This window comes from Lepidochelys kempii, chromosome 24 (assembly GCF_965140285.1).
Source record: "Lepidochelys kempii isolate rLepKem1 chromosome 24, rLepKem1.hap1, whole genome shotgun sequence".
In the NCBI taxonomy this organism is placed as follows: domain Eukaryota; kingdom Metazoa; phylum Chordata; order Testudines; family Cheloniidae; genus Lepidochelys; species Lepidochelys kempii.
The window spans coordinates 16,630,096-16,767,891 of record NC_136403.1 but is presented as its reverse complement, the minus strand read 5'-3'; the positions used below and the strand labels follow the sequence as shown (position 1 = coordinate 16,767,891).

The following is a 137,796-nucleotide window of genomic DNA, read 5'->3' as shown; positions in this document are numbered from 1 at the left end:
ATCCCTGGGAGCCCGTCCTCCTCCCTCGCTCGTCAGGGAGAGACTCCCCACTGCTCGGCTGGGCTGCTCCTTCCAGCTGGGCTGCCCCCGGTCTGGCTCCTAACAAGCCTCGTCTCAAATAGCTGCAGGTTTCCGACAAGCCTCGCCCCCCCCGCCGCTTCCGCCCCACCCCCTGCCGGAGTGGGCGACCTGCCCCACTGCACCCGGAAAGACACCCCTTGCGGGGGGAAAGAGTCCAACAGGGCCTCGTCAGCACCCTGGTGACCACCCCTCCCGGGCTGGCTCTGATCCGGAGCAGCGCCCCCAGGGCTTCGGCCCCAGAGACTCGTGGCCCGGCTGAGTCGCTGTCTGGGGAGGAACAAAGTTCAGCAATTACCGACCCCCTTCCAGGTCTTCAGCCCAGTCTCTGGGCCACTCCGACTGTAGCTGGGGGGTAGAAGGGCCCCGGGCCCACGCACCCCCTACTCCAGGTCCAAACCCCAGCACCTGTCCTGCTCCTCCAGCTCCAGCCAGCAACTGACCAGCTCTGTCCCCTGCTCCTTTTTATATGAGCCTGCCGGTCTCTGATTGGCTGCTTTCCTGCAGCCTCTCTAGGCAGCCTGGAGGACCCACCTCTACTGCTCTTTCCAGGGGTGGGGTGTTGTAGGGCAGCGAGGCCTCCAGCCGGGGGCCTCAGGGCCTGGAATTCCTGGCGGCCCCGGGACCGTCCGGGAGGGTCGGGGACGCTACCCCCGAGGCGATTGCGCGCCGTGGAGCTCGAAACTGCAGCAAGCGGGGGTGTACGCCAGCCGCGCTAAATTCACTGTAACCGAAACAACAGGCCGCAGAGGGTGTGTCTGCACCGCAAAAAACAACCCCCAAGCCCCCCGGCAGCATGTCTCGGAGCCGGGGCCTGCACCGAAAACTTGGGGCCGTAGGCACCACTTTCCTCTGTTCCCAGGGGGGTGCGCGACCCCCTCTCCACCCCAGGCCCCGCCTCTTCCCCCAAGGACCCATCTCTGCTGCACCCCAGACCCCGCCTCCACCCTGCCCCTGCTCCACCCCAACTCTGCCCCTTCCCCCAAGCCCCCACCCCACCTCTTCCTGCCCCCTGCCGCTCCTCTTCTCACCCCCGCTCCACCCCAGACCCTGCCTCCACTCCACCGCTGCACCCACCCCTGCCCTGCCCCTCCTCCACCCCAACTCCACCGTTTCCCCCTAGCTCCCGCCCCACCTCTTCCCGCCCCTCCCCTGCTTCTTCCCACCCCCTCTCCACCCCTTCCTCCAAGCCCCCACCCCGCCCCACCCCTTCCCCCCTGCGCCACCCCTTCCCCCAAGCCCCCACCCCCTCCCTCCTCTTTCTGCCCACCCCCCGCCCCCGTGCTCCAGCCCTGGAGCATCCACAGAGTCAGCTAGGGTGCTTTGGTTGACCTCCGGACGTGGAGTGGGGGGAAACATCTGGGCCCCTGGGAGACGGAGCCAAGCCAACCAAAGCCCCAACGGGCGAATTCTTCCCCGCGTGTCTGAGAGGTGGGTTTGCTACAGGCGTGGCAGAAGGCCCCGGACGTCCCTGCCCTAAGCGTCCCCTCCACGGCCCCAGTTCGAGCGGCAACGTGCAGCCCTGCGGACCCCGGGTCTGCCGCCACGGACTCACATAACGGCACTAAAGCCACCCATGCAGCCGCTCCCGTCGGGGTCCCAGAGCCTGACCAGACAGGGCCACACGGCTGGTGTTAGCGAGGCCATGCGAGCCCCTCGCTCCGGCGTCTGGGCTGGGACGGGTGCTGCTGCGGGTTTGGGGCGCGGACGCAGCCCCAGCGAGAGGCGCCCAGCATGATCTGGCGTCACAGAGGGGGAGCCCAGTCGGTAAGAACCGCCAGCGGGAACCCCCACCTCCCGGCGCGTGGCGAAGGTCTGACAAGCTGGGACAGCGGGATGCGGAGTCAGGCCAGTTCGGACGGGAAGCAGGTGCCGTTTCTCAGGCTCTGGTTGGAACAGGGGAGCCGGGGCCCCAGGCCGTGCGGCAGGAGGGGGCCGGATGACCCCAGGCCCCCTGTGCTGCGCAGTGGCTGGGTTGGTGCCGGGCGCCCGGGGCTGGCATGGGGGGGGGGGCAGATTCTACGGCAGTTGGAGGCGGGTGGGGCCCAGCGGGGGCTGCCGGGTCACAGGGAGGCTGCAGGGATCAGGGTTCAGGGCTGATCGGGGTGTAATCCCAGCCCCCCTCCACCCCACAGAGAATCGGGGTCGCCCCCTGCAGCAAGTATATGGCACAGGGATGGGATGGGGGAACCTTGGTTATGGGGGGATAGTGCGGGGCTGGGGGGTGGTTATGGGGGGATCTGGATAGTGGGGGGCTAGGGAGTGGTTATGGGGGGATCTGGATAGTGGGGTGCTGGGGAGTGGTTATGGGGGATCTGGATATTGGGAGGCTGGGGAGTGGTTATGGGGGGATCTGGATAGTGGGGGGCTGGGAAGTGGTTATGGGGGGATCTGGATAGTGGGGTGCTGGGGAGTGGTTATGGGGGATCTGGATATTGGGAGGCTGGGGAGTGGTTATGGGGGGATCTGGATAGTGCGGGAGGGCCAGAGGATGGTTGTGGGAAGATCTGGATAATGGGGCACCAGGGGGTCATTATGGGTGTTCTTGATAATGGGGGCCAGAGGGTCATTATGGGAGCGCATAACAGGGAAAGGGGTCATTATGGGGAGATCTGGATAACTGAGGGGAGGGGGTCATTGCAGGGATCCAGCTAACGGGGATAGGGGGACATTATGGGGGATCCCTGCCCCCCATTAATGCATATCCGCCCCTCCCCCCAGTGGCTCCTGGGCTGGCTGAGAAGCTGAATTTCAAGCGGCTAACCAAGGTCCTGACCTGCCTGAGCCTCCTGACCGAGCTGCTGGCGCTGGTCTCCCCGTACTGGCTGGAAGTCGGCAGCTCCGGGTTCGAGACCAGCGTGGGGCTGTGGAACATTTGCATCAACTGGTTCTGCAAAACAATCCCTGTGGGGTCAAGTGGTGGACGCGCAGCAGCCCCTGGTATCCCCCAGCATAGACAGCGAGATGGTGCCCCTCACTGCCAACCCGCAGCCCCCCGCTAGCCCAGCCCTGACCCTACCCCCCTGCTCTGCCGGTGCCCCTCACTGCCAACCCGCAGCCCCCCGCTAGCCCAGCCCTGACCCTACCCCCCTGCTCTGCCGGTGCCCCTCACTGCCGACCCGCAGCCCCCCGCTAGCCCAGCCCTGACCCTACCCCCCTGCTCTGCCGGTGCCCCTCACTGCCGACCCGCAGCCCCCCGCTAGCCCAGCCCTGACCCTACCCCCCTGCTCTGCCGGTGCCCCTCACTGCCGACCCGCAGCCCCCCGCTAGCCCAGCCCTGACCCTACCCCCCTGCTCTGCCGGTGCCCCTCACTGCCGACCCGCAGCCCCCCGCTAGCCCAGCCCTGACCCTACCCCCCTGCTCTGCCGGTGCCCCTCACTCCTGACCCACAGCCCCCTGCTAGCCCAGCCCTGGGATCCCCCCACAGCTCTGCTGGGGCCATTGAATCTCAGGCCAGTGGGGTTGGGGTGCTGGGGGGTGCAGGGAGATTCCCCTCATTAACCAGCCTGGCCCTTGATCCCTCAGTGGCATTCGAGGTGACCAAAGCGCTGATGACGCTGTCCACTCTGCTCGGGTTCATCGCTGTCTGCTCTGTCCTCACCTCCTTCCACACCTTCCGGAAATACAGACTGGCCGCTGTCACTAACCTCTTGACAGGTACCGCTCGCCCGGCGCCGGGACGCGGCCCCCTCTGGGGCAGGGCGCGGGGGCTGGTCATACAGGTACCGCTTGCCCGGCGCTGAGATGCAGCCACCTCTGGGGTGGGGCCTGGTTATACAGGGATCCCTCACCTGGTGGCCAGGTCTGGGGTGGGGCAACTGACTAACAGCTGAGTGGCGCTGGAGAAGGGAAGTTGCAGCTTGACCCTCCCCCCCGCCACAGGGCTCGTCCTGCTCATCAACATCCTGCTCTTCGGGTTGTCGTTCTCCAAGATCGCGGCCGCCTTCCACCCCGAGATGGCAGCCCGTCGCGGCTGGTCCTACTACGTGGCCTGCCTGGCCTTCTTCCTTTTCCTCCTGTCTGGTGAGGGACCCGGAGCACTGGCGGGGAGGGGATGGGAATGGATGCAGGGGGCCGGGGAATAGCTAGATACCCTGGTGAGAGGGGCTGTGGAGGTTGGGGGAGGGTCTGTGGGGTGGGGTGCCGGGGAGGGGGTTGGGGGTGTTGGGGCTGTCGGGGAGGAGGTTGTAGGGGGTCGGAGGGATGGGGAGCACAGGGAGCTATGGAGGTTGGGGGAGGGACTGGGGGTTTACCCCATAGAAGGATTGGGACTCCCTCCGAGCTCACCACTCCCCCCCGCTCTCCCACCCCCCAACAGGGCTGCTGAGTCTCATCACCCACATGAAGTCCAGCGGGACGCCCACCGAGCACCTCAACCAAGTGGCCCCCAAATGGGGCAGGCCCTGGCCTGCTTCCATGGTCCAGATGCACCAGGACCAACCCCGGCAGGAACTGCCCTCGCCAGTGTAAGGGCAGGGACCAGGTCACTCTGTGTGTGTGTGTGTGTGTGAGTGTGTCCCCCTGCCGCCCCCTGCTGGAGGGGCTGAGCCCTGCACTGTGTGTGTGTGTCCCCCTGCCACCCCCTGCTGGAGGGGCTGAGCCCTGCGCTGTGTGTGCATGAGCATATCCCAGAGCCTGCAGCTCCACGCGACCCTGTGTCCGGCTGGCGTGTGATTGTGCGTCGGAGACAGCCTGTGTCTCCGGGCGTGTGGTTCTGCGTCCGGCGGCTTGGGGATACACCGGCTCACACAGAGCGGGGACACCCGCCCCTCTGGCCAGCCCAGGCCCCCAGAGATCCTTGTGCGGAAGGATACGGAAATCGGGCAATTTATTGCACTGAATTAAAGAGAGAGTTTGCCAATTGCTGGCTGTGTATCGCCCCAGGTGAAATCACATCGGCACCACAAGGCCCTGACGCTGGACAGTGGGGAGAGAGAGAGAGAGAGGTATCTGTGGGAATAGATAGATAGATAGATAGACAGAGGGGTGCATATGGGGATAGATAGATAGATACAGGGGAGCTTATGGGGATGGAGAGGTAAATACGAGGGTGCATATGGGGATGGAGAGCTAGATACAGGGGTGTGTATGGAGAGAGATAGATAGATAGATAGAAGGGTGCGTATGGGGATGGAGAGGTAAATACGGGGGTGTGTATGGGGATGGAGAGCTAGATACAGGGGTGCATATGGGGATAGATGGATAGATAGATAGATAGAAGGGTGCGTATGGGGATGGAGAGCTAGATACAGGGGTGCGTATGGGGATGGAGAGCTAGATACAGGGGTGCGTATGGAGAGAGAGAGAGAGATAGATAGAGGGGTGCATATGGGGATAGATAGATGGATAGATAGATAGATAGATAGATAGATAGATAGAAGGGTGCGTATGGGGATGGAGAGCTAGATACAGGGGTGCGTATGGAGATAGATAGATAGAGGGGTGCATATGGGGATAGATGGATAGATAGATAGATAGAAGGGTGCGTATGGGGATGGAGAGGTAAATATGGGGGTGCATATGGGGATGGAGAGCTAGATACAGGGGTGCGTATGGAGATAGATAGATAGATAGAGGGGTGCATATGGGGATGGAGAGGTAAATACGGGGGTGCGTATGGGGATGGAGAGCTAGATACAGGGGTGCGTATGGAGAGAGAGAGAGAGATAGAGGGGTGCATATGGGGATAGATGGATAGATAGATAGATAGAAAGGTGCGTATGGGGATGGAGAGGTAAATACGGGGGTGCGTATGGAGAGAGATAGATAGATAGATAGAGGGGTGCATATGGGGATAGATAGATGGATAGATAGATAGAAGGGTGCGTATGGGGATGGAGAGGTAAATACGGGGGTGTGTATGGGGATGGAGAGCTAGATACGGGGGTGCGTATGGAGAGAGATAGATAGATAGATAGAGGGGTGCATATGGGGATAGATGGATAGATAGATAGAAGGGTGCGTATGGGGATGGAGAGGTAAATATGGGGGTGCATATGGGGATGGAGAGCTAGATACAGGGGTGCGTATGGAGATAGATAGATAGAGGGGTGCATATGGGGATAGATGGATAGATAGATAGATAGATAGAAGGGTGCGTATGGGGATGGAGAGGTAAATATGGGGGTGCATATGGGGATGGAGAGCTAGATACAGGGGTGCGTATGGAGATAGATAGATAGATAGAGGGGTGCATATGGGGATAGATGGATAGATAGAAGGGTGCGTATGGGGATGGAGAGCTAGATATAGGGGTGCGTATGGAGAGAGAGAGCTAGATAGATGGAGGGGTGCATATGGGGATAGATAGATAGAAGGGTGCGTATGGGGATGGAGAGCTAGATACGGGGGTGCGTATGGAGAGAGAGAGATAGATAGATAGAGGGGTGCATATGGGGATAGATGGATAGATAGAAGGGTGCGTATGGGGATGGAGAGCTAGATATAGGGGTGCGTATGGAGAGAGAGAGCTAGATAGATGGAGGGGTGCATATGGGGATAGATAGATAGAAGGGTGCGTATGGGGATGGAGAGCTAGATACGGGGGTGCGTATGGAGAGAGAGAGATAGATAGATAGAGGGGTGCATATGGGGATAGATAGATAGAAGGGTGCGTATGGGGATGGAGAGCTGGATACGGGGGTGCGTATGGGGATAGGTCGCTACCTAGTTAGCTAGCTGTCCCAGCACCTGGGCAGGTTACGCACTGACTGTCCCTGCTTTCAGAGACGCTGTGACTCGCGCTGGCTGGGAAAATGCAATTCAGGTCCGTGATAATTTCCCGTGTTTCGGCGGGCGGAAGCGGGGGGGGGATGAAACATCCAAGCTGAAGCAGGAGAAAAGGCCCCAAACACTCAAACACCTCCACAGACCCGAACTCCTGCAACAGATCGTTTCAGAAACACCGAGAAGGGGTGGCTTTTTTGATGGAAATGTTGCCAGGAGGCTCATGGGGTGAGGGGCACCGGCCTGGCCACTTTCACAGCAGAGTTGAAACCGACCAGGCCCTGTACAGTGGGGTCCATTTCACGCTGCTCCCCGGGCGCCCCGGAATCTTGCTAGATGTGAGGAGGCCACGAGACCCCGCCCCTCAGTGGCCCCGCCCATTGCTCCTCCTCTTTGCCCCGAGGCCCCGCCCCCGGCCTGGCTGGAAACCGGAGCCTGGCCATGCTGAGAGCCACCCAGGGAGCCCGGGCTGCAGTGGGGAACCCCGGCTCCCCCACCTGCCCTGGGCGGCGCACCCCAAGGGCCAGGGACATGGGCTGGGGGCTGCTCTCAGCCGTCCCGGCCTTGCACCCAGGGCAGGTGGAGGGTCTGGGCTCCCCACAGCGGCCTGGACTCCCTGGGCAGCTCTTGACACGGAGCTGAGCCAGGGGGCAGAGCCTTGGGGGAAGAGAAGGGGCGGGGCCACGGAGAGAGGTGGGGTCTCGTAGCTTTCCCACATCTACCACGATCCCGGCGTTCTGGCCCAGGTTCTGGCAGTGGGTGGTTTAAGGACCCGCAAAGCACGGGGCTGCGTCCCTGCCCGTCTTGGCTAATAGCCATTGACAGGCCTATCCTCCAGGAATTGATCTCATTCTTTTTGAACCTGGGTCACAACGTCCCCTGGCTGGAACCGTGCCTATGGGGCTGGAGGGAGGGGAGGTAGATGTGGGGAGGGATGGTGGATGCAGGGGGATGGATGTGTGGGCAGGGCTGGAGGGCGCACGGGGGATAGATGCGGGGGTACGGAGGCTCCCAGGAGTCTCGACTGGGCCCCTCTGGCTCGCGGGACCCCAGACACTCGGTGGGAGGCCGGGGTGGGTCAGGGAGACCCCAGAGAATGATGGGAGATGGGACTCCCCAGGGGCTCATGGGAATCCTGATGTCGGCCCTCTGGGGTGCCCCAGAGGCTCATGGGAGTCTCGCTCCGGGCCCAGGACGGTGCTGTTAGGTTCCTTTTGCCCAGCGCCGGCTCTGAGCAGGGAGTCACCGAGCCGCAGGGCTGGGGACGTTCCTGCCAATTTGCTCCCGGCTGGGCCGCTCCCTGGGCTCAGCTCCGGCCAAGAGCTGCCTCTCGCTCAGCCTCATGCTGCCCCTAGCCAGGGCAGGAGACTTTACCCCTCTTCTAGCCAGCGTCACCTCCTCCCCTCCCAGAGCTGGGGAGAGAACCCAGCTGTCCTGACTTCCAGCCCCCGCCACTCTAGCCACTAGACCCCACTCCCATCCCAGAAGCACAGAGAGAACCCAGGAGTCCTGACTCCTCCCCCGCCCCCGAAACCACTAGACCCCACTCCCCTCCCAGAGCCGGGGAGAGAACCCAGGAGTCCCAGGGGCTGTGGGGGGAGTGTCTCTGAGGAGGAAGGGGTCACCAGGCTGGAGGATCTGAGAAGAGGCTCATCATTCGCCACAGAACAAGACTGGGATTGTCCACCATCCCTGGCGGATGGGCGTAGTTCTACCTACCCAAGTGAGGGGTCAGGGTCACTCTCGGTTTTCATTTTCTCTTTCCACCTCCCCACTTCTCTTCCCTTTCCCCCTCGCTCTGTGGGGAGCAGAGGACACTCAGACCTGGCTGAGACACCCCCCCACCCGACACACACACACATCTGTGGATTGATAGGTAGATAGACAGAGGATGCGTATGGGGCAGGAGGGATGGATGGTTGAACCCCTTCTGCTGGGTAAGCTCCCCGTAGACCAGGACCCACCAACTCAAAGCCCCAAGCCCTAAGCTAACCACTGCAACCAGTGTCTTGGAGACAGGCCCCTGGGGTCCTTGCATTGCTGCCGAATCAAGTCAATGCTAAAGCTAGTTCTGTGGGCCACAGACCCAATTCCCAGCAAGTGACAGTGATGTCAACAGAGTTACTGTCCCCACCGATATTCTGGGGGCCCCCGCGCACCTCCTATTGCCTGGGTTTCTGAAACCGAACCCTGACTGCAGAGGCCCTGGCAGAGGGAGGCTCAGTTCCACACTCAGCCGGGGCGGCATGGCTGCTGAACGGGCTCCTGGCGGATTGAAACCCCGTTGGCGATGCTTCCAGACCCACCCGAATGCTGGTGCTGTCTGCGTCACTGCGGCTTGCTGGGCTCACCACCACCTCTGTGCAACCGGAGCCGAGCCATTTCCCCCCGATGGACCTATGCCAGCGAGGGGCCCCTGCGCGGGTACCAGGAAGTGCCAGCTACCCTGCAGGAGCTGGTTACACCCAGGCAGTAGAAGTCAGGGATGCTTTGTGCCCCACATCCTCGACTTGCCTGGCCCAATGGAAGAGGGGGACTAATGCCCCTACGAATGTGCTTGTGGGCGGGAAGGAGCTAATTATTTTTGGGGGCCAGTGGTTCAGCGCTTGGCAGGGGTGTGGCCTTGATTGCCATGCAGCGTCCTTGTGAATGCCATGATGAATAGTGAATTGAGGGGCAGGGCTGGGTTTCTATATGGCCTTTAGTGACGTGTGAATTGCTGCACCCCCGGGAAGGGTTTTTCCTTAGTAAGGCATAATTGCTCCAGGTTGTGTTTTTAGGTTCATTATCTCAAATCCCGATTCCATCATCTGCAGCAGGGCAGCAATAAACTTCCTTGATGTAAACAGGTCTTAAAACAGTCCAACGGTCGCCCACAAATTCTGCCTAAAGATGCAGCTCGCTGAGGACTATGGAGGAGGTTTTGTCTGGAGGGGACAGAGCCAGGCTGCCTTGAATCACTCTCACCTGCGGGGTTTGATCGTCTGTTGAATGCGTTCTGCGTTCAGTGGGACAGTCGGGGAGAGGACAGGAAGGCGCATTACAAGTCTCACAGATGGCGAATGCTTGTTCGTGGGGTAATGACTCAGATGGGGAAACGAGGAGCAACAAGACAGCCGTAGATAGAAATCTAGCTTCCCCAGAAGCAGGGTGTTAAAAATCCAGGAGACTGAATTGAATGGTGCTATGAAGGGATGGTAGGATAAAAACTACCAAAGGAACGAGGGAAAAACCCTCCACTTCCTAGACGACCCCAAAAGCTCCGTTTACCCCACAGGGCATAGAGACCTTGTAATGATGCGGTTGGTAGCCCTGTGATCCAGTGGTTCCCAACCAGGGGTGCGCAGGGCCGGCCTTAGGAAAAATGCCATTCTGGACCAAGTTGTATGTTAGCGCCCCAGGCCCCCATGCGTGTGGTGCCCCCCCCATTGCCCCTGGCCCCTGTGGGCTACCCAGGATCCCCCCTTAACCCCTAACCCCTGCACCCCCCCATCCTGTGCCCATGTGGGGAAACTGACCTGGCTGTAGATTGCAGCTGGCTTTGCTGCTGGCTTCCCCCCACCATTGAATGCTGCTCCTCTGCCCCCCCCCCCGCCAGGGGGGTGCACCACTCCCCCCCCCATTCTCCTCCACTAGGAGGAAGCAGGGAGAAATCCCCCCCCCCCCCCCCCGTGGCACTCCGCTACCAGCCAGGAGCAATTCAGGCACCATCGCTACGCCCCTCTCTGCTGCCACTCGGTGCCCCCTTGACCGTGGTGCCCCGGACGGGCGCCCGCGTGGCCCGCCCCCAAGGCCAGCCCTGGGGATGCGCCACGGCCTTCCAGAGGATGCCACACCTCATCTAGACGGGCCTCGTTCTAGGACAGGCCACGTAAGCGGCTCTCGCAAAGTCAGGACAAACTGCAGTTTCCTACGGACGACGACTCGCTCCGGCCGCCCACCCAAACGCAAGAGCGGTATTTACGTTCCAGTTGGTTCACGCCACAGTGATTAGTAATGACATGATACGTCTACGGCAAAAAGGAGAAAGGCAGCAAGTTTCCGGTGCGTGGGCGCGTGACACTTCTGGGGGCTGACGTCTGACTTTGTGAGCAAGTCGTTTTTCAGGGAGGGGGAACATGGGGGTGCGCACGACAGAGCAGGCTCCTGAAAGGGGGGCAGGCGTCCGGAGCCGCTGCTGTAATCTTGTCACGGGGTCCCTGGGCGATGCTCTGGAACGGCTCCCCACAAAGCCAGACAGGACTCTGGGGGAGTCTCCTCTCGGGGAGCAGCCTGTCTGCAGGACACACAGCTCACCCGGCTCCACCTTCCTGGGTCTGACCTCGGGGCATTCAGCCTCCTCTGCCCCTCCGTGCACTTCCCACAGCGAGTCCGCTCAGGTGGGGTCCTGGGGGGGCCAGAGCGTCCTGCCCCCCAACTCCGCAGTCAACGTGACTCTCAGCCAGACAGTAAAACAGAAGGTTTATTAGACGACAGGAACATGGTCTAAAACAGAGCTTGCAGGTGCAGAGAACGGGACCCCTCAGCTGGGTCCATTTTGGGGGGCAGTGAGTCAGACAACCACGTCTGCCCTTCACTCCATGTCCCAGCCAGGCCCCAAATGAAACTCCCCCCAGCCCCTCCTCTTCTGGGCTTTGTTCCTTTCCCGGGCCAGGAGGTCACCGGATTCCTTTGTTCTCCAACCCTTTAGTTCTCACCTTGCGGGGGGGAAGGGCCCAGGCCATCAGTGGCCAGGAAACAGGGTGTTGGCCATTGTCTGTGTCCAGACTCCTGCACACACCTGCCCTCTAGGGCTCTGCAATGATCATACACCCTTACCCCACCACCTAGATACTTAAGAACTGCCTAGGGGAAACTGAGGCACCCCCACACTATTCAGAGGAAACATTAAGAACAGTCCCACTTCGTCACAAATCTGCCAGGCCAAACTTTTCTGCGCCTTTCCCTTGCCATTTCTACGTGCTCTGCAGCAGCAAAAGCCAAGCGGGACCATGAAAGTCACCGAGGCTTTGACAGCAGCTAACAGGTTGCCGAAGGGGACGCGCTTCTGGGCGCAGTGTGCCTGGGGGGAAAGGGGAAGCCAGCAAAGCAAATTGCTTCAAACCAGAATCTGGCAGAATGAGATTAGCAGTCGAGACCCCGTAAAACATCTAATGGGGATGTAAAAATATTTAAATTAAGAGACAAGGTCCAGCATCCTTTTAGACAAGGCAAGGTCTGATGTACATGTACAAGGTAAAGCAAACCCCGCTTATGGGGCCTCTAACCTGTAAGCCAGGGGTCCCCAAAGTGTGGGGTGTGTCCCCCTGGGGGGGGTGGAGGAACGTCTGGAGGGCGCGGCAGAGCCCGGGCCAGCCCCCACGGTGGTGGGGAGGGAGCACCCCACAGCCCCTCCCTGCCCCCAGCTCTGCTCCAGTCCCTCCGCCTGGCCCCATCCCCAGCCTGAGCTGCTGGCCCTGGCTCCATTCCAGGCCCGGGGCCGAGGCTGGGGCCGGGAGCAGAGCCGGCCAGCACCACAGCCTGCCCCTGCCTCGGCCCCGACCCCACTCCCACTCCCAGACCCACCCCCAGCTCCGCCAGCCTGGCCCCCTTATCCCTGCCTATGTCCCCCACCCCCTCGAGCTGCAGCCCCACTCCCAGCCCTGGCTCCAGGGGCGGGGCACGGTCAGGGGTAGGGGGGATGTGACCCTGAAAAGTTTGGGGGCCGCTGCTGGAAATGGTGGAGAAGGCAGTAGGAAACCAGCCTTAGGTGAAATTCAAACACAGTATTTATATGGTTTTTTACATGCATGTCTGTGTTAGCCACATTCTGGCCCTAAAACTACCTGGGTTCACGTTTTCTGCTATGAATGTACATAGTCTTCATTTAACTACTCGGCTGCCGTGCATCATTATTCCAAAACCAGGCCACATGTTAGCTGTGATTCTGGATTTACCCAGCAGGGTAAAGGAAGGCGGCAGGATATAATTTTTCTGCTTTACCCGGGAATTTTTCTTCTACCAAGGTACTGAACCTAACAGCCTTTGCTACCCACAACACAAATCCGGCATAGTCAAGATCCATATTTCTTGGTCAAGGTATAGTCAAGGTCCAGACACCGGGGAAAATAATAAAAGAAAAATAACAAGAATCATGATAAGTAAATTAAAAGATTTTGGGGGTCCTTTCCAAAGCGTCTGGTGGTCCGGATTTGGCCCGCGGTCGCTCATTGACTACCCCTGACATAAATCATGGTTGTTGTTATAGGTCCTAATACATCAAAATACAATGTTCACTTATCTGGTCACTGATCCCTTATCACTTCATAACACAAGAACTAGGGGTCACCAAATGAAATTAACAGGCAGCAGGTTTAAATCAAAGAAAAGGAAGCATTCACACAATGCACAGTCAACCTGTGGAACTCCTTGCCAGAGGATGTTGTGAAGGCCAAGACTATAACAGGGTTAAAAAAAGAACTGGATAAATTCATGGAGGATAGGTTCATCAGTGGCTATTAGCCAGGTGTCCCTTGACAGCTGGGAATGTGCGGCAGGGGATGGATCACCTGATGATTCCCTATTCTGCTCACTCCCCCTGGGGCACCTGGCATTGGCCACTGTCAGAAGACAGGACACTGGGCTAGATGGACCTTTGCTCTGACCAGGTAGAGCCATTCTTATGTTCTTATCTCTTGCAATTTTCCCTTTATATTTCCTTAAAAAACACAGCGTGTGTTAAAAATTTTTCTCTTTAACCCACTTGTGTTTCAATCTAGACTCCAGAGACTCAAGAAAACACCTGACGAAATCCTATCACCTATTTTATAGGCAAACCAAGGTGTAAACCAAGGACAATTGATGATTTCAATCCTGGGGTTTCCTAGACCTGCTCCAAACAAGGTTTAATCCGTTGGTGGTATGGCTTGCTGGTTTGTTGGGATTTCTTGTTTCCTTGTTAATTATTGGTTTTGTGCCCCCTTCGGCCTGTGTGCGGGGCGGGTGGGGCCTCGAGGGGAAGAGGCTGAGCAGGGGCAGAGTCGGGGGGTGGGACCATAGTCCGGGCGCCAGAGCCCACAAACGGTTAATCCGGCCCTGATCCTCAGAGCAGTAGGATCTCGGCCCCAGGTGGCAGTATACCAAATTTGGGGAGGATTAACGAACACACCCGGGGTGCAGTATTAAGTTTATTCCCTGAACGAATGGTGTCAATTTATATCTATATGTCGGAAAAACTATGTACTTGTATTTGACCCATGTACTGGTCAAATTGGTTCCCCCCAGAATTCAGGGGGGCGCTTACAAGGGGTCGCCCCATTCATAGCAATTTCCCCAGGGAGCGGGGAACCTCCCCCATGCGAGAGCATCCTCTGCCATGTCTTTCACTACCCCCGGCATCCACGCGCCACACCTTAGGCTCGGCACCACAGACCTGCTCGTCCAATCGCCACCAAGAAATAAGGACGGGTTTCAGAGTAACAGCCGTGTTAGTCTGTGTTCGCAAAAAGAAAAGGAGGACTTGTGGCACCTTAGAGACTAACCGATTTATTTGAGCATGAGCTTTCGTGAGCTACAGCTCACTTCATCGGATGCATGCCGTGGAAAGTGTAGAAGATCTTTTTATATACACACAAAGCATGAAAAAATACCTCCCCCCACCCCACTCTCCTGCTGGTAATAGCTTATCTAAAGTGATCACTCTCCTTACAATGACAGGTTTCAGAGTAACAGCCGTGTTAGTCTGATGCATCCGATGAAGTGAGCTGTAGCTCACGAAAGCTCATGCTCTAATAAATTGGTTAGTCTCTAAGGTGCCAAAAGTCCTCCTTTTCTTTCTCCTTACAATGTGTATGATAATCAAGGTGGGCCATTTCCAACACAAATCCAGGTTTTCTCACCCCCCCCCCCAAACTCACTCTCCTGCTGGTAATAGCTTATCCAAAGTGACCACTCTCCTTACATTGTGTATGATAATCAAGGTGGGCCATTTCCAGCACCAATCCAGGGTTTAACAAGAACGTCTGGGGGGGGGGGGGTAGGAAAAAACAAGAGGAAATAGGCTACCTTGCATAATGACTAAGCCACTCCCAGTCTCTATTCAAGCCTAAGTTAATTGTATCCAATTTGCAAATGAATTCCAATTCAGCAGTTTCTCGCTGGAGTCTGGATTTGAAGTTTTTTTGTTGTAAAATAGCGACTTTCATGTCTGTGATTGCGTGACCAGAGAGATTGAAGTGTTCTCCGACTGGTTTATGAATGTTATAATTCTTGACATCTGATTTGTGTCCATTTATTCTTTTACGTAGAGACTGTCCAGTTTGACCAATGTACATGGCAGAGGGGCATTGCTGGCACATAATGGCATATATCACATTGGTGGATGTGCAGGTGAACGAGCCTCTGACAGTGTGGCTGATATTATTAGGCCCTGTGATGGTGTCCCCTGAATAGATATGTGGGCACAGTTGGCAACGGGCTTTGTTGCAAGGATAGGTTCCTGGGTTAGTGGTTCTGTTGTGTGGTATGTGGTTGCTGGTGAGTATTTGCTTCAGGTTGGGGGGCTGTCTGTAGGCAAGGACTGGCCTGTCTCCCAAGATTTGTGAGAGTGATGGGTCGTCCTTCAGGATAGGTTGTAGATCCTTAATAATGCGTTGGAGGGGTTTTAGTTGGGGGCTGAAGGTGACGGCTAGTGGCGTTCTGTTATTTTCTTTGTTGGGCCTGTCCTGTAGTAGGAGACTTCTGGGAACTCTTCTGGCTCTATCAATCTGTTTCTTCACTTCCGCAGGTGGGTATTGTAGTTGTGAGAACGCTTGATAGAGATCTTGTAGGTGTTTGTCTCTGTCTGAGGGGTTGGAGCAAATGCGGTTGTATCGCAGAGCTTGGCTGTAGACGATGGATCGTGTGGTGTGGTCAGGGTGAAAGCTGGAGGCATGTAGGTAGGAATAGCGGTCAGTAGGTTTCCGGTATAGGGTGGCATTTATGTGATCATTGTTTATTAGCACTGTAGTGTCCAGGAAGTGGATCTCTTGTGTGGACTGGACCAGGCTGAGGTTGATGGTGGGATGGAAATTGTTGAAATCATGGTGGAATTCCTCAAGGGCTTCTTTTCCATGGGTCCAGATGATGAAGATGTCATCAATATAGCGCAAGTAGAGTAGGGGCGTTAGGGGACGAGAGCTGAGGCAGTGTTGTTCTAAGTCAGCCATAAAAATGTTGGCATCCTGTGGGGCCATGCGGGTACCCATAGCAGTGCCTCTGATCTGAAGGTATACATTGTCCCCAAATGTAAAATAGTTATGGGTAAGGACAAAGTCACCAAGTTCAGCCACCAGGTTAGCCGTGACATTATCGGGGATAGTGTTCCTGACGGCTTGTAGTCCATCTTTGTGTGGAATGTTGGTGTAGAGGGCTTCTACATCCATAGTGGCCAGGATGGTGTTATCAGGAAGATCACCGATGGATTGTAGTTTCCTCAGGAAGTCAGTGGTGTCTCGAAGGTAGCTGGGAGAGCTGGTAGCATAGGGCCTGAGGAGGATCAGAGGGTAATGGCTTGTAGAAAGTGGTGTTGGAGAGCTGCCGAGCAGCCTCTTGTTCATATTCCGACCTATTCATGATGATGACAGCACCTCCTTTGTCAGCCTTTTTGATTATGATGTCAGAGTTGTTTCTGAGGCTGTGGATGGCATTGTGCTCCACACGGCTGAGGTTATGGGGCAAGTGATGCTGCTTTTCCACAATTTCAGCCCGTGCACATCGGTGGAAGCACTCTATGTAGAAGTCCAGTCTGCTGTTTCGACCTTCAGGAGGAGTCCACCTAGAATCCTTCTTTTTGTAATGTTGGTAGGGAGGCCTCTGTGGATTAGTATGTTGTTCAGAGGTATTTTGGAAATACTCCTTGAGTCGGAGACATCGAAAATAGGATTCTAGGTCACCACAGAACTGTATCGTGTTTGTGGGGGTGGAGGGGCAGAAGGAAAGGCCCCGAGATAGGACAGCTTCTTCTGCTGGGCTGAGAGTATAGTTGGACAGGTTAACAATATTGCTGGGTGGGTTGAGGGAACCATTGCTGTGGCCCCTTGTAGCATGTAGTAGTTTAGAAAGTTTAGTGTCCTTTTTCTTTTGTAGAGAAGCAAAGTGTGCGTTGTAAATGGCTTGTCTAGTTTTAGTAAAGTCCAGGCGCGAGGAAGTTTGTGTGGAAGGTTGGTTTTTATGAGAGTATCCAGTTTTGAGAGCTCCTTCTTAATCTTTCCCTGTTTGCTGTAGAGGATGTTGATCAGGTGATTCCGCAGTTTCTTTGAGACCGTGTGACACGAGCTGTCAGCATAGTCTGTGTGGTGTGTAGATTGTAATGGATTTTTTACCTTCAGTCCTTTTGGTATGATGTCCATCTGTTTGCATTTGGAAAGGAAGATGATGTCTGTCTGTATCTGTATGAGTTTTTTCATGCAGTTGATAGATTTCCACTCCATACGGCTAAATGCAGTGCCTTGCATGATGACAGGTTTCAGAGTAACAGCCGTGTTAGTCTGTATTCGCAAAAAGAAAAGGAGGACTTGTGGCACCTTAGAGCAATTATTAACTAACCAAATTATTTTGACTTCAAAAAAACTTCAAATCCAGACTCCAGCAAGAAACTGCTGAATTGGAATTCATTTGCAAATTGGATACAATTAACTTAGGCTTGAATAGAGACTGGGAGTGGCTTAGTCATTATGCAAGGTAGCCTATTTCCCCTTGTTTTTTCCTACCACCACCCCCCCCAGGCATTCTTGTTAAACCCTGGATTGGTGCTGGAAATGGCCCACCTTGATTATCATACACAATGTAAGGAGAGTGGTCACTTTGGATAAGCTATTACCAGCAGGAGAGTGGGGTGGGAGGAGATATTTTTTCATGCTTTATGTGTATATAATAAGATCTTCTACACTTTCCACGGTATGCATCCGATGAAGTGAGCTGTAGCTCACAAAAGCTTATGCTCAAATAAATTGGTTAGTCTCTCAGGTGCTACAAGTCCTCCTTTTCTTTTTAAGAAATAAGGACTTCCAGGGGTATCCTACTTGCTCCCCCTACTACACCATGTGGAGAAACCAGCTCCAACCCCTGCCAGTGCACCCTAGTTACCAGTTAGCTTGGTGCCACTACCCCTTGCTCAGCCAGAAAGCTTAAAGTTACAGTGACCCCCCTTCATCGGAGCATTGCGCCCCGTTGTGCTGCCCCATTGAGTTAGACAATAAAGCAACAGTCGGCAACCAAGACCCAGGTGGATTTTAGCCCAAAACAGGCCAAATTGAGCACTCTGGAAAAGTGGGCGTGTCTATGCAAATATAGCCTGACCCTGAGCTGTTTCCCCCCCGCTCGTCAACAGGGGGCAGGAGAGGGCTTCTTCAGGCCAGCAGAGTCACTCTGACTCCCCCGGCTGGTCCAGGGCTAGTGGCCAGGAAGAATAATGAAGCCACAAGTCGAACAACCCCCCCTCGCTCTCCGGCAGGGCTGTCCCTCAGCAGATCCCTGAGCATGCCACGAGCTTCTAACGGCATGATCAGGGCAGGCAGGACAGGGCTATTATCCTCACAGTACATCAGGGGAAACCGAGGCACAGAGTGGCAAAGTGACTTGCCCAAGATCACCCTGGAAGTCAGTGGCAGAGCTGGGAGTACACCCAGGCGCCCACAAGTACTAACCAGCCCAGCAAGAGCACCAGCTATGGGAGAGAGGCCAGAGTCCTGGCTCCCAGCCCCACTCCCCACTCTAACCACTAGACCCCACTCCTCTCCCACAGCCAGAGAGAGAACCCAGGAGTCCTGGCTTCCAGCCCCACCTACTCTAACTGCTAGACCCCACTCCCCTCCCAAAGCCAGGGAGGGAACCCAGGAGTCCGGACCCCCTTTCAAAACATAAGAAAGACGGGAATAAATCACCAGACATGATGCTTTGGGGACGGATTCTTTACTGTTTGTACAAAAAACGTTTGCGGGGCCCCAAGGGATGGGGCAGGGATGTGGGGGGGGGTCACAGCCGGAGCAGTAGAAGTTGGGGGAGGAGGCGCTGTCTGGTTGAGAGAGAGAGAGAGAGACACACACACACAGCGCAGGGCTCAGCCCCTCCAGCAGGGGGCAGCAGGGACACACACCCCTGCTCTGGGGTGCTGGGGGACTCTTCCCCACAACACTGCAGGCTCCACCTGGCCCCGGCGGCTCCCGGCGCCGTCCCCAGGGGGCAGCTCAGGCCCCGTGCTCAGATGGAGTTGGATTCCTGGGCCAACAACGTTACCCCACCTGAGGGAAAGATTTGAAAAATGAGCTTACGGCAGCAATGGGATTGACGGGATCAGCATCCACTAGAAACCAGCTGCCCCACCCCAGCGCTGGCTGCATCAGCACCGGGTGAGCTGTCCTTGTGTGGCGTTATGTGCGGCTGTTCCCCAGCTGCCCCGCCCCAGAGGTGGCTGCATCTCAGTGCCGGGCAAGCTGTCGCCAAGCAGCGTTGTGTGTGGCTGTTCTCCAGCTGTCCAGGAACAAGCTGCATAGTACGGGTGCCAAGAGCCATTTACATAAATTCTGTATATGATGGAAACCACCATTAGTTCCAGCACCCCTGCAGCTGCCCCTCCCCAGAGGTGGCTGCATCTCAGCGCCAGGTGAGCCGTCCCTGTGCGACGTTGTCTGCAGCCGTTCCCCAGCTGCCCCGCCCCAGAGGTGGCTGCATCTCACCGCTGGGTGAGCCATCCTCGTGTGTAAACCAGCCTCACCCCAGAGGTGGCTGCATTTTGAATTTCCCTTCCGGCACGCTCACCGGTCAGCAGGAAGAGGGGGATGGAGGCCCAGCCGAGGCCCCAGGACCAGCCAAAGGAGACATGGAGCCAAGTGACCTTCATGACTTCAGCAAACTCGCTGGTGAACACGGTCAGTGCAATCAGGATGCAGAAACCTAGGGCCAAAGGGAACAGAGCACAGACGCCCCTTAGCACCCCCCAGGCAAGTCCCAGGGCCCCTGCCCCACCCCACCACCAGGGAGGGCTGCCAGAGCCCAGAGCAGGGTCTCTGCAGGGGGAGGGGGGAGGTACCCGCGCTGAAGCTGCCCATGGCAGAGACCACGAAGGGGGACACGGTGTCAAAGCTGGAGCCTCTGAGCAAGGCGAGGAGGGAGAAGGCTGAGAGCAGCCCCGCAAGCAGGCCCAGCATCAGGAACATCTTGGTGGCCTCGATGTAATCTGAGGAATCAGAGAGACCGGGGGTAAATGGAGAATAACCCTGCAGTAAACTAAAATAGAACCCAGGAGTCCTACCCGTGCTGTTCTAACCACTAGACCCCACTCCCCTCCCAGAGCCAGAACCCAGGAGTCCTGGCTCTCAGCCCCTCCCCCACCGCTCTAACCAGTAGACCCCATGCCCCTCCCCGAGCTGGGGAGAGAATCCAGGAGCCCTGGCTCCCAGCCCCCGCCCCCCCCGCGCTAACCACTAGACCCCATGTCCCTCCCCAAGCCAGGGATAGAACCCAGGAGTCCTGGCTCCCCACCCCCCTGGAGCTGGCTGGGGGCAGCGGTGGGTTGCCGGTGCCGGCTGCCCTCACCTGGTAGTTTCGAAGGCATGCCGCACACTGAATTCACACAGATCTTCCAGAGCCCGGAGTGGACAAAGACGCCGTTTCGTCTCGCCTCCAGCCAGTGGTCGGAGCTCAGGGCCACCACCAGGAGCAGGAGGCTGAGCAGGGCCAGGGCTGTGCTGGGGACCTGGAGTGGCAGCATTGTGGGGGCAGCGCGGGGGGCCGGGGAGCATCTGGGGCGGGGAAAGGGGGGGGGAGAGTCAGACGGAAATCCCAGCCCAGAGCGGGATAGACAGACAGATCTGGGGGTGGTGGGTGGAAGGGGGGTGGGTGGAGGGGTTGGGGGGTGGCCCTTACCCAGACACCAGCCTCTCTGGGTCATCAACTGCCATGGAACCTTCCCCCCGGGACCCCAGCGCGGAGCCTGGGGAGACCCCAGCCCAGCCCAGGGCGTGGATGGGGGGAGTGGGGAGGGCGGGGTGGGTGTGTTTGGGGGTGGCTGGACAGGGCTGTGGGGCCAGATGGACCCTTGGGTTCCCTGTGCATGCCGGGCTGTCCGGGGGACTCTGCTGAAATCATAGAATACCAGGGCTGGAAGGGACCTCCGCAGGGATCTAGTTCAACCCCCTGCTCAAAGCAGGACCAATCCCCAATTTTTCCCCCAGATCCCTAAATGGCCCCCTCAAGGGCTGAACTCACAACCCTGGGTTTAGCAGGCCAATGCTCAAACCACTGAGCTATCCCTGCCACTGTGCCCTGGGTTGCCCAAGGTGGCTGTGACGAAGTGGGACTGTTCTTAATGTTTCCTCTGCATAGTGTGGGAGTGCCTCAGTTTCCCCTAGGCAGTTCTTAAGTGTCTAGGGGGTGGGATAAGGGTGTATGATCATTGCAGACCCCTACAGGGCAGGTGGGTGCGGGGGTCTGGACACAGACAATGGCTGACACCCTTTTTCCTGGCTACTGATGGGCCGGGCCCTGCCCCCCCCTCCCCCGCAAGGTGAGAGCTAAAGGGTTGGAGAACAAAGGAATCAGGTTTCAGAGTAACAGCCGTGTTTATCTGTATTCGCAAAAAGAAAAGGAGGACTTTGTGGCACCTTAGAGACTAACCAATTTATTTGACCATAAGCTTTCGTGAGTTACAGCTCACTTCATCAGATGCATAAAGTGGAAAGTACAGTGAGGAGATTTTATATATACATGAAAAAATATACATTGTAAGGAGAGCGATCACTTAAGATGAGCTATTACCAGCAGGAGAGTGGGGTGGGGGGAGAGAAAACCTTTTTTTTCAGGTGCCCTCCTGGCCCGGGAAAGGGACAAAGCCCGGAGGAGGAGGGGCTGGAGGGAGTTTCAGTTTGGGGCTGGCTGGGACATGGAGTGAAGGGCAGACGGGGTTGTCTGGCTCACTGCCCCCCAAAATGGACCCAGCTGAGGGGTCCTGTTCTCTGCACCTGCAAGCTCTGTTTTAGACCATGTTCCTGTCGTCTAATAAACCTCTGTTTCACTGGCTGGCTGAGAGTCACGTCTGACTGCAGAGTTGGGGGACAGGACCCTCTGGCTTCCCCAGGACCCCGCCTGGACGGACTCGCTGTGGGAAGCGCACGGAGGGGCAGAGGAGGCTGAATGCTCCGAGGTCAGACCCAGGAAGGTGGAGCCGGGGGAGCTGTGTGTCCTGCAGACAGGCTGCTCCCCGAGAGGAGACTCCCCCAGAGTCCTGCCTGGCTTTGTGGGGAGCCGTTCCAGAGCATCGCCCAGGGATGCCGTGACAGCAGCCCACATAGGGAAGGCCAAGGGCAGGGCAGGCTGCGAAAAGGGGGAGCAGATTTTCCCCAAACCAGTGGTTACCGTGGTCGTTAGATTCACCAGCCAGCCCCACGCTGTGCTCCTGACCCCCCACCCCACCGGTTACGGAGAAGCCGCTCCACAGCGAATCGAGCCATCCCTTCAACAAAACGCTCGGAAGCCTTTGCCCCCCGACTCCAAGGTCCGCACACCGTTCCTGCCCCGTCTCCAGGCAGGGCACATGATCCGATCGCCTTCAGCCTCTCGGGCTCGACAGGAACGGTCAATCTTTGCAAGACACTTTCTTTAAACTTTCCATAATTGAAAGCGTCGCCGAATGCCCCGCAGTCAGCCGAGAACACTGGCGGGGAACGGGCAGCTTCTCCCCGCCGGCCGTCGATGAATGTCCCCGAGTCTTTCCAACAGGGACAGAAATTCCTCAGTGTCTTCGCTGGCCCTTAAATCGGACACGCCTGTTCTGAGCTTGGCCCTTGAGAGGAGGAGACCTTCCAGGCGGTGGCAGATCTTTCTCCTCTGCTCTCCGGGGGGGCCTCCCAGCCCAGGCCCAACCCTGCTTAGCAAGAGAGCCCAGCGAGAGACAGAACCCAGGAGTCCTGGCTCCCTGCCCCGTTCTGACCACTAGACCCCACTCTCGTCCCAGAGCCAGGGAGAGAACCAGGAGTCTTGGCTCCCCGCATCCCCAGCGCTAACCACTAGACCCCACTCCCCTGCTCTGCTCAGTCATTTCCCCTCCCTCTTTCCCACCAGCACCTCCTCATGCAGCGACCTGGGACCCACTGAGAGGAGCAAATCGGGAGCCAGGGAGCGGGAGGGTGTGGGTGCAAGGAGCCAGCCAGATGCCCCCTTCCACCAAGCTCTGCATTGAAATCATCCTCCCACTGCTCTGCCAGGGTAAGAGAACAATAGCAGAGACAGCTGGGCTGGCAGGACTCCCCTAGAGCGGGGGATAGAACCCAGGAGTCCTGGCTCCCAGCCCCCCCCCCCAACCCACTAGACTCCACTCCACTCCCCTCCCAGGGCGGGGGATAGAACCCAGGAGTCCTGGTCCCAGCCCCCCCCCCCCCCAACCCACTAGACTCCACTCCACTCCCCTCCCAGAGCGGGGACCAGGACTCCTGGGTTCTATCCCCCGCTCTGGGAGGGGAGTGGAGTGGAACCCAGGAGTCCTGGTCCCAGCCCCCCATCCTCTAACCCTCTAGAGCCCACTCCCCTCCCAGTCTCCGAGGGGGAATAAGTCACCAGACAGGCAGCTCTGAGAACAGGCCCTTTAATCTCCAAGGAACAAGTGGGTCTATCAGCGGCTATGGGGAAAGGAAGGGAACAGAAAGGGGGGGACTCTGTCGTGGGGGGAATCACGGGTCTGTGGGAACCCGCAGGGACGCACAGGCACACACAGGGCGGCCGGGGGAATCGGCCCGGCGAGGCTGCAGGCTCCGTCCGGCCCCCGGCTCAGTCCCCCGGGGGGCAGCGCGGGCCCCACACTCAGCGCGATGAGGATCCTTGGGAACAATGTGTCACCACACCTGGGAGGAAAGGAGAAAACCAGACTCAGGGCAGTGATGGGACCCACGGGGACGTCTCAACGCCGGGCGAGCCAGCCCCATGCTGCGTCGCTGTGCGGCTGCTACCCCGCGGCCCCACCCCAGAGGTGGCTGCATCTCAGTGCTGGGTGAGGGGTCCCCGTATAAACGGTCCCCGCGGCCCCACCCCAGAGGTGGCTGCATCTCAGTGCTGGGTGAGGGGTCCCCATTTAAACGGTCACCGCGGCCCCACCCCAGAGGCGGCTGCATCTCAGTGCTGGGTGTGCTGGGTGAGCGGTCCCCATTTAAACGGTCCCCGCGGCCCCACCCCAGAGGCGGCTGCATCTCAGTGCTGGGTGAGGGGGTCCCCGTATAAACGGTCCCCGCGGCCCCACCCCAGAGGCGGCTGCATCTCAGTGCTGGGTGAGGGGTCCCCGTATAAACAGTCCCCGCGGCCCCACCCCAGAGGTGGCTGCATCTCAGTGCTGGGTGAGGGGTCCCCGTATAAACGGTCCCTGCGGCCCCACCCCAGAGGCGGCTGCATCTCAGTGCTGGGTGAGGGGTCCCCGTATAAACAGTCTCCGCAGCCCCACCCCAGAGGTGGCTGCATTTCAATACCCCTCCCCCCACACACTCGGCTGCACTCACTGGCTAGGAGGGAGAGTGGGCAGGCGGCCCAGCCGACGTAGAAGGACCAGCCGAAGCTGACCTGAGGCGAGGTGATCATTATGGTCTTCGTGCTCTGGGATGTGAACATGGCCATGGCGACGGTGGCACAGAGACCTGGGGCCAAAGGGAACAGCGCGGAGTCAGCCGGTCGCCGCGGCCGGAGCGAGGTCGGGTCCGGAGAGGCTGGCGACGGAGCGTCGGGGCGTGTGGGTGTGAACCCCGCGGGGGCAGCTCCGGCCACTCGGTCACATTGGGCGTTACGTGACCAGAGGAAGGGGGAGAAACCGGGTTTTCTCCCCGGAGGGCGGAAAGGCAGCGACCTCCCGGCCTCCGACACGCTCAAACAAGGCTGCGCCGATTCCGGAGTGACCGGGGCGGCCGCCGGCGGGGAAGGAGCGCGGGGCGTCGAAGCATGAGGTGGGGACGATCGGCACCACGCAAGGGGGTCAGCCGAGAGTCCAAGGGGGCCGAAGTCCCCGGGCACTGGATCTAGCTGAGAAACCTGGTGAGGCAAAGATCTGGGGCGGCAAAGGAAACCAGCCCCTTGGTCATCCGCGGCCGGTCGGGACGGAGAGAAAGCCCACCGCGGCTAGGGTGACCAGACAGCAAGTGTGAAAAATGAGGATGGGGGTGGGGGGTAATAGGAGCCTATGTAAGAAAAAGACCCCCAAATTGGGACTGTCCCTATAAAATCGGGACATCTGGTCACCCTAGCAGCGGCCGGGGAGAGGCAGCTGGCTAAGAAATCTCCCGGGCCCCGAGTGCGTAGCATAAATCTTAGCCACGAGGATGCGAATTTGCCTTTGTACCCGGGCCCCAGAACAGGCTTCAAACCTCCCACCAGCAAGGAGGACCCAAGGCTGCGGGGACCAGGACGTGGGGCCTTGGGCAGGCTGCTGGGGGTGACCCCGGGTGGCACGGCCCAGGGATGCTCGGGGGACACAGCCTTGCCCGCTGGCTGGGGGGGGCCCGGGCTGTGAGCAGAACATCTTAAGGCACCCGGGGTTATAGGGCAGGGGGAAACACTCCCCACTCTGGGCTGGGGAGAGCCCCCAATGTGACAGCCAGGTCCCTGGTGTGGGAGGGACCACGTATCCCCGAGGGGGTGCTACCGGCGCTGAAGCTGCCCACGGCGGAGACCAGGGTCAGGGACACGGAGCCGAGGTGGGAGCAGAAGAACGAGGCGAGGAGAGCCAAGCAGGAGAGCAACCCGGCGATCACGGCCAGGATCAGGCAAGCCCTGCTGGCATTAATGAGATCTGAGGAGACAAAAGAGACCAGGGCTGAAATGGAGACTAACATGGCCACAAACCACCACAGAACCCAGGAGTCCCGGCTCCCAGCCACCCCCACCCCTGCTCTAACCCATAGGCCCCACTCCCCTCCCAGACCTGGGGCTACAACCCAGGAGTCCCGGCTCCCAGCCACCCCCACCCCTGCTCTAACCCATAGACCCCACTCCCCTCCCAGACCTGGGGCTACAACCCAGGAGTCCCGGCTCCCAGCCACCCCCACCCCTGCTCTAACCCATAGACCCCACTCCCCTCCCAGACCTGGGGCTACAACCCAGGAGTCCCGGCTCCCAGCCACCCCCACCCCTGCTCTAACCCATAGACCCCACTCCCCTCCCAGACCTGGGGCTACAACCCAGGAGTCCCGGCTCCCAGCCACCCCCACCCCTGCTCTAACCCATAGACCCCACTCCCCTCCCAGACCTGGGGCTACAACCCAGGAGTCCCGGCTCCCAGCCACCCCCACCCCTGCTCTAACCCATAGACCCCACTCCCCTCCCAGACCTGGGGCTACAACCCAGGAGTCCTGGCTCCCAGCCACCCCCACCCCTGCTCTAACCCATAGACCCCACTCCCCTCCCAGACCTGGGGCTACAACCCAGGAGTCCCGGCTCCCAGCCACCCCCACCCCTGCTCTAACCCATAGACCCCACTCCCCTCCCAGACCTGGGGCTACAACCCAGGAGTCCTGGCTCCCAGCCACCCCCACCCCTGCTCTAACCCATAGACCCCACTCCCCTCCCAGACCTGGGGCTACAACCCGGGAGTCCTGGCTCCCAGCCACCCCCACCCCTGCTCTAACCCATAGACCCCACTCCCCTCCCAGACCTGGGGCTACAACCCGGGAGTCCTGGAGGTGGCTGGTGGGAGCAGTGGGATCCCTGGCAGAGCCGGGCTGCCCTAACCTGGTACATTCAAAGGTATCAGACACCCCAGATTCATGCAGAGCTTCCACAGGCCCGAATGCATCACGACCTGGTTTTCCTTTAACAGCAGCCAGTGGTCAGAGCCCAGAGCCACCAGCAGCAACAAGAGGCTGAGCAGGGCCAGGGTGGGGCTGGCGACTTGGAGATGCAGCATCGTGGGGTGGGGGCTCGGGGGCAGGCTGGGATCTGGGGAGCACCTGCAGGAGGGGCAGGGAGGGACGAGAGTTAGATGGAAACCCCAGCCTAGACCAGCTGATCTGAGCCAAGCCCTCGGTTGTCTGGATGGGTGGATGGATGGAGGCGGGTGGATGGGGGGAGGGATAGGGGGGTGCATGGAGGGGTGGGGATGGGGGGAGGGATATAGGGGAATGGGGGGATGGAGGGGTGTGTATGGGGGACAGGTATTGGGAGATGGAGGGATGGCTACGGGGATGGATGGATGGAGGTGTGTATGGGGGGAGGGATATGGGTGGATGGAGGGGTGAATATGGGGGGAGGGATATGGGGGGTTGGGGGAGATGGAGGGGTGTGTATGGGGGAGGGATATGGGGGGACGGGGATGGGGGGATGGAGGGGTGGGTGTGGGGAAGGAAGGATGGATGGAGGTGTGTGGGGGGGGTATGGGGGGAAGGGAGGGGGGACAGAGGGATGGATTGATGGGTGCAGGAACAGATGGATGGGGCGTGGGGACGATAGAGGGATGGAAGGGAGTGGATGGAGGGCAGGGGAAGGGGGAGGGATATGGGGGGATGGAGGGGTATCTATGGGGGAGGGATATGGGGGGATGGGGATGGGGGGTGGTGTGGGGAGGGATGGATGGATGGATGGAGGTGTGTGTATGGGGGGATGGAGGGGTGTCTATGGGGGAGGGATATGGAGGGACGGGGATGGAGGGGTGGGTGTGGGGAGGGATGGATGGAGGTCTGTGAATGGGGTATGGAGGGAATGGGGGGATGAAGGGGGGCAGAGGGATGGATTGATGGGTGCAGGAACAGATGGGTGGGGCATGGGAGGGACATTGGGATGGAGGTGGGTGGACGGAGGGGTGGGGATGGGGGGATATGGGGGATGGAGGGGTGCATATGGGGGAGGGATACTGGGGATGGGGTGGGTGGAGGAGTGGGGATGGGCCGATGGGTGCAGGAACAGACGAGTGGGGCGTGGGGGGGCAGAGGGATGGAGGGGGGTGGATGGAGGGAGGGATCCATGTGTGGGCACAGGGGTGGGTGGAGGTGGGGATGGAAGGACGGGAGGTGGGATGAGGACGGACAGAGGGGATAGGGGAGGGCTGGGTGGGGGGACGGAGGGCTGGGGAATGGGGAGAGGAGGGGTGGGGAGGTGGGATGAGGACGGACAGAGGGGAAGGGGGAGGGCTGGGTGGGGGATGTAGGGAGGAACGGGTGGGGTGGGGATGGGGACGGACGAAGACGAAGGGATGGGGGGATGGGGGGATGGGGGATGGGTAAGGCGGGATGGAGACGGACGAAGATGGGGGGATGGGGGGGATGGGGGGATGGGGGGATGGGTAAGGCGGGATGGAGGGATGGGGACGGACGAAGATGGGGGGGATGGGGGGATGGGTAAGGCGGGATGGAGGGATGGGGACGGACGAAGATGGGGGGATGGGGGGATGGGTAAGGCGGGATGGAGGGTTGGGGACGGATGAAGATGGGGGGATGGGGGGAATTGGGGGGATGGGTAAGGCGGGATGGAGGGATGGGGACGGATGAAGATGGGGGGATGGGGGGATGGGGGATGGGTAAGGCGGGATGGAGGGATGGGGACGGACGAAGATGGGGGAATGGGGGGATGGGGGGATGGGTAAGGCGGGATGGAGGGATGGGGACGGATGAAGATGGTGGGAATGGGGGGATGGGGGGATGGGTAAGGCGGGATGGAGGGATGGGGACGGACGAAGATGGGGGGATGGGGGGATGGGTAAGGCGGGATGGAGGGTTGGGGACGGATGAAGATGGGGGGATGGGGGGAATTGGGGGGATGGGTAAGGCGGGATGGAGGGATGGGGACGGATGAAGATGGGGGGATGGGGGGATGGGGGATGGGTAAGGCGGGATGGAGGGATGGGGACGGACGAAGATGGGGGGATGGGGGGATGGGTAAGGCGGGATGGAGGGATGGGGACGGATGAAGATGGGGGGATGGGGGGATGGGTAAGGCGGGATGGAGACGGACGAAGATGGGGGGATGGGGGGAATTGGGGGGATGGGTAAGGCGGGATGGAGGGATGGGGACGGACGAAGATGGGGGAATGGGGGGATGGGGGGATGGGTAAGGCGGGATGGAGGGATGGGGACGGACGAAGATGGGGGGATGGGGGGAATTGGGGGGATGGGTAAGGCGGGATGGAGGGATGGGGACGGACGAAGATGGGGGAATGGGGGGATGGGGGGATGGGTAAGGCGGGATGGAGGGATGGGGACGGACGAAGATGGGGGAATGGGGGGATGGGGGGATGGGTAAGGCGGGATGGAGGGATGGGGACGGACGAAGATGGGGGAATGGGGGGATGGGGGGATGGGTAAGGCGGGATGGAGGGATGGGGACGGATGAAGATGGTGGGAATGGGGGGATGGGGGGATGGGTAAGGCGGGATGGAGGGATGGGGACGGATGAAGATGGTGGGAATGGGGGGATGGGGGATGGGTAAGGCGGGATGGAGGGATGGGGACGGACGAAGATGGGGGGATGGGGGATGGGTAAGGCGGGATGGAGACGGACGAAGATGGGGGGATGGGGGGAATTGGGGGGATGGGTAAGGCGGGATGGAGGGATGGGGACGGATGAAGATGGGGGAATGGGGGGATGGGGGGATGGGTAAGGCGGGATGGAGGGATGGGGACGGACGAAGATGGGGGGATGGGGGGAATTGGGGGATGGGTAAGGCGGGATGGAGGGATGGGGACGGACGAAGATGGGGGAATGGGGGGATGGGGGGATGGGGGGATGGGTAAGGCGGGATGGAGGGATGGGGACGGACGAAGATGGGGAATGGGGGGATGGGTAAGGCGGGATGGAGGGATGGGGACGGACGAAGATGGGGGAATGGGGGGATGGGGGGATGGGTAAGGCGGGATGGAGGGATGGGGACGGATGAAGATGGTGGGAATGGGGGAATTGGGGGATGGGTAAGGCGGGATGGAGGGATGGGGACGGATGAAGATTGGGGGAATGGGGGGATGGGGGGATGGGTAAGGCGGGATGGAGGGATGGGGACGGATGAAGATGGTGGGAATGGGGGAATTGGGGGGATGGGTAAGGCGGGATGGAGGGATGGGGACGGACGAAGATTGGGGGGATGGGGGGTGGCCCTTATCCCGACACCAGCCTCTCTGCGTTGCCAACTGCCATGGAACCTTCCCCCCCCCGCCCCGGGACCCCAGCCCAGCCCCCGCCGGGGCAGCTCCCAGGCTGGCTGGGGGCGGCTGGGCCTGCGGATGGAGCGAGGCGTGGCCGTGTTTGGGGCTGGGGGCTGTCGAGGCGGATTCCTCACTCCGGCACTTCGGGTGCAGGAAGTGGGGGCCCCGCAAGGATTTTAAACGCTAAGAGTGGCCACCCCCCAGGCTGGCATTAAACCCCCGGGCTTGCAGCTTCTCTCTGACCTTGGCTCGCTGAACGCTGCCAGCACCCAAATGCAAGAAACCCCCCTTGGACCAGGAAGGCGCCCTGGGGAATCCCTCCCCGTGGGGCGCCCTCGAGCCCTCCGGGGAAGAGCTGAGACAGAAAACAAAGGCGATGAGCAGGGGCTATCAGTTAATTAAGCAACACGGGCCCAAACCTCTTAGCCGCCAAAATCCAACTCCTGTTCTTATAAAAAGCTTCATGTTACGGGTTCGAGAAGATGCACCTGAGAACTCGGGCGCCTGCTAGATCTGAAAAGAGCAGCTAGGAGGGTCCCGCGCCAAGAAGCGCTCTCTCGAGGGCCCGCTTCAAGGTGGCGAGCAAGGCAGAAGCCCCCGGGGGGAGCGCAGGGGAGGCCCCGGGCCGTCCCGAACTCAGAGGGCCAACCCTCATCGCGTCTCCCTGGACGGTCCCCGGCCGACCGGCGTCGCCGGGGGTTCACACGAGCGGCTTCCGGGTATGATCCTGAGGAGCTTCTCAGACCCGGCCCCGGGCTTCTCGCAGGATCGCGCTGCCCTGGCCCCTCTCCCGGCAGATCGACACAGTCAGACAATGGGGGGGGGGGGGTCCTTTGGTCAATTTTAAAAGCTTGAACCTTCCCGTGGGCTCTCTTGGCCAGGTGCCCACTCCCTTTCCTTTACCTGGGGACTTTTGAAGCCTTTACAGGGAGAGCAAGTGGAGAACAGCTACTAAGAGGGATTTTATAGCTAGGGGCTGGCTGGGTGTCCATCAAAGGGAGCTCCCCCCCCGCCCCCATTTATCACAGGGTGTCTGGGGACGGACGGATGGACGGGGTCAGGACTGCGTTCCCCAGACAGCCAGGGCTGCGCTGGGGACTCTGCTTAATTTAACCTTCTCAATCCCCTCCCCCCATCTCTGCATCAGGTCCCCCCTCGAAGGGTTAATGCCGCTCCAAACAAGTATCAGCTTCAGGGCTACCCCCACCCCCCAGGGTGCCTCTCGTACCCACACTGGAGGTGGGGTCCCGTCCCCCGACCCCCGCATGACCTTCCCCTCCTGGGTGAGACCCCTGCTCCCCCCCTTCTCTGTTCCCCGGGGGGTCTCCCATCCAAGCACCAGCCAGCCGCACCCATGCTTAGCAAAGAGCCAACGGGAGGATGGAACCCAGGAGTCCTGGCTCCCAGACCCAACCCCCTTGCTGTAACCACTAGACCCCACTCCCCTCCCAGAGCCAGGGAGAGAACCCAGGAGTCCTGATTCCCTCCAGCCCCCTCCCCCAGCTCTAATCCACTGGACCCCACTCCCCTCCCAAAGCTGGGGATAGAACCCAGGAGTCCTGGCCGTCTTCAATACACATCCGTCTCCGAGGGGGAATAAATCACCAGACAGGAGGCTCTGAGAACAGGCCCTTTAATCTCCATGGAACAAGTGGGTCTAGCAGCAGTTGTGGGGAAAGGAAGGGAACAGAAAGGGGAGCTTGTGGGGAGGGGGGAAATCATGGGTCTGTGGGATCCCAGGGTAACACACACACACACCGCTCCCTGCTCGGGGGTGCTGGGGCAATCAGTCCCAGGATCCCGCAGGCTCGGTCCGGCTCCTATGGGGCAGTGCGGGCCCCACACTCGGCTCTAGGAGACTCTCAGGATACGAAGCGTCACCACACCTGGGGGGAGAGAAGAGAAATGGGCTCAGAGCAGCAATGGGAGCATCATCTACTGGTACGCAGCCCCCCACCCCAGAGGTGGCTGCATCTCAGCGCCGGGCGAGGGGTCCCTGTATCACCAGCCCCTGCGCCCCACCCCAGAGGCAGCTGCCTTTCGACACTCCCCTATGTTGCACTCACCGGTGATGAGGAAGAGGGGGAAGGAGGCCCAGCCGAGGCCGAAGGACCAGCCGAAGGTGACTTGGCGCTGGGCGGCATTCACGGCCCCAGCGAACTCCCCTGTGTACACGGCCAGCGCGATCATGGCACAGAGCCCTGGGGCAAAGGGAACAGGACGGACACCCCTTAGGGCGGCCCACGCACAGCCCCAGCCCCTGCCCCGTCCCACCACCGGGGGGAGCTGCCAGAGCCCAGGGCAGGGTCCCTGGATGGGGGGCTCCCCAGGGCTGGCTGGGGGGGGGTGCATGGTTTGGGGGGCTGGGAGTAGCCGGGGGCAGGAGGCCCCCAGGGGGCGGTACCTGCGCTGAAGCTGCCCACAGCAGAGATCAGGGTCAGAGACATGGAGCCGAGGTGGGAGCGGAAGAACGAAGCGAGGAGGGCGAAGAAGGAGAGAAACCCGGCGATCATGGCCAGGAACAGGAAAGCCCTGGTGGATTCAATGTAACCTGAGGAGCCAAGAGAGACCAGAGGCTAAATGGAGAATAACCCTGCAGCAGACTAAAATAGAACCCAGGCGTCCTGGCTCCCAACCCTCTCTGCTCTAGCCACTCGACCCCGCTCCCCTCCCAGAGCCAGAACCCAGGCGTCCTGGCTCCCAACCTCCCCTGCTGTAACCACTCGACCCCGCTGCCCTCTCAGGGCTAGAACCCAGACGTCCTGGCCCCCAGCAGCAGTAGGGTTTGCTGGCGGAGCCGGGCTGCCCCCACCTGGCACTGAAGCAAACGTCCAACACCCCGAATTCACGCAGACTTTCCACAGCCCCGAGTAGGATGTGACGAGGTGGCCATCGGCCACCAGCCAGCGGTCGGAGCCCAGGGCGGCCAGCAGCAGCAGGAGGCTGAGCAGGGCCAGGGCGGTGCTGGGGATCCGGAGCGACGCCATCGCGGGGGGAGCTCGGGGCCACGGAAGGCAGGATCCGGGGTGCACCTGGGGGTGGGGAATGAATCAGAGGCAAATCCTGGCCCAGAGCAGCTGGGCTGAGCCAGAGCCCTGGGGCCTGGACCTCAGGCACCTCCCGAGCTGGGGGGGGGGCTGGAGGGATGGGGGGTGGGGATCGGGGGTGGATGGAGGGCAGAGGGATGGGTGTGAGGAGGGACGGGGAAGGGTGGGGGTGGATGGAGGGGTTGGGGAGGTTGGCGAGGTGGGGGGTGAGGACGGATGGAGGGGAAGTGCGGGGGACGGAGGGGTGGGAGGATGGGTAAGGCGGGACGTTGGGGAGGTGGGGGTGGAGGGATGGGGACGGACGAAGATGGGGGGATGGATGAAGATGGGGGGTGGGGGGGATGGGGGGTGGCCCTTACCCCGACACCAGCCTCTCTGCGTTGCCAACTGCCATGGAACCTTCCCCCCCCCCGGCCTGGGGTGACCCCGGCCCAGCCCCCGGCGGGGCAGCTCCCGGGACGGGTGGAGGATTGGGGGGATGGAGGGAGGGAGGGAGGGAGAGATGGATGAGTTTATATGGGGCTGAATGGAGGGAGGGGTGTAGGGGTGTGTAGAGGGGTGGATGGAGGGAGGGAGGGAGGGAGGTGTAGAGGGAAGGATGGATGGAAGGAGGTGTAGGGGGATGGAGGGAAGGGCGTGTAGAGGGAGGGATGGAGGGAGGTATAGGGGGAGGGATGGAGGGATGGATGGATGAAGGGAGGAATGGATGGATGGAGGGGTGTGTAGAGGGAGGGATGGAAGGAGGTGTAGGGGGATGGAGGGAGGGAGGGATGGATGGAGGGGGAGGGAGGGATGGATGGAGGGAGGTGTAAGGGGATGGAGGGAGGGAGGGAGGGATGGATGGAGGGGCGTGTAGAGGGATGGATGGAGGGAGGCGTAGGGGGATGGAGGGAGGTGTAGGGGGACAGATGGATGGAGGGATGGAGGGAGGGATGGAGGGAGGTTTAGGGGGACAGATGGATGGAGGGATGGAGGGAGGGATGGAGGGAGGTTTAGGGGGACAGATGGATGGAGGGAGGGATGGAGGGGCGTGTAGAGGGAGGGATGGAGGGAGGCGTAGGGGGATGGAGGGAGGTGTAGGGGGACAGATGGATGGAGGGATGGACGGAGGGAGGGAGGGAGGAGTGGGTAGAACGAGGGAGGGGGCCGTGCCCGGGCCTGCAGGGACAGCACCGCGGCGGCCCAGGCCCAGGGTGGCAGAGAAGCCGAGGAGAAGCGCCAGAGCGGGGATCCGGCCGCAGCAGAGGGCTGCCCACAGCGCTAGCCATGCCAAGGCCAGGCCCACGCCGCCCTCCAGACAGCCGCCCCCCGGGAAAGGCTCGTACCCCACGGGGCAGGACCTGCCCTCCAGCCATCGGCCCCACAGCTCGGCCGGTCCCTCAGCCTCTGGCCCGCCCCGGGGCCGATGGCTCATCTCCAGGGCGGGGGGCGGACACATGACCTCCCACCCCGCCCCCCAGTCTGGATTTACGAGGGGGTGCGGCCCAGAGTGGGGGTGGGGAGGGACCATCAGCATGGGCCAGGGCGGCCGGGTTTCTATTAGCCTCTCCCCCAGGCCCCGCCAGATCCCCCCCGACACCTGTTCTCTGCGCCACCCCCTCCCTTGAAGGGTTAACCCCTCCCAGGCCCAGACAGTGCCTCTTCTTCTGGGGTGGCGCCACGTGGGGGTAGGAGGAGGAAAGGTCCCATTGCATCCCCCCGCCCCGCACATCTCCACCCAACGGGTCTGCCCCACTGGCAGACCCAATTCCACAGCCCCTGAGCCAGCCAGTCCCCCACCCTGGGGCCGGATTAGAGCCGGTGCCTCTTACAGGGGATAGGCCCCATGTCCCATTCCCCACCGCCTCTTGAGATTTGCATGTAATTTAACTATAATAATCACCCTGCAGCAGTGAGTTCCCTGGGTTAACACTGATACGACAACCCCCCCCACATGAGATAAACCCACTAATCCCCTGTAGCAGGCAGTCCTGCAGGCTAACCCTACTAATATCAAGATGCAGGGAGTCCCACGGGTTAACCCCACTACTTCCCAGAGGCAGGGAGGAATGCAGGTTAGCCCTATTAGTACCTAATGGTAGGAAGTCCCACAGGTTAACTCTATTAATAGCCAGTGACAGGGAGTTCCAGGGGTTAACCCTGCTAACACCCAGTAGCAGGCGGTCCTGCAGGCTTACCCCGCTAAGACCTAGTGGCAGGGAGTCCCACTGGTTAGCCCACTAATATCCAGTGGCAAGGAGTCCCGCAGGTTAACCTCAGTATTATAATCAAACCACTGTGGACACATTGAAAGTACAAAAATAGAGACGTATATTTTGAAAATCTTACAGTAAAATCCACCACTGGTTTGGGGCAAAGCAGCCGGGGTGGATCTCAGAATTAGAAAAGAACAGTGGGGTGAAATATAGCCTTTCAAAGCTCTATAACCGTGATTTGCAGGGCTTAACTAATATCCAGTGGCAGGGAGTCCCAGGGGTTAATAATATTAAACCCAGCAGTAAAATTGCACCCAGTGGCAGATGTGATCAGTTCCTTCACAATCAACAGGGTTTCAAGTCACCCCCTTTCACCCTGCCCCATGGGGTCTTTGAACCTTTCAAGACCCTGAGATTCTCCCCTTCCAGGATTTTAGGGGGATTTTTTTAACCCCTAGGAAATCGGAGAAGGTAGAAAAATCCCCTCTTCTTAACCTTGCACGATCCTACATGCATTTCACTCCGCTCCAGCCCCTAGGGGGTTAATGGGACTTGGCACAGGGACCAGGTGATACAGGGGGCATCATCCCATTGGATGACTTATGTCATCAAGGGGTACCAAATCTGATTGGGCATCTCTGGGGGACGGGGGGGGGCATGTGGACATCAGCGTATGCCTGGGAAAGCTGGCATGTGGCCCGGGACTGGTGGGCGCGTGGGGGTCTTTTACAGGTTCACGTGGTGACTAAACCATCCCTGGCAGGGGCAGATGGCTACAGGCAGGGATGGGTGGTTTGGTTAGTTTTCCAGCAATCCCGCATCTAGCACCAGTTCACTCTAGCTAAATCCCACCGCTCACACCAGTTTTCCCCTCTCTCTATCACACCTCTAGCATCATGTTGCTCTCAGTGATTCAACTTACTACCTCAGTCCCCGACATGGGTTGGCTCTAGGCGTATCCCACTGCCCCCACCAGGTCGTCACCAGCCGTCCCACCACTCACCCCCACGGATCTAGCTATTATTACTCCTAGCTATACAAGCACTTGTTTAAATAGAAGAGATATTTAGAAGCATTTGCGGCCCGTCCGCTCCCACTCCAGGGTTAGACATTGGAGTAGATCTGCTCAGACAGCAAATGCGGCTGCCAAGCGCCAACGTTCCCGTAATGTCCGGCTCCTCCTGCTGCTAAATTCTCATAGTCTTCCACTCTCTCCATGGCCTCGTAGTCATCAATGCCCGGCTCCTGAGGATGCAAAGAGGAAGGATTGACTCACACAGAGGTCGCCGAGATGCAGCCACCTCTGGGGCGGGACAGCTGGGGAACAGCTGCACACAACGCCGCATGGGGACGGCTCGCCCGGCACCGAGACGCAGCCAAGGGCAGTTAACAAAGACTAATGTATCTACGGCGACAGAATGGATTTTAGGGACGCCAATGTAATTAACTATCTGGGAATCTGGCCAGGATGCCGGGGGCCACATCCCGCCCTCCTTGGTCTCACACACAGCGGAGAGGTCTGGTTACTCGGCACTCGGGCGCACTGACCAATGCCTCATTGCTAATCACTGCAGCACGGCGCCCCCTCGGGGCATTGGGGCCAGCCCTGATTGCCAAGGGAGAGCCCCCACCCTGCAGGTCTCCCATCCTGGGAAGAACCAGGCCCCTCCCAGCTTAGCTGGCGGGGGGAGCGTGTGACCCTGGCCTTTCCCACCTCTCCCCCGGCCTTTGCCTTGCTGTATAGGTTGAACTGCTCCTCTTTCTTCGCCTTGCTCGGCTTCCCCGCCTTGAGGGACTGCCTCTGCTCCCTGTTGCCTTCGTTGTCGAAGATCGAGGGACCCTCTTCTTCGTCTTTCCTGCAGGAGAGAGCAGGCTTTAGCTTGGTTCCCGCAGCCCTGGAGCTGCTGATGAGCCCACCCTGCAGCAGCCAGTCCCAGGGATTAATACAGCTAATCCCCAGTGGCAGGGAGTCCCATGGGTTAAACCGTCCAATATTTAGTGACTGGGATTCCTCTGGGTTAACCCTGACAATATCTAGTGGCAGGGAGTCCCACAGGTTAACTCTGCAAATATCCAGTGGCAAGGGAGCCCTGTGGGTTAACCATGCTAATCCCCAGTGACAGGGAGTCCCATGGGTTAACCCTGCAACTATCCAGTGGCAGGGAGTCCCATGGGTTAATTATTTCTTAGAGACGCCTCATACCAAGGAGACCAGCCAGGTTCTGTCCAATCCCCTCCTACTTGCCTGCTTTTCATAGGTGTCTCCCTTTGTCCTAATGAACCCACCCCCCTCAATCCTCCTGGTCCAGTTCTCTGGGCCTCTCTGTATCTGACCTCCGCTCATGCCCCTTCCTCTTCTGTGCCTGCTGCCATGCCCCCTGGCGTTGAGTGGGGCCTGCTGACCTTGCAGCTCCTTTGTGGCTAAGCCACCAGACCTCCAAGCTCGTGGCCTGGTGCCCTCACCTGGCTCTGGCTACCTTGTGGACCACGATCGCCAGCACCGAGAGGAGCAGAACGCCGCCAATCGCTCCACTGGAGACCATGAGCAGCAAATTATCGTCCCCTGCAGAGAGACAGGCAGACACAGCTGGTGTGAGCAGTGGGATTAATGGTGTCAAGCAGTGCGTAAAGGGGGGGCAGCATCTATACATGGGTAATTACAGTAACAGCATGCCCATGCATGGGTGGGAGGGTGCTATCGTCCCCCTCTCCTGAGCTGAATTAGGCAGGCAGCTTGTACTCATCGTGCGTATATATAAGCAAATATGGGAAGGCTCAGCGGTTCCTAGGTTACTCTGGCCCGGGGGTAAATTAGAGGGGTGGCTTATATTTGGGTGTGAGTATATACAGTAACCCCCTACCCACACTCAGGCTATATTCAATAAACGGCAGATTTATACGAGGGACAACCCGTGTAAAAGGGTAATTATGGTAATACCAGGCCTGGAGGTGTACGTGAGTAATTACAGCAGCAGGCCACCCTATGCCCAGCCCCCCGAGCTACCCAGACATGGGGCAGATACTCGGGTCAGGGTGTATACGTGAGTAATTAAGGTAACAGAGAGCCCCAAGCCCAGCCCCCCCAAAGCTACCCGAGACATGCGGCTCGGGTTGCCAACTGTCTAATCACACAAACCCAAACCCCCTTGCCCTGCCCCCTGCCCCGCCCCTTTGTGAGGCCCCGCCCTTGCCCTACCCCTTCTCCGAGGCCCCGCCTTGCTCACTCCATCCCCCCGCCCACCGTCGCTTGCTCTCCCCAACCCTCACTCACTTTCGAGGGGCTGGGGCAGGGGGGTGGGGTGTGGGCTCTGGGCTGGGGCCGAGGGGTTCGGAGTGTGGGAGGGGGCTCTGGGCTGAGCTTTGGGAGGGGGTTGGGCTGCAGGAAGGGGTGCAGGGTGCAAGCTCTGGGAGGGAGTTTGGGTGCAGGAGGGGGTTTAGGACTGGGGCAGGGGACTGGGGTGCGGGACAGGGTGAGGGATGTGGGATGTGGGGGGGGGGAGTTTGGAGGGAGGAGGGGGCTCCAGGTTGGAGGAGGGGGTTGGGGTGCAGGGTGCAGGCTCTGGGAGGGAGTTTGGGTGCGGGAGGGGGCTCAGGACTGGGGCAGGAGGTTGGGGTGCGGGAGGGGGTGAGGGGTGTAGGAGGGGGCTCAGGGCTGGGGAAGGGGTCCAGGTGCAGGAGGGGGGTGAGGGCTCGACCGGGAGGCGCTTACCCCGGGTGGCACCCAGACAGTGGTGCACCGGGGCTAAGGCAGGGCTGGCTCCATGCCGCTCCTGGAAGTGGCCGGCACGTCCCAGCAGCCCCTGGGGGCCAGGTGGGGGGCTCCATGCGCTTCCTGGGCTCGCAAGCACTGCCCCCGCAGCTCCCATTGGCCCCAGTTCCCGGCCAATGGGAGCTGTGTAGTCGGCGCTTGGGGAGGGAGCAGTGCACAGAGACACCCCCCCGGCCAGGAGCCGCAGGGGCGTGTGGGCCACCACTGGGAGCGGCGTGGGGCCAGGGCCGGCAAGGAGCCTGCCTTAGCCCTGCTGCACCGCCGGACTTTTAGTGCCTAAACTCTCCCGGTTTGGCTGCAGCAGCCTCCGGGAGATGGAGCCTGATTCCGGGAGACGCCCGGCCAAAGCGGGACGGTTGGCAATAACAAGGTTCCCTCTCGTTTTCCCCACCCGCGTGCAGAGTGAATGTTGTGACGTGCACCAATATGGAGGAGACGTGCGACACGACCCTGTGTGCCCCGTCACCTCCTTATCGGGGCCAAAGTCATCTGGCGGGGGTGGGGCTGAGGGGTTCGGCGTGTGGGAGGGGCTCAGGGCTGGGGCAGAGGGTTGGGGGGTGAGGGCTCTGGGGTGGGGCCAGGGATGAGGGCCTTGGGGGGCATGCTGCCCCGAGTCTACAGCGGCCCTGAGCACCTGCCTGGCGCGCAGCTTAGAGGGAACTCCGGCTGGCAACCCGAGGTGCGGCCGGCACCCGGGTCGGGGTGTGTACATGAGCAGTTACGGTACCAGGGGGCCCCATGCCCAGCCCCCCGCCAGCCCCCGGTACCTGTGGGCACAACGGGCAGCGCGGCCTGGCTCTGCCCATGGGCGTTTTTGGCAGCGCAGGACACGTTGGCCAGGGCCCCGGCCGGGCCCCGCAGCTCCCCGCTCACGACGGGGCCCCGCGCCCACGAAGTCGCCTGCAGCTCTGGGCCCTCGAAGTCCCCGGGGAGGGTGCGGTTGGGCAGACGCCACTCGAGGCGGGGCGGGGGGTTCCCCTCGGCCGCGCAGTGACACGTGGCCGCCCCCCCAGGCCCACTGCCCCGCACCGTGCAGTTCCCCCACGGCAGCAGCTCCGGCGGGTCTGCAACGGGACACAGGACGTGTGGGGCACCGAGCCCAGATCCCCCGGCCACCCTTGAGCCAGCCAGTGCCCCGCCCAGGGGCCGGATCGGGGCCAGCACCCCCTAGAGGGGAACAGCCCTGTGCCCCATTCCCTGCCACCCAAGCCTTGGGGTTGATTGGGGGCCAGCACCTTCCAGAGGGGAAAAGCCCCATGCCCCATTTCCTGCAACCCTTAGCCAGCCCCCCAACCTGGGGCCGGCACCGGCTAGAGGGGAAAGACCCCGTAGCCCCTTCCGCACCCCCCGATCCAGCCAGTCCCCTGTCCCAGGAATGGATCGGGTCCTGTGCCCCCTAGAATGGAAAGGACCCGTGCCTCATTCCCCACCCCACTGAGCCCACCCCCGCCCTGTGCCCGGATCGGGGCCGGTGCCCCCTAGAGGGGAAAGGACCCGTGCCTCATTCCCCACCCCACTGAGCCCGCCCCCGCCCTGTGCCCGGATCGGGGCCGGTGCCCCCTAGAGGGGAAAGGACCCGTGCCTCATTCCCCACCCCACTGAGCCCACCCCCGCCCTGTGCCCGGATCGGGGCCGGTGCCCCCTAGAGGGGAAAGGACCCGTGCCTCATTCCCCACCCCACTGAGCCCGCCCCCGCCCTGTGCCCGGATCGGGGCCGGTGCCCCCTAGAGGGGAAAGGACCCGTGCCTCATTCCCCACCCCACTGAGCCCACCCCCGCCCTGTGCCCGGATCGGGGCCGGGGGGGCAGGGCCCCGCGTCCCGCTGCCCCCTCACACTCCACGTCGAGGTGCGCGGCGGGCGAGTCCTCCCCCAGGCCGATCTCGTTCTCGGCGGCGCAGCGGTAGGGCCCCGAGTGGCGCCCCACGGCCGGCACCGTCACCTCGGGGCCCCGGCCCAGCCCGGGCAGCAGGGCCCGGCGCGGCCCCTGGAACCAGCGGTACTCGGTGGCCGGAGGGTGGCTCTGGCTGGTGCATCGCAGGGTGACGCTGTCGCCTTCCTTCAGCCGGGCCGGCCCCACCACAGCCACGGCCGCGCCCCGCGGGCGATCTGGGGGGAGGGGGCACATTGGGGGGAGCCTGCCCCCACCAGCCACCCCGAGAGCCCAGAGCTCCTCCCGGCCTTCCCCGCAGCACCCCACCAGTCCTCGGGGCCAGCCCCGCCCCCTCTGGGGCCAGCCCCCACCGCGAGGGGAGAGTCCCCCCCCGCCCCCTGCAGCACGGCGCCCCCTGCTGACCCCCCGCCCTGCCCCCTGCACCACAGCGCCCCCTGCTGATCCCCCGCCCTGCCCCCTGCACCACAGCGCCCCCTGCTGACCCCCTGCCCTGCACCACAGCGCCCCCTGCTGACCCCCCACCCTGCCCCCTGCACCACAGCGCCCCCAGTGGCTCCCCGCCCGCACCGCCCTCTGCAGCACGGCGCCCCCTAGCGCCTCTCACTCACACTTGACCTGCAGGTACAGCCCGTTGCGAGCCTGCTGCTGGTTGGGGAAGGTGGCCGTGCACTGCAGGAGCCGCCCGTGGTCCTTGTACGAGGGGGTGTAGCTCAGCTCCGACTCCGCCCGCCAGCCGCCCCCCGCCAGCCGCTCGTGCCTGGTCGTGGCTTTGCCCCCGCCGGGGCTCCAGCCCAGGCTGGGAGGGGCCGAGGGGCAGGTGTGGCGGACGGAGCAGGTGATGGTGGCTTGGTCGCCCTCGATCAGCACCCCGGGGTCGCTCAGCATCAGCGGGTCTGGAGTGTCTGGGGGAGACAGACGGGGAGGGTGTTACAGACGGCAGCGAGCGATCGCCCTCAGATTCAGCCACCTCTGGGGTGGGTCACAGGGGCTGTTTCTACAGGGGCGCCTCGCCCGGCACCAAGATGCAGCCGTCTCTGGGGTGGGGCAGCTGTTTATACAAGGATCCCCCACCAGTGCTGAGATGCAGCTGCCTCTGGGGTGGGGGTGCAGGGACTGGGTTCTCCCCCTGGCTCTGGGAGGGGAGTGGGGTCTAGTGGTTAGAGCAGGGAGCATTTCTGAGGTCTGTGCTTTTAATGGCTGGTAACGGAGGAAGCAGTTTGAGGGGGAAGGGCTGGGCCCAGCCTGGGGCAGGGGGAGGAAGTGGGACTCTGGGGGGCTGTGCAGGGAGCTCTGTGTTTTTCCTTGGTGTGGCGTCTGCTCTGGTCCCCACTAGCCACCTGGCAACGAGCCCTCCCCCAGCTCTGCCGGTGCCCCTCGCCCAGCATTGAGATATAGGGAGGGGCGGCTTTTTATACAGGCATCCTGCAATGCGACTGTCTCTGGGGTGGAACCCTCTGCTGCCAGCCTCCCTTTGGCTGCATCTTTGTGCCCCGGGGGGCTGCCCTGTGCGAGGTGGGGGGTGTCCAGTTACCTGCCACCTCCACCCGGACTGTGACGTCGTAGAAGCGATGCCTGACGGAGTCGGGGTTGATCCAGACGTAGTAGCTCATAGCGTCCTCACTCTGCACGGGGCTTATGCTCAGGGTGCAGTTCCCCATCTCCGGATCCCCCAGCAGCTGAGTCCGGGCCTGGTACTCGGCCAGCACGCTGGCCATATCCTTGCTGTTATAGATCTCGGGGTAGCCCCGGCTCCGATACTGGTACCAGACCACGCTGAATGGACCGCCCAGGGACTCACGGGAGCCGGGGTAGGTGAACGAGCAGGGGATGACCACACAGGAACCCTTCAGAGCCCGGATGGTCCCAGGGAGTGAGGATCTCCAAGAGCCAGAGACATGGCTGTAATACAAAGCTGGAAAGACAGAATGTAGCGCTGATGTGCAGCCACCTCTGGGGCGGGGCAGCTGGGGAACAGCCACACATAACGCCACGCAGGTATGGCTCTCCTGGGGCCGAGAGGCAGCCACCTCTGGGGCGGGGCAGCTGGGGAACAGCCACACATAACGCCACGCAGGTATGGCTCTCCTGGGGCCGAGAGGCAGCCACCTCTGGGGCGGGGCAGCTGGGGAACAGCCACACATAACGCCACGCAGGTATGGCTCTCTTGGGGCCGAGAGGCAGCCACCTCTGGGGCGGGGCAGCTGGGGAACAGGGATGGCTGCGACTTACCTTCCAGCAGGGCCAGCAGGAGGTGCTGCCACGTGAGGCTCACAGCGTGACGGGCCTGGGGGGATCCAGCCATGTCGGGGGGATTCAATTCGGACCCCAAGTGTCCGTCCCCTCCCCCTCTCTGCTCTGCAATGCGAGGTCAGTTGTGAAAGCTGGGGCTGGAGAGAGAGCCGTGGGTTATAAGTGGAACTGATCTAGCCTGCATCGAGGCCAGCGCCCCCCCCCCCAACTGGGAAAGGCCCCAGGCCCCATTCTCCACCCCCGAGCCAGCCAGTCCCCACCCTGGGGCCAGATTGGGGCTGTGCCGCCTACGCGGGGCCCCGTATCTCACTCACCCCAGGACTCGCTCTCCCTTTGCTGTCTCTCCGCCCGGGGCAGTCGCAGCCCAAAGCCCTTTGGCTTCCTTAGGAAAACCCGCAGCTCATGTTGCTGGAGCCAGTCCTGGCTGGGAAACGGGTAGGGGGTCACCCCGCCCCGCATCACCGGTCCAGCTCCTCCCCTAGGAGAGACCCCGCCCCCACCCCAGGGAGCTGCTCACTCCCCTCCATCCCTTGCCCCCCCCATCTACAGCAGGGAAACTGAGGCAGCAGCAGAGCTCAAAATAGAGCCAGGACTCCTGGGTTCTCTCCCTGGCTTTAGGAGGGGAGTGGGGTCTAGTGGTTAGAGCAGGGGCGGGGGGGTCATCAGCAGCTGGGCACGGGCTGAGCAGACACAGACGGAGGTCACATGACCCAGCACAGTCCCCGTCCCCCACCACCCAGCTGCTGGCCGCTTGCCCAGGCCTGGCTCGGGGGAACTCCCGGCCTCTGCATGGACCCAGGCCTCCCTCCCCCATGCACCCCATCTCCCTCCCATATCTCCCCATCCAGTCGCAGCCCATCTCCCTCCACCCACCCATCTATCCCCACCCACTCCCTCTCCCTACCCCCACCCACCCTATCTATTCCTCCATCCCCCATACACCCCTCTATCTATCCATCCCAAGACACCCCCACATGTATCCCCATACATCCCTCTGTCTATCCATCCACACCTCTAATTATCTACCACTATCCATCCCCCCCACCCCCATCTAGCTATCTATCCTCCCCGCCCCCCCTCACCCAGCTCTGGACTCCCATACCTCTCTCAGGGCCCAGTCACAGGCTCCTGGTCAGTTTCACTTTCCTGTAGCAATTTCTGGTCAGTTTCACTCTCCCCCCTTGGCCTCCCCTTACCCCATCTGGGCCCGATTTCCCGCCCCCTGCCCCCTGCCCCCCGGCTCAGGGTGGCTGATGCTGTGAAGGGGAGTGATGGCGGGGGTCAGTCCTTCAGGGTCTCAGCCAAACCCAGGGGAGGGGGATAGCCAGGACTCCTGGGTTCTTGCCCTGGTTCTGGGGGAGGGAAGAGGGTCCAGGGGTTAGCGCAGGGAGGCTGGGACCCAGGACTCCTGGGTTCTACCCCGGGCTCTGGGCGAGGGGGTTCTGTGGGACACACCCCACCTTTCCTTCCATTTCTCCTCCCTTCACCCCCATATCCCCCCTTCCCCCCCAACTTGCTGCGCTGGGAATTCCCGAGACCCCCTCACCAGGCAGGGACGGCGTCCGGCCGGACCCCAGCGCCCCTAGAGCTGGCCCAAGCCTGGCTCTCGCTGTCTTCCTCTTGCCCTCGTTTTCTCTCCGTCCGCTCTGCGCTCCGGCCAACTATAAATAATTGCTTCTCTGTCGCCCTGGGGCCCGGCTGAATCCGTGAAGCCGCAGCTTCCACTCCCGCCCCTTCCCCACATCTGCCCTGGCACATGCCATGGAGGGGCATCGGGGGGGGCACTCAGGGGCACCCACCCCATACACAGCCCACTAGCCCCTGGGTGACCTTTGGGCTGGCATTGCTGGAATGGAGCAGGAGAGAGACAGAGTGTGAGTGTGTGTCCATGTCTGTGTCCCCTTCCCTGCCCCAGCAGGCCAGGCAGAGCGTGTGTGTGTGTGTGTAAGAGAGAGACATGCTGCGGGTGTGTTTGTGACACTGGGCTGGTGTGACACCGTGGGGGGGGGGTCACACAAGGACACATTCATAGGGCAATGGCCTCCACTTGGAAGGACCCCAGGCACCGATAAGGCGACAGATTAACACACACGCAAATTGGAACAGAGAGCGGGAAGAGGTCAGGAGTGAGGGGCACCGGCGGAGCTGGGGGGAGCCCAGGGCTGGGCTGGCAGGGGGCTGCGGGTCGGGAGTGAGGGGCACCGGCGGAGCTGGGGGGAGCCCAGGGCTGGGCTGGCAGGGGGCTGCGGGTCGGGAGTGAGGGGCACCGGCGGAGCTGGGGGGAGCCCAGGGCTGGGCTGGCAGGGGGCTGCGGGTCGGGAGTGAGGGGCACCGGCGGAGCTGGGGGAGGGCTCGTTGCCAGGTGGCTAGTGGGGACCAGAGCAGACACCACACCAAGGAAAAACACAGAGCTCCCTGCACAGCCCCCCAGAACCCCACTTCCTCCCCCTGCCCCAGGCTGGGCCCAGCCCTTCCCCCTCAAACTGCTTCCCCTGTTACCAGCTATTAAAAGCACAGACCTCAGCAACACTTCCTGCTCTAACGACTAGACCCCACTCCCCTCCCAGAGCCAGGGGGAGAACCCAGGAGTCCTGGCTCCGAGACCGTCCCCCCCCACCACTAGACCCCACTCCCCTCCCAGAGCTGGGGAGAGAACCCAGGAGTCCTGGCTCCCAGCCCCCTGCTCTCACCCAGGGAGGGAGGGGCTATTACCCAGCAAGGCCTTTGCTGATTGTGGTTAATGATTGAGTCAAAGGTTGCTCAGGAGAGAGGTGACATCCCTGCCGGGCCGGGAACAGCAGGGCTCAGGGACTGTGCAGATCCAGCTAGGGAACAGCTGGACCCAGGTAGGACCCACACCACTGCCCGGATGTGGGATGGGGTCTAGTGGTTAGAGCAGAGGGGGTTGGGAGGGGGCCTGGACTCCTGGGTTCTATCCCAGCTCAGGGGAAAGTGGGGGTCTAGTGGGTTAGAACGGGGGTGGGGCTGGGAGTTCAGGCCCCATGGCCCAGATCCAGCCCCCACCTTGTCTGCTGGCAAGGGGGTGGTTAGCTCCCGTGTGTGTGTGTGGTGGGCGGGTCCCTCTCCCTGGGACAGGGCTGAGACTGGACACACTCAGTTCACAGGCAGGGCCATGACACTGAAGGAGCCCAGAGAGAATCCCCCACTGGGGCTGGATCAGAGCTGGCGCCCCTGAGAGGCGAAAGGCCCCGTGCCCCATTCCCTGCCCCCCCACCCAGCAGCCACGCCACCCCCATCTCAGTTACTGGAGGGCTGTATTAGTGGAATGAAGGTCAAGTTGTCAGCTCCTTGGAGGAGTGGAGATAAGACGCCCCGCCCTCCCCACATCACCACCCCCCGCCCCCCCCTCCACCCCTTCACTGCCCCATTCCCTGCTCACTGAATAAGGGTCACAGGCCACCTGAGCTGCCAAGCCGGGATCAGCTGGGTGGGTGACTGGATGGGAGACCAGCTGCAGGGTCGGGGGCTCTCCCCCAGCGGTCAGGGCTGGCCCCAATGGTGCTAGGGGGCACTGTGCTGCAGGGTGGGGCTCAGGACGGGGCACTCACCCCTCCAATTTAGACTATGAATAGCATTTTCCTGGCTCTGGGAGGGGAGTGGGGGCTAGTGGTCAGAGCAGGGGGGCTGGGAGCCAGGAGTCCTGGGTTCTACCCCTGGCTCTGAGAGGGGACTGGGGGCTAATGGTCAGAGCAGGGGGGGCTGGGAGCCAGGAATCCTGGGTTCTACCCCTGGCTCTGGGAGGGGAGTGGGGGCTAGTGGTCAGAGCAGGGGGGCTGGGAGCCAGGAGTCCTGGGTTCTCTCCCTGGCTCTGAGAGGGGAGTGGGGGCTAATGGTCAGAGCAGGGGGGCTGGGAGCCAGGAGTCCTGGGTTCTCTCCCTGGCTCTGGGAGGGGAGTGGGGGCTAGTGGTCAGAGCAGGGGCGGCTGGGAGCCACGACCCCTGGGTTCTCTCTCCATCTCTCCCCAGCAGATGCCTGCCCCCCAGCATTTCCCCCAGCTGATCCAGCAGCACCGGGAGCCCCTGCTCCGCTGGCTCCAGGGGAGCCCCCAGCCCCTGCTGCGTCGGCTCCATGACAGGGAGGCGCTGAGCCAGGCGGAGTACTTCGCCTTGCTGGAGACGGCCCCTCAGGCCAACCAGGTCATTGCGCTGCTCGAGTGGGTCAGCCAGGGGGCCGAGCGGAGCCGGTGCTTCCTGGAGGCGCTGCGGGAGCTGCAGGAGGAATATGGTGCAGAGCTCCAGCAATGGCTGGAGGAGAAGTACCCTGAGAAAAGGAGACCGTGGCCTCCACTGCAGCCAGGTACGGGGCGCCCCCTCCCAGGGGGTGCCAGATCCCACCCAGCCCGGGGCGGGGCACTGCCTGGCTTGCGGGGGGACACACGGGGCCTGTCCCCCCCAGGGGGCGCCAGATCCCACCCAGCCCGGGGCAGGGCACTGCCTGGCTTGCGGGGGGACACACGGGGCCTGTCCCCCCCAGGGGGCGCCAGATCCCACCCAGCCCGGGGCGGGGCACTGCCTGGCTTGCGGGTGGACACACGGGGCCTGTCCCCCCCAGGGGGCGCCAGATCCCACCCAGCCCGGGGCAGGGCACTGCCTGGCTTGCGGGGGGAGAGGCACGGGGGGCTGGATCTGAAATTTGGGGGAAATCACAGGAACGCCGAAACGTTCCGCCTCACGTCAGCCTTGACGGGGCACAGACTCCATCGCTGTGTCCTGGTGTCTTTCCCGTCCCTTCCTCCAGCTTCCGCCTTCAACCATCCCTCCGTCTACCCGGCTTTCTTTGATAGCCATCCACCTGGCCAGCTGTGTTTTTATGTCCCTCCAACCTGCCGTCCCTACAGCCTGTTTGATATCCATCATTCTTCCATCCTTCTGTGCCCAGCCAGCCTTGCCATCCACCCAGCCCTTCTCTTTTTCCATCCACCCATCTGTCTCTATTTCCACCCACCCATCTCTATTTCCACCCACCCATCCACCCATCCAACTTTCCATCCATCCTTCTTTTACAGCTACCCAGACATACATCCAATTATCCATCTCTATATCCATCCATCCACCCACCCATGCAACCTTGCACCCAGCTATCCATCCGTCACCGCCCCTTCTCAGCCTCTCTACTCACCCCTGGAGCGCCTCCTCCTGGCCGCTTGGAGGATTAGCGCTTTCCAGGTCCGATGCCCCTTCTGCCGTGGCTAGCGCACCCTGCTGTCTCTCTCTCTCTCAGACTCCAGGTGCTCTCCCTGAATGGCTCGGCCCTCTGGCCAGGGCACTCGGGGGTTTCCCCCTTCCAGGGCATCAAACTCTTTCCACAGTAGCTGTCTCCAGCTGTCTTCTCAGTCCCTGCCCAGGTGGCACCACTTCCCCGGGCCCGGCCTCTATTCCCGTTCCAGCCCAGCAACTTCCTGATCCACAGCCAAGGTCTGCCCCATCTCAAACCTCGCTGCCCTTTCCCTGCCCCTCTCTCCGGCTTCCTTCCTTCCCTCGCTAATGTCCAGACAGCGGCTGCAGGTGCCTTCCCTGCAGCCCCCTTTGTTAGGGGGCTTATTCCTTCACCCGCTTACTTCCCTGGTCCTTCTCACATGAACAGAGAACAACAGTACCCAAAGTCCAAAGGTGCAAACAATTTGATGTTTATTGGGGTGAACTTCCAGCAGGCCTGATTCCAGTTTCCTTCCTTAGTATCCTCCTTCCCAGCTCTGACACCACAGAGCCTTACACCTGTGTCCCTGTTCCCATTCCCCCCGCCCTTAGCAAAACCTGATTCCAATTTCCTCACCCCCATTCCCTGTTCCCATTTCCCCCTTTAGCAAAACATGATTCCAATTTTCTTACCCCCATTCCCTGTTCCCATCTCCCCCACCCACACACCCCTCCACTTCCTGATTGACTGCAGACTATATAGTAAAACTTGAGTTTGGCTTAGCTATACCTTAACCAGTCATTTTCCTGAAATTTAAGGAACCAATCCTAACGTATTGTAACATGATTATGTAACCGATGATATCCCACCACCTTCATTAGTTTACACCCAGCAAAATTAATTATACAGCAGACAGGAACAATCACAGAACCAGACAGAGATTATACAGACAAACAATGGGGAAATGGGGCCGACAGTGACAAAACACCGAAATGAGGATTTCACACCCCAGCTATTGAGAAGTGAGTTCTTGCCAGACAGGATGCTACCAAACTAAGTTGCCTTTTACATCTTCTAGGCACTTCCCTTTCTCTGGAGGCGATCGGCACTATCAGGACAGGATTGTATCCTAACAGCCCAATGGCACCTTCTTTCAATGGGACTAGTTTGGGATGTGAGGAGGTGACCGGTCGCTTCCCAGCTTATGGCTGCCTCTGCTGCTTAGCCAAAGGCCTTAGCCTAAGAACAGGGCCTCAGACTGTCACAGGAAGCGAAGGCCCTTACACCGGCAGCCAGCGATTTTGAGTCTTTCTTTTATACCTCTAGAACTAGCTAAGTGATAAGAATACACCTAAATTCTTAGAGTATCGGCCTTTACAGACAGGCCTGAATATCTATATCCTATCACCCTTCTGCTGCCAGCTTCCTGGCTTTATCCCACCCCACCTGTTCCCGCTCACCAGGCTCCATTACCAGTCAGGGGTTACTTTGGCACCCAGTTCCCCTCAGCTGTGGCCTACCCGGTTACCTGGCCCCTTCTCAGCCTCATCCCATCTCCTTTATAGCTATCCCTCCACACATCCAACCTTTCTCCCAGCTAACCACCCTTTTTATATCCATCCATCCCTTTTATATCCCTCCAGCCATGCATCCAACCTTCCATCCATCTACCCATCCAGCCTTCCACCCATGCAACCTTCCACCCATCCATCCATCTTCTTTATAGCCATCCCTCCACACATCCAACCTTCCATCCATCTACCCATCCAGTCTTCCATTCATCCTACCTTCCACCCATCCATCCGTCTTCTTTACGTCCATCCACCCGCACCTCCAGCCTTCCATCTGTCCATCTTTCTCTTGTATCTATTCATCCATTTGACTCTCCTTTTGATATCCATCCAGCCACCTTTCTTTAATATTCATACAGCCAACTCTCTCTTTTTATAGGCATCCACCCAACCAACCACTATTTTGATCCCCATCCATCTCTTTCGCAGACAATCCCAAACCTCCAAAATCCAACCACACATTCCTGAGGAAAATCCTGCGGAAAAACACCAAGAAATATGAACCAACCCCAGAGCCGCCAGGTGAGACTCCCCCACCACCCCCACCCCACCAACCAACCTCAGGAACAACACCTTATCAGTGAGGGATCATCAGCCCAAGACATAGGCTGGGAGGGGAGTGGGGTCTAGTGGATTAGAGCGGGGGGGCCGGGAGCCAGAACTCCTGGGGTCTCTCCCCAGTTCTGAGGCCACAGCAGGATGTCATGGAGGAGGTGTGGGCAGGGAGAGGCTTGGCACAGCCCAGCTCTGGGGCCCGGATCTGGTTCCTCCCCCCAAGCAAGAAGTACACTTGTCCCTTGTCCGACAGGTGGGGAGTGCACCGGGAACCTGAACTTCCGAAAGGCTCCGAGCGCCCCGCTGAAAGGTATGGAGTGAGGGCACTGGGGAGGGAGGTCAGGGTGTTGGGAGGAGGGGAGAGAGTTGGGGTGACAGAGGGGCCAGGGGAAGGGAGGGAAAGTTGGGGGGGAAGGGTCAGAGAGGTTGGAGAGAGGGTTGGGGGCCAGGGCTGGTGGGTCGGGTTAGGGGAGTTGGGAGAGGATCTTGGGGTTGGGGGCAAGGCAGGGGCAGAGATGGGGGTTGAGGGGAGGATTTGGGGGCAGAGATGGGGGAGTTGCAGAGGGATTGGGGGCAAAGATGGGGGTTGAGGGGAGCCTGGGGGAGCGGGGATTGGGGGGGAGAGATGGGGGAGTTGCAGAAGGACCAGGGGCTGGGAGGGCTGGAGGAGATGGGGGGCAGATTGAGGTGTGAGGGGCAGGTCCGGGGGGCAGGAGTGCAGACACATGACCCCGTCCCCCGCTTCTTCCCAGCTGTCCTGCAGCGCCACCGGGCCTCCCTGCTGCTGCACACCCAGCAGCTGTGCACTAACACCTGTGACGCCCGCTCCTGCAGCCCCCTCGAGATCCGCTACACCCCACTGCTGCTGCTGGACCCCTCCGGCCCCACCGTGCCCCCCGGGCACGAGCACCTGGCCCTGGCCGCCCGCCGCACCCGCCTCCTCCCGCTCCATGCCCCCCGCCGGCTCCCCCTGCGCCACCTCCTGGCCCCGCTGCCCACCGAGACCCAGGCCCCCCGCCGGGTGGCCCTGAGCGGCGCCGCCGGCATTGGCAAGAGCGTGACCGTGCAGAAGATCCTGCACGACTGGGCTCTGGGCGCGGCTTTCCAGGGCCCCCTCTGTGCCTTGGATTTCTCCTGCCAGGAGCTCAGCCTGGTGCCCAGCCCTGTCACCCTGGAGGGGCTGATCTGTGCCAAGCGCCCCCACCTCCAGGAGGTGCTACCCGAGCTGCTGGCGCGGCCCGGGGACCTCCTCGTCCTCGTGGACGGCTTGGATGAATTCCGGCACCCGTTGGACGGCGGAACTGCCCGCCACCGGCCCGGCCACCCGGCCCACGTCAAGGAGCTGGTGCGGGGACTCATCGACGGGACCCTGCTGCCCGGGGCAGCCGTCGTGGTGACGTCCCGGCCGTGCCCGGCCCTCTCCGGCATCCCCTTTGATCGCCACTTGCTGATCCTCGGCTTTGACGAGGACCAGGTGGAGGACTACTTCCGCCGGTTCTTCCGGGATGCCGAGCGAGCCGCTGCCGTGCAGGGCTACATCTCCGGCCACCAAGGCTTAGCCGGGCTGTGTTTCATCCCCCTCTATTGCTTCATTTTGTGCACCGCCCTGGGGGAGTTCTTCCCTGCTCGCCAGGCGGCTGACCCCTCTCCACCCACCACCATCACTGAGGTCTATTGCTGCTATTTGACCACCATCCTGGGGCACAGCTGGTCTCCGGAGCCGGGCGCCGGGCAGCTGGTCCTGCGTCTGGGGCACCTGGCGTACGCCACCCTGTTGGCCGGGAAGATCCTCTTCACCCCGGCTGAGCTGCGGGAATTCGGATTCGACCCCCAAGACCTTCCGGGCACTTTCTTCAACCCCATCTTCTCTGGGGAAGACCGGCAGGTCTATTGCTTCTTCCACCTGACAGTGCAGGAGTTCCTGGCCGCGCTGTACTGCGTGGCTGCCCTGGATCCTGGTGCTGAGGACCTCATGCCCTGCCTGGATCTCTGGTGGGAGGGATCAGCTCAGCGGGACGGGGACCCGGAGCCCTCCTGGACGTCACCAGGCGAATCCAGTCTCCTCAACTCCACCCGGCAGCTCCTGAGGGGCCACCAGTCTCGGTGGGACAATCTCCAGATGTTCGCCAGGTTCTTCATGGGGCTGCTGACCTCCAGGCTGGAGGGGAGGCTGGAGGGGTTGGCCGGAGGCTTCTCCGGAGACGTGCTGGGGCCCGTGGCCGACTGGCTGGGGAGGAAGCTCAGAGGAGACACCGAGCGACGCCTTCTCTCGCTCCTGCACTGCGTGGCTGAGCTGCGCCAGGAGCGGGTGACGGGCCGGGTGGCCCGCGAGCTGGAGGACGTCAACCTCTTCAAGGTGACCCTCAACCCAGCCGACTGCGCCGCCCTGGCCTACGTGCTGGGGGCCTCGGAGCCCGGGCGGGTGAAGAACCTCAACCTGAGCTACAGCAACATGGGCATGGCCGGGCTGCGCAGGATCCGGGGGCTGCTGCACCGCTGCGAGACGCTGCAGTGAGTGTGGGGGTGGGTGTGCGTGTGACACCCAGGACTCCTGGGTTCTATCCCCAGCTCTGGGAGGGGGCCTAGTGGTTAGAGCGGGGGGGGCTGGGAGTCAGGACTCCTGGGTTCTCTCCCTGGCTGTGGGAGGGGTGTGGGGCCTAGTGGTTAGAGCGGGGGGGGCTGGGAGTCAGGACTCCTGGGTTCTCTCCCTGGCTGTGGGAGGGGTGTGGGGGTCTAATGGTTAGAACGGGGGGTGGCTGGAAGCCAGGATGCCTGGGTTCTATCCTTGGCTCTGGGAGTGGAGTGGGGTCTAGTGGTTAGAACAAGGGGCTGGGAGTCAGGACTCCTGGGTTCTATCCCCAGCCCTGGGAGGGGAGGGGGCCTAGTGGTTAGAGCAGGGAGGCTGGGAGTCAGGACTCCTGGGTTCTGCCCCAGACTCCGGGAGCAGGGGTTACCCGGTGCTCTGGTCCCCTCTCACGCTGTCCACTCCTCCGCAGGCTGCGCTATAATTCTCTGGACAAGGAGGCAGCCGTCATCGAGGCCGAGGTGCTGAGATCCCCACAGTGCCAAGTGAAACGGCTGCTGTGAGTGACCCAGGGCGGAGGGCGGGCTGGCTCGGGGGCAATGGGGCATGGGACCTTTCCCCCCTAGGGGGTGCCAGCTCTGAACCAGCCCCAGCGTGGGGACTGGCTGGCTCAGGGGGGCAGGAAATGGGCTTTGGCCCCTCTAGCTCCATATGGGAATTGAGTTTGCCAGGTCTCAGCCCATTTCCCAGCAGGAACAGGGACCATCTTCCCACCTCCGATACTAACCGACCCCTTTGCTGGCAGCCCAAAAGAGATGCCAAGGGCTGGCTGGGCTACGGGGAGCGAGCCCCCATCTCTGGGGCAGGGGGGCGGGACGCACCCAGAGTCATCGGGCTGGGGGGGATTTCTGAGCCCTCAGGTGGATCCTGTCACTCTGCTTCCCCGCAGCCTGTGCGGGAACTGTCTGGGCTCGGAGGGGGCGAGGCGGCTGTGGGAGGCCCTGAGGGAGAATCGCACCCTGGAGGAGCTGTACCTGGACATCACCAGCATCACTGACAGCGGCCTGGACAACATGCTACCCTGCCTCCTGGCCAACAGCACCCTCCGGCTCCTGACGTGAGTGCCTGCTGCTGCCCTGCAGGGGGCGCTGTGCTGTGCTCTCCCCTCGTGGTCCGGACTGGCCCCGATGCCCCTGGGCGGCACTAGGGGGCGCTGTGCTGCAGGGGGTGGGATGGGGAATCTCCCCTGGCAGTCAGGGCTGGGCCCAATGCCCCAGGGCGGCGCTAGGGGGCGCTGTGTTGCAGGGGGAGGATAGCTCAGTGGTTTGAGCATTGGCCTGTTAAACCTGGGGTTGTGAGTTCAATCCTTGAGGGGGCCAATTAGGGATCTGGGGCAAAGATTGGGGATTGGTCCTGCTTTGAGCAGGGGGTTGGACTAGATGACCTCCTGAGGTCCCTTCCAACCCTGATATTCTATGATTTCAGGGGGTGGGCTGGGGAATCGCCCCTGGCCGTCAGTTCTGACCTTAATATTGCATCTCAGCCCCGGGTGAGGGTCCTTGTATAAACAGCCTGCACGCCCCACCCCAGAGGTGGCCGCATTTCAGAGTTGAGTGAGGGATCCCTGTACAACCAGCCCTCGTGCCCCACCCCAGCAGCAGCCGAATCTCAGCGCCCAGTATATACAACGGCTCCATCCCTGCCAGCCCCTGGCGAGCAACCCCAATAAAAATCGGCCACTGCACCCCAGATGCAGCTGCATCTCTGCGATCCCCTGACTATTGTCCCCCACCCCTGGGCAGCGTCGTGGGGAACCGGCTGAGCGAGGCTGGGCAGCAGACGCTGTCGGAGCTGAGCCGTCGCAAGCCAGGCCTGAAGGTGATCAGCACGTTTGAGAGCGACATGGGCCTGCTCCAGGCCTACCTGGACTGGGTGGAAGAGATCAAGGCCGACCCCGACCAGATGGACGCCGTGAAGAACGCCGATGCCTTGCGCTGCATCGTCTCCGTCCTCCGGAACTTGGACGAAGCCAGGGCCAGCCCCGAGGCCCAGGCCCGAATCCGAGAGCTGAGGAGAGAGATCAGCGCCCTCCTGGGGGAGAAGGAGTGAAAGGTGCTAGGAGCTGCAAGTCTCACTGCTAGGCTCCTTCCCGCCACCGTGGGGAGACACCCACTGAGATCCCCCGTGATGCCATCTGGGTAAAGCTGTAGGGTAACTAAGGTGTTTGGGGGAGCTGGAAACAGGACACGGGGTGTTTCCTCTCTAGGGGGTGCCGGCGCCCATCCAGCCCCACGTCAGGGGACGGGCTGGCTCAGGAGGGTGGGGAACGGGACTTTCCCCTCTCGGGGGCGCCGGCTCCCATCCGAACCCAGATTATTCCCATCTGAATGGCTGTGTGTAATGAACGGCGAGGTTCTCAGCTCTGTTCCCAGTAGGGCAGGCAGCCCCATCACACTCCTCACCCCACGGACATTAAGCATCCCCATTGCCGCTAGCCCCAGCAGAGAGGCTGAGGGGTAGATACACCGTGGAGTCTGAACCCCCTTCTCCCTCATCTGCAGGGCATGGAGATAAACTGGCAGAGGGTGTGGGGCGGGATAGGAAGGGTCTGCCTGGGAATTTCACAGCAAGAACTGGGACAGAACCCAGCTGCCAGCGCCTGGGAGTTACGGAGAATCCCTCTCATTCTGAGCACTATAGGGGACATGACACACACTAGAACATACCTACTTCCCTGCCAAAGGGAGCAGTAGTGAGTACATCATCAGATCCACGGCTCCTCTGCTAATTTCAGTATAAACTGGCTCCAGGATGGGAATGTTTTTATATAAATCCCCCTTAAAAAAGGGGGATATTGGTAAATATTGGAAATAAATAAATTTGTATTACTAGTCATTGTATGTACTGCTGTTGCCCCTCAGAGCTCGAGGCCTGGGGGCTGACGCCGATGCCCCAGCATGGCGCTAGGGGGTGCTGTGCTGCAGGGAGCAGGGCGGGATGGGGGCTCTGCCCTGGCAGTCAGGGCTGGCTCCGATGCCCCTCGGCGGCTTATTAGGTGGTGCTATGGTGAAATATCGTCCCAGTTAGCTTAGGGAGTCTCTGGATGGATGGGGTAGAGGGTGACAGATCATCCCACCCCTAAATCCTGGGGTTGACCCAGTCTAGCCTGGCCCCCCTACTGCCCCCCATATTCCCTAGGAAGACCCTTCAAACTCCCCCAATGCCCTCTTCCCTACTCTGATACCCCACATCCTCTTGAACCATTCTCCCCACCCCATTCCCCATATTTGGGGAGTCCAATCCCAGTTCACCCCCAAACACCTGGCACCCCCTTCCCGGACAGCCTGGCGCCCCCTCCCTCTCTGCTGACCCAGAGACCTCAGGCTGGGGGTGTGTGGATGGAAAGGGGGTTCCGGGTGAGATTCCCATGTGGGGAACTGCCCCCACTTTTTGCTGCACGCTGGACCCTCCCTCCCCCTATTGCTGTGTATTAAGGGCCTAACCCCTGACCAGAGCTTGATCCTCTCCTCGGGGGTCCTGATCCTTTTCTCCACATGCTGGGGGCCTGATCCTGGCCTTTCCCTCCCCCACAGTGGGCTGCCCCCCCACAAACCAGATTAGCCCAGCCCCCCACTAATCCTGATAGGCAGCAACTGGCTGCTGGGCCAGCTCCCCCAGCCCAGGGTGGCCAGGCCAGGAGCAGCTGCCGGTGGGGCAGAGCCCACCCCCCATCTCCTATGCGCGGGGGGGGGGTCTGAGCTACCCTGGGGGGCCCAGCTGGCAGGAGAAGCTGCAGAGCTAGGAGCCTCTCGCCCCATCTCGCTAAGCCCCGCCCCAAATAGGCATAGGCCCCACCCACATCCCAATAAGCCCCTCCCCAGGGAACTATGGTTCCCTACCATCTATGTCACCGCCCCCCCCCCCGCAGTTATTTTCAGGTCCCGCCCTTCGCGCTCCAAGGCCACGCCCCTCTCCTAAGAAGCTCCGCCCTGGCTCCTGCAGCCTTTCTCCAGGCCCCGCCCCATCTCGTCACAAGCTCCGCCCTTCCCCCTTCTAGGCCACGCCCCACCGCGTGGCGCTGCGCGGTTCGTGCCGCCCACGGAGCTGGGACCATGGAGGGGCCGAGCGGGGCCGCCCAGAACGCACGGTGAGGGGCGGGGCCCTGCCCTCTCCCCATAGCCCCCCCCCGGAACCCCCCTCCACTGCATAGCCCCCTGCAGCCAGGGACCCCTCCTCCCTACCATTGACTCCCCAGGAACCCCCTCCACCCTATAGACCCCCCCAAACCCTCCACGGGACCCTCAGCTAGGGAACCCCCCCCCAGCCTCCCCCTCTGCTCCATAGGCCCCAGCCAGGAACCCCCACCCCCCATGCGATGCCTGACCTCACCAGCCCACCATGGGACCCCCCCCTCTGCCCATAGACTCCCCATGGGACCCCTCCAGCCAGGACCCCCCCTCCACCCCATAGATCCTTCCCAGCCCCTCCATGGACCCCTGCAGCCCCCCATGACTCCGCAGCCAGGGAACCCTCCAGAGGGACCCCTCCACCCCATAGGCTCCCAGTCCCCCAGGGGACCCCCCTTTGCTCCACAGACTCCCAGCCTCCCACAGGACGCCCCAGCCAGGAACCTCCACAAGATACCTAACCTCAGCCCTGCACAGGATACCCCAGTCCTCAATGGGACCCCCCTGCCCCATAGTCTCTCCATGGGGCCCCCCACGCAAGGACCTCCAGCTCCCCACGGGATCCCCCAGCCAGGGACCTCCCCTCCAACCCACAGCCTCCCATGAGACCCCCCCCAAACAGTAACGCCCACCCCCCATGGGTGCCTGACCCCACAGGACCCTCAGCTTTCCATGGGATCCCTCTCTGCCCCATAGACTTCCAATGGGGCCCTCCAGCCAAGGATCCACAGCCTTCCATCCCATAACCTGCCCCCAACCACAGACCACCTGTCTCCCATGGGAACCCCCATCCAGCCCCAGAGACTCCATCCATGGGAACCCCCACTTCAGCCCCATAGATCCCCCCCAACCAAAGACCTCCATGCCTCCCATCCAACCCCCTTACAGCCCCCAACCAGGGCATACTGCCCCACGTGAGAACCCACCTTCCAGTTTAAGAGTCTCCCTTCCTCCAGCCCCACCCAGCCAGGGCACCTCCTCCCACAAACACCCCATCCACTGCCCCCCATGAGAAACCCCCCTCCATCCCCACAGGGAACCCCCATCCCCACAGGGATTCCATCAGCCCCCCCAAATCCTACACACACCCAGGGTCACCCCACAAACACGGCCCCCCAAATTCACATGCCTACAACTCCCCACGGGCCACCACCCCCCCTTCACAGAATTCCCATCTCCTGTTGGAGCAAGTGGGGTCTCTCTGTCTCTGACCCCCTTTTCCGTTCGCCCCGCAGCTCCCCCAGGCCCACCGAGCCCAGCCCCACGGAGCCGCCCACCTCGGACCAAACCGCGCTGGAGAAGATGCCCTCCTGCCCTACCCCCGTCTCTGCCACGCCTTGGGTCTTGGGTCGCCCCTCGGCCGGGGCCCTCTCCTCCATCACCGTGCCCGTCCGGCTGGACGCCCTCGCCTACCTGCTCAACAGCGCCCTCCTGGGGGCCTACTCGGCCTTGCCACAGGCGCCCCTTTCCAGCGGTCACGGGGCGTTGGCCACGGGCCAGGGAGGGCCTCCCCAGCATGCCCCGGGCTGCGGGTGTCAGCCACGTTACTGCTGCGGCCCCCATCCGGCTCATGTGGGGTGCTGTGGGTCTGGTGCCATGGGGCAGAGCAGTGCCGGCTGCTCCCAAGAGATACCCGGGGGCCAGGGCGATTGGCAGGACTCCTCTGCGAGACGGGACCGGCGAGAGCCCCCGTTGCCGAGGGGCTGGGGGGAGAACTGGCGAGCAAGGAGGCAGAAAGATTTCATTCGCCCCTGGGGGCGGCAGAGGCCGTGGGGCGAGGTGGACTCCGCCCCACGGAAGGCGGGGCAGTGGGGCCCAGGGAGAGCCCAGGGCTCGGATTATGCAGCCAGGAAGCGGAGCCAAGATGGCTGCTCGTGGGATGCCGCTGGGGCGAAGAGATGGTCTGATGGGGGGGTGAAGAGATGGGGGTCCGGCGCAGGGGAAACCGAGGCAGCCAAAGCCACCAGGGAAGACTGGGAGGCAGATTACGGGGGATCCGGCGCCCGAGGGGGCATCTTGGAGAAAGCCAGGTCTTCCCAGCCCAATCTCCCAGCTTCCCAGGAAGGAGAAGACTGGGAAAAGGAGTATGAGGAGTCCCCCAAATCAGCCCCAGGGGTTTCCCCTTGTCCACAAGTGGCTTCGAAGGTTCAACCATCCTCCCTCCAGAAGAGGACAACGCCCCGCCCAGCGAGCAAGGATGGCTTCTTCTCCAGCTATCTCCAGAACCTCTTCTCCGACCTGCGGGAGGGGTCCAGCGCCGTCTCGGAGCCGCGCCGGGGGAGAGGGCCCCCTGGAGGCGCCGCCGAACGTGGGACACGGCCCCCGGAAGGAGGAGGAGGCCCGAGTGGCCAGAGGCCTGCTGAGCTCGGCGATTTCGTGGCCGGATGCGTTGACGTCTCCAGAGCCGCCCCGGAGAACAAGGACAGTGCGTGAGCCCGGTGCCACGGAAAGACCCCCCTGCGGGGGCTGGGGCCTCACGGGTCTCCCATGAAACTGGCCACCCATTGCTGACTCCACTAGCCCACCGGGCTCAGCCCGAAGGCCGCAGCCCTGGGCAGGGCAAGTTCTGCCAAGGGTTGGTTTGTTAATAACCCCGTTCTTTTTCATCCTCCAGCGGTCTACCCGTCCTCCTCCATTCCTAGCCCTCTACCCAAGATCCTCCATTCCTAACCTGCCCCAACAAGCCTTCTAACCAAGATCCTCCATTCCAAAGCTCCTGTCTTTCTCTGTCCAAAGGTTTTGATGTTGATTTAGGTTTAAATATGATCAGAAATGGGGGTTTGCCTAAAAAGCAACAGATGGAGCCAGATTTCTGTTGCGTTTGTCTCTTTGAATTTGTTACTTTCCAAGGTTTGGTTATGAAACAAACCCAAATCCCCTATCTTCTACCCCAGAGTGCCAGGTCACGGGGGTTTGGTGTCATTTTGTAACTAACTTGAACCTTTGCTTGTATGTCCGGGTTAGAAACCGAAGCTCAAAATTAGCCCCCGCCCCCCCCCGTATTCTGCAAATTAACGCTGTGGTTTGTGTCAAGTGCTTAGCATTGAGTGGATGCGTACGCGCAGGGATCTGCCGTGACCTGCCTCGCTTCACAAGGTCGGGGCCTAAATTTATGATGTCAAAGGTCCGGAGATTAGTCCTGGGTTTAAAAATATATCTATATTCCATGCATTTTTACACACATGCCCCTGAGCTCTTACTTTGTATCATCACGTTTGGAATTTCTCAAGATTTGTGGTTTTCTTTCTAGGTTTAAAGCCACCCCAAGAGCCAGGCTGTTTGGAAGTCTCGTTAGAGTTGACCCCCCCCCTGACAGCGTTAAATTGTGTTTGCAAAGAGAGTTGGATTGTGAATTGTTTGAACACGTTGAAGTGTTTCTCTGGGGAGATTGAGTTTGAACTCAGCTCTCTGTGGAAGTCTGTATTGATTACATGGGTGAGCCAGTCGCTGGCCTGACTACACCAGAACTCGGAGTACAGTCGATTGATTGCTAAAATCTAGATGTTAGACATGCAATCGAATTTCTCTCGGCTGTGTAGAGATTGAAAAAGTGAATTTCACTTGTTGCATATGTTGTGTGTGTCATATCTGTCGTATAACTTCTGTGCAATACAAAGGAAAAAATGGTGAATTTGACTTCCCGCACTGATGATCGAGCAATCATTCGAATCCCCCATTTTCACCGCTGTGTATCCCAGAGGAATCGTATTGCACCTAGAATTCTGTCTTTGTGCTAGAGATTTATACACGGGTTTATACAAAATTTCAAACTGATTTGTTGCATCTAAGACATATACATGCAATCATAGACATTTGTCTGTTTAATGTATATAGCCCATGCATATATGATAGAGAGAGAGCCCCCCCCAAAATTATATTGTCATGATCTACATGCAAAATACTTCTCCCCAAAATAATGTGTCTGCCATGTGTAGAGATTAAAATAGTGATTTGGGATGATTGCATCGGTATCCCAGAGAAATTATAGTGCCCAGAGAACTCTATCTTGTGCTATCGAGAGGTTTAATTTCCAGGCGACTTGTTGCACATGTGACATAGAGGTGCATTAATAGAAATTCAGCGCTTTAATCTATATTGCATGTCCATTGTATCGCGTATCTGATGTATGTTGCACAGAAATTATGCTGTTGTGATCTCTGACAGGCTCTGTACTTTGTGTGCTGTGGAGAGGTTAAAAAGGGGAATTTGGCTGATCGCACGTATTTGTTGCATGGTCTATGGGAGTGCAGATATGCAATCGGGCAACTTTGCCATTTTACTATAAAGCACAGAGAAATTACACTGTATTAGCAAGAAGACAAGGGCGCTCTGTATCTCCGTATCATGGAGAGAAATGATATCGTGTATGTGACGTCTATTCCAGCAGCGGCTTCTGACCCTGACAGATGATGCATGAGACAGGCCTGTGTCTGAACACCAGGGAGCGTTATTGTGGGATGATCACATGGTGTGTGTGTGTGTGGGGGGGGGATATTTTTTACAAAGGCCCTGAGACGTTAAGAGCAGAAGATGCTTTCACATTCGTCCTTAGAATCCGAGGGGCAAAGTGTTCTCCTTTGGTTATGGGGTTTGGGGGTCGTTAAGTCCCTGGTTTATTTTTTTTTTTTAAGGGATCATTAGCATGGTCTGTGAGTTTTACCTCAAGAAATAGCCACCGATCTTCTGGGGTGTTGTGTCTTGAAAGGGGACCGAGATGGGATCCCTCAGGACGGGAGTCTAGGACCGGAAGCCAGGGCCCCCCAGCGGGTGCAGTGGCCGGGACCCGAATTGGACCCCGGAGAGTGGCCCCCGGGCGGCTTCAGAATAACTGTCATTTAATGCAGCCTAGGACACGCTGGCGTCGGCTGAGTTCTCTGCGGTTGTGAATAAAGGTGTTGTTTGTGTTTGGGCTGTGTTGGGTTTTCAGTGAGTCGATATTGCTGAACTTTGCTTGGAAAGTTAGAGGATCAGGGAATGGGACACGGGGCCTTTCCCTTCTAGGGGGTGCCGGCTCTCATCTGGCCCCAGGCCGGGGGACTGGCTTCAGAGGTGCCAGGAATGAAAGGAAAATCTGCCCCTGTTTTCAGGGGGCCAGTTTCTCTAGATGCAGCAGTGGGCTTCCTTTTGCCGCTGGCTCCCTCCTTTGGGGGACAGAAGGAACACAGCCCGTCCCTGGGCTGGTGTCTCCACACTGCAGGGAGAGGAACGGGGCGGGGGGAGGGTTGGTATCCAATTAGCCCTGTAGGGAGAAAATTGAGGGGTATCAGGAGGGGCCTCACCCCAGAGGTGGCTGCATTTGAGCCCTGGGCGAGGGATCCCTGGATCTCAGCACCTGGCGAGGGGACCCTGTGTGAAACCTGGGCACCCGCATCCCTTCTCCCCCACGCTGCCCTGGGAGGCCCCTGCGTGGCCGCTGCAGGCTCAATGGAACTGACCGACTCATCAGGTTGTATTGAGCCTCCCCGAGGGCGGGCGTGCTGGGCCTGCAGATCCCGGCCTTCTGGAACCACCTGTCGCTGCCGTGGGCCCCCCCCGGCTCGTCATTGGCATTAAGGGATTTGCCGGCCTCTGCAAAATCGCTGCCGGCGGCTGGGTGCGGAGAGGGGTGAGTGCCTCTGGGCTGTGCAGAGCAGAGAGCCGGGCGCTGGGGTCGGCACAGGTAGGGGGCACCAATGGGGGGGGTGGAGAGGGAGCACAGGGACCCACCAAGGGGCTCCCCCTCTGACCTGCACACCCAGTGACCTGGGAGCAGAGAGACACTGATACACAGGGACACAAACCAACTGACCACCCCACACCACGCGCACACGCTGGCCTGGCTACGCTAATACACAAACGTGCCCACACAGGCCCTGAAAAACTCCCCCTGCCACTCACCCATGCAGTTATGCTGCTACGATACTTATCGATCTACTCCCCTCCCAGAGCCGGGGACAGAACCCAGGCGTCCTGGCTGCCAGCCCCCACTGCTCTAACCCACGAGACTCCACTCCCCTCCCAGAGCCGGGGACAGAACCCAGGCGTCCTGGCTGCCAGCCCCCACTGCGCTAACCCACGAGACCCCACTCCCCTCCCAGAGCCGGGGACAGAACCCAGGCGTCCTGGCTCCCAGCCCCCACTGCTCTAACCCACGAGACTCCACTCCCCTCCCAGAGCCGGGGACAGAACCCAGGCGTCCTGGCTGCCAGCCCCCACTGCTCTAACCCACGAGACCCCACTCCCCTCCCAGAGCCGGGGACAGAACCCAGGCGTCCTGGCTCCCAGCCCCCACAGCTCTAACCCACGAGACCCCACTCCCCTCCCAGAGCCGGGGACAGAACCCAGGCGTCCTGGCTCCCAGCCCCCACAGCTCTAACCCACGAGACCCCACTCCCCTCCCAGAGCCGGGGACAGAACCCAGGAGTCCTGGCTCCCAGCCCCCGCCCCCAACTCTAACCGGCTTCGTGCTGTCTGCAGGCTCAGGCAGGATGTACAGCTTTATGGCAGGGGGTCTTTTCTGCGCCTCGGTCGGGAACATCCTGCTGGTGGTTTGCACGGCCACTGACTACTGGGTGCAGTACCGGCTCCAGGGGGCCTTGGCCCACCAGGGCCTCTGGCGCTACTGTCTGGTGGGCAAGTGCTACATGCAGACGGAGAACATTGGTAAGGACCCCTAGGGGGCGCTGTGCTGCAGAGAGCGGGGTGGGGGCTCTCCCCTGGCAGGCAGGGCTGGCCCCGATGCCCCAGGGTGGCACTAGGGGGCACTCCCAGAGGTCCTAGCATTTCCTCCAAGAGGCAGGGCTTGAACCGTGGATCTGGGCCAAACCCCAGCTGGGGCGATTCCATTCAGCTTCCCTAAATCCTCCCTCCAGCTGAGACTTTCATTTCCTTCCCCTCAATTGTACTGAATTGTTGTGAATTAACCAGCCACTGTGCCCTGCCCCAGAGGTGGCTGCATCTCAGCACCCGGCGAACCAGCCCCGTGTGGTGTTATGTGCGGCTGTTCCACACTGCCCTGCCCCAGAGGTGGCTGCATCTCAGCACCCGGCGAACCAGCCCCGTGTGGTGTTATGTGCGGCTGTTCCACACTGCCCTGCCCCAGAGGTGGCTGCATCTCAGCACCCGGCGAACCAGCCCTGTGCAGTGTTATGTGTGGCTGTTACCCAGCTGTCCCGCCCCAGGGGCAGCTGCATCTCTGTGCCAGGAGAGCCAGCCCCATGCAGAGTTACATGTGCCTGTTGCCCAGCTGCCCTGCCCAGAGATGGCTGCATCTGTGTGCCGGGCGAGCCGTCCCCTTCTAAACAGGAGCAGTTTTGAGTGTTTTCTCCTCGCCACTCTAGCCTACTGGAACGCCACCCGGGCCTTCATGATCCTCTCTGCCCTGTCGTGTTTCGCTGGCATCATCACGGGGATCTTGTCCTTCGCCCACCCGTCCACCTTCGAGAGATTCAACCGGTCGTTCGCTGCCGGGATAACGTTCTTCGTCTCCAGTAAGTGTCTTCCCACTGCTGCGGGGACCCCAGCTGGCCACCAAGACACAAGGAGGGAAGCAGAGTCTAGTGGTTAGAGCGGGGGGGGGGAGGGGCTGGGGGCCAGGATGCCTGGGTTCTCTCCTGGTTCTGGGAGGGGCACAGGGTATAGTGGTTAGAGTGGGGGGGAGGGGATGGGAGCCAGGACACCTGGGTTCTCTCCCGGCTCTGGGAGGGGCACGTGGTCTAGTTACACTTCCCACGCGTGTAGAGGTTTCTCTGGCCTCTTGTCCTGCCATCAGTCTCTCTGCCCCACCCCCTCCAGCGCTCTTCGTCCTGCTGGCCATGGCTGTCTACACCGGCGTTACCGTCAACTTCCTGGGCAAGCGGTTCGGGGACTGGCGCTTCTCCTGGTCTTACATCCTGGGCTGGGTCGCCCTGCTCTTGACCTTCTTCGCAGGTACAGGCCCTTCTCCTCTAGGGGTCGCCAGCTCCCATCCAGCCCCAGGGTGGGAGTGGGGGGCAATGGGGCCTCTCCCCTCTGGGGGTGGCAATAGGAGACCTTTCTCCTCATCCAATTCCTTGTTCCACACTCACTGTCCAGGAATGCCCTGGCTCTGACCAGTAGCCCCCTCTCATAGCCAGGGATAGAACCCTGGAGTCCTGGCTCCCAGCATCCCCCCCTCCTCTAACCACTAGACCCCACTCCCCTCCCAGAGAACCCAGGAGTCCTGACTCCTCAGTGCTGTTAAACAGCCCCTCTCTCCCCATCGCAGGGATATTTTACATGTGCGCGTATCGGATGCACGGATGCCAGCGCGTGGCTGAGACGCGTTAAACCCTGCGTGATGGCGCTGCAGTGAATCGATAGACACCTGACTCCTGGGGCGAGTGATACCTCGCCATTCCCCACCCCCAGCTTTCCAGCAACCTGCCGCAGTGGGACATCCCCATAGAAAACGCCCTTCGTTCGTTTCATCGGATTCCAGGCCAGCTTCCTCCTTCGGCGCTCGGTGCCGGATGTAACCAGAGCCAGCCCCCTGCCCCCAATTGCGTTAAATCAAATCAGACAAAGGGAAGCATCGATTACCCCACATTTTACAGCCTGGGAGAAACTGAGGCCCGGCGAGAGGGACTGACCTGCCCAGTGTCACACAGGAACACAGCAGCAGTGCTGGGAATTGGAACCCAGGTGTCCTAAGTTCCCGGCAGGACCATCCTTCCTTTAGAACCGGACTTAAAATATCAAGCACCTATGCTGAGTGAACTTGTGCTGTAGCTTTGATTGATAAGCAGACGGGCCGTGAAATTAAATTCGCCCCTGTAGTTACAACTGCTCAGAAATTTCTCTCTACCTCCGTGCCCCTCCTGAGTAGCGCGAGCTAAGACAACCTAGCAGCAGGAAGTGTAGTTTTAAAGTTTTGTGTCTTTGGCCAGGCAGCTCTGATTTTTGCCTTTAACAAAGTTTTATGCATTTCCCTGGTTTTTCTTTTCTTTTTTTAAAGACAAAGAATAAAGGTCCTTAAAACGGTTTGTTCCTGTGTTGATTTCTACCCACAAAAGCACTAGTCGTGCTTGGAAACCCTTTGTTTGAAGGGCCTCAAACCCTAAAGCGGTTTTAAACCACTTGGCAGCGTTTGTAGTTCAAGCCTCTGAAATCCCAGCAATGTTTTTTAAACAATTTTTTAATGTCCTTGGTTTTTGGTCAAAGGCAGGAAAGATCCTTGAAAGCAACTTACACTGTCTCAAGTGCCAGAGCGGTATTAAACTGGTTTAAATATTTGGAAATAAATTATTATTAATTTGTATGTTCATAGCATCTGACAGCTCTAGTCGTGGACCAAGCCCCTGTCAAGCGAGGCCCTTACAAACATTTGCTCACGTTAAATTTCCTTTCTTTTTAATAACAAGTTTTTAAGGAAATAAGCTGGCTCTAAAGCCAAAGCGATATTACATATTTGTGCATAAATCTATCTAGCTACCAAAATGTTTCGCAGGAATTTGTGGGTTTTAACAGGGACAAGTCACATCATTTCCTTTGGGTCATGTGGAAGTGTTTCGTTTTGACTTTTACATTCCAAATATGACTTTTAGTATGACATAATATTTAAGCCTGCATGAATATAATGTATAGGACCTTGAATATTTTAATAGACTATTAAAAGCCTAAATGAAACAAATCGAAACATTTGGATGGTCCCACGCAGAAATTTTTTGGAATTTTCCTTTTGCGGGCAATGTTCAGATTTGGACTTTTTGTTCCCATTTGGAACGAGCAAAATTCAAAATGTCAGAATGTCCCACAGAATAGAAATTCAGGCTGCTGACCAGCCCTGTATGTTAACTTATGTTGAAATAATCACAAAGTTTTTTGCACTGAATTTCCTAGGTTTTTAGATGTGTATATAAAAATATAAATAAAAGCGAAGGAAGGGGAGAATTTTTCAAAAGCTCCTAAGTCACATATGCCCATTTCCTCAAAGGTGCATATGTAGACACAAGTGCCAAAATACCTATGAAGAGCCAATGGGAGTTAGGAGCATGCATACCTTTGGGGATCTAAGCTGTGGGGTCCTCAGTCCCATGAGAATTAGATGCCTCAGTCATTTAGATTCTTTGGAAAATTGTATCCCAGATCTGTGAAGCGAATGAAGCTGTGTCGAAAACAGGGCAGAGAGAGAAACTAGTTTAAAGCCGATCATCCTCTGCCGAGCAGTTGCCGATGTCTGGCCCTTTCTCGGTCGCTTTTGCATCAGAGTTCGAATCGGCGCGGCAGAGCCGGCAGGGTTGCTTATTGCAAGTTGCTTATCTGCGCCGTATACGCCAGGCCTGGACCAGAGGTGGCCAAAGCAGGCAGCCAAACCCCAGTTAGGAATCCCAGCCCTGCCACCAATGCCTGGGGCCCAGGACGCAACTGGGCCCCGTGATGGCGGAGAGCAAACACCCCGGCCTGCTTGCGAGAGCTCCCTGCGAAGAGACGTGGCAGCACAGAGACGGACAACGTGGCGGCGTCTCGAGACTCACCGTCAGCGGCACGCTTGGATAACGAGCTTGGCGGGCCGGGTGCACCCACGTTACCTGGTGACGCCCCGGGGGAAGCGGGGTCACGCCCCCTGGCCGTGCTCCAGCCAAGGAACCCCCACCCGGCCTTTCTCGGAAGATGGCACCAGTGTTTTATAGGACGTGCCCCCTCCCGCCCAGCAGTCCTGCCACGGTGCCACCCTCCAGGCGGGTGCACGTTATGGTCATGTCCAGGAGTGTAAGTGGCTTCACCAGGCACCAGACTAGACCTTGGCCATGTAGCCCCCGAGCCAGTGGCTCGACACGTGCCTGTGGGTAATCCGGCTTGCTGTGGGAGTGCCGAAGGGCCAACCGTGTGGTTGTGTGTGCTGCCCCCTGCTGGAGGGGCTGGGCCCTGCTGTGTGTGTGTGAGTGTGTCCCTGCTGCCCCCTGCTGGAGGGGCTGGGGCCTGCTGTGTGTGTGTGTGAGTGTGTCCCTGCTGCCCCCTGCTGGAGGGGCTGGGCCCTGCTCTGTGTGTGTGTGTGTGTGTCCCTGCTGCCCCCTGCTGGAGGGGCTGGGCCCTGCTCTGTGTGTGTGTTACCCTGGGTTCCCACAGACCCAAGCAGTGATCCCCTCCCCTCTTCTTCTTACTACCCCTCCCCTGGGAAAAAAACCTGCCAACCCCCCCCCCCCCCTTGTTCCATGGAGAGTGAAGGGCCTGTTCTCAGAGCCTCCTGTCTGGTGACTTATTCCCCCCCCCCAGAGGGCCCCCTATCCCCACACTCCCCTCAAGTGTGCATCAAAGGACTCCTGGGTTCAATCCCCAGCTCTGGGAGGAGAGTGGGGGCTAGTGGTTAGAGCAGGGGGGGGGCTGGGAGCCCAGACTCCTGGGTTCTCTGTCCGGCTCTGGGAGGGGAGTGGGAGAGCAGGTGCGGGGGGGGTCAGGACTCCTGGGGTCTATACTCAGGGGTTTCCCTTGCTAAGCAGGCTGGGGGGTGGTTGGGGCTCGGATGGGAGACCCCGGGGGCAGCTGAGGGCGCTGGCGGGGGGGGGGGGGGGGGTTCGCGGGCTGCAGGGAGGAACTGACACAGAGGATGTGGGGATGGTGCAATGGGCCCTTGCTGCATCCCTGCCCCTCCCAGGAAGCCACCCGGGAGCAAGAGGCCCCATGGGGGGGTCAGGGCTGGAGCCGGAGCCAACCCTGCGGGGGAGCAGGCGACGAAGAGCAGGTGAAGGGGGAGCTTGGGATGGGGGGGTTCGAGTGTCTGTCTGGACCCACAACCCCTTCTGGCCCACCCCAACCCCGCCCCCATCCGGCCAGCCCTAAACCCCCACCTCCATCCGCAAACGTACCCACCCTCCAGCCACCCCCCCCACACCCCTCTGCCCCTCTGTCCAGCCAGCCCCAAACCCCCACCTCCATCCGCAAACGTACCCACCCTCCAGCCACCCCCCCCACACCCCTCTGCCCCTCTGTCCAGCCAGCCCCAAAGCCCCACCTCCATCCACAAACGTACCCACCCTCCAGCCACTCCCCCCCACCCCTCTGCCTGTCCCTCCCCCCACACACCCCTCTGCCCCTCTGTCCAGCCAGCCCCAAACCCCCACCTCCATCCACAAACGTACCCACCCTCCAGCCACTCCCCCCCCCACACCCCTCTGCCTGTCCCTCCCCCCACACACCCCTCTGCCCCTCTGTCCAGCCAGCCCCAAAGCCCCACCTCCATCCGCAAACGTACCCACCCTCCAGCCACTCCCCCCCACCCCTCTGTCTGTCCCTCCCCCCCACACCCCTCTGCCCCTCTGTCCAGCCAGCCCCAAAGCCCCACCTCCATCCACAAACGTACCCATCCTCCAGCCACTCCCCCCCACCCCTCTGCCTGTCCCTCCCCCCACACACCCCTCTGCCCCTCTGTCCAGCCAGCCCCAAACCCCCACCTCCATCCGCAAACGTACCCACCCTCCAGCCACCTCCCCACACACCCCTCTGCCTGTCCCTCCCCCCACACACCCCTCTGCCCCTCTGTCCAGCCAGCCCCAAACCCCCACCTCCATCCGCAAACGTACCCACCCTCCAGCCACCCCCCCCACACCCCTCTGCCCCTCTGTCCAGCCAGCCCCAAAGCCCCACCTCCATCCGCAAACGTACCCACCCTCCAGCCACCTCCCCACACACCCCTCTGCCTGTCCCTCCCCCCACACACCCCTCTGCCCCTCTGTCCAGCCAGCCCCAAAGCCCCACCTCCATCCACAAACGTACCCATCCTCCAGCCACTCCCCCCCACCCCTCTGTCTGTCCCTCCCCTCACACACCCCTATGTCCAACCAACCCCCACCTCTGTCCACAAATATACCCACCCACTGGCCATCCCCCCGACACCACTCCATCCATTCATGCATCCCCTCACACACATCCCGTCTGTCCAGCCATCCCCTCGCCCTCCATCCATACATCTGTCCACCCCCACACACCCCTCTGTCCGTCCGTCCATCCCCAAACCCCCACCTCCATCCGCAAACGTACCCACCCTCCGTCCAGCCATCCCCGCGCCCTCCATCCATACATCTGTTCACCCCCACACACCCCTCCGTCCATCCATCCGCCCATCCCCTCACACACCCACCCTCTGTCCATCCCCTCTCACACCTCTTTGTCCGTCCAGCCATCCCCTCGTATGCCCCTCTGTCCGTCCGTCCCCTCACACACCCCTCTCTCTAAGCTGCGGGTCTCACCCTCCATCTCTCAGGCTGTGATTTGGGTGTGGTCCTGCCCCCCACCCTGCCCCATAGCACATGGTTAGTGGGTGTCGGGTTTCCTCTTCCTCCCCCTTCGGTTCGTCTTTCCCCCTCACTGGGACAAGTGGGCACAGGGACCCCGGGGCCCAGCCCAGCTTTCCGCCCCGCCCCCGCCCCTCACAGAGACCCCCTGGTTATACAGGGACCCCTCGCCCGGCACTGAGACCCCTGAATGGCAGGTGCCCAGCCCACCTAGAGCACCCCCTTTGGGAACCTCAACCTGTCCCACCCCCGCCCCATCCATCCATCCCTCCCCACCCCATACACACCTCACCCCACCCATCCATTCCTCCCCACACACCCCACCCTATCCAGCCCTCCAGGGCTCCCTCACCCCATCCCTCCCCACATGCCCCACCCCCCACACATCTCACCCCATTCCTCCATCCTTCCCCACCCCCCCCATCCACCGCATCCCATCCCTCCCCACACGCCCCACCCCATCCATCCCTCCAGCCCTCCCTCCCCACGCACCCCAGCCCTCCGGGCCTCCCTCCCCACCCCCCACTCCCCCCACACCTCCCCCATCCCTCCATCCCTCCCCACACCACACACATCTCACCCCATTCCTCCATCCTTCCCCACCCCCCCGTCCACCGCATCCCATCCCTCCCCATATCTCCCACCCCACAAACATATCACCCCATTCCTCCATCCCTCCCCACACACCCCATCCCATCCCATTCCTCCCTACACACACCCTGTCAGGGCTGAATCCCCACTCTGTCACTCCGAGTGCAGAAGTGGGGGCCCCGCAAGGATTTTAAAAGTTAATAGTGGCCACCCCCCAGGCTGGCATTAAACCCCCGGGCTTGCAGCTTCTCTCTGACCTTGGCTCGCTGAACGCTGCCAGCACCCAAACGCAAGAAACCCCCCTTGGACCCAGGAAGGCGCCCTGGGGAATCCCTCCCCGTGGGGCGCCCTCGAGCCCTTTCACCCCCCTCCGGGGAAGAGCTGAGACAGAAAACAAAGGCGATGAGCAGGGGCTATCAGCTAATTTAGCAACATGGGCCCAAACCTCTTAGGGACACCAAAAAATCGGATCCTGTTCTGAAAAAAGGTAAATTTTATTAAAAAAATCCCCCAAACATCTGGATTTTAGGCTTTTGCTCGATTTTAAAAGAGCCATTCCAAACCCAAGCACCCAAACGAGCGTCCTTGGGGGTTCAGCGTAAAGGTTACAAGCCAACAAAAGCAACTGGGGTTAGCACAGAGGAGTCCACGAGCCAAACCGAAATAAAAGAAATACCCCTGATCCCGTCTAGCTAAACCTTGTGATCCACCGGCACGAGGTCGATCTGGGCGTGATCGGCTCATACCTGGCTTCGCGGCTCATGGCAGGGCTGCTCCGTCCCTCCAGCCCCAGAGAACAGACAAAGGGAAAGTTTCTTTCCCAATTTTAAAAAAGTTCGACCTTCCCCTTGGCCCTGTGGGCCAGGCGCCCCCTTTCCCTTCTTGCCCAGGGGGACTTTTTACTCCTTTACAGGTAAAGCAAGTCGAGGACAGCTACCAAGAGGGATTTGACAGGTAACTGGCTGGGTGGGTGTCCATCAAAGGGAGCTACCCCCCCCTCTTATTTATCACACACCCCATCCATCCCTCCAGCTCTCCCCCACACCTCCAACCCTCCCCACACGCCCCACCCCCTCCCTCCATCCCTCCCCACACACACCCCATCCATCCCTCCAGCCCTCCCCACACGCCCTGATCCCATCCCTCTCCCCACCCTCCCCACACACCCTGCCCCCTCCCTCCCTCCTGCCCCACCCACCCCCTTCCCATCCCTCTCCCCACCCTCCCCACACACCCTGCCTGCTCCCTCCCTCCATCCTTCCCCACCCACCCCCTTCCCATCCCTCTCCCCACCTACCATCCACCCTCCCCACACACACTGTCCCATCCCTCCCCACATATCCATCCCTCCTCCCCCACCCACACCCCATCCTCCATCCCTCCCCACACACCCCCATCCCTCCCCATGCACATCCCTCTGTCCATCCCTCCCTTCCCACACGCCCCACCCCATCCCTCCTTCTCCATACACACACCCTCTACCCCTCCCCACACCCCATCCATCCACCTGTCCATCCCCATTCCTCCATCCACCTCTCCCCACATGCCCCGCCCCATCCCTCCATCCGTCCCACACGCACCCATCGACCTGGATCCATCTGTGGAGCGGCCTGAGGTCCAGGCCCCAAGGCTCTGGTTCAGCCCAGCTGCTCTGGGCCAGGATTTGCTTCTGACTCATTCCCCACCCCCAGCTGCTTCCCGGATCCCAGCGCTGCCCCCCACGCGATGGCGTCTCCCCGGATCCTCAGCACCGTCCTGGCCCTGCTCAGCCTCCTGCTGCTGCTGGTGGCCCTGGGCTCCGACCACTGGCTGGTGGACGATGCCGTCCTCGAGTCCCTCCATGAGGGGCTGTGGAAGAGCTGCCTGAATTCGGTGTGTGGACAAATTTCTTCAGCATCAGGTAAGGGCAGCCCGGCTCCGCCAGGGATCCCACCTCTGCCACCAACCAGCATCTTTGGGCAGGTCTGTCCCTGGCTGTGGGAGGGGAATGGGGGCTAGTGGTTAGAGCAGGGGGGGTTGGGTGGCAGGACTCCTGGGTTCTCTGACCAGTTCAATGCAGTGTTGTTTATTTAACCTGGTCCTTTACTACAGTCTCTTTAAAGGTCACCAGGGTTTTCACAGTGCTGGGCGTGATCGCTGGGTCGGTCTCCTCGTTCGCTCTTCTCGCCTCGTTCCTGCACTCCCACCCCGGCTCCGTGTCCCTGACCTTGGTCTCCTTCCTGGGCAGCTTCAGTGCGGGTACGTCCCCCCTTCCGCCCTCCCGCGGGAACTCATCTTCCCCCGCCCACAGCCAGAGGAGGGGAACTGAGCCCCAGCCGTCCCCGTCCCAGAATCCTGCCCTGGGCTCTGGCAGCCCCCCCCGGTGGTGGGACGGGGCAGGGGCTGGGGCTGTGCGTGGGCCGCCCTAAGGGGTGTCCGTCCTGTTCCCTTTGCCCCAGGGCTCTGTGCCATGATCGCGCTGGCCGTGTACACAGGGGAGTTCGCTGGGGCCGTGAATGTCGCCCCGGGCCAAGTCACCTTCGGCTGGTCCTTCGGCCTCGGCTGGGCCTCCTTCCCCCTCTTCCTCATCACCGGTGAGTGCAACATAGGGGAGTGTCGAAAGGCAGCTGCCTCTGGGGTGGGGCGCAGGGGCTGGTGATACAGGGACCCCTCGCCCGGCGCTGAGATGCAGCCACCTCTGGGGTGGGGGGCTGCGTACCAGCAGATGATGCTCCCATTGCTGCTCTGAGCCCATTTCTCTTCTCTCCCCCCAGGTGTGGTGACGCTGGTCGCCCACCAACCCTCCTAGAGCCGAGTGTGGGGCCCACGGTGGCACCAAGGATGGGGCCGGGAGCCTAGTGGGCCGGATGGAGCCTGCAGTGTCCTGGGACCTATTCCCCCAACAGCCGCGAGCAGGGGGCAGCGTGTGTGTGTGAGAGAGAGAGGGGGTCCCTACTGCACCCTGCTGGACCCCCCAGCAATGAGCCCCCCCCTTGTTCCATGGAGATTAAAGATCCTGTTCTCTAAGACTCCTCTCTGGTGGTTTAATCCCCCCCCCATGACCCCCAGACTCCCCTCCCATGTCCATCAAAGGTCTTCTGGGTTCTCTCCCTGGCGGTAGGAGGGGAGTGGGGTCTGGTAATTAGAGCTGGGCGGGGGCTAGGAGTCAGGACTCCTGGGTTCTCTCCCTGGCGGTAGGAGGGGAGTGGGGTCTGGTAATTAGAGCTGGGCGGGGGCTAGGAGTCAGGACTCCTGGGTTCTCTCCCTGGCAGTAGGAGGGGAGTGGGGTCTGGTAATTAGAGCTGGGCGGGGGCTAGGAGTCAGGACTCCTGGGTTCTCTCCCTGGCGGTAGGAGGGGAGTGGGGTCTGGTAATTAGAGCTGGGCGGGGGCTAGGAGTCAGGACTCCTGGGTTCTCTCCCTGGCAGTAGGAGGGGAGTGGGGTCTGGTAATTAGAGCTGGGCGGGGGCTAGGAGTCAGGACTCCTGGGTTCTCTCCCTGGCAGTAGGAGGGGAGTGGGGTCTGGTAATTAGAGCTGGGCGGGGGCTAGGAGTCAGGACTCCTGGGTTCTCTCCCTGGCAGTAGGAGGGGAGTGGGGTCTGGTAATTAGAGCTGGGCGGGGGCTAGGAGTCAGGACTCCTGGGTTCTCTCCCTGGCGGTAGGAGGGGAGTGGGGTCTGGTAATTAGAGCTGGGCGGGGGCTAGGAGTCAGGACTCCTGGGTTCTCTCCCTGGCGGTAGGAGGGGAGTGGGGTCTGGTAATTAGAGCTGGGCGGGGGCTAGGAGTCAGGACTCCTGGGTTCTCTCCCTGGCAGTAGGAGGGGAGTGGGGTCTGGTAATTAGAGCTGGGCGGGGGCTAGGAGTCAGGACTCCTGGGTTCTCTCCCTGGCAGTAGGAGGGGAGTGGGGTCTGGTAATTAGAGCTGGGCGGGGGCTAGGAGTCAGGACTCCTGGGTTCTCTCCCTGGCAGTAGGAGGAGAGTGGGGTCTGGTAATTAGAGCTGGGCGGGGGCTAGGAGTCAGGACTCCTGGGTTCTCTCCCTGGCAGTAGGAGGGGAGTGGGGTCTGGGGCTTAAAGCAGGGGGTCTAGGAGCCAGGACAGCTGCTGGGCAGGGGATGGGACACGAGGTCTTTCCCCACTAGGGGGCGCCAGCTCCCATCCAGGAAGTGGGGGCGGGGGTGGGGGCAGAATCTGGCTGGCTCTGGGGCGAGGAATGGCCTAGTTACCATAATTACTCACAGAGACGTGCAACCCCACAATAAGCCACCCATCTAATGTAGCTCTGTGCCGCCCCCCCCCACATATCTACTCACACACACACACACACACACACACACACACAGGCTCAATTCTAACCTACCCACAGGCCGTGTCCCAGTCGCTACCATATTGACTGGCATACGATCGCCAGCTCCATTATAAGCCGCCCACCTGACAGAAGTTCGAGGAGGGAGGTGACCTTCTGGGGGGCTTCCCACTGGCGTCTGGGGGGCATTTGCTGCCCCCTGCTGTCTGCAGGTGGGAACCCTGCCTGCCCCCCACTACGGCCACAGGCTCTGTGAGTCCCCACACTTCCCTCTGCCACCTGCCCATCTTGGCTAACAGCTGCTATTGGACGGATCCTCCAGGAACTTGTCATCCTTTTTTGAAGCCAGTTCTAGGTTTGGTCCTCACAACAGCCCCCAGGCAAGGAGTTCCACAGGTTAACGGCATGGCGGTGGGGGGCGGTGAGAAACAGTTCTTTGTGTAGTTTGCATTAAACCTGCCATCTGTTCATTTTGCCAGGTGCCCCCTGGTTTGCATGTTATGTGACGGGAGGAGGGGGCCCCCGGCTGCAAGGACAGCCAGCCTGTGAAACGTACCACAGCTTTGGGTGCGACAAATCGGTCGCTTTGCTGTTGATTTAGCCGGTGACCTTAGCTGTGAGTTTGCCCAGCTGGCCTTTTGATTTCCTCTGTACCCAACGCTGACTTTCAGGCCTCGTCACTGAGCAGCTGCCGTGCCGGAGTGAATCCGGTCGCGTTCGCGTTCCCTCGACGCCGGCGTGTGTGGGAACCGGGGCTGGGGACTACGGCACTGGGGCAGGACGCTGGCCTTTGCTGAGCTGACGGACCCGTACGGCACCGGGCGCGGACTGGGCCGTGCACGCCGCAGATCTCCAGCAGGGAGCGGGGAGGGACCGAGCACTTGCTGGGGTTGCTCTGAAGTTTAATTCGGGAGTAGCCGGGTGGTGAAGCCAGCCACAGGCTGGAGGCCGGGTGTGGGCAGAGGCCGGGGGGCAGTTTGCCAGCAAAGCAGCATCTTGGGCTGGAAGGTGGAGGGGACACGGCTGCTCACCAGCCAAGCTCGCACCCCGGAAAACCTCACCCCGGTCAGCCAGGCACATTTCCAGCAGCTGGTGTGAAAACCAGGGCCGGGGTGTGGGAGAGGCCCAGGGGCTGAGCGCACAGGCGGTGGGGGAGGGACGCAGGGAGAGGGCACTGCCCCCAGCTCTGTGTGCGCATGGATGGGGGCAGGCGGGACGCTGGACTTCAGGGGCCCGTGGGTCAGTGCTGTGTGGGGCTGGGCGGTTTTGGCAGGAAGTGGTTTCCCTCTGGGAGGTGGGAGTTGCAGTATCTCTGGTTCGGCACCCGCTCAGTTCTGGGCTGGGCGCAGAATCACCCGGGCCCTGGGTAAGTACAGACAGACCCTGTGTGTGAGTCCCAGCCCCGGTCCACTCTAACCACTCATCCCCAGTCCCCTCCCCGAGCCAGGGCTAGAACCCAGGAGTCCTGGCTCCCAGCCCCCCCCCAGCGCTAACGCAGCGATCTGGGACCCGCTGAGAGGAGCAAATCGCGGAGCCCGTGAGTCCAGGCGCTGGCAGCCCCCCGGGAGCTGCTGAGCGGGAGGGTGTGGGTGCAAGGAGCCAGCCAGATGCCCCCTTCCACCAAGCTCTGCATTGAAATCATCCTCGCACTGCTCTGCCAGGGTAAGAGAACAACAGCAGAGACAGCTGGGCCGGCAGGAATCCCTCAGAGCTGGGGATGGAACCCAGGAGTCCTGGCTCCCAGTCCCTCTCCTCTAACCCACTAGACTCCACTCCACTCCCCTCCCAGAGTGGGGGATAGAACCCAAGAGTCCTGGCTCCCAGCCCCCCCCCCAACCCACTAGACTCTACTCCACTCCCCTCCCAGAGCTGGGGATGGAACCCAGGAGTCCTGGCTCCCAGTCTCCCCCTCCCTACTAGACTCCAATCCCCTTCCATTCCCTCCCATAGTCAGGGACAGAACCCAGGAGTCCTGGTCCCAGCCCCCCCTCCTCTAACCCACTGGACCCCACTCCGCTCTCCGCTTTTCCCCGCTCTGTCAGTGAGACGCTTTGCGGCAAGAGGTGCCCCAGGGGCTTCTTTTGTAAGGTCACTACATGGGAAACGTTTGAGCCAGAAACATGGAGAACTGCCCCTAGGTTGCGGTTTCTTCAGTCGGCGGCTTGGTTTGTGCTTTGGGCCGTTCGGACGTCGATGCCCCACTTGAATCTGCAGGGGGCAGGTTGGTGCCATCTTGGGTTCCTGGGATGTTCCTCCCCTGGTTTGGCTTCAACACTGGGGGGCGATGGGGGATTTCGGGGGGTGGCAGGGAAATCCCTGAGACTGGACAAATAAATTACTGTTTGGGGAATTACAGGGGCTCTGGCAATGCTGTGGGGTGGGGGGAACCCAGGGCTGGGCTAGCAGGGGGCTGTGGGTCAGGGCTGAGGGGCACGGGCAGAGCTCTGTGTGGGGCTGGGGTGGATCGGGGGGCACGGGTGGGGACTGAGGGGCACGGGCAGAGCTCTGTGTGGGGGCACGGGTGGATCGGGGGGCATGGGTAGGGACTGAGGGGCACGGGCAGAGCTCTGTGTGGGGTGGGGGTGGATCGGGGGGGGCGCGGGTCGGGCCTGAGGGGCACCGGCAAAGCTGGTCTGTTTCCCCGGCAAGTCGGCTCTGCCAGGAGCCCGTCTATCAGATCCACGTCCCGTCCCGTGTCACGGCCCAGCAGGGTCTCTGCGTCCTGCTCCCCTGTAATTTCACAGCCAAGTTCGAGTCCTCTGGGGTCGCCTACAAATACTGGTTCCTTAAGGACGACAACAGGGACACTGGCCCGGCCGTGGCCACCACAGATCCTGGCAGGGCCCTTCGGGAGCCTGGGTGCTGGATCCACATGGTAGGGGACTCCCTGAGCATCAGCAACATGAGGGCCCGAGACAGGGCCCACTACTACTTCCGCTTCATGAAGGGAGACTTTCAGTACAGCTACATGGAGGCCCAACCGCCGGTGGACGTGACAGGTGAGGCCGGCGGGTCCTGGAGAGCTCAGCAGTATTAACTCTGCTTATAGCCAGTGGCAGGGAGTTCTGGAGATTAACAACATCCAGTGGCAGGGAGTCCCACTGGTTAAGCCCACTAATACCCAGTGGCAATGAGTTCCGGGGATTAACCCCAGTAATTCCCCACTGAGTTGAATTTTAATGGTGTGGTCTGCTTCGAGTTGATGGAGGAGCCGGTGCCGGGGGTCCCCAAGGTGCTGCTGTCCGGACAGCTGGTGAATGTGACCTGCCAGGCTCCGGGGACCTGCTCTGGGACCCCTCCCCAAATCACCTGGACCGTGGGGTTCGACAATACAGCCAGGAACGTCTCGGTCGCCCTGGAGAACGGCAGCTTCTTGTACACCTCCGTGCTCAGTTTCACGCCGGCCCTGGGGGATGACTGCAAAGAGCTCGTCTCCACCATCATGTACCCCGCCGTGGTCGGGGTCTCCACCCGCAGAGCTGTCCGGCTCCACGTCCACTGTCAGTGACGCTGATCCAGCTCCAGCAGGGGAGCGGGGTGTAGTGGTTAGAGGTGGGTCAGTGCAGCGGTGGGTGGGGCGGCTGGCAGCAAGGATTCCTGGGTTCTATCCCTGGCTCTGGGAGGGGCGTGGGGTCTAGTGGCAGGGGGGTGGGCTGAGAGCCAGGACTCCTGGGTTCTATAGAAGGGCAGTGGGGTTCCAGGAGGCACGGCCTCCCACACATCCCGTGTCCCGTTGCAGACCCGCCGAAGCTGCTGCCGTGGGGGAACTGCACGGTGCGGGGCAGCGGGCCCGGGGTAGAGGCCACGTGTCACTGCGCGGCCGAGGGGAACCCCCCGCCCCGCCTCGAGTGGCCCCTGCCCAACCGCACCCTCCCCGGGGACTTCGAGGGCCCAGAGCTGCGGGCAACTTCGTGGGCGCAGGGCCCCGTCGTGAGCGGGGAGCTGTGGGGCCCGGCCGGGGGGCTGGGCATGGGATCCAGTTTTGCCATTAGCAAAAAACAGTGGCCTGTTTGTCTTCACCAGAGATGTATATGTGAGGAAATACAGTGCTATGTGCCAGCCACTTAGACAGATGGCAGCCCAGGTATAAGTCACACAGTTCCCACCATCCCCCTTTCCCCCCATGCCTCCCTGGAGAGGTGGGCAAGGAGGCTCAGTCCCCATGGCTAGGCCAGCCCTCGACGGCTCTCCCCGTCAGGGGACCCTGCCCTACGCCGTACCCACAAGTTCATTACAAGCCCTGAAGGGCCCATTGCTGCCCAGCCGATCCCACCGCTCACACCAGCTGTTGGTTTGCAGCAGGCTTCTCCCTGACACACATGGTGGCCTTGACAGCTTGTGGAAGCCTTGTGCTGGTTGGTGCCGGGGCTGTGGTGGCCTGGAAAGTCGTGAAGAGAAGGTAAAAGTCAGGCGGGACAGGAGAAGGATCTGGTGGGAACCGTAGCCTGGAATGGGGGAATAAATAGATCCCCCAAGATCAACTATCACTTCTTGGAAGTGTGAAATTCCACCTGCTGCCCTAAATCCCGACCCACAGCCCCCTGCTATGCCAGCCCTGAGCTTGCCCCCTCCAGCTCTGCCGGGGCCCCTCACCCCGACCCGCAGCCTCCTGCTATCCCAGTGCTGGGGACCCCCCATCAGCTCTCCCGGTGCCCCTCACTCCCGACCCACATCCCCCTGCTAGCCCAGCCCTGGGTGTCCCCTGACATGCAGCTCTGGGATGGTGGTCGGGGCAGGGAAGAGATATTGGGATAGATGGACCACGGGTCCCATTGGGGTAGGAGGGAGGAGGCGGGACACCAGGCTGGATGGGCCTAGAGGCGGGACATTGATGATAGTTTCACCCCAGGCAGCGGGGCAGGGGCCCCGCCATGGCCGGACGGTGCCAAGGGACCGGAGATGGGCAGGTCTGTCACTCCTGTGAGCATCCAGCTTCCACGGTGCCCTCCAGTGGGTTATCCCAGACCCTGACCCCATCCCTTATCCCCATCCCCCACCCTGCTGGGAGTCCTCCCCCCACTCCACATGGGCTCTGGGACTCCCTCCCCCGCTCCCAGAATCCCCCTCTGCTGGGATTTCCCCACTCCAGCGCTCCCCACCGGCGTCCCCACCCATCCTTTCCCCTGGGCATGGCGCCCACTCTTCCCAGCTAACCCGGTCTGTCCCCGCACAGGACGTCACTGGGGAAAGGGGAGCCCCTGAGAAGAAAGGGAGGGGAGGAGGAGGAGCAGGAAGAGGCTACAGGGAGAAAGGCGACAGGGAACGATTCACACAGGAAACCATCTACGCCAAAGTCTAAGCACAGACAAGGGGACAGGCTCATTGCAGGCAGTGAGCTAAAGAGACTGGGGTCAGCGGTGGGATAGCCGGCTTGCCTTGTGGCTAGCCTGGGACGCCGGACACCTGGGACCTACGCCCAGCTCTACTCCAGAATGCCTCTGTGACCCTGGGCAAGTCCGCACCCCCCTCTGTGCCTCAGTTTCCCAGCTGTAAAATGAGGAGTATAACATTCCACTTGCCTACTTGCGCTGTGAGATGGTCTCTTGCCTACTCGGTGGAGATGGTCTCTCGCTGTCTGTGGGCAGCACCTGGCAGAACCGGGCCCTGATCTCAGCGGGGGCAGGGCCTGTCTCTGGCTGTGTCTGGGCTATGCCCCCCCCTCAGCTGGGGGCCACTCTGGGCTCTGCTAATACACCTGGGAGGCAGCTACTGCTGCAGACAGTTATGTGGAGCAGGTCGGCCTGTGTTAACCCTTTCGCTGCTGCAGCTAAATAAAAGCCATTTCCAGCTTCTCCCTGGGCTGAAAAGTTTGAGGTTGCCTCAGTTTCCCTCAGGGGTTCCCCTCCCTCTTCGAGCCGCTCGCCTGTGGCTGGACACTCACCACCCAGGCCCGAGGGGAACCAAAGCACTGGGAAGAGGGTGATGAGAGAGAACGGCCGGTGCCGCGATGCAGCCACCTCTGGGGTGGGACAGCTGGGGACCAGCCGCCCAGCCCTGGCACACGACTCGCCCGGCTCTGAGCCGCGGCCTCCTCTGTAGCGTCCTGGTTAGAATGAGGGGGGAAGGGAGGGAGCCAGGACTCCTGGGTTCTGTCCCTGGCTCTGGCAGGGGGGTGGGGTCTCGGGATTTAGAGCAGGGGCAGCTGGGAGCCAGGACTCCTGGGTCCAATTCAGTACCGAGGACGACACGCTCCCGACTTGAAAACCCAGGTTCAATGGCCCATAACAAACAGAGACGGAAGCAAAGGAAGCAATAGGGCGGGTCAGGGCGGAGACGCGGCGCGGCCGGGAGCCGGAGCCGGGCAAGGCCGGGCCGGGCCGGGGGTGACGGCGCCCCCTAGCGGTGCGCGGCGGGCTCAGGTGCGGCAGCAGAAGGTGCAGATCGGGAAGCGGCTCTTGCAGCGCTTGGCGTGGCGGAGCGGGGCCTGCGGGGGGGAGAAGAAGGTCAGGACTCCTGGGTTCAGTCTCCAGCGAGGGGAGGGGAAGGGAGCGGGGTCTAGTGGTTAGCGCAAGGGGGCTGGGAGCCAGGACTCCTGGGTTCTCTCTGCGGCTCTGGGCGGGGAGCGGGGTCTAGTGGTTGGGGAGTGGGGGGCTGGGAGCCAGGACTCCTGGGTTCTCTCTGTGGCTCTGGGCGGGGAGCGGGGTCTAGTGGTTGGGGAGTGGGGGGCTGGGAGCCAGGACTCCTGGGTTCTCTCTGCAGCTCTGGGCGGTGAGCGGGGTCTAGTGGTTGGGGAGTGGGGGGCTGGGAGCCAGGACTCCTGGGTCCTTTCTGCAGCTCTGGGCAGGGAGCGGGGTCTAGTGGTTGGGGAGTGGGGGGCTGGGAGCCAGGACTCCTGGGTCCTTTCTGCGGCTCTGGGCAGGGAGCGGGGTCTAGTGGTTGGGGAGTGGGGGGCTGGGAGCCAGGACTCCTGGGTTTCTAGCCCCAGGCCTGCCACAAGGGAAGTGCCGTGGCTCGTTAATAGGCCTAGTGTCTGGCATTGAGTTAGCCCAGAACCGTCCCGGGGGGCTGTGGGCTCGGGGGCTGGGCTCCTGGTCGTGCAGCCTTCGGGGCCAGCCCTGCCTGCCAGGGGAGAGCCCCCCAGTTCAGTTCTTACCTGCGGACCCAGAGTTTCTTCTATGGGCTCCATTTGTTGCCTTAACAAACCAGCAGGATTTGCTGTCTGCAGAGAGAGGGAGAAGACAGACCTGAGCGTTATGTTCGGTGCAGTGGGTTAGAGCAGGGTGGGCTGGGAGCCGGGACAGCTGGTTTATCCCTGGCTCTAGGAGGGGAGTGGGGTCTAGTGGGTGAGAGGGGGAGGGGGCTGGGAATCAGGACTCCTGGGTTCTATCCCCAGTTCTTCCTCGAATTTGCCACTCAGATTTCTGCAACTCAGGACATTTACATTGCATTTTGGTAGACACAATGTAATGCCACCGATTCAGAATGTAAACCTATGGGAAAGGCTGGTGAAAAAGTAGCAAATAAGTTTTAGGAAAGAGTTTTCCTTCAAAAGGCAGTGGGAGAAATATTCCTTGTCACACTTCGTGCCCCTTGTGTAGCCCACCAGTCTTTGCCCCACTAAGAACATTGAGTTAGTTCCAGAATAAACGCATTCATATTGTGAAAACAGGAGATTTTGGTTAAAAACCAATCTGGACCATTTGTGGTGTAAAGAAATGGCCATTTCCCCCTTCCACAAATCTGTCTGAGATTCCAGACAGACCCTGCAGCTTTCCCAGAGCTTTTCTTGGGCGCAGGTCCAGGGACTGGAATCACATGCGTGGGGTGTGTGTGTAGAGACTAGCATTTATCTGAGACGACACAGAAAGAAATCCAGTGCTGGGCAGCGCCCTGAGCTGGGAGTCCAGAAACCTGGGTTCTGTTCCCTGCTCTGAAGCAGCTAGCCCATGTGACCTTGAGCCAGTTACTCGGTGGCTCTGTGCCTCAGTTTCCCCATGCCTGGAAAAAGGGACTGATAATCCTGCCTGCAGCAATGGGGCACTGATCTCAGATGCGAGGGGGACTGTCTCTGGCTGTGTCTGGGCGACACCTGTCACAACGGGGCCCTGATCCCAGCTGGGGCAGGGACGGTCTCTCGCTGTGTATCCGGGCAGCGCCGGGCACAACGGGGCCCTGATCTCCGCTGGGGTGTCTTGGTACAATCATCGTACAAAGGAAAGAAAGAGCCTGGGAAGCCTTTACCTGGCCTGGGAAGTAGCAGGAGTTTTTGGCGGAGGGGATGACGAGGATGAGAATCACGCAGGCGACTTGAAGCTTCATTGTAATGTTTTTCTGCCTTGTATTTTTCTGTCTCCTCTTCCTCGCTCCTCTGTCGTGTCTCCAAAGGGCGGAGCTGGTGGCTGTGTTGGGTCCCCGACCCAGGGCTGCGTTTATAGCCCAGCCATCCCCACCCCGGTCCCGGAGCAGCCAATCCCCCGCGTGCCAAGAAAGGACAGGTGAGGAGAGGGAAACCGTAAACAGCCCGTCAATACGGTTATCGCAGCTGGGCTCAAAATTCTAACAAACCATTGGCCGGCTCCGCAGCCTGGGGGCCATTACACTGCTGGAGTCACTTGGGGGTACCCCAAGCTTCCCCTGTGACCTGGGCTGCCCCCCTCAGCTCTATCGGGGCCCCTCACCCTGCCCTGCTGCCTCCTGCTAGCCCAGCACTGGGTTCCCCCCGTCAGCTCTCCTGGTGCCCCTCACTCCTGACCCACAGCTCCCTGCTAGGTGATGGGGGCAGCAGGGAGCAGGCAGGACACCAGGCTGGATGGGTCTAGAGCCGGGATGTTGATGATGGTTTCACCCCAGGCAGGGCAGCAGGGGGCTCCAACGGCACCTGTCACCTCTTGATTATTAAAAAGATTTCTGAATGATCAGGAATGAATACTATCATACAATACAAGGGCAGAGGGGATATTTTATTCTTGGGTCATAAATCTTTTTCCTCTCATAATATAAAACACACATGCTGCTAAGAAGGAAGGTCTTGTGTGTGAGTCACATGCCTGGGCGTGAGCCGATCCATGTTCGATTCCCAGCTTTTCCTCCGAATTCCTGCAACATACCAATTCTTCTCCCTCGCAAGGCACCTCAGAGGAACATCTAAGGAACATCTAAATGATCTGGAGGATGGTGTGGATTGCACTCTCAGCAAATTTGCGGATGATACTAAACTGGGAGGAGTGGTAGATACGCTGGAGGGGAGGGATAGGATACAGAAGGACCTAGACAAATTGGAGGATTGGGCCAAAAGAAATCTGATGAGCTTCAATAAGGATAAGTGCAGGGTCCTGCACTTAGGACGGAAGAACCCAATGCACAGCTACAGACGAGGGACCGAATGGCTAGGCAGCAGTTCTGCGGAAAGGGACCTGGGGGTGACAGTGGACGAGAAGCTGGATATGAGTCAGCAGTGTGCCCTTGTTGCCAAGAAGGCCAATGGCATTTTGGGATGTATAAGTAGGGGCATAGCGAGCAGATCGAGGGACGTGATCGTTCCCCTCTATTCGACATTGGTGAGGCCTCATCTGGAGTACTGTGTCCAGTTTTGGACCCCACACTACAAGAAGGATGTGGATAAATTGGAGAGAGTCCAGCGAAGGGCAACACAAATGATTAGGGGTCTGGAACACATGAGTTATGAGGAGAGGCTGAGGGAGCTGGGATTGTTTAGCCTGCAGAAGAGAAGAATGAGGGGGGATTTGATAGCTGCTTTCAACTACCTGAAAGGGGGTTCCAAAGAGGATGGCTCTAGACTGTTCTCAATGGTAGCAGATGACAGAACGAGGAGTAATGGTCTCAAGTTGCAGTGGGGAAGGTTTAGATTGGATATTAGGAAAAACTTTTTCACTAAGAGGGTGGTGAAACACTGGAATGCGTTACCTAGGGAGGTGGTAGAATCTCCTTCCTTAGAGGTTTTTAAGGTCAGGCTTGACAAAGCCCTGGCTGGGATGATTTAACTGGGAATTGGTCCTGCTTCGAGCAGGGGGTTGGACTAGATGACCTTCTGGGGTCCCTTCCAACCCTGATATTCTATGATTCTATGATTCTATGATTCTATGATCTAGAAGAGCTAGCTCTGAAACAGACATCTCCTTGGGCCAACATGACACCCCTATGCCTCATTTTCAATGGACTAGGCACATGGCCCCCCCAAGAAGTCCAGCGAACAGGGATAGGGCGTGTGCAGGGCTCACCATCCCGAGAGGCCACGCTGCCATAGTTGCAACCAATGTGGAGAAAGGTGTGAGGGAAACATGACCAAGTCTGCAGCCAGGCACCTTCTGAGGGCATTTGTGCATCAAGGATCCCCAGACCGAGTCCCTGAAGCAGGACGACTTGCAACCACGTCCTCTGTGTCCTAGGGTGCAGGACAACACGAGCCTGTCAGCTGGTGGTTCGAGAGCACGTCACATGCCATTGCATCGACGCACTGATTATTAGACAATCCAGCACCGAAGCGTAACTTCAACCATGGGAGCCGTCCTGCTCTGTGGAAAGTGACTCTCAGGCTTCCGTGCCTGGAGTGTGGGGGCTGGGGAAACGCCGCTGCTCGGGGTGGAGGTCTGGAGCACAATTCCCAGGGCGCTGTGTGTTACAAATCTTTAAGATTAATATTTTTATTGCCAGAGGCGTCCACCAAGTTGGGGCCCCGTTGTGCTAGGAACTAAATTGATACGTAGTAAATGATCATCCCAGGTGTTTACAGTCTAAAGACAGGATACAAGAGGTGCCTAGGCAAACAACGGGGCAGGTTGTCAGTGGGGCAGACGGCTGTGGGGGTGTTTCTTTTAGAATGGAATCCAAATTAATAAAGTCCCTTGACATAGCCTACCAAGGATCAACTTCGCAGCTGACAAATCCCACTCAGTTCATTGCTCATCTAACTTTCAGCAACTTTCATGAAAATCTAGGCTCTTTATCTCTGAGATTAAAAAACATGTATTTCTCTCTCCCCGTCCTCTAAAAACCGAACGACGTGGCGGCTTACTGGATACGAGTTCCTTGTTTTTCATTTGACTTTCAAAATATGCTGTGCAAATATTTGAGCAACAGAACCTCCAAAGGGAGAAAAGGGACAAAAAAAATTGATCCATCCGCAACTTTCAAAATCATTTTCTTTCTTTGTGAATTTTTAACAATCTTAAAGTTAGTAAAACAAGACTTTTTTTAAGATGTGCTGGTCCAAGTAGAAACAAACTCACTTTGGATAAACACATGAAAATACTTTATATTTACTCCTCAACCAGGTCTTTGGTCTTTTCTTATGTGAAATCTGAAGAATATTCCCACCTTGCAGGATAAACTATAATCTAGGCAGGGCTTCTTCTGAATTCTGTACCATTGGTCTGGAAGGTAACCAAGATTTTTCACTGGGGGACACAGAATCTGCTTTTCAACCACAAAGCACAAAAGGCCAAAAATGCAATGTGGGGGGATATCAGGTTATTGAAGAACCCTAAATATGCATTTATGCACCGGCCCCCGTGCACCCCCTGGCTAACCTCGCCACGCGCGGGCTCTGCGGTTCCCTGGAGTGTGAGCCTCTGACGCCGGGGCGAGGGACCCTGAGCCTGATCCGGGGGGGCAGCGGCGGGTCACACTCTCGGGAGCCGCAAAGCCCGAGCGCGGCGAGGGGGGGAAGCCAGGGGGTGCACGGGGGCCGCCGCCCACATGCATCTGATGCAGCCTGCAGGAGCCCCCCCGAGGCGGGGTGGGAGGGGCACCGGGCCGCAGCCTGGGCAGGAGGGGCGGGGCGCGGCTGCTCCCAGCTAGCAGCCCCACCGCCTTTGCAGGGCTGCTGCCCCCCTGCACCGCTCCATGGCTGGGGCTCACCGCCCCCGCAAGCCTGAGCTCTGGCCCTCTGGTGCCTCTGGAAGGCGGCTCCTCCCTGCTGAGCCAGGACTTCGCTTTCTGGCGCCCCCAACCACATGGCGCCCGAGGTGACCCCTTAGTTCGCCTAGTGGTTTCACTGGACCTGGGCACCACCGGGCCCTGATGTCAGCTGGGGCAGGGCCTGTCTCTGGCTGTGTCTGGGCCGTGCCCCCCCCTCAGCTGGGGGCCACACTGGGCTCTGCTAATACACCTGGGAGGCAGCTACTGCTCCAGACAGAGTTATGTGGAGCAGGTCGGCCTGTGTTAACCCTTTCACTGCTGCAGCTAAATAAAAGCCATTTCCAGTTTCTCCCCGGGCTAAAGAGTTTGATGTTGCCTCGGTTTCCCTCTTTGAGCCGCTCGGTGGTGGCTGGACACTCACCGCCCAGGCCCGAGGGGAACCAAAGCACTGGAAAGAGGGTGATGAGAGAGAATGGCCGGTGCTGCGATGCAGCCACCTCTGGGGTGGGACAGCTGGGGACCAGCCGCCCAGCCCTGGCACACGGCTCGCCCGGCTCTGAGCCGCAGCCTCCTCTGTAGCGTCCTGGTTAGAATGAGGGGGGAAGGGAGGGAGCCAGGACTCCTGGGTTCTGTCCCTGGCTCTGGCAGGGGGGTGGGGTCTCGGGATTTAGAGCAGGGGCAGCTGGGAGCCAGGACTCCTGGGTCCAATTCAGTACCGAGGACGACACGCTCCCGACTTGAAAACCCAGGTTTAATGGCCAATAACAAACAGAGACGGAAGCAAAGGAAGCAATAAATAAGGTGGGTTTGGGGCGGGGGGTCCGGGCGGAGTCGCGGCCGGGAGCCGGGGCCGGGCCGGGCTGGGCCGGGGGTGACGGCGCCCCCTAGCGCTTCGCGGCGGGCTCAGGTGCGGCAGCAGAAGCCGCAGCCCAGGTTCTGGCAGCACTTGCAGCAGAAGGTGCAGATCGGGAAGTGGCTGTTGAAGCGCTTGGCGCGGCGGAGCAGGGCCTGCGGGGGGGAGAAGAAGGTCAGGACTCCTGGGTTCAATCTCCAGCGAGGGGAGGGGAAGGGAGCGGGGTCTAGTGGTTAGTGCAGGGGGGTTGGGAGCCAGGACTCCTGGGTTCTTTCTGCGGCTCTGGGCAGGGAGCGGGGTCTAGTGGTTGGGGAGTGGGGGGCTGGGAGCCAGGACTCCTGGGTTCTCTCTGCGGCTGTGGGTGGGGAGCAGGGTCTAGTGGTTGGGGAGTGGGGGGCTGGGAGCCAGGACTCCTGGGTTCTCTCTGTGGCTCTGGGCGAGGAGCGGGGTCTAGTGGTTGGGGAGTGGGGGGCTGGGAGCCAGGACTCCTGGGTTCTCTCTGCAGCTCTGGGCGGGGAGCGGGGTCTAGTGGTTGGGGAGTGGGGGGCTGGGAGCCAGGACTCCTGGGTTTCTAGCCCCAGGCCTGCCACAAGGGAAGTGCCGTGGCTCGTTAATAGGCCTAGTGTCTGGCATTGAGTTAGCCTAGAACCGTCCCGGGGGGCTGTGGGCTCGGGGGCTGGGCTCCTGGTCGTGCAGCCTTCGGGGCCAGCCCTGCCTGCCAGGGGAGAGCCCCCGCCCCGCTCCCTGCAGCACAGCGCCCCCTAGCGCCACTCTGGGACATGAGGGCCAGCCCTGCCTGCCAAGGGAGAGCCCCCCAGTTCCGTTCTTACCTGCGGACCCGGAGTTTCTTCTATGGGCTCCATTTGTTGCCTTAACAAACCAGCAGGATTTGCTGTCTGCAGAGAGAGGGAGAAGACAGACCTGAGCGTTATGTTCGGTGCAGTGGGTTAGAGCAGGGTGGGCTGGGAGCCGGGACAGCTGGTTTATCCCTGGCTCTAGGAGGGGAGTGGGGTCTAGTGGGTGAGAGGGGGAGGGGGCTGGGAATCAGGACTCCTGGGTTCTATCCCCAGTTCTTCCTCGAATTTGCCACTCAGATTTCTGCAACTCAGGACATTTACGTTGCATTTTGGTAGACACAATGTAATGCCACCAATTCAGAACATAAACCTATGGGAAAGGCTGGTGAAAAAGTAGCAAATAAGTTTTAGAAAAAAATTTGCCTTCAAAAGACAGTGGGAGAAATATTCCTCGTCACATTTCGTGCCCCTTGTGTAGCCCACCAGTCTTTGCCCCACTAAGAACATTGAGTTAGTTCCGGAATAAACTCATCCATATTGTGAAAACAAGAGATTTTGGTTATAAACCAATCTGGACAATTTGTGATGCAAGAGAAATGTCCGTTTTCCCCTTCCACATATCTGTCTGAGATTCCAGACAGACCCTGCAGCTTTCCCAGAGCTTTTCATGGGCACAGGTCCAGGGACTGGTATAAAGTTCAGGGGATGGGGGGATGTGTGTTCAAAGACGATATGTCATGTCAGATGAATCCTAAAGAAATCCAGTGCTGGGCAAGGCCACGAGCTCTGAGTCCAGACACCTGGGTTCTGTTCCCGGCTCTGTAGCAGCGAGCCTATGTGATCTTGAGCCAGTTACTTGGTGGCTCTGTGCCTCAGTTTCCCCATGCCTGGAAAAAGGGACTGATAATCCTGCCTGCAACAAGGGGGCAGTGATCTCAGCTGGGCGAGGGACTGTCTTTGGCTGTGTCTGGGCAACACCTATCACAACGGGGCCCTGATCCCAGCTGGGGCAGGGACGGTCCCTCGCTGTGTATCCGGGCAGCGCCCGGCAAAAAGGGGCCCTGATCTCCGTTGGGACGTCCCGGTACAACCATCGTACAAAGGAAAGAAAGAGCCTGAGAAGCGTTTACCTGGCCTGGGAAGCAGCAGGAGTTTTTGGTGGAGGTGATTACGAGGATGAGAATCACACAGGCGACTTGAAGCTTCATTGTGATATTTTTCTGCCTTGTATTTTTCTGTCTCTTTCCCGCTCCTCTGTCGTGTCTCCAAAGGGCGGAGCTGGTGGCTGCGTTGGGTCCCCGACCCAGGGCTGCGTTTATAGCCCAGCCATCCCCACCCCGGTCCCAGAGCAGCCAATCCCCCGCGTGCCAAGAAAGGACAGGTGAGGAGAGGGAAACCGTAAACAGCCCGTCAATACGGTTATCGCAGCTGGGCTCAAAGTTCCAGCATACCATTGGCCGGCTCCCCAGCCGGTGTCAATGGGGCCAGATCCCAGCAGGTGTCAATCAGCACTGCTCTTTCAAAGTGGAGCGACATTAATTGTCCCAGGCCTTTGACTTTAATCCCTCCTGGCATTTGTCCCAATGAGATTTCAAAACACTTACGGTAAGTTTCACGTTCAGGGTGTCTGTCCCCACAACACCGCAGCTGAGATCGGAGAGGGGCTGGGATGGGAATGACCTCAAGTTTAAAAATTTTCTCCCAGCCCCAGGATGATCCTGGCATCAAATGGGGGATTGATCCGGCCAGCTAATTAGGCCGCAGCATTTTGAAGGGGAAAAATTAACTCTTTATTCTGTTTTCCATCACAGCACTTGTTACGAATGAGCCCTAAATGGGCAACAATCGATTGATCCTAATCACCCATCATCCCAGAATTTGAACATAACCGTGATGAGCTAGGCACAGCCACCCAGGGCCCGTCTAACCCAGTTTCTCTCTCTTCCCAAACTCACCTTGATCAAGTTCACCCTGGTAATTCTAAATGGGGATTCATATTATCTAGGTAAGCAGCCAAGCCTTATGGTTTTCAGTGCTGCTAAGACGTGGGCCTAAGTGGCTATCATGTGGCAAGGAGTTCTGCAGGTTAATGGCATGTTGAATGGAAAAAGCATTGGGTTAGATCCTTTTTAAACAGGCAAGTTTGGGGCTACATTTCTTCAAAGTGGGTATTTTGATTCCGTTCAAGTGCTAAATGGGGAATCTTCACTCAGTCTCAATTATCAAGCTAGTGATTTCCACAGGAGAGTTTCTTTGACATGCTGCCACTTCCCACTGACATTCAGAGCACCCCACCCCCCGCACAAAACCCTGCCCTAAAAAAGGATCAGACTGTTTATAGCAGGGCTAAAGGATTTTATTGTTGGGGGGGGGGAGGGGGTTATGCTGTACGTAACCTGAGTCACTCTGCTGTGTCTTACGCTCCGACTTTGGAAACACTTATGGGTTACTAGACCCACTGGGCCAGATCCCAGCTGGTGTCAATCGTCCGTAGCCCGACTGGAATTAACGGGGCCCGGCCCAATTCCCAGCTGGTGTGAATCAGCCATACCTCTGCGGAGCTCCACAGAATCGCTCAGCCTTTCCAGACGACCGCTTCCCTTTCAGGTGTCGGCTTTGTCTTGTGCGCCCCCAAGTTTCCCCTCATTTAAAAATGACCTGCTTACAAAATCAGACATCAGAATACAAAATTGTCACAGCACAGTCGTACTGAGAAATTGCTGCCTTTCTCATTTTTACCCTAGACTTTATAAAGTAAATCGTTTGGAATATAAAAATTGTACTTGCATTTCAGAGGACAGTCTATAGAGCAGTTTAAACAAGTCAGTGTCTGTATGAAATTGTAGTTTGTACTGACGTCACTAGTGCTTTTATGAAGCCTGGTGTGAAACCAGGCAAATATCTGGAAGAGTTGACGTACCCCCTGGAAGATCTCTGCGTACCCGCAGGGGTACACGTACCTCAGGTTCAGATGATTGTTGCGGACATGTTTGCAGGATTGGGGCCAAAGTGCAAAGCAAATGTGTTGCTTGTTCTTTGGTAAACGCGTGTGTCACCGCGACTGCTAAGAGCAACTCTTGCCTTTCTGTCCGGTTATTGTCAACAAACAATTTCCAGCGAGGGAAATTTCCTTTCGATGGCCTCAGTTCCGCGAAGCCTGAAGATTTATTGATTAAACAAGATGTTTCTGCAAACGCCCGATATAAAGGAAGGAAGGAAGAAAGAAAAAGAAAGAAAGGGAAAGAAAGAAATGCTGTCCTCTAAACTCGGAGGATTTGAATGGTATTTTTAATAATCACGTTTAAAAAGAAAATTCCCTGACTTCACAAAGTTACAGCGACAGCTTCGTTAAACAAAAGGCAGAGAGGACATTATCCGACACAACAGCCAAACATCGATTTATTCCCTTATTTCAATCATTCGCTTCTAGTAATCGCCAAAACTATGAATGGATCGATCAAATGAAAGAGAAATTTCGCTACCTGTATAAAATGACTTCTTGATTCAAAAAATAATAAAATTATTTAGTTTATTTAAATTTCAATGGGTTAAATAAGTTTGTTTGTTTCTTGTATTTGCCAAAAGCAAATGAACTAATTCAGTTAATAGGCACGCTGTACCTTTTGCCTGTGACTTTTTAAAAGGCAAATGTAGCAAAGGGTTTTCAGTTATTTGATTCTAGGGTTCTTATGCCTAAAGTAATCACATTCGATGAAGAGGTTTATTTATTTTATTGTCTTTTAGAAATTAAATAAAAACTTCCATTCCCAAAGTCTTTCAGTTGTTTGTTTCATTAATTAGTTAAACATGATTATTTTTATTGGCCTGAGAAAAGGAAAAGCTTTAAATGTTTTGGAAAAAAATGATGGGAAATGGAATGTATTCTCTGATTCCCATAGTTTAATCGCTAACTAATTAGTGCACGTGCATTGATTATACCCAGGGGATCATTTGAATCGATAGGCAGTGGACATTGACATGATTTCAATTGCATTTTTCTAGTATTTTCAAAAATAATCAGTGTTACATAATAGAAACAATAAATACAAATTTCTAGAACGTTCAATATTAATTATTAAAGTAGTTAATGAACAGAACAGACAAGCATTTGAATTTTCCTTAGGAAGCAGTTTCATTTTGCAACTTTTATGGCTAAGTCGGGATTTTTCAAATTGAATTAATTAAAATACTTACATAGATTTTTTTCTACATAAGAACAGGAAGACTTGCGGGACCCTAGAGACTAACCAATTTATGTGAGCATAAGCGTTTGGGAGCTACAGCTCACTTCAGCTCATGAAAGCGTCTGCTCAAATAAATGAGTTAGTCTCCACAGTGCCACAAGTCCTGCTGTTCTTTTGCGGATCCAGACTAACACGGCTGCTCCTCTGAGGTCAGATTTTTTCTAGTGAGTTTCATAACAAATAAACATTCGTTTTAAAAAGTGAGAATTTTTACTGATTCCAGAAAGTGTCTTTTTAAATTTCAATGACTTTTAAATTTCAGTGATTTCAATAATTTGTTTTTAGTACTCTCAAAAGAAATCATTCAACTAACAAAGAAATAATAATTGGTGAATATGGTAATCAGTTGCCTAGTGTATTAATTAACTTATGCTAATTAACTTGCCACTATAGTAACTTCCATTCTAATAAACTCACAAGTGTATTCTATATTATATGAATTAATCACATACTATTTTGATTAAGTTAATCAATTGATTAATAATACATATGGGCTAGTGCATTAATTAGCTAACATATTAAACAAGACTGGCCAACTTCTGCCATTAATTGGCTAGTGTATTTATTAAACTAAACAATATATTAAATAATCTATTAATCACCTACTGGATTATTTAATTTTATTTTAAAATTATTTTATTTAATTAAATTATTTGGCACATTAAATACAATACATAATAAAATAAACATATTAAAATATAACTACTCTATTAATTGCTAATATGTTTATCACCTTGGTAGCAATCTATTTATTAGCTAACCTAGTGACTGTATTTGTTTCCCTGCTAACATATCGATTAAGATAGTAATACATTATTAACCTCTCCACTAATTGACTAGTATATAACACAGTTAACGTTAATTCAAAGAGTAATTACTAACTGATCTATTCATTAACTAGACTAGTAATTAACCTGCAGCTGAATTAACATATTCATAGAACTAAATGCCAGTTTTTCTGGCTTTCAGTAGCGATGGTTCCCCTGTGATTGCTTAGCTCAGTTCACCAGAGGTTTGCTGGGGCTCTCCCAGGGAATCAGGCTGTGACATGGGTAGAAAAACCCAAATGCGGCTTTACACCGGTGCCAATGAGGCGGGGCAGTCCGGTGGGCTGTTTGCCGTTGCAGTGCTTCGGATTTATTGCCACCAGGGGCACTTTTCGGTGGGATTTCAGCAGCGCCCTCGCTGGCAGGGCGGGCGGGAGAGACGGAGTACCTTGTACTCTAGCCTTCGCCTCGTGCCGCTTTTCCATAACTGCGATTCCCCCCAGGACAACAGACAGTTTGGAGGGTCCCAGGCCTGCCCCCCCACACCCCATAGCATCTGGGCACCTCATATTTAATCTCCCAATAACCCAGAAGGGGCTTTTAGCACCTAACTCCCACTGAGTTCGATCTACACAGCATGGAGGAGCCAGGCCGGAGGGACCTGAACTGGGGTGTTTCAGACACTCGGTTACCCCTGAGCCTCTGTGCCACCCTCTAGGTGCCACCATAAAATCAAGGGATCATGGCCCAATTGTGCCGGGCGCTGCCCAGACACAGCCAGAGACAGACCCTGCCCCGGCTGAGATCAGGGTCCCGTCGTGCCAGGCGCTGCCCAGACACATAGCGAGAGACAGGCCCTGCCCCGGCGGAGATCAGGGCCCCGTCGTGCCAGGTGCTGCCCGGACCCAGCGAGAGACAGGCCCTGCCCCGGCGGAGATCAGGGCCCCGTCGTGCCAGGTGCTGCCCGGACCCAGCGAGAGACAGACCCTGCCCCGGCTGAGATCAGGGCCCCATTGTGCCAGGTGTTGCCCGGACCCAGCGAGAGACAGGCCCTGCCCCGGCGGAGATCAGGGCCCCGTCGTGCCAGGTGCTGCCCGGACCCAGCGAGAGACAGACCCTGCCCCGGCTGAGATCAGGGCCCCATTGTGCCAGGTGTTGCCCGGACCCAGCGAGAGACAGGCCCTGCCCCGGCTGAGATCAGGGCCCCATTGTGCCAGGTGTTGCCCGGACCCAGCGAGAGACAGGCCCTGCCCCGGCTGAGACCAGGGCCCGTCATCCCAGACCCGGCGAAGGCACCATTACGATGCTCTGGCATCGCGGGGCAGTGCCTGGCTCCAGGGGGCTGTTTGCTCAGAGCCCTATCGCACACTTTGTTTGCTGTCCCTCCACGAGGTCAGCTCATCGCCTGCTGGCTGCCCGGACACGGCCGAGCCCTCGCCAAGCCCGGCTCCGCTCCGGCGCCCCACGGCAGACCCGAAGGCGCCAGCCCACACACCTTCCCGTCTACGCGCCCCACCCAGGGCCAGTGGCCTTGGCAGCCCCGCTGCGTGAGGAAGGGGGGAGAGACAACAGCACAATGCACAACAGACGGGTGCAGGAAATGGGACACGGGGCCTGTCTCCTCTGGGGGGCCTCAGATCCGGCCCCAGGGCAGGGGACGGGCCGGCTCGGGGGGGACATGGGGCCTGTCCTCTCTGGGGGGCTCTGATCCGGGGGGACAGGCCGGCTCAGGGGGGCTCTGATCTGGCCCCAGGGCAGGGGACAGGCCCCATGCCCCTCTGCACCCGTGAGCCGGCCTGTCCCCTCTGGGGGGCTCTGATCCGGCCCCAGGGCAGGGGACAGGCTGGCTCAGGGGTGCGGGAGAGGGACATAGGGCCTCTCCCCTCTGGGGGGGCTCTGCTCCGGCCTCAGGGCAGAGGACGGGCCGGCTCAGGGGGGCGGGAGAGGGACACGGAGCTTCTCCCCTTTGGTGGCCGGGGCAGGGGCTCTGATCCGGCCCCAGGGCAGGGGACGGGCCGGCTCAGGGTGGGCGGACGGGGACAAGGGGCCTGTCCCCTCTGGGGGGCTCTGATCCGGCCCCAGGGCAGGGGACGGGCCGGCTCAGGGGGGCGGACGGGGACAAGGGGCCTGTCCCCTCTGGGGGGCTCTGATCCGGCCCCAGGGCAGGGGACGGGCCGGCTCACGGGGGGCCGGACGGGGACAAGGGGCCTGTCCCCTCTGGGGGGCTCTGATCCGGCCCCAGGGCAGGGGACAGGCCGGCTCACGGGGGGCCGGACGGGGACAAGGGGCCTGTCCCCTCTGGGGGGCTCTGATCCGGCCCCAGGGCAGGGGACGGGCCGGCTCAGGGGGGGCGGACGGGGACAAGGGGCCTGTCCCCTCTGGGGGGCTCTGATCCGGCCCCAGGGCAGGGGACGGGCCGGCTCAGGGGGGCCGGACGGGGACAAGGGGCCTGTCCCCTCTGGGGGGCTCTGATCCGGCCCCAGGGCAGGGGACGGGCCGGCTCAGGGGGGGCGGACGGGGACAAGGGGCCTGTCCCCTCTGGGGGGCTCTGATCCGGCCCCAGGGCAGGGGACGGGCCGGCTCAGGGGTGAACATGGGGCCTGTCCTCTCTGGGGGGCTCTGGTCCGACCCCAGGGCCAGGGATGGGCCGGCTCAGGGGGGGCAGACGGGGACAAGGGGCCTGTCCCCTCTGGGGGGGCTCTGATCCGGCCCCAGGGCAGGGGACGGGCCGGCTCAGGGGGGCGGACGGGGACAAGGGGCCTGTCCCCTCGGGGGGCTCTGATCCGGCCCCAGGGCAGGGGACGGGCCGGCTCAGGGGGTGCGGACGGGGACAAGGGGCCTGTCCCCTCGGGGGGCTCTGATCCGGCCCCAGGGCAGGGGACGGGCCGGCTCGGGGGGCCGGATGGGGACAAGGGGCCTGTCCCCTCTGGGGGGCTCTGATCCGGCCCCAAGTCAGGGGACGGGCCGGCTCGGGGGGCCGGACGGGGACAAGGGGCCTGTCCCCTCTGGGGGGCTCTGATCTGGCCCCAGGGCAGGGGACGGGCTGGCTCGGGGGGGGGGGGGGGCGGACGGGGACAAGGGGCCTGTCCCCTCTGGGGGGCTCTGATCCGGCCCCAGGGCAGGGGACGGGCCGGCTCAGGGGGTGCGGACGGGGACAAGGGGCCTGTCCCCTCTGGGGGGGCTCTGATCCGGCCCCAGGGCAGGGGACGGGCCGGCTCGGGGGGCCGGACGGGGACAAGGGGCCTGTCCTCTCTGGGGGGCTCTGATCCGGCCCCAGGGCAGGGGACGGGCCGGCTCGGGGGGGGGCGGATGGGGACAAGGGGCCTGTCCTCTCTGGGGGGCTCTGATCCGGCCCCAGGGCAGGGGACGGGCCGGCTCAGGGGGGGCGGACGGGGACAAGGGGCCTGTCCCCTCTGTGGGGCTCTGATCCGGCCCCAGGGCAGGGGACGGGCCGGCTCAGGGGGGCCGGACGGGGACAAGGGGCCTGTCCCCTCTGGGGGGCTCTGATCCGGCCCCAGGGCAGGGGACGGGCCGGCTCAGGGGTGAACATGGGGCCTGTCCTCTCTGGGGGGCTCTGGTCCGACCCCAGGGCCAGGGATGGGCCGGCTCAGGGGGGGCAGACGGGGACAAGGGGCCTGTCCCCTCTGGGGGGGCTCTGATCCGGCCCCAGGGCAGGGGACGGGCCGGCTCAGGGGGGCGGACGGGGACAAGGGGCCTGTCCCCTCGGGGGGCTCTGATCCGGCCCCAGGGCAGGGGACGGGCCGGCTCGGGGGGCCGGATGGGGACAAGGGGCCTGTCCCCTCTGGGGGGCTCTGATCCGGCCCCAAGTCAGGGGACGGGCCGGCTCGGGGGGCCGGACGGGGACAAGGGGCCTGTCCCCTCTGGGGGGCTCTGATCTGGCCCCAGGGCAGGGGACGGGCCGGCTCGGGGGGGGGGGGCGGACGGGGACAAGGGGCCTGTCCCCTCTGGGGGGCTCTGATCCGGCCCCAGGGCAGGGGACGGGCCGGCTCAGGGGGTGCGGACGGGGACAAGGGGCCTGTCCCCTCTGGGGGGGCTCTGATCCGGCCCCAGGGCAGGGGACGGGCCGGCTCGGGGGGCCGGACGGGGACAAGGGGCCTGTCCTCTCTGGGGGGCTCTGATCCGGCCCCAGGGCAGGGGACGGGCCGGCTCGGGGGGGGGCGGATGGGGACAAGGGGCCTGTCCTCTCTGGGGGGCTCTGATCCGGCCCCAGGGCAGGGGACAGGCCGGCTCAGGGGGGTGGGTGGACTCAGGTCGTGCGGGGTTTTGCTGTCCCCGAAGGCCAGGCGCAAACTCCGCAAACAGCGGCTGGGGCTTGCAACACCAGCTCCGGGGACAGACAGCGCCGGGGCCAAGCCCAGGGCCAGTCACAAGTGGCGCCGGCTCCGGGCGACAGCCAGGCTGGCCAAGCCGCCTGCCAGAGCTGCTGCCCTGCCCCCGGTTCCCTCCCCCAGGGGGTCTGTGCTCCAGGGCTGTCAAAACACCTCAAGGACACTTCACTACCCACAGGGGGGGACCTTGGGGGGGTGTGGAATGGAGCCATGATGCACCCAAATCCAGCTGGGACTCCTGGGTTCTCTCCCCGGCCCTGGGAGGGGAGTGGGGTCTAGTGGTTAGAGCGGGGGGGGGGGCAGTGGGAGCCAGGACTCCTGGGTTCTCTCCCCAGCTCTGGGAGGGGAGTGGGGTCTAGTGGTTAGAGCGGGGGGGGGGGGCGGTGGGAGCCAGGACGCCTGAGCGCTCTCCCCGGCTCTGGGAGAGGAGTGGGGTCCAGTGGTTAGAGCAGGGCATGGGGCTTCCTGGGTGATGGGTGTGGCTCTGTCCCTGACTCTACGGCCGGCTCTTTACCTCTGGGCCGTTATCGACAGAATCCGTGACCGTACCGCTCACTGGTGCGACCACGGTTCTATATTTGAGGGGGCGATGGGAAGGTTAGGGTTTGCTCGTTAGGATGCTGCCTGGAAGCGTGAATCAGTTTTGTAGTTGAAGTTATGAATATTGGCTCTGTTGTCCGTATTTCAAACATGTGCTCTGCTTCTGGGGGACACCCCAGCCCACTTGGTGACAGCTCTGCCGTGCCTGCTTGGCGGCCCATTAAGGACCATCAGCTACACAACTGTCCCCTTGAGAGACGGCAGACACGCCTTGGGACTCAGCAAGGCATGCGGGGACCGGCCTATGGCCTGAACTCAGAGGGGTTTCCAGGCCGTGGGATGGGCAGCTTGGCCTTGGGACAAAGAAAGAAAGACCACATGGCAAGAAACTGTAAAACACGGCTGCATCTCCTCCAGCTGGTCTTCAATCCTGCTTCATACCGCTGGAGGGACCTTGCTACAAACTGAAGCTTTGAACCAAGGACTGAATGGCCCATCCCAGCTATGGGTGTTCTCCAGAGACTTGATTTGAACCTGCAGGTTATTCCACCACGGCTACAAGCCTGAACCAAGAACGTTGCCATGACTGTATGGATTTGATTCCATTGAACCAATTCTACCTCTTACCTGTATCTTTTTCCTTTTATGAATAAACCTTTAGATTTTAGATTCTAAAGGATTGGCACGAGTGTGATTTGTGGGTAAGATCTAATCTGTATATTGACCTGGGACCATTGGGAGAGGTAGGGGAACAATTTGGCTTAGACTCAATTGAGCCTAGAAATAATACCGGAGGCAGTTTGTGGACTAATGGGCCCTGACCAGGCATGGGGCAAACAACCTAACTAGCTTGCAGAGGGAGCTTGGAATAGGCGACAGGGGATGGGCTGGGAATAGGCAACAGGGGATGGATCACTTGATGATTACCTGTTCGGTTCATTCCCTCGGGGATCTGGAACCAGCATGGCAGCGGTGAATCTTGAGGAGATATTCCAGAGAATCGCATTGCACCACCTCTGCTTCCAGTGGGAAAAAAAATAATCAAGATGCTTGGCCGCATGGTGGGAAAGACAACTTCATAGAGTGTCAGGGGGCGGCCGTGTTAGTCTGGATCCACAAAAACAACAAGGAGTCCGGCGGCACCTTAAAGACTAACAGATTTATTTGAGCATAAGCTTTCTTTGGGTAAAAACCCCACTTCTTCAGATGCAACTTCATAAAAGGTGAGCCAAGAGTAACTGATACCATGACTGAGTTTGCAGAGAGCCTGAAACAGCACCTTGCAGAGGTGTGAAGTAGGAGTCCCAAGGGGGCGTGTATTTGGAAGCGTGAGGGAGGGAAACAAAGGCTACTTCCTGGAGATGCAGCACGTTAGCACGGGTGCAGGATTTGGTGCCATGTTGCTGCAGAATACGGGGGCTCTGACGATAAAGGAGGAGCTGTTGGATGGATGGGGGATCATGAATCTGGAGAGCTGGATGAGTGACGACTGACTGCTTGGGACAGACAGACAGCGACTGGATAGATACAAAGGAAGAATCTTTCAGACATTTCCATTTTTGTTTTATTGCCATTTTAAATGCTCCCCACTCCACCCTCGCCTATTAGAAAAAAGGCAAATGAACAAAAACATTAAATAAATAACCCCATTGACAGAAATCACCAAAAGCGGGAAAAACAAAAACGTTTTTAAAACTAAAAAAAGTCACTTTTAAAACCCAAAGGCGTCATTATGAAGAGAAATCAGCTTTATTTCCTCTCCCTTGTCAAAACCGATGCGAAGTGCATTATTTCAGTGAACAACTCCTGATTTACACCCAGGTTAGCAAAAGGGGAATTGGTCCCATCGGCTCCCCCACATTACTCCTGATCACCCCGATCAGCAACAATGGGTGCACCCCCCCTAATTCGGGTGAGTTGCCACACGCTGGATTTTATTTACTTCTTTCACTTGTACACACAAAACGTATTTCCGAACCATTTTTTCCCCTTCTAGTCATTCTCTTAAGAGAAAGAAATTCACTCCAGTGGAGCTATGGCCATTGACAGCAACGGGGACTGGGCCCTTCAATGCCGACTCGTCGGAACGGAAAAGGGCCGCGGGACTGCGTCGATTTTGCTGAAATTTCATTTTGGGGGAAAAAGACAGAAAGCAACCAGCCCTCCTGCAAGAGGAACACTTTGCCTCCTCGTTAGTTTCTAACAGTCATTTCATTTTACGCTGCATTGTAAGATTTAGAAAGTCAGTGAGTCAATTTCAGGGGAAATTGTGAAATCCGACGTGTCCTTCCTACTTGGGATACAAACAAATGTACAAGTCAGGGAATTCCCGGGGAAACAGAACTCCGGCCCTGGCCCAGCTCCAGGCTCTGCAGTGGGACGCTGGAAGCAAAGCAAAGTTGAGCGGCCGCTGTCCTAGCTCTGCTGAGTTAATGCAGCGGCTAATCCACGGAGGCACACCTTGCTAGACGCCTGGAGGGGCCGCCCCCCTGTGAAACCAGAGTAACTGCCCCACTGCTATCAAGGGAGTCACTCCTCAGGTCAGCTTAAACCTAGACCGACTGCTCCCGTTAGTGGGCTATCGTCTGGATTTACACAGCAGTTAGCCCTTAGACCCCAATGTAAACTCAGGAATTCCCTCTGCACACCCACCGTAATGCCACCTGAGTTCCACCCTTGAGTAAATCCAGAGTCACCCTCCTTCTAGGTCAACAGTGTTACTCCAGTCAACCCTGGTGTAAATCCAGAGTAACCCCCACCTCAGTCGCCCCGGGCGGAAAGGTGGAGTAACCCCACCAACGCCAGTGAGTTACTCTGCAGTCACCCCCCCGGCATAAATCCAAAGTCGCCTCCCCACCCCACACCTACACCGCTGTGTAAATCCAGAGTAACTCCACCGAGCTTACTCCGGCTTCACAGCCAACCAGCGGGATCCGGGGCTTGTTCCCAGGCCTCCGAGCCAAGAGGGCAGCCCAGCTTGCGTTGTGGAACAGAGGCAGCCCTGAAATCACTCCCAGCTCCGCAAACAACCCCATCGCCTTAGAGACCCCACATGCCCCCCAATGCAAATAAACACCCCAGGCAGGACACCCCCTCCAGCATTCCTGGGGCAAGCTGGCGGGAGAGAGATCCCTGTACGGGATGGAGGAGGCAGGAGTGGAAGGGCAGCTAAGTAACTTAAGGGCCCCTCCAATCTTTGGCGTTCCACCTTCTGGATCAGGGGTAGTCAATTGTTTTGTGTCAGGGCCCAGATTCCAGAAAAAATAAATAAAAAATTCACCACAATAAGTAAATAAAAAGATTTCCGGGTCTGTTCAAAAGCGCCTGGCGGTCCAGGTTTGGCCCGCAATCTGCCGATTGACACCCCTGGCACTAGGTGGACGTAACCCGCAGTAGATCCAGGGATATTTTATTTAATGAAATGGTTTCTTGGATCAGAAAATGCCAGTTAGTTGAAACCAAAAGTGTTTGCAGGAAAGAATCTGTTTCGATCAATTTCTTGGTTGAAAAAAGAGAAGTTGCAGAGTCGTCGATGTTTTCTAAAACCAAAGAAGTTCCTTTTCTTGGGTCAAAATGACCCTTGGTTTCACAATTTTGAAGTAACAGACAGTAAAAATTACGTTTCGGTCCAACTAGAAACAAAATGCATCCAAACAGCCGAAGCGAGACGTCCCCATCGACCCGCTCGGAAGCATCTTTCCATTTCCGCTTGGTGAAAATTTCAGATTTTGACTTTTTTGGTCCCAATTCCAGATGGGAAATAAATGTTCAAAACCTAAACCCCGGTCTTGGGATGGAAAGCGCATTTCCAGGCGGGCTCGCGGGGTTCTCTCTGCCTCACCCTTGTGATGGGACCTGGCGCCCAGCTCTGAGCGAAGGGAGCCGGGCCCAGAAGCTGCAGCTCTGAAAGGGAACCCGTGAATCCTGCCATCTCTGCCGACAGCCGGTCAGCCCCCTTGCAAACAGTCCTGAGCAAGCTCACTGGGGAGGGAGAAAAATCTTAGCAAGGGAGAAGTGGGTGATGATCAGGCGCCTCCCAGTGTGCGTTGGGCGAACTCTCCACAGCTCCGGATCAGAAGGGGATGGGGTTGAGATCTGGGGGACCCCCCTCCTTGCCCAGGCAGCACAGAGGGGGGGATGCACCAGGGAGTTCCTAGATGTTGTCTCTGCTCCTCTGCTCTTCCCAACATGTCTCCTAGGGAGAACTCGACAAGGCAGGGGAGGCGGGGGCCGCGCAGCAGGGCAGGGACAATCCAGCAGGGGTCCCGCATGCACCCGAGACACCACATCCGGCACGGGGGGGGGGAGTGGGACAGACCCAGTGCAAGTCTCACACCCACCAGCAGGGGGCGGCAGTCTGTCCCCCTTCACACACACACCCCACATTCACGCCCTGAGCCTTTCCATGCCTCTCAGCCAGCGGCAACACACAAAGCCCGACAACCCTCAACAGAGACAGGTCCGAGTCCTCCCAGGAGGGGACACTGGTGCGCACCCAGATCCGAGAGCCATTTTCTCCAGCTGGGGGTGCGCACCCCAACCCCTCCATCTTTCCACCTGCCCGTGCACTGTCCCCCCCTCCATATAACTCCACCCCTCCAGCGATACCCCATCGCTCTGCAGACCCCGCCCCCTCAGCCAGACACCACCATCCTTCTGTGCATCTGCCCCCCACCCCGCTCAGATCTGGGGTCACCCCACTCAACCCCCATCCCTTCCCCTCCCCACACCGTAAAACCACAAGGAAATGACCTGATACAATATTATGTCTGTGCAGTTTTTTCCTCTTTTATATATAAACAGAATTAATTTCCTACTTTCCAACATTCAAACGCTGCAATTCAACTCAATCCACATTTTTTTCCCCTTCCTTTTCTTTTCCTTAAATCTGATTTGCCTTTTTTTCTTTCCTTGATTCATTCATTCTTACGTTCCGCAGGGACCAGGACAAAAAGGATACACAATATTTCCAATTCCATCTGAAAGCCTTGCTTTTCTCTCTTTTTTTTTGTTTTTTTGTTTTTTGTTTTGCCGGTATATAAAAAAAACCCCAAAGCTAAAAGCTCGCTATTATAAATTTTTTTTTTGGTGGGTTTTGCGAATTTTCGGATTTTTAGAGCCATGCTTATTTAAAAACAATCAACCAACCCAAAAAGCCAAAAAAAAAAAAAAAAAAAAATCTCGTGCTTCGAGAAGAGAAATAAAGCCAAATTGAAGATCGCGAGAGAAGGGGATTGAAGAGATCTCCTGATTCCGAGCCAAAGATTGTGCGATCGACCGCTGAATTTATAATTTTTTTTAAAAAAATTATGTATCGGTATATATCTGCCAAAACCCCTCCACAGAAAACAAGCATTTAGTCGATCGTGGTAAATATTAAACTTTCTGGGTTCAAGTTATGATACAGGCAACGTACCTCTATACAAACGCATTTGGAACTAAAAAATAAAATACAGATTAATTACAAAAAAAAAATAAAATAAAATAAAAGAGGGACGCTGTTAGCGTTTTCACTCCGACTTCCCTCTGTTCAAAACATAATTACAAGAGAAAGAGGGCTGAGGAACAGATCAGACAAGTGGACACATGGGACAGCCACAGGTTTAGGAAGAGAACGGGCTAGCAATGCTGCGTGGTCTCTACTTTTTCCCGGCTGCCCGACATGAGATGCTGTGAGGGGGTTTTCGGAAAGCCCCCCCACCCCGGAAGTCAGACCTCTCAGAAACGGTAGCTGTGATTTGACAGGCAGGGGGAAAAATAAAATAAAATAAGAGCTACAAAATTGCTAGCCGCCTTTGGAAGGTCTGGTGGCCGCAAGGGTTTGAACTGAATTGCTCAGCTGGAGAGTCACGAGTGGATTCGAGCCAATCGGAGCCACGCCAGCTGGCTAGAACTCGCTGAACTGGGCTAGTGATTTGGGATGGCCCCATTCCTGCCCCCCTGAGTTGCTACATTTTCAAAGGGGTGTGATTTTTCAGAGGTTTGCTGCCTGCAGAGGAAAAATAACCCCCCCGGGTGTCCAAAACGGGAGGCGGGGGGAGGCAGCCACAGAACCCCACCCCCAGGGCTGACTTTGGCCATGCAGCTACCTGCCTTGAGAAAGAAAGAGGCAGCTGGAGCCATATGGCGACAGCCTCCTCGCTGAGCGAGACACACACCGCGGCTTGAACGGAAGGATCGGACGGGGAAGGGCCACTGTGACGGGACAACTTTAAGCCGGAAGGGGGAGGATTTGAACCCATGGCTGGGCTGGGGGAGGGAAATGGACGTCCCAGGGCTGCTATCCTGTGTTAAAAACCTACTATAAAAAACGCAGTTTGCTTTAATCTTAATATTTCCTACGTGGGGGGGAGGGGGCTGGTGGGGCTCAGAGGAGGGGGGCACGGCAAAGCAGGGGCCGGCCGTGCGGCTGCCACCTCAGCGCCCCCCCCCCATGGGGTCGAGTTTGGCCGCACGAGTGAACACGGGGAGCTCTCTTTGCACCAGACAGAGGGCAGAAGGGAGGGAAGGAGGCGGGGGAAGGGCGGAGATCCGGTGCCGAGGAGGAGGAGGGCGACGTGGTGGTGGGGAAGAAGCGGTTACTGCCCCGGGGTGTCGCCCACGGTTTCGATGCCGTGCTGCTGAAGCTGCGCTCGGAGGAGGGCGTTCTCGTTCTTCAGCTCCTCGATCTGGGCAGGAGAGAGAGAGGGAGGGAAACTGTGACGAAGCGGGACTGTTCTTAATGTTTCCTCTGAATATTGTCGGGGTGGCTCAGTTTCCCCTATGCAGTTCTTAAGTATCTAGGGGGTGGGATAAGGGTGTATGGTCATTGCAGAGCCCTAGAGGGCAGGTGTGTGCAGGGGTCTGGACACAGAGAATGGCCGACACCCTGTTTCCTGGCATCTCATGGCCTGGGCCCTTCCCCCCGCCAGGTGAGAGCTAAAGGGTTGGAGAACAAAGGAATCCGGTGACCTCCTGGCCCGGGAAAGGAACAAAGCCCAGGGGAGGAGGGGCTGGAGGGAGTTTCAGTTTGGGGCTGGCTGGGGATATGGAGTGAAGGGCAGACGTGGTTGTCTGTCTCCCTGCCCCCCAAAATGGACCCAGCTGAGGGGTCCCGTTCTTTGCACCTACAAGCTCTGTGTTAGACCATGTTCCTGTCGTCTAATAAACCTCCGTTTTACTGGCTGGCTGAGAGTCACGTCTGACTGCAGAGTTGGGGGGCAGGACCCTCTGGCTTCCCCAGGAGCCCCGCCTGGGCGGACTCGCGGTGGGAAGCACAGGGAGGGGCAGAGGAGGCTGAATGCTCCGAGGTCAGACCCAGGAAGGTGGAGCCGGGGGAGCTGTGTGTCCTGCAGACAGGCTGCTCCCCGAGAGGAGACTTCCCCAGAGTCCTGCCTGGCTTCGTAGGGAGCCGTTCCAGAGCATCGCCCAGGGATGCCGTGACAGAAATGAACGAGTGAGACCTCGGAGCTGGGCAGGGCTCAGCAGGGGGCGCTCTCCACTGGCAGGCCGGGCTGCCCCAATGCAGTGCTAGGGGGCGGGGTGGGGGCTCTCCCCTGGCAGTCAGGGCCGGCCTCAATGCATTAAACATCCCGGGACTTCTCTTCGGCATCAGAGATGTGAATAATGGTTTCCTGGTCAAACTCCCATCACGCCGACTCGAAAACTTTCTGCTCCAGCTTCAATTGGGTTTGACATTCTCCCTGACCGTGGCCCAAACTGCTATGTGGTGCGATGTGTGGCTGTTCCCCAGCTGCCTCGCCCCAGAGGTGGCTGCATCTCGGCGCCAGGCGATCCAGCCTGTGCGGTGTTACGTGCGGCTGTTCCCCACTCCAGAAGCAGCCGCACAATCGCTGTGTTAACAGCACGTTGGGACGCTTTGGCATGGAAAGGTAGACGTGGGGGGAACGGATGCGGGGGGAATATAAGGGGATGGACAGACAGACAGGGGAGGGAGGGGGCATCGCCACAGCTACCTGTTGCCGTAGCAGCTCGTTGTCCATCTGCAGCCGCTCGGCCTCCTTGAAGGTCTCCTGCATGCGCTGGTTGGTCTGGCGCAGCTCCCGGATGTAGTCGCAGGCCTTGGACAGGATGCCCCCTTTGCTCTGCACGGCCGGACGGGGAAGCCTTCAGCACAAAATGCACTGGAACCCCCCGCCCCGGTCACCGAACCCCCAACCCACCACCCCAGTTGGGCCCCCCGCCCAATCCCTCAGCTGACCCCCAAAACCCACCACCTGCCCCAGGAAATCCCACCAGGACCCCGGAGCACCCTCCAACACCCCCCCCCCCCGACACACACGCCCAATCGCCCCCATAATCTCCCCAGTCCTGCCCCCCTGAATTCCCCCCCGCAACCTCAGAACACTTCCCCACTGAATTCCCCCCTCCCACTCGCCCCCCAGGACCCCTTCCACCGAATCTCCCTCCACCAAACCCACCTCCCTGGAACCCCCCCAGTTGTGCCCCCCCTGGAACCTCCCCCTCACCTCCAATCACCCTCCACATCTTTGGAACACGTTTCCACTGCACCCCCTGCCTCTCCCCGCCCCTGCGACCACAAGATCCCCAGGACCTCACCACCACCATGAACTCCCTCCCACCAAATGTCCCTCCCCACCCAACAGCCTCCTCACCGATCTCCCCCCAATACACATCAGCCTCCCTGCCAAAGGGGACCTGCCATCCCCTGGCCAAGAGCAGCAACAAAGCCAGAGAGCTCTGGGGGTCTCCAGGAATGACGCACACGGGGGTTTTTAACTCTGCTTTCTCCCCCCTCCACTGCCTCCTGCCTTCAAAACACATCAGCAGGGTCTGGCCAGGGGACTCGGGGCTCTGCGATCCCTGGGTTTGTTATTGTAGGGTCCTGTCAGGCCCCAGTGTCTCACTATAAGGTCTTGTGGGAGCGCTGGGCAAGTATGCTATTGAAGGGTCTCCTGGTGATCACTCCGTTTCCACTTGTTATTGTGGGGCCTCTTGGAAGCAGTGGGCGCCAAATGCACCGGTTTGTTATTGTTGGGTCTCTCACATGCCCCAGGACCCCTTGGCAGGGAGATGGATTTGCTGAGCGGATTGCTGATACTGTCCGCAGGGAGTTTTCCCAGGATCTCCACCCGGGCACCAGTACAGCTGGGAAGGGGCAGGCTGTAATCCTTCCTCCCGCCCTCCGCACGCCTGGGAGACCCTACAAAAACAAAATCAGTGCACAGCCTTGGCCCCGTGCCACCACAGTGAGTGTGGCATCCTCCAAGAGGCACGGAATCATAGGGTCGGAAGGGACCTCAGGCGGTATCTAGTCCAACCCCCTGCTCAAAGCAGGGCCAATCCCCAATTAATCATCCCAGCCAGGGCTTTGTCAAGCCGGGCCTTAAAAACCTCTAAGGAAGGAGATTCCACCACCTCCCTAGGGAACCCAGTCCAGGGCTTCACCACCCTCCTCGTGAAACAGTGGTTCCTAATATCCAACCTAGACCTCCCGCACTGCAACTTGAGACCATTCCTCCTCGTTCTGTCGTCTGCCACCCCTGAGAACAGCCGAGCTCCATCCTCTGTGGAACCGCCCCCCTTCAGGTGGTTAAAGGCTGCTATCAAATCCCCCCTCACTCTTCTCTTCTGCAGACTAAACAAGCCCAGTTCCCTCAGCCTCTCCTCGTACATCCCCTGCCCCAGCCCCCTAATAATTTTCATTGCTCTCCGCTGTAGTCTCTCCAATTTGTCTTCATCCTTTCTGTAGTGTGGGCCCCAAAACTGGACGCAATCCTCCAGATATGGCCTCACCAGTGCTGAATAGAGGGGAATAATCACTTCCCTCAATCTGCTGGCAATGCTCCTACTAATGCAGCCCAAGATGCTGTTGGCCTTCTTGGCAACAAGGGCACACAGCTGACTCATATCCAGCTTCTCATCCACTGCAATCCCCAGGTCCTTTTCTGCAGAACTGCTGCCGAGCCATTCGGTCCCTAGTCTGTAGCGGTGCATGGGATTCTTCCGTCCTAAGTGCAGGACTCTGCACTGGTCCTTCTTGAACCTCATCAGATTTCTTTTGGCCCAACCCTCCAATTTGTCTAGGTCCCTCTGTATCCTATCCCTGCCCTCCAGCGTATCTAGCTCTCCTCCCAGTTTAGTGTCATCTGTAAATCTGCTGAGGGTGCAATCCACGCCATCCTCCAGATCATCCATGAAGATGTTGAACAAACCCGGCCCCAGGACCGACCCTTGGGGCACTCTGTTTGATCCCGGCTGCCAACTAGACATGGAGCCATTGATTTGATAGCTGCTTTCAACTACCTGAAAGGGGGTTCCAAAGAGGATGGCTCTAGACTGTTCTCAATGGTAGCAGATGACAGAACGAGGAATAATGGTCTCAAGTTGCAGTGGGGGAGGTTTAGATTGGATATTAGGAAAAACTTTTTCACTAAGAGGGTGGTGAAACACTGGAATGCGTTACCTAGGGAGGTGGTAGAATCTCCTTCCTTAGAGGTTTTTAAGGTCAGGCTTGACAAAGCCCTGGCTGGGATGATTTAACTGGGAATTGGTCCTGCTTCGAGCAGGGGGTTGGACTAGATGACCTTCTGGGGTCCCTTCCAACCCTGATATTCTATGATTCTATGATCACTGCCCGTTGAGCCCAACAATCTAGCCAGCTTTCTATCCACCTTGTAGTTCATTCATCCAGCCCATACTTCTTTAACTTGCTGACAAGAATACTGTGGGAAACAGTGCCAAAAGCTTGGCTAAACTCAAGGAACACCACGTCCACTGCTTTCCCCTCATCCACAGAGCCAGTCATCTCCTCATAGAAGGCAATTAGATTAGTCAGGCATGACTTGCCCTTGGTGAATCCATGCTGACTGTTCCTGATCACTTTCCTCTCCTCTAAGTGCTTCAGAATGGATTCCTTGAGGACCTGCTCCATGATTTTTCCGGGGACTGAGGTGAGGCTGACTGGCCTGTAGTTCCCTGGATCCTCCTTCTTCCCTTTTTTAAAGATGGGCACTACATTAGCCTTTTGCCAGTCATCCTACACAACAACCAACCCAGTGTTTTTGGAGACCCAGCGCCTTCAGGAGACCCTACAATAACAAACCACGCACAGAGCCCTGACCCCGAGACCCTACAATAACCCGAGCACCCACCAAGCCACCCCGCCCCACCACCAAGCCAGGGCGTGGAAACCCCCAAGGGTTCCGAGTCCCCCCTACAATAAACAAACCGGTAAGCAGACTCAAAATATCACCTCCTCGCTTCCTCATGGCCTGGTGGGAGCTGCCCCATGAAGTCTGTTCCCGGTAGGTGTGTGTCAGTATATGCCCCTCCCCCAACGCAGGGAGCTCCCCGCTCCAGTCTCCGCTGCCCCCTCCCTCAAATATCACCCCCCCCCCCCATGCTCCCCTCCCGGCCCGGCCCAGCCCCTGCCCCTCACCGCGCCCGTCTTGCTGTTGTCAGTGTTGCAGTCTGGAATGATTTTCGATAGCTGGACAATCCAGTTGTTAATTTTGTCCCGCCTCCTCCTCTCCACTGCGGGGGGTGGGTGGGGGGGGTGAAGAGAAACACAGATGGTTAACGCACAGCGCCCCCACCTGGCGCCTCGGCCCAGCCACAGGGCAGGTTGCAGCAGGACTGGAGCTGATCGGAAAACGGGGGTGGGGGGGGGGGCGAAAAGGCTGATGAAAATGAAAAAATAAAAATTGAGTTTTTGGCCAAAATTCTGAAAAGCTGCTTAGGGCCTTCTGGGAGTTGTAGTCCGGGTGCATCCTGCTCCAAACCACCCCACAGACCCATCTCCCTGGCTGAACGACATCTCCCATGATGCACCACGGTCTGCCCTCTTGGTCAGAAGATGTATCATGGCAGTTGTGTGGCCGCGGTGCATCATGGGAGATGTAGTATTACCAGAGAGATCAACTCTGTGAGAAAAATGCATGAGGCACCACAGTGCATCATGGGAGATGTAGTTTGACCAAAGAGCTCAATTTAGAGGCCAGCAGGCATGAGGCCATGTGGTGGAATTTTAGTACAACCGGTAGATAAAAAGACAACCGGATACTTCCTTTCTGAACAAACCCAAAACGTTTTGTGAAATTGGACTGATTCAGACAAAATTTTGTTTAAAAAATTTTAGAAAACAAAAATCTTTCCAATGGAAGAGTTTAAATGGTTCCTTTTGAATTTTTTTATATTAAAAAATGTTTAAAACAGAAAACAGTCCATACTGACCCCCAAATGGCAGTTTAAATATTTGTATGGCAAAAACCATGAATGGTTTGGCTTTCTGGCCAGACATGGGATGAATATGTTAATGTCTCAACACATTTTGCTGGATGGAAAGTCGGTTTTCAGACCAGCTCTACATTTCAGAATCTAGACATTCAATATTTCAGCCAAACCATGGCAATTTTCAGACTCTCAGCAATTTGTCGGGGGAAAAAAAATCAAAATTTTCCACAGGAAGAAAATTTTCACTGTAAGTTCTGTTGTGCCGAAAACCCGATTTTCCATCAAAATCCCATTTCAATAGAAAACATTCTGCTGGCCCCAGTCATGACTGTTCAGACTTGGATCCCCCTGTTAGATACAGGTTGAGCGCACCCCTCTAAGAGCCTTTCAGAACCCCGATATCCCAGCCCGGAGATGATCTGTGCAGAGAGAATTTCCCCCTTGTTTTCTTCTCCATCCGCACACACGTTCTCTCTCATTATTTGCACTTCCAGGATGGATGGAGATTCCCAAACCCAGGTGTGCTGCCCGGGACAGGCTGCATTGGGGTATTAAAAGCAGTTGGCCAGAGATCTCAGGGCCCTGTGGAGGGCCAGGAGATTATACTAAAAGAGAAAAGACATTTCTCACACTTGGCTGAGGGGGTGGGTAGCTTCGGGGGGGAGCCCAGCCAGATACAATCTGCCTATCAAGGATCTCAAGGGCACAAAGGGCCGTGTTTGGGACGGGGAAGCCACAGGATCAGTGGGGTGAAACGGGGCCACGGGGCACAAGACCAGCGGGATCTCAGCCCGCCACCCACCTTCATTGTGCTGGGCTCGCCGCCTCTCATCACGGGGCGTCCGCGTCCCATCCATCTTCCTAGGGTGGCACAAAGAGAGAGGAGGGAGTTATAAGAGGGGCAAAAACAATATCTGAACTGACACCGAACCCCCATGCGGAGTCCAGGCCATCCTGAGCTACTGACCTTTCGCTCTCCCTCCTCACACTCACTCAGGGCGTGCAGATCCAGATCCAGAAGGGGGCAGTAGGCACACACACACAGTCCAGTTCCATCCAGCAGGGGGCAGCGGTGTCTCTCTCAGTGTCTAAACTCCTTTCCAAGCCCCCCTTCCTGAGAGCCCACCCCCAGTCGCACACTCGGTCCTGGGACCTAACCCCCCTGGTCACAGGCTGGCTCCTCTGCAGGGGTTTCTAATCCCCTGCAAGGCGGACGCCCTGTATGGGTGATGCCAGGCCCAGGTGGGTTTGCCTGTGGCTGGCTGGCTCCTGGCGAGGTGCTGCTCGGCGTAGCTGGTGGAGAGGGGAAGGATCTGCTGGGCACACCTAGGCAGCGGGTGCTGGTACAGGGCCGCACCCAGCGAGGAGCCAGGAAACCCCGGAGGCTGGGGAGAGGTGGTTAGAGCAGGAGCTGGGGGAGGGGGGAAGCTGGGCAGGATCCCAAGGGCCGAGAGAGGAGCTGTGCGATCCCCCAGCGATCCACTATCCCTCCCCCAGCAAGCAGATCCCAGCCCCATGGGGGACCCCCTCCCCACATAGCTGAAGCTGGGCAAGTTGCAGGCAGATGGGAGATTTTTGGGGCCACCCCGCACCCCAACTTCACGGGCTACATACGGGGAGTACGGGTGGGTGCGAGGAGCGATGGTGCGTTGCGTCCCTGTCTGCAACACGTCTTGGGGGGTCATCATCACGTAGAACTGGCCTGTTGGGGGAGACAGAGGGAGAGGTGAGACAGACTCAGAACTGGGCTCCTGGAAATGAGGACCCCTGAGTCCTATCCGCAGCGCTGGGAGGGGAGTGGGGTCTGGTGGGTTAGACTCGGGGGGGTCTGGGAGCCAGGACTCCTGGGTTCCATTCTGAACGACTCTGCCTACGTTCGATCTGAATGGCTCGGCTTGAGCTGCCCTCCAGGTTACAGAAGGGGAAGGTTGGCGCTGCAGCCAGGTTAGATGCCTCGGGGTCTCGTTATCAGACCCCAGAAACGGCTGTAACAAGGGGGCAATTAACAGCCTGATGATGATGCTATTCTGCTGGGATGCTGGTCATTTAAACAAGGGTCGGGGGGGAAATAATCAATCAGGAACAGCCACTCGTGCCCAAATTTCAATCCCGGAGATTCACTAGATCTGGGTCAGGCTGAGGAGGATTTAAAGGGGAAGAGGAAGTCATTGGGGCGTGAGCCTGTTTTGGGGTGGTTCTTTGCGGACCTGGGAATACAGCCTGGAAGCGGTTCTGCCCCATCCCCCACTACAAATACCTGGCGCAATTCATATTAAGGATTAAGGGTGAGATGCTCTAGCCACGTGCTCAGGATTGGGCTCCTGGACTCATGTGACTTTGCAGAACCTCAGCGTTCAGTAAAAGGGGTTTCTGTTCCTCGGGGGCCGGGGGAAAGCTCCAAAGCATGAGTGAGCAAAACTGACACCTGCCTGAGTCTGCCGAGAGCCTGAGCCCGTCGCTGGGAGGGGGGGGAGCTGCTCTGAGTGTGACCGACGCCGCAACGCTGCCTGAGTCTGCCGAGAGCCTGAGCCCGAGCCCGCCGCTGGGGGAGGAGGAGGCTGCCTTGGATGCGACTGACGCACCGACACTGTCTGGGTCTCCAGAGAGCCCCCCTCCGTCTCCCAAAATGCTTCCCCATTTCTGCTAACCCTTTCTAGACCTTCCCTTTAAATAAAGCAGGGCTGAGATATTCCAGGTCAGCCACACCATCCTCCCAGCATGCTTTGCGGATGACACCACGCCAGCCGTGAACCAGAGCGGTCAAACCTTCACCGGCGAGGCGTCTTTACCCCCCCACCCCGCCATGTGCCCAGCTGCAGAGTAGAGAAGTCCTGAGTCTTAGAAGCAAACAGACCCAGCCACCCTTCCTGCCCCCCCCCCCCCAAGTCTTTCCAGCCCTGGGAAACTGGTGGAGTCCTCTCACCTCCAGCCTGTGCCAGCGACTGATCTGTGGTCTGAACTGACACGGCCGTGGCATCCCCCACCGTGGAGGCAGGGAAATACGCGAAGCGGGCCTCCCCGCTGACTGCGTCTGCGGCCGGGCTTCCGCCATTGCTGAACGGGTTCTGGATCACAGCCTGAAGAAGAGGAGAAGAGGGCACCAGTTAGAGCAGGTGAGGGGAGCGAGTCAGGACTCCTGGGTTCTATCCCCGGCTCTCGGAGGGGAGCGGGGCCTAGCCTGATATCCTTCCCCACCCTCTGATCAGACCAACGAGCCCATCTAGCCTGGCGTCCTGTCTCCAGCACTGGCCAGAACCAGCTGCTTCAGACAAAGGCACCCCCTAGTGGTCAATGATGGAATGACCTGCCCCCGAGAGATTTCCTCCTGACCCCACCACCAGCCGGAGATCGCTGCCCTGAAGCCCAGATCTACAGTTCAGTCGCCCTCTTCTGCCTCAGTGTGGTCAGTAAGAGGACGGGGAAGATCTCGCCGGCGAGACGTGGGGAAGCTGGGAGGAGCGCTATGCTGCAGGGGGCAGGCTCTCCCCTGGCAGCCAGGGCTGGCCCCAATGCCCCCGCACGGCGCTAGGGGGCGCTGCCCTGCAGGGTGCAAGCTCTCCACTGGCTGTCAGGGCTGGCCCCAATGCCCCCGCACGGCGCTAGGGGGCGCTGCCCTGCAGGGTGCAAGCTCTCCACTGGCAGCCAGGGCTGGCCCCAATGCCCCCGCACGGCGCTAGGGGGCGCTGCCCTGCAGGGTGCAAGCTCTCCACTGGCAGCCAGGGCTGGCCCCAATGCCCCCGCACGGCGCTAGGGGGCGCTGCCCTGCAGGGTGCAAGCTCTCCACTGGCTGTCAGGGCTGGCCCAAAGAACTGAAGCAAAGGGTCTTGTGGAAAGATCTAGATTTCAGGACATCCAGGTGATAAAGATCCCACCAGGTCCCTTGGAACAGTCAAAGGGTTAATTCTCTCCCGGTTAAAAATCTGCCCCTTATTTCCAGCCTAAATTAATCTGCCAGCTCCCGCTTTGCCTGTCCTGGCTGAGCTAACCAGCCCTCTGTTCCCCGAAATCTCCTCCCCAGGGAGACTCTGATAGACCGGGATCTAGTCCCCTCTGAGCCGTCTCTGGAGAAACTCCACAGATCGAGCTCCTTCAGCAGGTTTTCCAGCCCTCAGATCGTCCCCGTCGCTTTTCCCTGAGCCCTCCCCGATTTCCTGATGTCCTGTTTGACGTGCATCCCCCCAGAGCTGGGCGCAGTCTCCAGTCATGGCGTCCCCCATGCTGTATCCAGAGGGGACCCCACTTACCAGCTCCCACTCGCTCTTCTCCAGCCCAGCGGGGTGCTCGCCCTCTTAGCCACAGAAATGCTGGGGAGCTCATGGGCTGTTGGTGCCCCAGGACTCCTGGGTCCTTCCCAGAGCAGCTGCTCTGCAGGGCACAGCCCTGCAGCCTGTAAGTGTGACCCCCACACGACATTGCTTACATGGGCCAAGACCCAACTTTTTAAGGCTTTTCAGAAAATAAAAGAAAAGAAAAGAAAAAAGAAAAATCCTGGGGCCATTTTATGGTTAGAGAACGAATAACCAGCATCATCGGACCCCCGAGCTCTTCTCTAGCGCTTGAGCTCTTCGGGTGGAAACGCTTCCTACACGCGGCCAGCACCATTATCGTCATGGCTCAGATGGGGAAACTGAGGCACGGAGCCACAGGATTTGGCCACCGTTACCAGGCAGATCAAGCCGGGAACGAACTAGCCCTCTACCCAGCAGGCCAGACTGCCTTTTACAGCCTAGTGATGGGATGCGCCCCATCCCACCCACGCCAATTAGGTGCAGCGGCAGAGCTTGGGCTCCCCAGCAAAGGGCAGATTAAAAAGGAGAAGCTGGCCACAGAGCCGGGGGGCGTTTGCCCAAGAGGAGAGGCTGCTGGAGACACTACGGAGCGAGGCAGTGACTAGCCCTCCCTTCCCACCCACAGCGGAGGGGCTCGCCCTCTGGCCATCTGCACAGCTGGACCTGAGAAGCAGGGGTTAGACCCCAAAAGCTAGTCCAGAAGAGGGTCCCGTGTAAACACTGTTCTGGACTCAAACCGCTTTCACTCCACAACCTCCCGGGGAACTACTCTGCCATTGCCCTGTGCAGATAAGTCAGGGGCGAAGGGCAGGATTATCATCAGCCCCAGTGCTGGCCCAGAACCCCCCCGGTGCCAGGTGCTGGCCCCTGTCCCAAGTGGCCGACAATCCAGACGGCGGAGCCCGCATTCGGCTGCATGAGAAAGGCACCTGCTTCGCTCCTTGGGGCTTGTGCCCCGAGCCGCCCGGTGCAGCCAACAGCCACAGCTGCATGAGACGGCCTGGCCCTGACCACATCCGAGCGAGTGCACGCTCGCGGAGAACAAAGAGGCCCCCGCAACGTCAGGCTAAAAATAAACCGCGAAGCACTGGGGCGGGGGGGCTGTAACCCAAGAGCATCTCCAGCTCCCCGAGACAGGGAAAGGATGGTGGGGACACAGGGACACCTGGGTTCCATTCCCAGCTCCGCTGCATCTTTCAGGTGGGGACTGAGCTCTCCAGGGCAGGGCTTGTCTCTCGCTGTGTCTGGGCAGCGCCCGGCACAGCGGGGCTCTGACCCCAGCTGGGACCCATGGACACTACCATAATACACCTAATACAGCCCACTCTTGCAGCGTGATTTATAATTAACTCCACGCGGGCTATCTGCTGAGCCCGTTGTTCAGAACTAATCAGAGCTTCCCCAAGGGGGAGGCCACTGGCCTGAGTCTCAGGACTCCAGAGCTCCATCTCTGGCCCTGCTTCACCCTTCCGTGCCTCAGTTTCCCCAATCTCTCCAACGGGGCCAGTGATACTGGGCTCCTTTCCAAAGCGCTTGGAGACCTATGGAGGAAGAATGCACTAGAGGGGCCAGCTATTGCTCGTTCCCCAGTCCCTTTTACTAAGCCCCGGTTAGAAACCGGGCGCAGACCCGCCCCCCACCTGAGCGACAGCCTGCTGGCCCCCGGCGAAGGCGGCTGTCGAGACCACGCTGACGGCTCCCGTTGCGTCCGTCTGTCCATCCAGCTGACTGTCTGTCACCTGGACCACTCTGTATGTCACCTGGGAGGAGAGGGAGACAGGAAAGATCATTTGGGATAGAGAAATGTGAACAGAATCCACAGACGGCACAGGGCCCCTTAGTGCCGTGCTGGGGCATCGGGACCAGCCCTGACCACCAGGGGAGAGCCCCCGCCCCACTCCCTGCAGCACAGCGCCCCCTAGTGCCACGCTGGGGCATCGAGGCCAGCCCTGCCTGCCAGGGGAAAGCCTCACCCCGCCCCCTGTAGCGCAGCGCCCCCTAGCGTCTCTCACCTGTCCTCCATTGTTCTCTGTGCGGAACTGGTACTGGATATTGTGGTCTGTGAAGGCTGCTTGCTGGACACTAGCAATGGCCACTGCTGTCTGCTCCTCGGCGTTCGTGACGTCCCCTGGGAGCCAGGAGAGACCAGTCACTCACACAGGACCCCACCGAGGGAGGGGGAAGGGTTCACACCCCGGCTCTGGGGAGGCAGCATGACCTATGGAGTCAAAGCGGGGCGGGGGAGGCTGGGAGTCGGGACTCCTGGGTTCTATCCCCACCTCTGGGAGGGGAGTGGGGTCTAATGGCTAGAGCAGGGGGAGGCTGACAGGGTTGCACGAGTCCCACCCCGCTGGTTTAAATGGCCCAAGCAGGAGCTCCAAGCTCCCAGCAACGCAGCACCTGGACGGCGACAGGGCTCCCTGGCCTCGCCTCACCTTCCTGCAGCTCGACTCCTTCTTCAACTTCTTGTCCTTTCTCGTGGCTGGAAGACAGAAGGAGACAACACAAGCGGGAGCCGCTTCAGCCGGTGCTTTACTCCCAGAGCTGGGGATAGAACCCAGGCGTCCTGGCTCCCAGCTCCCCCTGTTCTAACCACTAGACCCCACTCCCCTCCCAGAGTGGAAGAGAGAACCCAAGCGTCCTGGCTCCCAGCCCCCCTGCTCTAACCCACCAGATCCCACTCCCCTTTCCCTGCTCTCCAAGAAGACGCCAGATGGAGGAGAACCTCCACGTAGCCACTCTTGCAAGAAGAGGCTGTAATTCACTTTGTGACAGTTTGCCATACAACATGGATCTCAGCCCCTCAGCCAGAGAAGACCAGGCAGAATTCTGCCATGGGGGTAACACACACCCAACAACCAATGCCACCAAGCTACCGGATTTCATAGAAACCAAACACCTCCCAGGACCCAGCTGACAATATTTTAACCTCTTTCCCTGCACCCAGTTCACTGCTGGAGAAGACCCTCATTCTCCAAGGACACAAGGACTACTGGAAAGAGCTATTAATTCCCCCCCACATCCTCATCCTTAAATTTTAATCTGCTACAGGATTCCCCTGGTCTCCTGTCCTACACTCTGCAGCATTGCTGTGCGCTGTTGAAGCACCTCACCCCAGAAGCAGCTGCATTTCTGGCTGGATCAGTTTCGCCTGATCTCTTTTGCCAGCACTTGCTACCATCTCAAGAGCGGTAGAGAGCAGGAAGATGATCTAGTGTTTGAGGAACTAGAGTGGGAGCTAGGTTTGATTCCTGGCTCTACCAGACTTCCTGTCCCAGCTGAGACTGGGGAAAACGAGGGAGAGATGAGACGGACCCAGAACTGGACTCCTGGAAACCAGGACACCTGGATTCTATCCCCAGCGCTGGGAAGGGAGTGGGGTCTAGTGGGTTAGAGCAGGGCGGGGCTGGGAGCCAGGACTCCTGGGTTCTACCCCCAGGGCTGGGAAGGGAGTGGGGTCTAGTGAGCTAGAGCAGGGCGGGGCTGGGAGCCAGGACTCCTGGCTTCTATCCCCAGCGCTGGGAGGCGAGTGGGGTCTAGTGGTTAGCTGGGGCAGGGATGGTCTCTCACAGTGTGTCTGTGCAGTGATTGACAACAGTGCCTGTCGGTCCTACCATAAACACAAACAAAGGATCCTGAAATCCAACCCAGCTATTTCTCAGAAGCTTCTAGCTACAATGCATGCGGCGACTTACTCTCCTTTCCCGCAGATGAAGGCTCAGACAGCTGCTTTCCGAAACAGGGTTTCATGCCGGGAGGTATTAGAACGGGTTGAAATCTAATCCTTCCCGCTGGCAGGGAGAGATAATGCCCATGCCCTATCTGGATGCCAGCATGGTATGCAACTGCCCAGAGACGCTCCCGCCTGGATGAGCAGAGCACAGGCTGCAGGGAGACTCACACAGCCACTTACACCATCGGTCAATTTCCTTTCCACCCGGTCAGTTTCGTGTGTGCCTGGGAGCCACCGGCACTGACCATTCCCTTTCCAACACAGGGCCACGATGATCAGATGAAGGCAACGGGCGGGTGCTCGGTGACGTGGCTGCCTGGCGCTAGTGTGGGCCCACAATTTGTGCACCCTGCACTTAAAGCTTTGTTTTCGGAGGGTCTTTCCTGACTCCGTGACCCTGGGTCCCCCCCCGCCCCCCCCAGTAAGTAACAACCACATTTCTTGCCCTGGTAAGCCTGGCAAAGGAGGAGCGACTATCACTCCCTAGTGGCTAGATCAGGCATAGCACTTTGAGTCAGTTAATTCCTCTGCACCACTGGATCTGGTTGTTCCGGTCACTCGGAAGGCGTTTACGCTTTTAGATCCCCTGGTTGTATCCCTGCAGAGGATCAACGTGGACGATGGTTGGGGGTGGACATTACACACCGATTAATGCCCTTGTGAAATGTATCCCGTTATGAAATGCATGCAAAAGGGCCCCGAACGGGACGTGCCTGCCATGTCTGGGCACCGGCTCCGATCCAGGAACAGACTGGCTCAGCGTATGGCCTCTTGGGTGCCTTAGCTCCCCATCTGGCCCCAGAGCTTGGGGGGTGGGAGGGGATGGCTGGCTCAGTGGGGCAGGGAATGGGACATGGGGCCTTTCCTCTCTAGAGGGCGCTGACGCCAATCCACTTGCAGCTGGTACGGACTGGCTATGGGGGGAGAGGGGATAGAAACCGGGGAATGGGATACATACAGAACGGATTTTAAAATAATACTACTAATAAATGGGTCAGATTCTGATCTTATGCAGTTCAGGGGGAAGTTGGGAGAGTATGAGGCTCAGTGCAGGGGGACCTGGGCAATATTCCCTGGCCTGGGCTACCCAGGAGCTCAGACCAGATGATCAGATGGCCCTGCCCGGCCTTGAAATTGGCGAAAAGCCATGGTGAAATCAGAGGAGTTATTCTGGAATATACACCCAATGGGAGCTATTTCACAGACACACAGGACTAGGGGACACTACAAGCCCCCCTCTAATGGCCTCCCGCCAACAGATCCCTTCCCTGAGGGAGTAATGATCGCTCACACAGGCCTCTCCGAGCCGCCTGGACATCCCAGGAACAGCTAAGAAGTGCGGCTATGGCTGCCCCTGGAGACTTTTTCCCCTTAGGAGAGTCCACGGGGCAGACAGGCCTGCTCCTCCAGCCCAGCTGTCCTGGCAGGTCCAGTGAGACACGCCCACCTCTCTCATCCACCGGTGACTTAGTGCAGACCCGCTGGGTGGTCTTTCAGGGTGGCTTTGGGGCGAAGGTGCTGGGCTAAGACCCCATGTTCTTGGGTTCTATTCACAGACCTCCCACCTGTTCCCTTGGACCTCTGTGCCTCAGTTTCCCCCATCAGCAGAATGGGGAACCCACCTTCCAGGCTTGGAAGGATAAATTTGGGAGTGGCTCAAATACTAGGGACTAAAGGAGGATCAAGTCCCAGAGAGGGGGCTGCCCAGCACCCCCAAAAGTCCCTGTGTTGGGGACCCTGAAACAGGGTTATTTGAAAATGCTACCGCAGTGCCTCCCAGGAGTTGTAGTTCAGGAACCACATTCTCCAGGATAGACTGGACTACATCTCCCATCATGCACCAGGCTTCCCTCTTTAGATTAGAAGCTCCCTAGGCAGGGCCTGTCTCTTGCTGCATGTCGAGGCAATGCCTAGCACCACAGAACCGATCTCAGCCGGGGCAGGGCCTGTCTCTCGCCGGGTCTGGGCAGCGCCCGGCACGACGGGGCCCTGATCTCAGCTGGGGCAGGGCCTGTCTCTCGCCGGGTCTGGGCAGCGCCCGGCACAACGGGGCCCTGATCTCAGCTGGGGCAGGGCCTGTCTCTCGCCGGGTCTGGGCAGCGCCCGGCACGACGGGGCCCTGATCTCAGCTGGGGCAGGGCCTGTCTCTCGCCGGGTCTGGGCAGCGCCCGGCACGACGGGGCCCTGATCTCAGCTGGGGCAGGGCCTGTCTCTCGCCGGGTCTGGGCAGCGCCCCGGCACGACGGGGCCCTGATCTCAGCTGGGGCAGGGACTGGCTGCTTCAGTAACCATGGAACTTGACCACTAGCAGGGTTAATTAAAGCTGCCATGGCACGGAGAGCCCCCCAGATCTCCACAGCATCCAGTGTTGCCAGCTGTAGCCGGGAGCGGCTATGGGACCTATTCATTTCAGTCCCCGTGGGCACAGTTAGTTCCAGCCGCAGGGACCCATCTACTCTGACAATAGCCAGATGTGTCAGCATCTCGCACCCTGCAGCACAGCGCCCCCTAGTGCCACCCTAGGGCATTGGGGCCAGTCCTGATCGTCCACAGGACGAGTACCCATCCCACCCCCTGCAGCACAGCGCCCCCTAGCGCCACCCTGGGGCATTGGGGCCAGTCCTGACTGTCTGTGGGGAGCGCCCCCTGCCTGCCCCCTACAGCACAGTGCCCCCTGGTGCCGTGCTGGGGGGTCAGCACCATTCAACTCTACACCATTTCGCTTCCCAACGTGAAATCTTTTCCCCTAAGTTCTCCAGGACGACCAGACTCCGCAGCACCAAAACTTTTGCGAGACACTCAATGGCTTTAACAGCGCCCAGGCCCCTGCCCGGAGTTCTCGCCTTGCCAGCGATCACAAGGGCAGAGTCGCCCGCTGGGGCAACACAATGGACGCGCCGCAGCCTCGCCTTTCCACCAAAAGACGATCCAGCCCCAGGGCGTCTCCATTCACCTCCCTGGGCCTTGGTTTTTCCATCTGTGAAATGGGGAGGACACCGACCTCCTTTGCAAAGTGCTTTGAGATCACAGCTAGGAAGTGATAGACGAGAGGCAGGGATTATTACGAGGGCCACGCTTTGATTTACAGCCCAGCTCCCTTCACAGGCGCTGACTCCTTGAGTGCTTAGGGGCTCAAGCACCCCTGGAGAAAAAACAGGGGGTCTCAGCACCCACAGGGCTGCTGCTCTGGGGGCCCTGGGGCAGGCCACCAATCAGCTGTTCAGCTCTGGCCCTGCCCCCCTTCCAGCTGTTGAGTGGGGCTGCCCCCGCCACTGGCTCCTCACTGCCCCCTCATGGCCCCCAAGGTAGAAGGGGGCAGAAAAGAGCGAGGGAGGGAGGCTCTCAGGGGAGCAGTGGGGGTGGGAAGAGGTGGAGTGGGGGTGGAGCCTCAGGCAAGGGAGCCAAACCAATGTGGGGCACCCACTCCCACAGGACCAGTAATGTCCCTGGCTCTGGAGAATATTAACCCAAGTTTCCTTCCAGATGTCCGTCAATTCCTGGCTCGTCCTGATACTCTTGCTAAGCCTATGGAGGAGGGTAAGGGCTGGAGAATTTTGTCAGCTGCCTTATACCGCCAGGAAGGAGAGGAGAGCAGCTGGGGGGAGGGGGGGTAGGGAGCCGCTCTGCCCTTCATCCCCAGAGGGGGTCTCAGACGTGGACACAGATCACAGGCAACACAGTCCCTGTCTCATCCCCCACAGACCCCAAAAAGTGTGAATGACCTCTTCACAGTCTGCATATACAGGGCCAGACCCCTAGCTGGTCAGTCAGAGCTCCCCCGGAGTCACCGGGGCCTGATCCCAGCTGGGGTCAAGGGGCCGCAGCTCCCCCAGAGTCCACTGAGCTGGTCCAGAGTGTGCACCCCGCCCCCCGCACACTTACAGCGACACCCTCCCATCCCTGGGCTGCCCCCAAATGCAGGACACGGATCGAGCCTCCCAACTCCCTCCTCCCCATGGGGACCTCCGTCTGGCCCCCCCCCCCCCCGACCTCCCACATCCCCCAACTCAGGCGGATCCTAGAATCCTTCCCGCCCCCCCTCCCCAACAGCTCCCACCTCACTTCCCTTGACACAGAGGATCACCAGAAGATGCTCCCTAACCGCACCCTCTCCCACTTCCAGCACAGCGGCCTCCTCCCCCCTCACTTCTCTCTACCCCCCACCTCTTTCTCCTGGGCATCAAGTACCCTTAGGCTTCTGCAGTCTCTTTCGGCCACTCCACCGTCTATGGACCCATCTCATCTACATTGGCGCCCCACTCCCCGTCACAGTGCTGACCCCGTCCCAAGCCACCTAGAGCGTGGGGGGGGGGGGATCCTGGGAACTAATTACTTGGTGGGGTGAACTCCCCCTGCTCAGCTCCCCTGGCATCCCATCCCCACCGCGCACAGGTCACAGGACCCTTCTACCTGCTCTGGCCCCCCAACGCTAACAAGAGCCCTCCCCCTCCCTGACCTACTTCCCCAGTCCTCTCCTCTGCCCCCTCCCACCCCATTTCTTCATTCCTCACACTCCCGGCCCCCGACACCGAGCCACTAAGACCCCAGCTGCCACTTCTGTCGGCCCCCCCAACCCATGACACCAATTCGCTTAGCCCACAGACCCCCTGAGCTCCCTCCTCCCCAGCCAGCTCCCTCAGACCCCAGGTGCTCCCCTCTTCCTGTCTCACCCCGGCGCCCCAGATTCCAGGCTCTGTCTGCACCCCTTTCAGTCCTGTCACCAGCTCACCCCAGCCCAGCCCTCACTCCTGTGTCTGCCCCCCCAACACAAATCCACTCAGATCACAGCCCTCCCTATCTCCCTCCCATACGCCCCCCCCACTCCTGACACCAGCTCACTCTCACCCGTGGCCCCCTTTGTCTGTCTCCCCCACCCCGCAACTCCAGGCACAAGCCACACAGATCACCGGACCCCTTCCTCGCCTCCCGCCCTCGGCACACACTCCCTGACCCCCCCATGTCACAGCCCCTTCACCTATTTGCTTCCCAAACACTCCCTGCCCCCCAGATCACAGCCCCACCCCCCAACTCCCTGCCCCAACCCTTCCCCTCCCCCCAGGTCACAGCCCCCTCCAACTCTGCCCCCATCCCTCCCCAACAGACACTCAAGGCCCCTCCTCCTCTCCCCCCCAGCCGACTGGGCTCCCAGCCCCCCACCCCCTTTCCCCTCCTTCCCCCCTTTCTCTCTCTGCCTCGTCCTCCATTTTGTTCTCCCCCTCTCCGCGCCGCTGCAGGAGGATCATGGCTGGCTCCCTCCCCTCCCCCACCCTGCCCCTCCGCAGGCCCAGCGAGGGGGTGGGAAGCAATCGGCCCCCCCCAGAAGAGGGGTGGGGAATTTCCTCCCTTCGTCCTCTTACCTGGGAGCAGCAGAGGCGGTGGCTGTGTCCAGGCCGGGATCCAGCATGTCCATGGGGGGAGAGGGGGGAGGGGGGAGGGGAAGGGGGGAAGGAGAGGGGTGGGGAGGCCCCTCAGCACCAGGCCGGGGCGGGGGGGGGAGGGAAGGAGAAGAGGGAGAGGAAGGGGGGCGGGTGAGTTTAAATCTCACGCCGGATGGAGGCAGAGGGGACGCGGAGGAGACACGGGAGCCGAGGCGCTGATCACGGGGACAAACACTCGGGTCATGTGAGGAGGAGAGCGAGAGCGATCCTCTCCCCCCCTCCCCTTCCCTTCCCTTCCCTTCTTCCCCAGCTGGGAGCCCGGGACACGTGAGGGGGGAGCCGGCGGAGCCGCCGATCGAGCGCGGCCTGGGCCCCGGGGAAGCGTCGCGGGCGGCGGCGGCAGCAGCGGATGGAACGTTGCAACAATCCGGGGAGGAGAGTGGGGGAGGGGATAGAACGTTGCGACGATCGCGGGGGGGGGGGAAGGAAGGAGAGCGAGGGGGGAGGGGTGGAACGTGGCGAGCCGATGGGAACTTGGGGGAGCCCCCGGGCCGGGCGCTGCGAGAGGGGGGAAAGGGAGGGGGGCGGGAGGAAGTTTGGGGACACCCCCCCCCCCCGCTCTCCCCACCAGATGGAACGTTGCTACTGTCTCGAGGGAGGGGACAGAACGTTGCGGCGGGCCGGATGGAACGTGGCCGGCCCAGCGCGAGGTCGGGAGCGGATGGAACGTGGCCGGGGAGCCCCGGATCGAACGCTGCCGCCGGCCGGGGTGGATGCGGGGCTGGGGGAGGGGGGGGGGTGAACGGTTGGGAACCCCCTGCTGGAACGTGGCGGCAATGTACGCGGTGGGGGAGGGGGGCTGGGGACGTCGGGAAGTCGCCGGAGGTGGGGGGTGGAACGTCGGGAACCCCGATGGAACGTTGAGACAATCTAGGCGGGGGCGGGGGCGGGGGGGGTGGCGGAAGGAACGTGGGGGGTGGAATATTGCCCCCATCGAACGTGACAACCAGCCAGGGAGGAAGGAGGAGACGGAAGGTTGCGACGATCCGTGGCAGAAGTGGGGCGGGGGGCGACATTGGGAGCCCCCCCCCAATGCAACGCTGTGACGGCCTGGTGGTGTCGGGCCGGGGGGGGGGTGGAACCTTGCAACATGGTGGGACGGACCCACGCGTGATCTGGGGCTCAGAACTCCCCCCCCCCCCCACCTGCGCGATCTCTCAGCGGCGGCTGCTGCTGGGAGAGTGCCCCGCCCCCGAAGCAGGATGGGGAAGGGATCGGTGCGTCTTTCACCGGGCTTTGCCCCCACTCCTGCAGGCAGCACCCGGGCCCTGGGCCTGTCCCGGTGCACTTGGCAGAGCGGCTGTCCCCTGGTTGTCAGATCTTTGAGCCCAGTGTCCCAGCGGGGCACTAGGGGGCGCTGTGCTGCAGGGGGTGGGAGCTCCCCTGGCAGTCAGGGCTGGACCCAGTGCTCCAGCGGGGCACTTGGGGGGCGCTGTGCTGCAAGGGGTGGGAGCTCCCCTGGCAGTCAGGGCTGGACCCAGTGCTCCAGCGGGGCACTTGGGGGGCGCTGTGCTGCAAGGGGTGGGAGCTCCCCTGGCAGTCAGGGCTGGACCCAGTGCTCCAGCGGGGCACTTGGGGGGCGCTGTGCTGCAAGGGGTGGGAGCTCCCCTGGCAGTCAGGGCTGGACCCAGTGCTCCAGCGGGGCACTTGGGGGGCGCTGTGCTGCAAGGGGTGGGAGCTCCCCTGGCAGTCAGGGCTGGCCCCGATGCCCCAGTGTGCTGTGGCAGTGTTGTGAATCCATGCTTTGGGATACCTTTTTCTCTTAGCTCTACCTCTCCAGCTAAACTTCAGCATGAATTACTCCATCCTACTTCTCCAAAGCGTTCTAGATAAAGCTGTCTTCACTTCCTGTCCTAAACGGCCGTGTGTCTTTCACTTTGCTGTACAAGCACCCTATCACAGATTTACCCACGGGAGCTCCCAGCCCTTGCTACGTTTCCAAGCAAACCACCCAGCTCAAGTGGTTTGATTCTTCCAGGACATATCTCCAAACCCGCTCCCAACTGATTCTCGTTCCCGTCCTGCTTTTCAGGATCCCCTTGGAGACAAAGAAGATGATCTAACAACTTACGTGGCTTCAAACCACAGCATAACAAGAACCAGTGGCTGGACATTAGAGATAGACAAATTCCAGCTGGAAATAAGACACTGGTTTTTCTCCCTGAGAGGGATTAACCATTGAAACAAACTGCCTGGGGAAGTGTTGGTTAATCCTCTCCATGGCTTCCAGTCAAGGCTGGATGCCATTTGAAATGTTACTGGACTCAGGGCAGGGGGACCAGGGTGAACTCACTGCTCTGGGTTACAAAGGAGGTCAGACTAAATGATGTAATGGTCCCTTCTGCCATTGGACTGGCTGAAGTTGAATTTTGAAAATGCAGGTGATTCACAATTTTCATGGCTGCATCATCGAAACATTTCCTGAATTTATCCTGCCTCCTCTGAGGTGGGGAAATACCAGCCCACTTTTATAGGTGGGGAAACAGAGGCAAAAAGAGAGGCTCATCCAGGGAGTTGTAGAGCTAGGAATTGAACCCACAGCTCTGAGCCCCACTTCTGCCACCAGGCCAGCTTTCCCCAGTGACCCCTTGTGATCACGCTCAGCTGAGAGGCCAATGGTTGAAGAGGCAGAGACTGATGACATGTCTCACCCCAGGTCAGGCATGAGGCAATTACAGGGGAAGATGGCCATGTGACTGGGACTTAGGCGTTCTGGGTTTGATTCCCAGCTCTGCTAGAAACATTGGCAAGTCACCTCATTTGTGCCTTAGTTTCCCCTTCTCTAAAATGAGAATAATTTTGCCTTTGTCTAGACAGATCGTAAGTTCTTTGGAGATGGTCTCTCACTGTTTGTCTGCCTGGAACAACAGGGCCCTGATCTCAGCTCGGGCAGGGACTGTCTCTCTCTGTGGGCATCGCCTGGAACAACAGGGCCCTGATCCCAGCTGGGGCAGGGCCAGTCTCTGTCTGGGCAGCGCCTGGTACAACAGAATCCTGACTTGGGGTTTCCAGCAATATATAAACAGTAACAGTTTTGTCCTATGCGGGTCCTGGTTAAAGATGCTGTCCTGGGCTCTTAACCCCAGTACTTCTGATCAACTAGTATATTTCCCTGTTTGCAATATGTCGTATTGATACTTTCCAACAGCCACTACATTTGCTCATTTAAAAGAAAACAGAAGAAATAAAATATCTCGGTGGAGCAATTGTTTCCTGTTCACCCGGGGTGATAAATGTGGCTATTTATACTTGATGTGCTGCAGTGCGGTGTTCGCTGTGCTCAATGTGCTTTTCAACAACTCTGCCAGGTCCGGGGCTGAGGGCAGGGGGCTAAGGCAGTGGGGATCTGGGTCTCAGCCCTTCAGGAGGTCAGACTATCATGGTCCTTTGAACTGAGAGATCAGTGGCACAGTCCCCCCTGCAGAGGGCGCTCTGGGGATCAGCATGGAGAGGGGTGTTTCCCCACCTACCTACCCAGGAGTTAGCTGCAGAACAGTGGGCCAGTCTAGCGCCATGCCCTGCTTTCCCATATCAGATCAGAGCCATGGGCCCACCGAGCCCGGTTCCTGCCTGCCTGGATCAGAACAATGAGCCCCTCGAGCCTGTGTCCCAAGCTCCCTGCTGCATCAGATCAGACCAATGGGCCCATCTGCCCTGGTATCCTCCCTGCCAACCTGGATCGGACCAACAGCTCAGCTTATACACCATGCTTCTGTGCCAGGGATCCATTTTTAAGGGGAGCTCTGGGGGCACCCACCGACTCAAAAAGCCCAAACAGTGCCACTCTGTCACAGCCTTGCCATTGTAACCACTGGAGCGCCCTCTGCTGCCAAGAGAACCCAGGAGTCCTGATTCCCAGCAGCCCCCAATGTTGTCCACTAGTTACGTGGAATCCTGACTCCAAGCCCCGCTGCTCAAACCACGAGACCCTCATACCCACACAAGTCCATTGCAAAGTGCTGCATAACCACCCAAAAGGCAGTTCCTGCCCGCAAAAACTTCCAATCCAGGACAAGCGCTGGGGACGGATGGGAGCAATGGGCATGACGAGCAGTGGTCTCAGCTGCCCACGCATGGCAAGGTTTTTGAAGGTATTCTGGCAAAGGAGGACAGTGGGGGTGGATGCCGGTGTGGACCCTCCCCTCCTCACGGAGCTGTCAAGCCATCTGCTCTCCTCCAGCCCTGGCATAGAGGTTTTTCGTTAAGCTGTCTAAATCCCTCTGTATTTGCTGGTTTGTGCTGGGTTTGTGGCATTAGCTGGGGGTGGAATTGCCTCCTGCCTGGGCTTGTGTGGTTGGCCCCTGAGCATCAGTGACCCAACCAGCCTCGGAGGGAAGGCAAAAGCTAAAGTAGAGGCTGAGGTGGCGAGAACCCAGGAATCTTGGGTCTCGGTAACATCGTCTTGCTGCACTAACCCCCTACACTCTGCTCCCCTCCCACAGCTGGGAGGGGAACCCAGGAGTCCTGACTCCCAACCCTCAGCCAAATCTTACTCCCCTCCCAGAGCTGGAATTGAACCCAGGCGTCCTGACCTGCGGCCTCCCGTGCTCTAGTCACTAGGCCCCAGTCTCCTCCCATTGTGAGGCCTGGCTTCCAAGCCTGGCCTTGCTATTGCAGTTGAAAGAAAAAATAGATTTGTTTTGAAAAAAAATTCTCGCTTTTCCTACATGTTGCCACTAGGTGGCGAGACAGCTGAGTGTAAAAAATAAAAAGAAAAGGAGGACTTGTGGCACCTTAGAGACTAACCCATTTATTTGAGCATGAGCTTTCGTGAGCTACAGCTCACTTCATCGGATGCATACCGTGGAAACTGCAGCAGACTTTATATACACACAGAGAATATGAACCAATACCTTCTCCCACCCCACTGTCCTGCTGGTAATAGCTTATCTAAAGTGATCATCAGGTGGGCCATTTCCAGCACAAATCCAGGTTTTCTCACCCTCCACCCCCCCCCCCCCCCACAAATTCACTCTCCTGCTGGTGATAGCCCATCCAAAGTGACAACTCTTTACACAATGTGCATGACAATCAAGCTGGGCTATTTCCTGCACAAATCCAGGTTTTCTCACATCCCCCCCACCCCCATACACACACAAACTCACTCTCCTGCTGGTAATAGCTCATCCAAACTGACCACTCTCCAAGTTAAAATCCAAGTTAAACCAGAACATCTGGGGGGGGGGGGGTTAGGAAAAAACAAGAGGAAACAGGCTACCTTGCATAGTGACTTAGCCACTCCAAGTCTCTATTTAAGCCTAAATTAATAGTATCCAATTTGCAAATGAATTCCAATTCAGCAGTTTCTCGCTGGAGTCTGGATTTGAAGTTTTTTTGTTTTAAGATAGCGACCATCACAGGGCCTAATAACATCAGCCACACTATCAGAGGCTCGTTCACCTGCACATCCACCAATGTGATATATGCCATCATGTGCCAGCAATGCCCCTCTGCCATGTACATTGGTCAAACTGGACAGTCTCTACGTAAAAGAATAAATGGACACAAATCAGATGTCAAGAATTATAACATTCATAAACCAGTCGGAGAACACTTCAATCTCTCTGGTCACGCAATCACAGACATGAAGGTCGCTATCTTAAAACAAAAAAACTTCAAATCCAGACTCCAGCGAGAAACTGCTGAATTGGAATTCATTTGCAAATTGGATACTATTAATTTAGGCTTAAATAGAGACTGGGAGTGGCTAAGTCATTATGCAAGGTAGCCTGTTTCCTCTTGTTTTTTCCTACCCCCCCCAGATGTTCTGGTTTAACTTGGATTTAAACTTGAAGAGTGGTCAGTTTGGAAGAGCTATTACCAGCAGGAGAGTGAGTTTGTGTGTGTATGGGGGTGGGGGGGATGTGAGAGAACCTGGATTTGTGCAGGAAATAGCCCAACTTGATTGTCATGCACATTGTGTAAAGAGTTGTCACTTTGGATGGGCTATCACCAGCAGGAGAGTGAATTTGTGTGTGGGGGTGGAGGGTGAGAAAACCTGGATTTGTGCTGGAAATGGCCCACCTGATGATCACTTTAGATAAGCTATTACCAGCAGGACAGTGGGGTGGGAGTAGGTATTGTTTCATATTCTCTGTGTATATATAAAGCCTGCTGCAGTTTCCACGATATGCATCTGAGGAAGTGAGCTGTAGCTCACGAAAGCTTATGCTCTAATAAATTGGTTAGTCTCTAAGGTGCCACAAGTACTCCTTTTCTTTTTGCGAATACAGACTAACACGGCTGTTACTCTGAAACCTAAAAAATAAAAGCGGCCCAGTGAGTTGGCCTGGGGCCAGGACAGAGCGGGGTGCTTCTAGAGAGAGCTGTTTTGGGGAGACTAGGGCAGGGCCCGGAGGAGATCGATGTTCCATTCAGTCACCTGGAGAGCAAGGCTGGCCTGTGCCTAAATGAGGACGCAGAAGAGCTGAGTTCAAGTCATGCCTGTGGCACAGAATCCCCGTGTTGCCCTCAGCAAGCCACTGCATCACTCGGTGCCTCAGTTTCCCATCTTTAACATGGGACACAGACTGACACTGGTTCTGCAGCACCCAGCACAATGGGGCCCTGATCCCCGCTGGCGCAGGGACTGTCTCTTGCTGTGTCTGGGCAGCACCCGGCACAAGGGGGTCTCAGACTCTGTTGCTACTTTAATACAAAAATATTCCTTGGAATTATTTTCTTTGCTTAAATAGAAGGAACAAAATGATTCAATGTAGGAAAAATGCAACAGAAATTGTAGAAGTGAGAATAAAAAAATCACAATGGATCGAAAGGTTTAATGGGGACTTACTTGACTGAGTACCACGTGGGGCCTTAAAAAGCCACCCAGTTCTCTGTTCTGTGTTCACACTGAAAAGCTCACGGCGTTTTTGTAAGCACTGGGGTAAGCTTGGCTCTGCAGCTGTGACATAGCAGCCATGTCGCACCCCAGAGGCAGCTGCATTCCTACACGGGACTGGGTGACTGAGCCCTGCGCACCAGCGATGTACAGCTGGTAAACACCAGTTGGGCCCCACCTGAGCAGGGGAGGCATTTCTGCATCGGCTGAATCAGCCCTGTGCAGCGGCTAAACGGCTGTTCCTGACCAGAGACCGCTGCGTGTGTCCGGTGCAAGGCAACAACTATGAAGAAACCAAACTGTCAGCTCAGCTTTCTGTCTGTGTGCTCAGATCACACGCACACACAGAGCTGGTGAGATGTTTTATAGACACAGCGGTTTGGAGAGATGCTGCTGATAAATGCATCCAAGGATCCAGTGTGTAGCCCCACCTGGGCTCACACCTGTCTCTCACAGGGACCCGAGGATCTGTGTATCTGTTACCCTGTGGCATCACTCGCAGAACTTGTCACTCCAATGAAGTCTGAGTCAGTGAACTGAGATGGACGGATTTCATGCAGCAGAGGGCAGTGCCTCCCCGACAGAGCAGGCCTCATCCCCTCCAGCAGGGACAGGCATGCAGGGGGACACAGAGCAGGGCTCCAGCCAGGACGGGGACACACACGTGTTCCACCCTGCTCGAATGCAAAGCCCTGGAGAGGGACAGGAGCACTTTTCTCTTTGAGAAGTGTGGTCGCCACTTTTCACCTAGGGAAAATTCTGAGCAGCAGGCAGTTCTCCCAGCAATCACAGCCCTACTAAAACAAAAGCTCCTTCCCCTTGAACTGAATCCATCCAGCTATGACAAGGCGGGTGAGGTAGTATCTGTCACGAAGTGTGGGGGAGTCCAGGCCCTGCACCCCTCTTCCTGGGATTCACTGAGACTCTCAGCCAGCCAGTGAAACAGAAGGTTTATTGGACAACAGGAACACAGTCCACAACAGAGCTTGTGGGTACAACCAGGACCCCTCAGTCAAGTCCTTCTGGGGGAGCAGGGAGCTTAGCCCTGTGGTTCCCTGCGTTCCTCCACCCAGCCCCAAACTGAAACTAAGCCCCCCCAGCAGGTTCCCTGCTGCAGCCTCTGTTCACATTCCTGGGCAGAGGTGTCACCTCCCCCTCCCCCTCCTGGCTCAGGGGACAGGCTCTCAGGTCTCCCATCCCCAGGGCACATTCCCAGGTCAACACTCCCCTGTCCCCGCTGCGTCACATCGTCACAGTATCTTTTACTGGACTAACTTCTGCTGGGGAGAGAGGCGAGCTTTCAAGCTTACACAGAGTTCTTCGGGTTATTTTACTTCTTTATTTGCCACTGGTGGGACCGGTGCTGAAATCCTGTGTCCAGTTCTGGTGTCCACAGTTCAAGAAGGATGTTGGTAAATTTCAGAGGGGACAGAGAAGAGCCACAAGAATGATTAAAGGGTTAGAAAACCTGCCTTATAGTGAGACACTCCAGGAGCTCAAGCTTGGTTGTTTAGCTTAACAAAGAGAAGGTTAAGGGGTGACTTAATCCTAGTCTATAAGTACCTATATGGCAGACAAAATATTTAATCGTGGGCTCTTTGATCTACCACAGGAAGGTCTAACAAGCTCCAGTGGCTGGAAGTTGAAGTTAAACAAACTCAGACTGGAAATGGAGTGTAATTTTGAACCATGAGAGTAATCGGGACAGTTTACCCACACTGGCAATATTTAAATCCAGATTAGTTGGTTTTCCAACAGCTCTCCTCTAGGGGCAGTTTTGGGGCAGTTCTCCGGCCTGTGCGATCCAGGAGGTCAGATGAGATGATCACAATGGTCCCTTCTGGCCTTAAGAGTCTATGAATTGATCTAAACTGAGCTGTAGGAAACAGACTCTCAGTGCCACGTTTAAGTTGCCTCTAAAGGGCTGGTGGAGTTGGTGGCTGTGACTGAATGAGCTTTGGCCCAGGACTTCCCAAAGTCTTCTGTGACATTCCCATCCTACATTAGCGATCAGCCAATTGTCACTGTCAGCTCTCCCATGGCTACAAAAAGCTAAACCTACTTGACCTTGTACTCCGGGAGTTTCTAAGGGCACGTCTACACTGGCAAAGTTACAGCGTCGGCTATTCGGAGCGGTGCACTCTGGGCAGCTATCCCACAGAGCACCTCTTTCTCTTCTGCCGCTAAGACTTGTGGGAAGGCGGAAGGGGTCACGGCGCGTCCTGGGTCCTGTCCCAACGCCCCATGATGCATTGCTTCGCATCCCAGCAATCCCTGTGCTTCCATCCGCATTTGGTGCCAATTTTCAGCAGTTTGTGTACTGCACGCCCTGCCTCTTCGGGCTGCAGACGTGGACCCCGAGCTGCTGACAAGAATGCTGTTCACACTGACCAACACGTCACGAGAGGCAGTGGAGTGATTCCTGAAACTACCAAGGCAAGAGGAGTGCGACACTGATCTCGCCACGCATAGGAGCTACGACAGGAGATTGCTTGTGGCATTCACGGAGGTGCTGACCACAGTGGAACGCCGCTGTGGGGCTCGGGAAACAAGCACTCCGTGGTGGGGTCACATCGTGGTGCACGTCTGCAATGGGAGACAAGCCTGTGTTCTGCAACCCTCCTGCCCCCAGCAACTCGCTTCAGCAATTCCCCAAATCAGGTCCACTTACCAGAGGACTCCTCTCCTGTTTGTGCTTTGCCAAGCTCCGACTGCTGTGACCGGCTAGGCTGCTCCGGGGTAGAAAAGAGCTCCTGACTGCCTGCTTCTCTGGTCTCCGAGTCATCCTCTGCCTCTGGGTCCTCCTCCCCGTCTTCCTCCGAGATTTCCTCCTCCTGGCTCAGTCCACTCTCGACTGGCACGTGAGCCGACGAAGTATCCACAGGGGCCTTCGCAGTGGAGGTGGGGTCGCCACCGAGCATCGCGTCCAGCTCTTTGTAGAACCGGCAGCTGGTGGGCACAGCACCGGACTGGTGGTTTGCCTCCCGCGCCCTGTGGTGGGCGTTCCGCAGCTCCTTCCCTGTGACCCTGCACGGCAGTGTGTCCCGGCCATGGCCCCTTTCTCTCCTGCAGCGTGAAATCTGTCCCTGGGTATCATAGTTCCTCCGGCTGGCACGCAGCTGGGACTGCACAGCCTCCTCTCCCCAAGGTCCAGCAGCTCGGCATTGCTGCAAGCCGGGCATCGCCTGGTGCCTGGAGCAGGCAGGGCCACCTGGACAGATGCACTAGGACCACTGCACGCGTCACCGAGCAATAGGAAGGGGACTTTCAAATTTGCAAAGGAACGTACGGGCTGGGGCTGATGGTCACCTGAGGGCAGGGCAGTAGATTTCAAACCGCTGACCACAGAGAGGTGAGAACGGGCATCGGGGGACACCTCCCGGAGGCCGGTCGCAGCGCTGTCGTCGACCAGGGTGTCTACGCCGGCATCGCGGCTCTGTAGCAGGAAGCTCGACGCCTCTTGTCGGGGTGGCTTTTTTTAAAGCCCTACAACGGGCAGGTTCTGCGCACGAAGTGGCTTGGCCGTGTGCACCTCGGGAGCGACGGCGCAGAACGCCGCTTTACTGCGCAGACGCTTGCCAGTGAGGACGGGGTGTCACGGCGTCCCCGGGCGATGCTCTGGAACGGCTCCCCGCGAAGCCAGGCAGGACTCTGGGGGAGTCTCCTCTCGGGGAGCAGCCTGTCTGCAGGACACACAGCTCCCCCGGCTCCACCTTCCTGGGTCTGACCTCGGAGCATTCAGCCTCCTCTGCCCCTCCCTGCGCTTCCCACAGCGAGTCCACTCAAGCAGGGCTCCTGGGGAAGCCAGGGGGTCCTGCCCCCCAACTCCGCAGTCAGACGTGACTCTCAGCCAGCCAGTAAAACAGAAGGTTTCTTAGACGACAGGAACATGGTCTAACACAGAGCTTGTAGGTGCAGAGAACAGGACCCCTCAGCTGGGTCCATTTTGGGGGGCAGTGAGCCAGACAACCTCGTCTGCCCTTCACTCCATGTCCCAGCCAGCCCCAAACTGAAACTCGCTCCAGCCCCTCCTCCTCCGGGCTTTGTCCTTTTCCCGGCCAGGAGGTCACCTGATTCCTTTATTCTCCAACCCTTTAGCTCTCACCTCGAAGGGGGAAAGGGCCCAGGCCATGAGATGCCAGGAAACAGGGTGTCGGCCATTCTCTGTGTCCAGACCCCTGCACACACCTGCCCTCTAGGGCTCTGCAAGGATCATACACCCTTACCCCACCCCCTAGATACTTAAGAACTGCCTAGGGGAAACTGAGACACCCCCACACTATTCAAAGGAAACATTAAGAACAGTCCCACTTCGTCACATCTCTCCCCCCTTCGAGATCGAACTGAGCAGGGTCACTTTAGCTGGTGACCTGGGGAAGTTCGAAGCCATCAATGTTCCCATGGATGCCCCAGCATCTCTCCCATTCCTTGGTGGGTGTTACACCAGGCCCTTCCAGTTTCACGCCCTCCTTTAGGTCGGGGGTGTTCAATAGCACTCGCAGGCCGCATGTGGGAAGGTTTATGCATCCCGTGCCCTTTGGCCACCCCAAAACCCCAGGGGGTCAAACTGGGATTGGGTCTTCTCCCCAACAAGCTGGACTGTTTAACTTTCTTAACAGCTTTCACTTCATCTGAGACCTTCTCAAAGCTATCCACACTGGATCTTTCAACAGGAAAGTCAGTGGATCCATTCACAACAGAAAATTTCTGGCTGTTAGGAACTGAAACTTTCTTGATTAAATCACTTTCACACCCTTCAGTTGCAGTAAACTGCTTGCAAAGACTCCATGAGGATTCCTTTCTGTAGGGCTTTTCTAGACAACAATTCACCCCTCACAGAAATTCTGCTCTTACCCTCTTCACCGAGGGCTTGCTCTAGAGGAACACTTTCCTGAGCAACAACAGACTCTTTCTGGGTCTCCCTTACATCCAGAATTACCTCTGGCCCATCCGGCTGATTCCTCCACAATCCCCTTTCAGGCAAACTTACAGACTTCCTAGAGAAAAGGTCAGACACATTCTCCTTCCCTTTGCCACAAACAAGTTCAGGAATCTTTTCCTTCTTGCTACAGGTTTCCACGCCCTCAGTAGGTAACACAATCAAATCACCTTTCTGCTCTCCTTGTGCCCTGGCTAGGATCTCACCCTGAGTAGACAGAGTTGTTCCACCCTTTCCCAACAACACACTAGCAACAGGCAAAATACAAGCACCAGAATTGTCTGCTCTCTGGGATTTCACATAGACACTAACTGGATGCGACCTAGTTACAGGGCCATTCTCCCGAGCAGACACAAACTTAGGACCCTTCCCTTCCTGGGCTTTAGCTGAATCCAGAACCAGCTCTGAGACAACTGCACAACCCTCAACCCTCACAGGCTGCAAGGCCCCTTCTGTCTGCTCCACAGACAAAGAAGAGCCAGACACACTTTTTCCTTTCCCAGACACCCAGCTTGGGATCTCATTCCCCTTGTCCCAGCACACAAGGCTGGTCACAAACAACTGCTTGGAGATCAGGGTAGCTCCCTCCACAGGCAAGTCAACACCCCTGACAGACACGGGCACGTTCCCTTCACTGTCCCAATTCTCCACCCAGGTAACAGGTAAGGTCCAGGGACACTCATCTTCTACTCTCCTCGCCTTCCCACCCTGCTGACTAGACTGTGCTTTGGTGAACTTTCCAATGCTCAACCCTCTCTTTCTGCACAGGGTTACAATGTCCTTCTTAAGGAGACGGTGACAGGCCCTCACTCCGCTCTTCCCAAGTTGTTGTAGACTCACAGGCCTGTGTGCTCTCAGCTCCCCACGGTTTCCAGGGAGAACCCCTAGCGTGCCAGCCCTTCTCGAGGTCACCCCCTCTTTGCCAGGGTTGAGCTGCAGACTCCTCCCCCTGGGACTGCTCTCTGCAATCACCCGGGGAACCCCGTTACTGCAAAAGTCCTTCTCTCTCCCAGGGCCAAGCCGCAGGCTCCTCCGCCCCTGAGACTGCTCACTGCAGTCCGCAGGGGGACCCCAACACTGCACAGTCCTTCGTGCTGGTCACACACTCCCAGGGGTTAACCGCCCCCTAAAATTGCTCCTCTCTGAGCCTTCAGCACGTCTGGTCCTTGTCAGTCCCCCTTCGTTTTACTGCTCCCCGTCACTTACTGCAGGAAGTGCAATCCACGGGGTGCAGTACATCCCACCGCTCTCACCAGTTGCCACGGAGTCCCTGGGCGATGCTCTGGAACTGCTCCCCATGCCCACACCAGCCCTCTAGGGCTCTGCAATGATCATCCACCCTTATCCCACCACCTAGATACTTAAGAACTGCATAGGGGAAACTGAGGCACCCCTACACTATTCAGAGGAAACGTTAAGAACAGTCCCACTTCGTCACACGGGCCCATAGTGAGGGGAATGCAGATACTGCTAATACAAAAACGCAAGCTGCAGAATTGTGCTTCTCTTGTGCGCCGCTTGGGGGAAGCACTCCCCCAAACAATCCAGCACAAGGCACCAGAACAGGATCTAGAGACAGGGCAAAAATATCTGTCATCGGCTATCAGATCTGTCTATCCATCTACGATCATGTGTCCATAAAAACTGGGGAGTCTTGAATATTCACATATTTGAATGTGGAACCTATCTGTCAGTAGAGTAAAAATGCACACTGCAGAAGAGGAATATTTGGGGAATCGATTGTTCAAGGTGTCATAACTAGGACTTGGATTTCAAAGGTGCCTAAAATCCTCTTGCAGTTTGTTGGGAAATAGGTACAAAGGCTCTCAGCTTC

General features: G+C 58.9%; 6 protein-coding genes across 9 annotated transcripts; 3 read left to right on the top strand and 3 right to left on the bottom strand.

The window, feature by feature from the left end:
* Positions 1 to 31,767: 31,767 nt before the first annotated feature.
* On the bottom strand, positions 31,768 to 32,903 carry LOC140902956 (protein NKG7). The gene is made up of 4 exons (XM_073323538.1): positions 32,729 to 32,903; positions 32,321 to 32,467; positions 31,983 to 32,117; positions 31,768 to 31,802 (listed from the first exon to the last, which is right to left on the bottom strand). The coding sequence occupies exons 1-4, from the start codon at positions 32,901 to 32,903 to the stop codon at positions 31,768 to 31,770; spliced, it is 492 nt and encodes a 163-aa protein (XP_073179639.1).
* Positions 32,904 to 45,777: 12,874 nt separating this feature from the next.
* LOC140902550 (NACHT, LRR and PYD domains-containing protein 12) lies at positions 45,778 to 55,729 on the top strand. Its single transcript, XM_073322744.2, has 8 exons — positions 45,778 to 45,915; positions 47,059 to 47,386; positions 50,227 to 50,319; positions 50,606 to 50,662; positions 51,105 to 52,863; positions 53,349 to 53,435; positions 53,826 to 53,993; positions 54,679 to 55,729. The coding sequence occupies exons 2-8, from the start codon at positions 47,059 to 47,061 to the stop codon at positions 54,983 to 54,985; spliced, it is 2,799 nt and encodes a 932-aa protein (XP_073178845.1). The 5' UTR covers positions 45,778 to 45,915; the 3' UTR covers positions 54,986 to 55,729.
* A 7,801-nt stretch (positions 55,730 to 63,530) lies between these two features.
* LOC140902858 (lens fiber membrane intrinsic protein) lies at positions 63,531 to 65,349 on the top strand. The gene is made up of 4 exons (XM_073323431.1): positions 63,531 to 63,705; positions 64,383 to 64,532; positions 64,837 to 64,971; positions 65,288 to 65,349. The coding sequence occupies exons 1-4, from the start codon at positions 63,531 to 63,533 to the stop codon at positions 65,347 to 65,349; spliced, it is 522 nt and encodes a 173-aa protein (XP_073179532.1).
* Positions 65,350 to 68,676: 3,327 nt separating this feature from the next.
* On the top strand, positions 68,677 to 73,872 carry LOC140902732 (protein NKG7). Of its 2 annotated transcripts, none has more exons than XM_073323111.2 (5): positions 68,677 to 68,740; positions 72,572 to 72,780; positions 72,972 to 73,118; positions 73,319 to 73,453; positions 73,634 to 73,872. In XM_073323111.2, exons 2-5 carry the CDS (start codon positions 72,606 to 72,608, stop codon positions 73,666 to 73,668), a joined length of 492 nt encoding a protein of 163 aa, XP_073179212.2. In that variant the 5' UTR covers positions 68,677 to 68,740; positions 72,572 to 72,605; the 3' UTR covers positions 73,669 to 73,872. The 2 variants fall into 2 exon arrangements, with proteins under 2 accessions (XP_073179212.2, XP_078706631.1); XM_078850505.1 differs by lacking the exon at positions 68,677 to 68,740 and adding an exon at positions 71,756 to 71,834.
* Positions 73,873 to 87,880: 14,008 nt separating this feature from the next.
* On the bottom strand, positions 87,881 to 89,835 carry HAMP (hepcidin antimicrobial peptide). Its single transcript, XM_073322572.2, has 3 exons — positions 89,758 to 89,835; positions 88,661 to 88,726; positions 87,881 to 87,985 (listed from the first exon to the last, which is right to left on the bottom strand). The coding sequence occupies exons 1-3, from the start codon at positions 89,833 to 89,835 to the stop codon at positions 87,881 to 87,883; spliced, it is 249 nt and encodes an 82-aa protein (XP_073178673.1).
* A 13,455-nt stretch (positions 89,836 to 103,290) lies between these two features.
* On the bottom strand, positions 103,291 to 124,538 carry USF2 (upstream transcription factor 2, c-fos interacting). Of its 3 annotated transcripts, XM_073322478.2 has the most exons (11): positions 124,102 to 124,538; positions 117,447 to 117,493; positions 117,024 to 117,139; positions 116,652 to 116,771; positions 113,646 to 113,799; positions 112,337 to 112,424; positions 111,525 to 111,583; positions 109,929 to 110,023; positions 109,337 to 109,478; positions 106,483 to 106,611; positions 103,291 to 105,195 (listed from the first exon to the last, which is right to left on the bottom strand). In XM_073322478.2, exons 1-11 carry the CDS (start codon positions 124,152 to 124,154, stop codon positions 104,945 to 104,947), a joined length of 1,254 nt encoding a protein of 417 aa, XP_073178579.1. In that variant the 5' UTR covers positions 124,155 to 124,538; the 3' UTR covers positions 103,291 to 104,944. The 3 variants fall into 3 exon arrangements, 2 of the variants coding, with proteins under 2 accessions (XP_073178579.1, XP_073178580.1); XM_073322479.2 differs by lacking the exon at positions 109,337 to 109,478 and having other exon boundaries at positions 105,013 to 105,195; positions 124,102 to 124,529; XR_012156064.2 differs by lacking the exon at positions 103,291 to 105,195 and having other exon boundaries at positions 106,491 to 106,611; positions 109,337 to 109,483.
* Between the last annotated feature and the right edge of the window lie 13,258 nt (positions 124,539 to 137,796).

Excerpts from the sequence above, each read along its gene's own strand:
- LOC140902956 (XM_073323538.1), bottom strand. The coding sequence starts at position 32,903 with ATGGCGTCGCTCCGGATCCCCAGCACCGCCCTGGCCCTGCTCAGCCTC. Across the intron at positions 32,118-32,320 it reads TGTGGGCAGCTTCAGCGCAG|GGCTCTGTGCCATGATCGCG; the intron begins GTACCGCCCCCT and ends CCTTTGCCCCAG. Across the intron at positions 31,803-31,982 it reads CCCCCTCTTCCTCATCACCG|GTGTGGTGACGCTTCGTATC; the intron begins GTGAGTGCAACA and ends CTCTCCCCCCAG.
- LOC140902550 (XM_073322744.2), top strand. The coding sequence starts at position 47,059 with ATGCCTGCCCCCCAGCATTTCCCCCAGCTGATCCAGCAGCACCGGGAG. Across the intron at positions 47,387-50,226 it reads GTGGCCTCCACTGCAGCCAG|ACAATCCCAAACCTCCAAAA; the intron begins GTACGGGGCGCC and ends TCTCTTTCGCAG. Across the intron at positions 50,320-50,605 it reads ACCAACCCCAGAGCCGCCAG|GTGGGGAGTGCACCGGGAAC; the intron begins GTGAGACTCCCC and ends CTTGTCCGACAG.
- LOC140902858 (XM_073323431.1), top strand. The coding sequence starts at position 63,531 with ATGTACAGCTTTATGGCAGGGGGTCTTTTCTGCGCCTCGGTCGGGAAC. Across the intron at positions 63,706-64,382 it reads CATGCAGACGGAGAACATTG|CCTACTGGAACGCCACCCGG; the intron begins GTAAGGACCCCT and ends TCGCCACTCTAG. Across the intron at positions 64,972-65,287 it reads GCTCTTGACCTTCTTCGCAG|GGATATTTTACATGTGCGCG; the intron begins GTACAGGCCCTT and ends TCCCCATCGCAG.
- LOC140902732 (XM_073323111.2), top strand. The coding sequence starts at position 72,606 with ATGGCGTCTCCCCGGATCCTCAGCACCGTCCTGGCCCTGCTCAGCCTC. Across the intron at positions 73,119-73,318 it reads CCTGGGCAGCTTCAGTGCGG|GGCTCTGTGCCATGATCGCG; the intron begins GTACGTCCCCCC and ends CCTTTGCCCCAG. Across the intron at positions 73,454-73,633 it reads CCCCCTCTTCCTCATCACCG|GTGTGGTGACGCTGGTCGCC; the intron begins GTGAGTGCAACA and ends CTCTCCCCCCAG.
- HAMP (XM_073322572.2), bottom strand. The coding sequence starts at position 89,835 with ATGAAGCTTCAAGTCGCCTGTGTGATTCTCATCCTCGTAATCACCTCC. Across the intron at positions 88,727-89,757 it reads CCTGCTGCTTCCCAGGCCAG|ACAGCAAATCCTGCTGGTTT; the intron begins GTAAACGCTTCT and ends CTCTCTCTGCAG. Across the intron at positions 87,986-88,660 it reads AAGAAACTCCGGGTCCGCAG|GCCCTGCTCCGCCGCGCCAA; the intron begins GTAAGAACGGAA and ends TCCCCCCCGCAG.
- USF2 (XM_073322478.2), bottom strand. The coding sequence starts at position 124,154 with ATGGACATGCTGGATCCCGGCCTGGACACAGCCACCGCCTCTGCTGCT. Across the intron at positions 117,494-124,101 it reads ACCGCCTCTGCTGCTCCCAG|CCACGAGAAAGGACAAGAAG; the intron begins GTAAGAGGACGA and ends TCTGTCTTCCAG. Across the intron at positions 116,772-117,023 it reads CAGAGAACAATGGAGGACAG|GTGACATACAGAGTGGTCCA; the intron begins GTGAGAGACGCT and ends CTCTCCTCCCAG.